Source organism: Phocoena phocoena, chromosome 9, assembly GCF_963924675.1.
Source record: "Phocoena phocoena chromosome 9, mPhoPho1.1, whole genome shotgun sequence".
Taxonomy (NCBI): domain Eukaryota; kingdom Metazoa; phylum Chordata; class Mammalia; order Artiodactyla; family Phocoenidae; genus Phocoena; species Phocoena phocoena.
The window spans coordinates 9,279,501-9,395,588 of record NC_089227.1 but is presented as its reverse complement, the minus strand read 5'-3'; the positions used below and the strand labels follow the sequence as shown (position 1 = coordinate 9,395,588).

The 116,088-nt window shown below is 49.0% G+C and overlaps 3 protein-coding genes across 9 annotated transcripts in view; 1 reads left to right on the top strand and 2 right to left on the bottom strand.

Moving 5' to 3' along the window:
• DDX56 (DEAD-box helicase 56) overlaps positions 1–8,547 on the bottom strand; it is a 9,459-nt gene extending 912 nt beyond the window's left edge. Inside the window, exons 1-13 of one of the 2 annotated variants that reach the window (XM_065883530.1) lie at positions 8,459–8,547; positions 8,208–8,369; positions 7,473–7,633; positions 7,157–7,327; positions 6,954–7,044; positions 6,132–6,376; positions 5,748–5,867; positions 5,124–5,237; positions 4,932–5,026; positions 3,723–3,796; positions 3,495–3,584; positions 2,691–2,796; positions 190–263 (exon numbers count right to left, since the gene is read on the bottom strand). In XM_065883530.1, coding sequence (XP_065739602.1) covers positions 190–263; positions 2,691–2,796; positions 3,495–3,584; positions 3,723–3,796; positions 4,932–5,026; positions 5,124–5,237; positions 5,748–5,867; positions 6,132–6,376; positions 6,954–7,044; positions 7,157–7,327; positions 7,473–7,633; positions 8,208–8,369; positions 8,459–8,518 — 1,563 coding nt within the window. In that variant the 5' untranslated portion in view covers positions 8,519–8,547. The remainder of the gene's footprint in view (positions 1–189; positions 264–2,690; positions 2,797–3,494; positions 3,585–3,722; positions 3,797–4,931; positions 5,027–5,123; positions 5,238–5,747; positions 5,868–6,131; positions 6,377–6,953; positions 7,045–7,156; positions 7,328–7,472; positions 7,634–8,207; positions 8,370–8,458) is intronic. The other variant, XM_065883531.1, reaches the window with a different exon arrangement.
• Positions 8,548–12,331: 3,784 nt separating this feature from the next.
• Positions 12,332–14,158, bottom strand: TMED4 (transmembrane p24 trafficking protein 4). The gene is made up of 5 exons (XM_065883852.1): positions 13,946–14,158; positions 13,644–13,744; positions 13,406–13,531; positions 13,000–13,146; positions 12,332–12,566 (listed from the first exon to the last, which is right to left on the bottom strand). The coding sequence occupies exons 1-5, from the start codon at positions 14,070–14,072 to the stop codon at positions 12,417–12,419; spliced, it is 651 nt and encodes a 216-aa protein (XP_065739924.1). The 5' UTR covers positions 14,073–14,158; the 3' UTR covers positions 12,332–12,416.
• Positions 14,159–25,307: 11,149 nt separating this feature from the next.
• Positions 25,308–100,818, top strand: OGDH (oxoglutarate dehydrogenase). Of its 6 annotated transcripts, none has more exons than XM_065883872.1 (23): positions 25,308–25,384; positions 38,696–38,944; positions 53,407–53,598; positions 55,158–55,248; positions 69,732–69,847; positions 73,023–73,177; positions 73,317–73,463; positions 73,990–74,080; positions 74,457–74,636; positions 78,054–78,182; positions 86,355–86,534; positions 86,875–87,027; positions 87,725–87,827; positions 88,002–88,130; positions 88,479–88,629; positions 88,868–88,995; positions 89,146–89,324; positions 89,798–89,869; positions 90,456–90,584; positions 91,168–91,240; positions 99,135–99,298; positions 99,497–99,651; positions 99,749–100,818. In XM_065883872.1, the coding sequence occupies exons 2-23, from the start codon at positions 38,723–38,725 to the stop codon at positions 99,867–99,869; spliced, it is 3,060 nt and encodes a 1,019-aa protein (XP_065739944.1). In that variant the 5' UTR covers positions 25,308–25,384; positions 38,696–38,722; the 3' UTR covers positions 99,870–100,818. The 6 variants fall into 6 exon arrangements, with proteins under 6 accessions (XP_065739944.1, XP_065739943.1, XP_065739941.1 ...); XM_065883871.1 differs by lacking the exon at positions 55,158–55,248 and adding an exon at positions 55,382–55,484 and having other exon boundaries at positions 25,365–25,384; XM_065883869.1 differs by lacking the exons at positions 25,308–25,384; positions 55,158–55,248 and adding exons at positions 55,382–55,484; positions 61,709–61,753 and having other exon boundaries at positions 38,723–38,944.
• The last annotated feature ends 15,270 nt before the right edge of the window (positions 100,819–116,088 follow it).

Sequence of the window (116,088 nt, the reverse complement as noted above, 5' to 3'; positions counted from 1 at the left end):
AAGCTGCCCCGTGGGTGGCCAAGGCAGAGCCCCAGTACCCACAACCTTGTTCAGGGGCCTGGAGTTTGGGGCCAGTCCTCAGGACTTCTCTCCTCCCTCCTGAGGGCAAGGGGTGAGCACATCCTGGAGACAATGGAGCAAGGTGGGAGGGGAGCCCTGCAGCTGTCACCAAGGCCCCAGGGGACATACCTTGGCCTTCTTAGAGGAAGGGGGCTTCTTCCGCTTCTTGTGAGGGTGGAGGAGGCCGCGAAGAGCAGGAGGAACTGGAAGAGACATCTGGCTCAGCGGCCACTGCCCACCCCCTGCGCCAGCTCCACCCTCCAGCTGGCTCCACCCTCCAGCTGGCTCCACCCTCCAGCTGGCTCCACCCTCTCCAGCTGGCTCCCAGGGTGCTCTCTCCCACTCTGAGCCAGTGCCTGGCACTCCAATACACACTTAAAATGCCTAAGAACACACGACTATCTATTATCACACATGCACAGGGCCAGAAGAACAGCTATCCCCAAGGGTGGGATTCTGGGGACTTTCACCGTCTAAAACACTTCTTTACAGTATTTAGATTTGTCACAGTAAGTGTGTAACAGAGAAAAGAAAATGCTGAGACTTCCCTGGTGGTTCAGTGGTTAAGACTACGCTCTTCGAATGCAAGAGGGGCCCGGGTTAGATCCCTGGTCAGGGACCTAGTTCCGTATGCCGCAACTAAGAGCCCTCATGCTGCAACTAAAGATCACACATGCCACAACGAAGATCCTGCGTGCCACAACTAAGACCCAGTGCAGCCAAATAAGTATTAAAAAAAAAAAAAAAAAAGGAAAGAAAATGCTGCTGAAACAAAAACACCCTACATGTAATTTCTTCCTATGTGGCCCCTCCTCCCATATCCTTCCTCACCTGTCAGGTGCCACCATCACTGCTCGTGACCCGCTACATGATCCCTGGGCTCTGCTGTCACTCCCAACTGCCCAACAGCACAGGGTCCCATCCGGCCAGGCCACACAGGTCCTGACAGGCCTCTGGGCATCACACCGCCACACCCTCCCACATCACCTTGACCCCTTTAGGTCACACGCTTCTGGCAATGACTTTGCTCCTTTGTGACAGAGAGGATGGAGTTCCCTCCTGAGGCAGGAGATAGATGGGCCCCAGGTTAGCCATTTACAACTAGCCTCCTGTTTGCACTTTGAAAATAAAGATGATAATAGGAACAGGATGAGCAGCTGGACTTTGTTTCCTGTGGACACCTCAAGGTAACAGGAATGGCAGGAACAGAGGGGTTAAGCACTGCTTAGGTAAAAGATAAGGAAACCACATATTTCCCATTCTTGGGGTCAAGGAGACCTCCCAAACTATGCATGAGCAAACAGTTCCTCAGGGGAGGGGGCGCTAGACCATAATATGGTCTGCTAACCTCCCCAACACCCTCGTGCTGGAATCCATCTTGGCTAAAAGATGCACGCACACATCTGGCAGGGCCTTGAGTCAGACCAGGTATGGACCTGGAGCCAGATAAAGCAAGATGACTGGCCAGATGAAACTGGAAAGCTGCCTCCACAGAAGTGACTTGAAGCACCCCAAAAGCTCCCGGCTGGCTCGTGCTCTCTCTCTCGAGCCCACCCATGCTTCTCTGCACCATCTTCCCTCCTAATAAAACTTTACTTACCTCACTACTTTTTGCTGAATTTTAAAGAATTGCTGAACTCTTTCTTCAAAGCAGACAAAAGCCAGGGCCCTGCTCCTAGGCACTACTAGTCTCTGGTGGTCTAGGGGCTAGGGTACGCCCCTCTCACCACCACGGTCCGAGTTCGACTCCCGCTCAGGGAACTGAGATCCCACCTCAAGCTGCCACTCCCAAGAGCACTCCCACCCCCTCTCCCTCCCCGCTCCCTTCTCACTCCACAGACCAGGACCCCGGCTGGTGTCCCCTCTAGCTCACTGTCCTGGGGGAAGTTGGTATTTTCCCGTATCTCCTGGATCCTTCCCTTCCACTCACTGGGGCCTCTCCTGCCACACCTGCCAGTTTATGCCAATCCAGAGGGGTGCTGGGGAAGGGGTCTGCACTCACCACTCCTCTTCCTTAACCCACTTTAAACATCTTCAGCATAAAAGTCACACACACTCGTTACCAAAGACACAAGGGACATTGCTACCCAGGTGTAAACGGAGCCAGGCTCCTGAACACCTCGGCTGGGCTTTGGCCTCCTCTACGTCATAGAAACCATCTCAGGGTCCATTCTTGTCCTCACAGCTGCAACCCAGACATCCCTTGTGCCCACAAGGTCTGTTCTCTGTCCCCTCTGCCAACTGTTCTAGGGACTCCAGCCACCTCCCACGCCCCGGCTTGGCCCGGTCACTAATCCCGAGTCTTCTCCAGCACGCACAGCACTGCCTCTTACCTGCGACACCCCACCCCCACCCCCGCACCTGGCGGCTGCTTGGCCAGGTACTGGCTCGCACTTTCCCTGGGCCAGGCTCTGGGGCAAAAACCCCTGGCCTTGAATGCCCGGTTTCCTGTCTCCCCAACAGAGACAGCAATGCCTACCCAGGAGGCTGTGCGGCTCAGTTCAAGCGACTGAACAGAGGTGCGTTTGTGTCTGTGTGTATGCTTGCTGCCCAGTCCCCATGGTCCTGTGTCAGCCCAGTGCACGGCAGCTGAGGGACAAACGCCCACCGCGTCCCCCAGCCCTGCTCACCCAGGTAGTCAGGGACGTGGCCCAGGTGGGGCTTCACCACAGCGGGGTGCAAGGGTAGGTCGTGCCGCAGCAGCTGGAGATCCCTGGGGTTGTCTTCAAAGTACGTCTGGCAGGGGAGAGAAGTGGGCACTGCGGGGTCAGTCCTCCTTCTGCAATTTCACAGGGGAGTTTCTGAACTGGTAATCGGTCTTCCAGAATTTCAAGGGCTAAGGTCTCACACCGCCTTCATCTGTGGTCACCTGGTCCCCCTCCAGAGCCAGCTCCTGACCTGGTTTCTCACCTCCCCTCAAGTGCTCTGCACACATGGGAAGGCATGTGTCCCCGTTCCCACTCCCCTTTCTGTGGGGAGGTCAGGAGCCTGCCGCACCCCCCTCACTGATCATCACCCCACGGGCCGTCCTGCACTGACACACAAACAGCCGCCTCTTCCTTTTCTGTGTAACACGCACCGCGTGGATGCACCCGACTTGGCTTCCTGCGTCTCTGTGGAGGACTCCCGGGTGTTTCCACCTGGGGAATCATGACGAACGCGGGCACACGTGCGACTGTGCACGTCAAGAAAATAAACTCCAGGAGCTGTGATTCTGATGGACACAGCCACTGTCCACCACAGAGGCCAGGCTGATTCACCTCCTAACAGGACAGCTGGCGTCCTTCACCCGCTCTTGGCCTGCTTCCTCCCCACCGACCTGCTGAAGGCACAGCTAGCTGTCCAGTTCACTGCCTCTCATGCTCATAGCTGGGCCAGCCTCCCTGAAGGGCGATGTCCTGAAGCCTCGCCCCTCCCTCCCCACGGCCCCTCACCTTGAGCTTCTCGGAGTGCAGAAGCTCCTCCTTGATCTCCTTCAGCCTCGCCTCGCGGATGGCTTGTTTCGTCACTGAGCGCATGGCGTCCTGGGGGCAGACACCGAAGGTCAAGACGTGGGGCTGTGAGCCAGCCCTCCTGCCGTGCTGGGGTGCTCAGCAGCAAGGGCCTGACACTGGGTCCTAGAGAAGCTCCGAGCACTCCCGACCCCAGGGGGCCCCGCTCACCCTGCAGCGGTAGCGGAAGCCCTCGATCTCCTCCATGCGGAACTGGTAGGGAAGCAGGACGGGGGCTCCGCTCCCTGTGGAGGAGACGGCAGTGAGGCTCCCCTGGGCTGAATGCTCAGGCTGGGGTCTAGTGGGGGCCTACTGCTTAGAGGTAGGGGTGAGGCACCCCTCATGCTGGGGCGAGGCAGCCAGGGAGCCAGCCCACTCCTTCCCCGCAGCGCACACGTGCGCAAAAACACCTGGGTCTCACGGACAGTTCACAACAGGCGATCCACTCTGCTGTGGCCAGGGCGGCTTGTTGTCCCCACGTCCTGGGTTTCTGTCACATCTCTCAGCCTCAGGACCTGCCCACCCGCCCACTCTCCTCCTTCCAGGCCACTCCAGCCACGAGGTACCCGTGATGACAGCCGCGGAGCACTAAGGAGCACCAAGGAGCACCAGCCCTTTCCGTCAGACACCGGTCTGTCATAGTAGCGTCCTGGGTCACTCGATGTTTACAAAAGAAGATGGGGTGGGGGGGCGGGGTTTGGTGGTGCAGCAGGGGCTTCACCCATTTCAGGTAAGGAAACCAGGGCACAAAGAAGCAAGGCCCAGAGTCGTCCCTCGATCCCCTGTCACGCGGTGCCCCAGGCCACCTTCTACACAAGCCCAGGGCTCAATGCCAGGCGGTGAGCATGTCATTTCTCGGCTCATGTGGCGAGCAGCAGTGAGGCCCCACAGGAAGCCCAGGCTGGACCCTCCACCCATAACCTGCTGGATGGTGGAGCAGCCCTGCCCAGCCCCAGCTAGCGTGCCCTTCCTGCAGCCTGGAACGCCGCCCGGCTGCCCCGCTACAGCATGACCTCCCGAAGGCGCTAGCGCAGCAGCCCCCTCTCCCAGGGTCTCCTCTGAGATGCCACCAGTCCCACCCTGTCTCCCAAACCTCTTCCCTTGGCCCTTCTGCCCCATGAGGCAGAGAATAAACATGGCTTTGGCCAATTACACGACGGCTCTGGACCTCAGCTGGCTTGACTGTGAAGGGGGACAGTGCCTGCCACCCAGGGAAAGGCAAGGACAGGTGGAGCGACATGGCGCACAGCGTGGCCAAGTGCGCGGGCGGCTGCTGCTTGTGCCGGTGTCCCTGCTGCCATCACCACCACCACCACCGGGTCTACGGTGTCATGGCAGAAGCCTGGCCCTGGCGCAGGCCAGTGAGAGCTGGGCTCTTACCTCCGCTGAGAAGCTCCTCGATCTTGCCCAGATGGGACTGCTCCGTGGGCAGCACGAAGGTCAAGACGATGCCTGGGTTGTTGGCACGCGCCGTCCTGCAAGGAGAGACGGCCCAGCCCGTGTCTCTGGCTATGTGTCCTGCAGTGTGCCCTCCGTCCAGGTGCCCAGCCCGCCACACCCCAGTTCTCCTACCTGCCGGCCCGATGTATGTAGGCCTCGGGGGTGGGGGGGAGATCAAAGTTGAGCACAGCACACACGTGGTGGAAGTCTATGCCGCGGGCCACACCAGCCTCCGGATCAGCGGCCCTGCAGGAAAACGCCCCGACCTCAGACAGACCCCTCCTCTCCTCCAAGGCCACGTTCTCAAGCTTATTTAATCAGCAAGGTCTCTACACAAAGCCTTATATGGAACTACAGGACCCTGACACGTGTAAAACTCTTAAGCATCTGAACTGGAACAGGAACTAGGGTAGTGGGGGCAGCCAAACCGGGCTCTGACCTCAGCTCTGGGGCAACACTGCCCACCGTCAATCCGATAACAATTCCCAGCCAGCCAACCTGTTAGGCAGACAGAGACTGGGGACTCCTCTTTCCCCCTAAGAAAGATCCGTCCCGAAAGTCACAGCCACTGGAGGCTGGGCCACCTCCCCTCACAGGATGATGGCACGCCAACAAACCAGGCAGTCTGGCCCTTCCGGCTGCCCATGCAGCACGTGTGTTGGCCCTTCACTCCCTGCCCCCATACTCCCAGTCTTCTGAAAGGCTGAAAAGCAGGTCTCCCTGCGGAGGGCTGGGAGGAGAGAAGCATGGACTCACCTGTTCCGCTTGGGTCCTTTGCCCCGATCCTTGCCCTTGACTGGAGGCCCCAAAACTTCAGCATCTGTTGCTATGACGCAGTCATAGAAGCCTTGGTTGAACTGTGAGATGATGTGGCACCTGTGGCCCAAGAGCAGACGGAAGTGAGCCCCAAGAGCAGGCTGGAGGTCCCTCTCCTGCCCCCTGCTTGGTCATAACGGTCACCCTTCCTGACTCTTCCCTCTTCTTCAACTCTTCCCCGACTTAATCTTTGTGCCTCAACCTCCTCAAATGAAGATGGAATTACAGTAGGTACCGCAGAGTTGTGACAGATAAAGTCAGCGAGGATCAGTCAAGCCCAGAGCCTGGGCACGATCTTCAACCAAAACATGGGAGATGGCACACCTGGAGCGCAGCGGGAGCTCTCCATTGAGCACACAGGCGGGGATGCTGAACTGCTCCAGGAACAGGCGCAGCCGGTAACTCCGCTCCATTGTGTTGACAAAGAGCAGAGACTTTCCCCGAATCAATGACAGTTTGAGCAGGGCATACAGCAACAGAAATTTGTCTTCCTCAGTCTCACAGACCACCTGAAACTGCTGTAACTGGTCTGGCCCTGGCAGCTGGGACTCCTGTAACTTGAGGGTAACCTAGGGGAGGACAGGCCTGTGGTCAGGAAAGAAAAGAAGACAGAAATGCTACTGCAAGCCACTGGCTCACCAACCACAGCACAAACGTGTTAGTGCAGGGCACCGTGGGTCCCCTCCAACTGTGTAATGTAAGAATTCAAACCACGCTAACCGTTGCAGTGTACAGAGAACATAAAACTACAAACATTTGGGGCACAGAACACAGAGAAACATGCTATAAATGACTGTAATGAAGAGAGAACCCCTATAGCAGCAACCTTCCTGAAGAGTAAAGTTCACCTAAGGTGAGAACTTTAGCCCTGCTGCTCAAAGTAGCCTTTGTGCCCCTTGGGGGTCCCTTCTCAGGCTTTAGGCAAAGCATGGTTTGAAGCCCCTAGCGGACATCTGGAACTACATAGTGATTTTAGGTTGGGGGATAGGGGGATGGTTACAACTACCGGCTTCTAGCACATCAGAACCAGGAATGCTAAACCAATCATTTCCCACCCCAAATAACAAAGGGCTCCTTTGAGAAGGGAGAAGCAAGTCCTTTTGAGTATCATGTCAACGCCTCTAGATGCTTCCAAAGGACCCTTACCGGGTTATGCAGTACCAGCTCCTTGAGTGCTTGTACATCCTCATTAAAAGTAGCCGACATCAGAAAAGCCTGGTAAATCCGGGGCAAGTGACTAAAATGAAACAGAGCCCCATCAGACGCCAGCTCGAAAGCCTCTAACTGTGGCAGATGAACTGCCCCCTCGCTCTAGGTCCTAGTGTCTATTCACAACCCCTTTTCCTTACCAGAGAAGACTCTTGAGTTCCTCCTCAAAGCCAAAGGAGAAAAGAAGATCAGCCTCATCGACCACCAGCAGCTCCAGGGAGTCTTGCAGTTTCAAGTTGTCTTGTTGCAAGTGGTTTAATATGCGGGATGGGGTCCCCACCACTACATCGGGCTTCTCCATCAGCACAGCTCTGCAGGTGGGCAACACCTCAGTATTGGGGAGAGGGTAGCAGCTGGGACCTCACCCCGGATTAGCCCTCTTTCTTGCTGCACACAAACCCAAACCCACATCCCAGTGCCAACGCATTCCCCTACAGCCCTGTTGCTTTCACCCACCTCTGAGAGGCTGAGTCTTCAGCGGCTGAGACATTGGCCACCCGGATGTCTCGAGCACAGTAGGCAGCCAGCTGTTGAATCATGGACTGGGCCTGCCGTGCCAGTTCCTTGGTCGGCACAAGGACGAGGGCTCTCACAGCCTGCTCAACCGCGGGGCCTGTCTGCAAGGGACGAATTAAAGACTTCAGCCGGTCGGTTCATGTCATCACAGCCACCGCACGCTTCTCTCTACCTCTTCCAGACAATCTGACCCAACTGCTGTGGCTTCCTCACAACAATCCAGTTGAGGTCTGGTCATCCCTTCACTTACTTTACCCACCTCTGAATGTAGATAGAAGACTCTTTTCCCAGGCACTGACCTCAAAAAGGATAACTTACTTCATGGTTACAAAGTTACTTAAAATGTACCAATTACGACATTGGCTTTTCTGGAGGAGGAAATGTGCCTACTTCTTATAGTATAAACAAGAGAAAGCGATTTACTCAGGATTACACAAAGAACGGTGGTCGCAGGGCCCGGACTTAGAACCCAAGAAACCTGAATCCCAGGCCAGAGCGTTTTACCCCAAAACCACCAGGTTCTCTCAAACCACGCTTCACGGGTAAGAGGTCAAAAGAAAACCCGGTTCTTGAGAAAGACTTGGGTGCGTGCGGGGGCCGGGCACAGCTTTCCAAGAGGGCACAACGCAACTCAGACGCCTGCTGCTCCCTTTCCCGGCCCCTCCCCCGACTCACCGCCTTCTTGTGGAGCAGCTGCTGCAGCATCGGAATGGCATAAGCGGCGGTCTTCCCTGAACCCGTGCGGGCCCGAGCCAGGAGGTCCTTCCCCTCCAGGGCCAGTGGGATGGCCTTTTCCTGGATCAGCGTGGGTCGCGACCAGCCCAGATCGGTGACGGCCTAGAGGAGACAAGGGACGGCTCAGGCGGCGCGCTGCCCTGCCGCCGCCCCTCTCCACGTCAGCCCGGCTCCTCAGCCCTCCCCGGTACCTGTAAGAGCCGGTGGTCCAGGCCCATGTGTTCAAAGCCCAGCGTTTCGGGATCCTCCATGCTGCTGCTCTGTAGTGACAGCGCGCACGCGCGACAGGAAGAGCACGCGATGACGCGTGGGCTGCTCAGAGCAGCAACCAATCAGCTTCAAAGGAGTCAGCACGTCCCGGAAGTGGGCTTCCGGTGTTACGTGGGGTGCTGTGGCTGCGGTGGCTTGTGCGGCCGGGGGTCTGGGGGAGGGGCGGCGAGGGGCGGCGAGAGGCGGCGAGGGGCGGGGACCCTCCCGGGCAGGGACCCTACCCTCGAGTCCTCGCCGGTTCCCTGATACGACCTCCAAGTGGCGTGCTAGGTTAAGGTTACCAGCGGCAGGGGCAGGCTCGCCCTAGCAGTAATGCCAGCATTAGTTATATTGACAAATACATCAATGTTTAGAGTGCTCGTCTGTGTACTACCTAAGAACAGGCATGCTGCGGGTGGTAGCTTACCACGTTTGGGAAACACTGGTGAGTCCTGCGCCCTTTCCTACCATTATGCATCTGGGGGATCTCTGTCAGGTTTATGTGTAAGCACTAATTGCTCTACCACCTGCTGTACTCAGGAAAAGTGCACCAGCGTATGTGTTCCAGGGCTGTTTGCCTGTAGCAGTGGTGGGAACCGTGGGAATCTGTAACGGGGCAATGGCTTTGAGAGTAGAAAGCGACGCTGGGTGTACCAGCATATAACACAGGTCACCGAGGCTGGGCTAAGGTTCAGGGCCACAGGCAATCCAAAGGACAGGCCATAGCAATTGGATTGTACAAGGATGAAGGCTGGAAGAATGAGTGGCATAAGAAACAAAAAGGTAGGTTGCTCTGGGGTTCCCAAACCTAGCAGTCCATGTTGCCTGCACAGCTTGGTTAAAAATAATAATTCTTGGGAGTTCCCTGGTGGTCTAGTGGTTAGGATTCTGGGTTTTCACGCGGTGGCCCAGGTTCAATTCCTGTTTGGGGGAACTGAGATCCCACAAGTGGTGCAGCGTGGCCAAAAAAAAAAAGAAGTTTTTTTAGTCCCCACCTGTATTAGTTTCCTATTGCTGCTGTAACAAATTACCATAAACTTAGTGGCTTAACACAAACTTATTATCTTATGGTTCTGTAGGTCAGCAGTCTGAGGAGGCCTCACTAGGCTGAAACTACAATGTTGGCAGGGCTGCATTCCCTTCTGGAGGCTCTAGAGGAATCATCCCTTTTTTGCCTCTCCCACCTTGGCTTGTGGCCCCCTTCCTTTATCTTCAAAGCTGTTAATGGAGGGTTGGATCCTCACCTCACATCACTGCAACTTTCTTTTGCCTCCCTCTTCCATTTTTAAAGAAACTTTGTTATGATATCGGGCCCACCCCAATAATCCAGGATAATCGCCGTATTTTAGAGGCAGATGATAGCAACCTTAATTCCTCTTTGCCATGTTTGGTAACATAGTCACAGGTTTCAGGAATTAGTACATCTAACTGGACATCTTTGGGAGGCTATTATTCTGCCTACCACACCACCCCAAACATAAACCTACTTAAACAGCTGGACCTGAGTGTTGCCCAGGAATCTATATTGACGAGTTTCTCACATGACCCTATGAATCTACTCTGACGTGGGCCCAGCATGAGAGCCAGAGGTTAGGCTCTGGCTGTTGTTAGGGTGAGAACTGAGAGCAATTCATGCACCACAGGTAAAGTGGGGCTGGGACCAAAAGATGGAGATGGGGACTACCAGTCCGAGTGAGAGCTGGGGACTGGGCCAGGGATGATGGGACGAGTAGAATGGCTCCTACGCCCCACCCCCTTTTTGTGGTAAGGAGGTAGAAGGCTGTTTGATAAGGATGTTATATAACCTAAGAAAGCAAGACTTTCAGAATGGAATCAAGGTAGTACTGGGGGGGAAAAAATCACCAGAATTCCTTGGATGTAGCCAAACTTTCAGAAACATTTTCCTAGGCCATAATGTGTCTGAATACCACACACCAGTATGGAAATCCTTCTCTTCCCCATAGCCACCACCTATTAGCCTGTCCTCTGGCAATCGAGATTCCAAGTGCCCATCAGTGTAAAGGTGTGCTATACTCCCACCTTTGTCCTCACTCCACTCCCCTTCCTATCAAAAAATTCACAGGAGAAACTGAGGACACACTGATGTATCAGCATAATTAAGATGCACAGCTGGACAGACTGTTGAAGGCCAGCCACCCCAGCTCTTCTGTGTAGTTTCCTGTATTCCCACAGTCCAGGCTCCAGTGTCTGATTTGCTGGCTAGATTCCTAGTAACGGCCACAGAGCAGAAATGTGTTCCCCTCCTGACACATCCCATGGTCCCCAAGAGGCTCAGGCCAGATGTCCACAAGCTGACTAGTTCCAAGGCTACCTGATTTTCCCTGTGTTAATTCTATGAAGACCATTAAGAACTATTTTAAATATCCAAAGAATTTTGGAAGAGTCATTTATGGCATTTCACCTCACTGGACCGTTAACGTGGCCATCCAGAATTAGAATTTTTAAAATATCTACAAAAATATTAAATGACAAAAAGCCTATACAACTAAACTGCATGTACTTTTGTAAGTGAAAGTAGGCACACACGTGGGATAGCATAGAACATAAAGAGAAAAACAAGAAGGGCAGAATTTAGTTTTGTACGTCAGATAAATCATGTATTTTAAGTAAATAAAACCACGAAATAAAACGTCAAGAATGGGCAACTAAGGGCATGAAGCTTTATACAGCAGAAGGGCATGAGGGAGGTACACTAAGATGTGTTTAAATTTATGATCCCAGGGAGCTAAGAAACGGGTACGTAATCTCCTCACAGGATTCCTTGCCGACAGGTCTACTTGGTTGAGCTCTGTGAATGGCTGAGCCACCACCCCGTCCGTTCCCACAACCCCGGAGTCTCCAGTCAGGCCAGGCTCTAGCACCACAAGCCCACATGCTGAAATCCACTCCGGGTCAGCCGCAGAGGCACCCAGACCAAGAGCCTTTCCTCCATTTCCCTTTGTGCCTCCCCTCTGCCCACAGCCTCTTATTTCATTTCAAACACAGCTACTACAACACGCTTTATTTCACTGGAAAAATCTGTATAAAGAACCAAATCTGGTTCCCATGAAGAAAACATTTACCACAGCTTAAATAAACGTTAAGGGAAATGGGAGGGTAAGAGTGCCCTGCCTTGTGCTAGCTCTGTCACTGCCTCAGTCTGAACTCAGGCCCTGTGTGACGGAAATCACAGGTGTCCCAGAGAATTCTCTGCCTGGCCCTCTGATTAGGCCTTGAGAGCAGCTGTCATGTCTGCTTTCTGGCCCTGAGAACTGAAATCCTGAGAGCTGCCATGGTAGTTAGTTATCAAGAATGCATTGGTAAACAATGCAGAAGAGACTGCATTGGTGTTTTCAGCTAGTCACACAAAGGCAGTAACACTTCAACTAGGAAGGAAAATATATAATTTTATCAAAAAATAGTTCTAATATATAGAAAAACATTTCAATCCTCTGGGGCCTTTGCCCCTTATTTACATTCACGAAGCCACTGAGTGAACCCAGGACTGACGGGAGCAGTGAGGTGGGGCCTCCTCGGTGGGGCATTTTGGTCGCCTACTTTCTAAGCAGACGAAGAGAGAGGTTAAAGCAGGAGAGACATTTGCTCATTTTGTGACAGGATGGAGAGGAATCACTAGTGGCGAAAGCGGCAAGACAGTCCTGGGTCAGTTCTGACTCCCCACAAACCCCAAGACAGATCTTTGAAAGCTTGGACCAATGTCCTGTGTCCTTGAGAACCAGTGTTAACAAGTGGCTGATCTGAATGCTTTGTTGCCATGGAACCAACGTGGCTTATATTCTTTTTTTCACTGTTTCTTCCCTCAAAATCCAGATGGATAAGGTATTGGGTGGGGAAAGTACCAAACAACTGAGGTGACAGGAAAGGGTCATGGAGAGGGCACTACACCAGCTTCTTGGCCTCAAAGAAGCTCTTGAGGTGACGCATCTGCCAGATGCCAGTGAGGATGAGGATGGCGGTCTGAGCGATGGACCACCACAGGACTCTCTGGTTGGTGCTCTCACTGATCAGACGGAAGCGCTCTTCACGATACTGCGTAGGACAATGGACGCAGGATTAAATGTGCAGGAGAGACAGTCCCAGCATTTGCGAGGCCCCTCCCTCCTGTGCCACGACTCAATTGTGGGACCAAACGCCTTTTGAAATGCTGCCTCTGGTTCCCCTGAAAGTGCCCCAAGGAAGTGACATGCTGCCCCTCCACAAGCATCTCTGCTAGGACAGAAATCATGCTCTTACCATTTCAGCAAGATCCCAATGTAAAGAGGTAGGCAATGGCTATTGATAGAGTGTGAACTGTCCTCTCTACCCTTTATTCTACGGAGCTGAAAAAACGGCTGATAGCCCTCCGTTCCAGTCTTTGAACAGCTGATCTCCCAAGCAGGGAAGGCCCCAGGCAGAAACTTCCAGTAAGTGTAGTGGGTATAAAGGTCAACTGCCATGTCCAAGTACAGTGACATGCCCTTACCCTTTGGTAATCCTGCTCCTTCTGGATCTGTTCCACCTGATCCAGCAACTGGCGGGCTCGGAGCTGCAGCTCCGTCAGTTTATCCTTGGCAGCAATCTCGGGGTAGTTGTTGGCATGCTCCCCGACCTGGATGTCTAGGTGCACACGCTAGAAGGAAACAGGGTTGGACCCCAAAGTCGTAAGGTCAGAGACACTCTGTGGTTATGGTGTCTAAGTGGTGGGACCTCCGATGGTCTGTTCCAGGCTATGGAACCCACTCTTGTCCCTGGCTGTGGGACAGAAGGGCAACGTCTATTTCTTGCTTGTGACTGTGCCAGAAAGTGTTACAAATGATAAGGATAATAAATCAAAATTTTGTAACCAAGTGAGAGATTCTGAGCTATGGCCAAAGAGCAAATTCTCTTACCAGTCTGCCGCCAGCAAAGAGAGCCATCCTGGTAGAGTTGGAATGCAGGCAGATCTGATGGTCACCAGGAGTGTGAGAAGTGAAGGTGAAGCGGCCCTCTGAGCCGTACTGCCGGGACAGCACCACCTGCAGCACAGCAGTCAGTGAAAGCCCCCGCCTCTACTCTGACCTCTCCAAGTGCAAGCTCATGTCTTCTGAGCCCTGTCCACCCCAAGAGCTCTAGTGAAGGTGGCCTTACCTTGCCTTCAGGGTCCTTCACCTCCACATGCATGCCCAGGCCGGGGGTCGAGGGTAGGAAGATCTCCTTCTGCTTATCCCACATTTGGGTGCGGTAGTTCCCTGCGGAGCAGACAGAGCTGTCACAACCTACCTAGTCCGTCTGGCTCCCACGCTCCGCGGGGCGCCGCGGTTCCCAGGACGCCGGGCAGGGGGCACTGCTCCCCCGGCCAGGTCCAGCGTCCACAGGGCGCCGCTAGGAGCGGGGAGCTGGACCGCGTCGGGAGGACACGCAGGGCCCTGTCCACCCTCGCCCCGCCTGACCGATAACCATGGTCTCGTCGGGGATTTCCTCGATGAAGCAGCGCTTTTCGGTCTCGCCGATGTGGAAATAGAGCCCTCGGGCGCCCGGCGCGCACAGCGCGATGAGCAGCAGCGCCAACAACCCCATTGCCCGCCGACGCCCAGCCCAAACACCTGCCAACGCGCGCCCCTCCGCCCAGTGCGCATGCGCGCACCTGCGCCCAGCTCTCAAACGACGCAGCAAGACCCGGCGCAGAATACGCGTGCGCGGTGCCTCCCTCCCTGCGTCCGCTCTGCCCCGCCTCGCGCGCGTCTTCCAGGCCAGGATGCATAGCCGAGAGGAGGGTGCGCACGCGCAGGACGCTCGGGGCTTCCCTCCCGCTCTCTGGCTGCGCAGTCTGTTTGGTCACCTGCCAACGAGCGGTTTACACCCAGTGCGCCTGCGCGCGCCTACGCCCAGCTCCCAGTAAACGCGGCACGGAGGAGTGGAGAGTAAGCGTGGACTGACGACTTCTTTGCAGATCCTGCTTAGAGTTCTGCTGGCCTGCGCCGGGGCTTGTGTCCCAGATCTGGACGGTTGGAGGGCGGGCCCCAGATCTGGAAGATTGGGTCCCCCGGGGCGTCCGGACTCGGGGTCCGCGCAAGGCGGGAAGGTCGGAGCCCAGGGGCCGACGGGCACTTCCCGAGACCCAGGCTGGGCGGGTGTCGGTGTGAGAGCCCTTCTGGCGTGCAGGGGCCTTAGGCGCGTCCGGTGCCGCCTGGAGGAGAGGCCCGCCCGGCTTTTGGAGTCCCTGACCCGGGAGAGGAGGCCTTGCCTGGATGGGGCTGCAGTCCAGCCGACAGGAAACGACATTCCGAGCCAGTGGGGCTCCAACAGGCTTTTAGGTGTTCCTGATTTTAGGAGTTTGTCGGGTTTTTTTGCATGCGATGTCGGTGTTGCAGTGGTTATTTTCTGACACTCCCCTGCTAGGGGTATACACTGAAGTATCTACATATAGTCACCCGGGGGTGCTGACCTGGGAGAGGAGGTGGAGATTGGGCTCCAGGTGAGAGATGTGTGGGAGGAGGGACGATGCGAGACGGTCCAGTTGTCGCTAGACTGCTCCCGAAGGGCGGGGCGAGGCTTGGCGGCGTCTCCAGCCCGTATTGCTCTCTCAACTTGTCCGACTGCCCATTGTCCCCTAGGTGAAGGTGATATGGGACATGCAGTCCCTTGGACTGCGGGTCTACTCCACTGGCCCGCAGTGGTCTGGGGCTCAGAGTGGAGAGAGATGTGGAGCAGAACGAAATCTGTCCTCGTGGCTCCTATGGGCCCGTGACAAGTGCAAGTGGGGGCCCATTGCTTGCTCTGCTGCCTGCCTTCCTTGCTAAACACAAAGAAACCCTGTAAGAGCGTGCTTAGTGTTGCATATGCTCCTATTTATCGCGTAAGAAGTGGGATTGAACCAAAGCAAACATCCTTGTGGAATTAAAGAAGTTTTACAAGGCAAACCTCCCTGAGCAGCAGCTGTTCTGCGGTGAGGATGGAAAATAAGATCTTTTTAAGAAGCTGGAAATTTGGGTTTCAGTATGAAATCTGATTGTTAAATATTAGCCTGTGACTCAACTCTTCTCTAATGGAATGAACAACAAGGCACAATCTGGCCACATTCAGCAGTCATGTGAACAACCTGTGATCTCATACAAATCCAGTGGGGGACAGTCTTCTGGTTTAAGTGACTTAACCTGTTTGCCGGCTCCTCCCTTCAGGGTTCTCTGCGGTCTTTCTCCTTTCTTTGAACAAACTGGTACAACTTGAGACTGAAGATCTGGGCTAAGAAAATTGAGGAAAACTCAGAATGAGTAGGTCCATGAGGCCTGTTTACATCTCCTAGTTACAGCACCCCTCTTTTGGGATGGAGGAAGGTGAAAATCAAACCAGAAAGTTTCTTACTGGGCATGGAATTAGAACAAAGAAAGGTTGAAAATTTGTTTTAAATTTTCTAATAAGAGAATTTCGAAACATAAAAGTAGAATAACTACAATGAACTTTCATATACACATAAACCAGTTTCAACAACAGTCAAGATTTTGCCTTTCTTATTTCATTTATCCCTTTCTGCATTTTTGTTTCCTCAAGTGTGTTAAAGACTCCCTGGATATCATATAGTTTCACCTATAAATATTTCAGTGTGTCTCTAGCAGAAAAGGACCGTTAAAAATACCATTATCATACCCAACACAATTAAAAATCATTCTTTAATAATTCTAATACATAGTATATATTCAATTCCTCCCCCCTCCCCGTCTCAAAAAACTTTGGATTATTTAATCAGGTCTAAACAGGTCTGCTTACTGCATTCATTGATATATCTCTTAAACCTCTTTTGATACGCAGTAGTCCTCCCTCATCCAAGGGGGATACATTCCAAGACCCCAGTGGATGCTTGAAATGTCAGATAGTACCAAACTCTATATATACCATGTTCTTTTTCTATACATACCTTAGATAAAGTTTAATTTATAAATTAGGCACAGTGAGAGATTAACAATAACAAAATAGAACAATTATAATAAGAGTTATGTGAATATGGGCCCTCAAAATATTCTGTTGTACAAATTTAATGCCTCTTCCATCTTAAGTTCTCATCATGCACTGTGGTTATAACTTTTGCAGTTTGAGATTCAACAGCAAAACCAGCATGAATTTTTTTTCCTTCTTTAAAATTCCACAGAAGTTTCGTCCTTAACATAGATCTTAGCAACTTCAGCATATGATTTTTTTTCTTATTAAGTCAATAACTTTCACCTTTTCAACTTAAAGAAATTTACGGCTTCTTTTTGGCATATCTGAATTGCCAGCATCACTACTCTTGCACTTTGGGGCCATTATTAATTAAAATAAGGTTTACTTAAACACAAGCACTGTGATACTGGGCTAGCCAATCTGATAACTAAGAGGGCTACTAAATGGGCGGGATACACTGGACAAAGAGACGATTCATTTCCCAGGCAGGACAGAGCAAGATTTCATCACGCTACTCAGAACAGCGAGCAATTTGAAATTTATGAATTATTTCTGGAATTTTCCATTTAATATTTTCAGACTGCAGTTGACCACAGGAAGCCAAATCCATGGATAAGGGGAACTACTGTATTAACAATTCCCCTTCCCTTTTTGTTGTTGATGGTGATGATGATGCCATTTACTTATTGAAGCAACTGGATCATTTGACGGATAGAATTTTCCACATTCTGGATTTGGTTGATTGTTTATTCATGTGTCATTTAACAGGTTTCTCTGTCCTTGGTACATCCTTCAAACAGTTAAATATAGAGCCAAGGAGTTACAGTAAGACAAAATGTGTTTAAATCCATTAAACCCATTACCCTTTTTTAAAGCTCAAATTCTCTCATAAAACACTTTTGCTATGCTCTTTTTTGACACAATTCCAGTAGCGTTTAGGGGCTTCCTTACATTCCATTTTGTACATTTCCTGCCCTAGACACCAAATCAGCCATTTATCCAAGGAATCACTTTCAGCAAGAAATGTTATCTGTATTTCTAATTTTTTTTTAGGAGGACCCTGAAGTTTGTCCTAATTGATGGGTAATTAATTGTAAGACGATTGCATTCCCCACAGGAAGAAACCTGCCTTAAGTAATCTAATTCCCGAGGTCCCAAACCTTTTCCCCTCAAAGGTGGGAGGTGGGAATTTTTGCCAACATTTACCTAGGCTAGCTACCCCTTCATTCATTCATTCAGCCAATATCTGCTGAGTACCCATGTGTGCCAGACACTGTTCTAAACCCTGGGAACACACAGGTTAACAAAACACAAAAATCCTTGTCCTCAAGGATTTATCTTGGTTATTGTCTGTGAATAACCAAGATAAATGAGTAAATATATAGCATGTCAGATGGAGGTAAGTATCGAGGAGGAGAATAAAGGGAGTATAATGAGTTGAATGGTGGCCTGGAAAAAGACATGTCAATGTATGAGTCCCTGGAACCTGTGAATGTCACCTTAATTGGAGAAAGGATCTTGCAAATGTAATTAAGGATCTTGATGAGATAATCCTGGATTATCTATGCAGACCCTAAATCCAATGACAAGTGTCTTTATGAGAGACACAGAAGATACCTCACACCCACTAGGATGGCTACTATTAAAAAAAAAGAAAGAAAAACAGAAAATAGCAAGTGTTGATGAGGATGTGGAGAAACCGGAACCTTTGTGAACTGTTGTTGGAAATGTAAAATGGTGCAACTACTATGGAGAATTGTATTGAGTTTCCTCAAAAAATTAAACACAGAATTACCGTATGTCCCAGCAATCCCACTTCTGGGTAGATCTCTAAAAGAACTGAAAGCAGGATCATGGAAAGATATTTGCACATCCATATTCATAGCACTATTCACAATACCCAAGAGGTAGAAGCAACCCAATGTCCATCAATGGGTGAACAGATAAGGGATAAACAAAATGTGACACATATATACTATGGAGTATTATTCAGGCTTAAAAAGGAAATTCTGCAATGTGCTACAACATGGATGACCCTTGAGGACATTAGATAAGTACAATGGTGGTTACAAGGGGACTCGGGGGAAGGGGAGAATGGGAAGTTGCCTAATGGGTACAGAGTTTCTGATTTGTAAGATAAAAAAGTTCTGGAGATCTGTTTCACAACACTGTAAATGTACTTAATGCCATTCAACTGTACACTTAAGAAAGAGAGAGACAGAGAAAAGGAGCTGGCCGTGTGATCACAGAGGCAGGCATTGGAGTGAGGCAGCCACAAACCAAGGAATGCCTGGAGCCACCAGAAACTGGAAGAGACAAGCAATGAAATCTCTCCTAGACCCTCTGGAGGGAGCACAGCCAGCTGACAACTTGATTTCGGACTTCTGCCCTCTCTAATTGTGATAGAATGAGTTTCTGTTGTTTCTAATCCAGTATGTTTGTGGTAATTTGTTATGGTAGCCACAGGAAACTAATATAGCGAGTGTCTGGTCAGATGTGGGATGGGATACAGAAGAGTGGCCAAGGAAGGTTCCCTGAGAAGATGCTGTATGAGACCCTTAAGGGGCATGTTACATGGATACCTGAGGAAACAGTGAAAGCCCCAAGGCTGTTGTGTGTCTCGTGAATTGAGGAAGCTCAAGGAGGCCAGTGTGGCAGGAGGAGAGAGAGTGAGGGGGAAAGTAGGAGGAAATGAGGCCATAGATGGGCGTGGGAAGACTAGGTAGGGTTCTTAGACCATTTAAGGACCTTGGAAAATAAATGAGAACCTCTTAGGTGAGTTTTGAGTAAGGAATGACTTGATCTGTCTTGGATTTTTTTTAAATAAATTTATTTAATTGTTTGTTTACTTTGGGCTGCGTTGTGTCTTCATTGCTGCGTGCAGGCTTTCTTTAGTTGCGATGAGCAGGGGCTACTCTTTGTTTTGGTGCACAGGCTTCTCATTGCGGTGGCTTCTCTTGTTGCGGAGCACGGGCTCTAGGCACACGGGCTTCAGTAGTTGTGGCTCGTGGGCTCTAGAGCACAGGCTCAGTAGTTGTGGCACATGGGCTTAGTTGCTCTGCGGCATGTGGGATCTTCCTGGACCAGGGCTCAAACCCGTGTCCCATGCATTGGCAGGCGGATTCTTTTTTTTTTTTAAAGTATTTTAATTTTATTGGAGTATAGTTCATTTACAGTGTTGTGTTAGTTTCAGGTACACAGCAACGTGATTCAGTTAAACATATACATATAATCTTTTTTTTTTGGTGTGTGTGTGTGTGTGTGTGTGTGTGTGTGTGTGTGTGTTATGCGGGCCTCTCACTGTTGTGGCCTCTCCCGTTGTGGAGCACAGGCTCCGGACGCGCAGGTTCAGCGGCCATGGCTCACGGGCCCAGCCGCTCCGTGGCATGTGGGATCCTCCTGGACCGGGGCACGAACCCGTGTCCCCTGCATCAGCAGGCGGACTCTCAACCACTGCGCCACCAGGGAAGTCCTGTCTTAGATTTTTAAATGATCCTGTTCAGGCAAAAGATACTCACTGTAAAACGTAATCAATGAATACAAAATATTTTTGTAAGTTATGTTTAATTTCAGTGAGGCCTTTGTCCATCTTGCAGTTTACAGGAAATTCAGAAGTTAGAAGACATCATGAGGAAATAATAAGGTAAATCCAGAATATGGAACAATTGACTCCAACCTTTCAAAAACTAAAGCCAAAAAAGGGGCGGGGGGAAGTGGGAGAAATATAAATACTAATTTAAGAAACTAAAGATGGATAATACTAATTAAGACATGAACCTTGATTGGACCTTGGTGTGGTAGAATGTCTGTGAAGACCTTCTCCAACAATCCCTCCTATCCCCATGTGCACATGCTGCTCTTCCCACTGAGGAGTGGAATCCATTTCCCCTCCACTGGAATCTGGTTTTGACCCTGTGACTTGCACTGACCAATTCAATGCAGTGGAAGAAAAGCTGTATGGCTCTGGCGCCTGGACCTTAAGAGGCCTTGTGGCTTCCATTTTCACTCTCTTGGAACCCAGATGATATGAGATCCAGCCTGAGCCACCAGTTAACAGAATGAAGCTCTTTTGGATCCTTCAGTCCCAGAGGAGCTGCCTCAGTCAATACCATATGGAACAAAGATGAGCTGTCCCCACCAAAACCACTCTATGCAATTATGCCACTGGAAAAAATGAAGATACTCCTTATGAACTGATATATTTATAAACATTTCCAGGATATTTTGCTAAGTTAAAAAAGCAAGGTGCCGAAGACAGTACATAGTATGCTATCTTTGGTGTTTGTATTTGCATGAAAAATGCTGGAAGAATATATAAGACTATAATATAAGTGGTTACTTATAGGTAACATGAATATTCAGCAAACATACATCAGTATGGCTGTGCTGTGTAAACTATAGAAATACTTCTGTCCTAGTTAGTAAATGGCCACTCTCCAAGCCCCTGAATTCCCTCCATCTCTGCTCTCCTCCTGGGATACCTGATTGCTCCATGATCCAACAAATAAAGAGTTACCCCTGGCAGGGAAGGGGTCTGCCAGGCCAGCAGATAATGACGTGGATGGTAACAGGGGTGGTGCAAGGGAGACTTTGCAAACTAGACCTTTTAATATCTTTCTGATTTCTGAACCAAATGGATGTGTTACCTAGTTAATAAAATATATTTTAAAAACAAAAGCAGTGCTACCGTGATTCTCTATCACAGCACCTTGTTTTATGGATTTCAAATCATCAATTTCTGTCTTGTTGGTTTACCCTAAAAGGTCAACACTATGACAATACAGATCCTGCCTGTCTGTTGTGTTCACTTCTGTATCCCCAGCACCTAGACCCAAACTGGTAGAAATATTTGTTGAATGAATGCAGAATGTATATTTTGATGAAAAAGCATACTGAACAAAAGCCACAGGATGCAGTGAAGGCAGTGCTCAGAGGAAAATTTATAGTTGTAAAAGCCTGCATTAAAAAAGAAGAAAGAAATCAATAACCTCACTTTACACTCTGATGAACTAAAATAGAAAGAATAAAGAAAGAAAGCAAACTAAACCCAAAGTTAGCAGAAGGAAGGAAATAATAAAGATTAAAGTAGAGGTAAATAGGGAATTCCCTGGCAGTCCAGTGGTTAGGACTCTGCACTTTCATTACTGAGGGTGCAGGTTCAATCCCTGCTCAGGGATCCTGCAAGCTGCACAGCACTGCCAAAAAAAGAAAAAGAAAAGAAAAAAAGGAAAAAGAAAGTAAGAAAAAATGGCAAATGAGGCTATCTTAAAAATTATATTTAAAAAAGTAGAGGTAAATAAAACAGAGAATAGAAAAGCAATACAGTCCATGGAAGGTGTAAGTTGATTATTTGAAAAGATTAATAAAATTAACAAGGCTTTAGCTAGACTGACAGAAAAAAAAAAGGAAGATATAAATCACTAAAAAATCAGAAATTTGAGGCATTACTACTGACCTAACAGAAATAAAAAGAATAAGAGAGGGCTTCCCTGGTGGCGCAGTGGTTGAGAGTCCGCCTGCCGATGCAGGTGACACGGGTTCGTGCCCTAGTCTGGGAAGATCCCACATGCCGCGGAGCGGCTGGGCCCGTGAGCCATGGCCGCTGAACCTGCGCGTCCGGAGCCTGTGCTCCGCAACGGGAGAGGCCACAACAGTGAGAGGCCCGCGTACCACAAAAAAAAAAAAAAAAAATGCTTGACATCATTAGTCACTAAGGAAATGCAAAACAAGACAACAATGAGATCGCCTCACACATACTAAGATGGCTATAATACAATTTTTAAAAGAAAATAAGAAGAGGATGTGGAGAAATTGGAAATGTCATGCATTGCTGGTGGGAATGTAAAATGGTGTGGCAACTATGGGAAACAGTTTAGCACTTCCTCAGAAAGCTAGACATAGAATTACCATATGACCAACCACTTACACTCCTAGGAAATACACAAAAGAATTGTAAACAAGTACTCGATGGATACTTGTAAGCCAATGATCATTGTAGTAGAACCATGAAGCACCCTGTGGGACCTTCCCAGGGACAGACCCCAGTGTCCCCTGCCTCTTTTTTTTTTTTCATATTTAATTTTATTTATTTGGTTGCACCGGGTCTTAGTTGCGGCAGGCAGGCTCCTTTAGTTGCGGCACATGAGCTCCTTAGTTGTGGCATGTGAACTTGTAGTTGCAGCATGCATGTGGGATCTAGTTCCCTGCCCAGGGATCGAACCCAGGCTCCCTGCGTTCGAAGTGCGGAGTCTTAACCACTGTGCCACCAGGGAAGTCCCTCCCCTGCCTCTTGTTCGTAGAAAAGCTTTAGCCTCCTAGGCCCGCCCCATGTTCCAAAGAACAAATTTAATCAGAGAAATGCGAAAATGCAGAAACAAAGGAAAACAGTCAAAACAAGACCAAATAATAATAGTTTAGCCATAAAACAAAGGCAAGGAAGGACCTTTAGTTCCTCCTCAAGGGCCACAGATAATACTCTGAACAATCTCCCTGTTTTGCAGATACGAAAACCCCTACTAGGTGGAAGAAGTTAACTCCATGCTGACCACAAGCACATAGACCTCAGACCAGTTGGAACCAGGTTGATGTTGCTGACTCCCGAAATACCACCTAGTTACTCCACCACCAACCAATGAGAAGAATGTCCACGAGCTGACCAGGCACCCTGCAACCCTCTCCCCTACCGTTGCCTTTAAAAACCCTTTCCTGAAAGCCCCTGAGTTCTGGTCTTTTGAACATGAGCTGCCTTTTCTCCTTGCTTGCCCTTGCAATAAATGCTGTATTTTCTTTCACCACAACCTGGTGTCAACCCAGTTTCGCTACCAGTCTGGTGAGCGGACCCAAGTTTGGTTCAGTAACAGCAGCAGTATTCACAAAAGCCAAAAGGGGGAAATGACCCACGCGTCCATCAACAGATGAATAGATAGACAAGGTGCAGTATAGCGCTGTAATGGAATATTATTCAGCCATGAAAAGGAAGGAAATTCTGACCCATGCTACAGCATAGATGAACCTTGAAAACATGCTAAGTGAAATAAGCAAGACATAAAAGGACAGATAAATACTGTATGATTTCACTTATATGAGGTAGGTGGAGTCATCAAATTTATAGGGACAGAAAGGATAGTAGAGGTTACTAAGAAACAAGAGGGGAGGGGAATGGGACTTTATCACTTAATGGTTACAGAGTTTCTCTTTGGAGTGGTCATGGTGGCACAACATTGTGAATGTGATTAATGCCACTAAATTGTCCTTTAAAATGACAAATATTATTTCTTTTATATATTTTACCACAATAAAAAGAGAAAGGAAAAAAAACACTGAAGTTTTTTCCTTGGTTCCTTCACTTTCTGTCTCCAGATCCTTATCCCACATATCAGCCCAATTTTGTTCTTTCAAGCACTTATACTTCCTACATAAAAAACAAAAAAGAGAAAAACACCTCCTACTTTGCCTTTCCCTTTTAGAAATTTAGAAATCGCTCTAAGTCTATCACACCTGTGAGCAGGTGGCAAAGTCCTCAGTTTGAATTTCAGCCCAGATTCAGACACTTGTGTCCTCTATGGAGCTTTCCTGGTCAGATCCCTATGGTCAGATTGCTGGCCTTTGTCACCCCAGTATCCCTGGCTATGCCACATGACACAGCCCTTGTCTTCAAGTTTTGGGGAATAAACACCGAAGAACAATTCAAGACAGGGTGGAACAGCGTTTCCCTAACGTCAGTCATTTGGATGCCACCTTCCCATACTACTATCTAGTTAATATAGTCTTAAAATGGAAAATTTTATTACAAAAGAACACTTTTTAAATTATATTCTCTTTTTTAAGATTTTTTTGATGCGGACCATTTTTATAGTCTTTATTGAATTTGTTACAATACTGTTTCTGTTTTATGTTTTGCTTTTTTGCCTGAGGCATGTGGGAATCTTAGCTCCCGAACTCAGGGATCGAAGCCGCAACCCCTGCGTTGCAAGGCGAAGTCTTAACCACTGGACCACCAGGTAAGTCCCCCAAAAGAAAACTTTTTATTACTGCAAATCAGAAAACCAGTATCACTTGCCATAAATGTCAAAGATAAACTGTCACAAATCAGGAAGACAAAGTAACTTAAGTTCTACCTATATTATTATCCACCAAAAGTTTTCAGCCTAATTTCTTATCTCTCTTTGTCAAAAAAGGGAAAGAAGAAAAAGTGGAGCTAAGGATACACTAGCACGAAATGAGGCTTTCTCCTTGCTGTAATGAAGATAGAAGAACTGCAAGGGCTTTCTCAGTATGTGATTGACTACAATTTACCATATTTCATCAAATCTGACCGTTTTCCCCCCACATTTTGAAATAGAGCAGCATCTTACGATCGAGGTGTCCTAGTAACACAGTTTTTTCTTTTTCAGCAGTAAGTAAAATAAGCTCTGAAAGCAGATGACCATTTGTATTCGATGAAATGGCATGATACACCGTCCAAGCACCACGTGAAGGTCCCCGCGATCCCGCTGCGGGAAACCGTTGTGTCGGCGCTCGGGCTTCCTGGTTCTCACTCCCCCGGGCCACTACCTGCTGCGCCTCGAGCGCGCCTTTGCCGATCAAGTTTCCTTTCTGTCTGGCAGCACAGACTAGGTCAGCTCTCCATCAGAGGACTCCTGACAGCCCACTGCAGGAGACACTACTTCGCAACGTGCAGACCCCCTTTTCAGACCCGTCACGCGTCCCGGTAGGGACCGGCCGGACAACTCCCGGCCGCAGCCTGGGTGTCTGCACTGCTCCCCCAACAACGCGCCAAGAGCAACGAGGCCGCAACTCTGTGACGTCAAGACCCCGCTCACGAGTTAGGGGCGGCCCCTCTCCTCCCAGGGCGGGGCGGCGTGCTGACGCCACACGCCGGGGCGGGGCCGAGAGTTTGGTGCCCCGGGGTGGGGTGTCGGCGCCTCATTCGGGTGGAGCTGAGCCGGAGACAGGTAGGTTCGGGCTGTAGCCGGGCTCGGCCGGATTTGGGAGGCTCCGCGCCGGTCGGGCAGGAGGCGGGGGTCGCGGCAGGGAGCAAGGCCGTCGCGTCCTCGTTGCGGCCGGCGCCCTGGTGACAGGGAGTGAAGCTGGCTGGAGCGGGGCTGACGGGGGGAGGTGGGTGGGACGGGGCCTGACAGACGGGCGTGGCAGCCAATGGCGCGGCGGGCGCCTTCTGGCGGGCGGAGATTGGCGGGTGCGGGCGTGCGCAGAGGTCGCGCGGGGCGCGGAGCGGCGCTCCATTGGCTGCAGCGGGCAGGGGGTGGGCCGCACGGCGGATGTGAGGGAATGGGCGCCGCGGCGCGGGTGACCCCCAAGGTCGAGGAGGCGTCACGTGGGAGTCGCCCGGCAGTGTCCTCTCCCCACCCGGACGGATGGAAGGGTGGCACGGCCTTGAAGAAGCGGCTGCGAATTGTGGGCAGTCCTCCCTTTCCCCAGAGCGCGGAGACGCTGGTCGGTTTCTGTCCGGGCTGATCCTTCGCTCCTGGGGTGAATCCTTCAGGAACGGATTACCCCGCAGTACCCCCACTTCTTCAGTACCCCACCGTACTAATCCTCCCTGTGTTGCTTGGGGTGACTCCCTTGAGGAGCGGATTACCCCTCAGTATCCTCTGTGTTCGGTACCCGCTATATCCATCCTCCCTGCCCTTTCCTGGGGTGAACCCTTGAGTGGATTACCCCGCAGCATTTACCTTACTCAGTATCTCTACTGTACTCAGGACGCACCGTACCCATTCTCTCTGTACTCCTCAGCGGGATGCCCCTGATGAGTGGATTCCTTTGCCGCAGCATACCGTACTCAGTACCTATATACTCAGGATCCCTCCATACTCAGCACCCTCGGTACCCATCCTCTCTGTGAGCTCTTTGGGGTGACACCCTTGATGAGCAGAATACCCTGCGGTACCCTGCCGTGCACGGTACGCCACCATACTTCTCTTTCTTCCAGGGGTTTGATAGCTCATGTTGAGATGAAGTGCATTTCCTCGAGGAACACACTAGTGTACCTTTTCCCTTTTACCTGATGTCGGTGTAAGTTGGGTACGGAGACTTAGAAAACCAGTGGCGAGAGACGAGTAGATAAGAAACTGCTTTCTCTGCTTTTTGCCCAGAACAGATGACTCAGGCCTGAGGTGTGAACTCTGTCCTGGGGTTTCTCTGCGCCTTGTTCTGCAGTCCTGCGCTTTGAAGCAGGGACTAGAGGCCCACTTTCAGGTACACTGCTCTGAGCACCTTTAGGATGAATCACCTGGGATGAAGCGTTGTTTGCACTGTGTCAGGACGTGCAGCAGTCCAACCGCACAGATTTTTGTGCAAGACCTGCGCGGTATGAAAGTATATAATACTGTTCTAGCTTTGCATATTAGCTGAGGACTAGCTCTTGAAAGTTGGAGAAATATCAGAGTATCCTGATTATATTTTTGAGAGCAGTTTCCAAGTTTCGAGTACTTTTTTTTTCCTTAACAGCTTTATTGAGATACAATTCATGTATCATACAATTCACTCTTTCAAGTATGCAGTTCAGTGGTTTGTAGTATATTTACAGTATACAGCCATCACCAAATTTCAGCATGCGGGATCCGGGATCCAGCCCCGCGCCCCCTGCAGTGGAAGCACAGAGTCTTAACCACTGGACTGCTGGGGAAGTCCCAAAATTCAGTTACTTTTAAAGACTAACTTTAATTTCAGAAATATGAATTTCTGTTGATTTCGTTTAAATTTGAATGCACAGTTTATTAAATGTGAAATATTTACCATGTTTATTACATGTATATCTTGCGTATACATCTATGTGTTTCACATCTGCTTTTAATCAGTCTTACTCCTCACTGCCCCATTTGACCAAAGTACTGTATCATCTCCATTAAAATTTTTAGGTAGTTTTATTTTGGGATAATTGTACAATTATTGAGAAATTTATTTTAGAATGGTATAATTTTGAGAAATAGTACATGCAAATCTATTATATGCAGTTATAACAGATGGTACAGAGAGGTCTCAGTGTCCCTTTACCCACTTTTCTCAAATGATAACATTTTACAAAAACTACAGTATTATATCACAACCAGGTATTGACATTGATAACAGTCAAAATGGAGAACATTTCTATCACCACAAGCATCCCTCCTGTTACCTTTTTATGGCCATACCCACTTCCATCCTGCTTCCAATTCCTTAGCTTGTGGCAACCACTAATCTGTTTTCCATTTCTGTAATTTTGGCATGTCGGGAGTGTTACATAAGGAGACTCATACAGTAAGTAACCTTTTGCGGTTGGCTTTTTTAATTTAAGCGTAATTCTCTGAAAATGCATGCAGGGTGTTGTCTGTGTCAGCAGTTTGTTCCTTTTTATGCATCCAGGCTATTGATGTACCACAGTTGATTTAACTCTCCAACCATTGAAGGATGTCTGGATTGTTTCCGTTCTTTGGCTATTAAGCTGTTATAAACATTTATATACAGGTTTTTATGTACACATAAGTTTTCCTTTCTTCGAGGTAAATGTCCAGGAGTGTAATCACTAGGTCATATGGTGGTTGCATGTTTAGTTTTTTTTTTTTTTTAGAAATAGACAAACTGTTTTCCAGAGTGACTACCATTTTACATTCCCACCAGTAATGTATTTGTGACCCAGTTTCTCCATATTCTTGCCAGCATTTGGTGATGTTACCATTTTCTCAAATTTTAGCCATTGTAATAGATGTGTAGTGATTGTGGTTTTAATTTGCATTTCCCTGATGTCTAATGATATTGAATGTCTTTTCATGTGTTTATTTGCCATGGGTATATCCTCTTCAGTGAAATACCTCTTCATATCTTTTGCCCATTTTATAATTGGATCATTTGCCTTTTTTAATGTTTCATTTTGAGAATTTCTTATACGTTCTAGTACTTTCCTGGATATGTGGTTTGCAGATATTTTCTCTAGTCTGTAGCTTGTCTTTTCATCTTCTTAACAGTATCTTTTGCAGAGCAAAAGCTTTTAATTTTGATCAAGTCCTGTTTATGAATTTTGTCTTTTATGTGTTGTGCTTTTAGCGTCAAGTGAAGAACTCTTTGCCTGGCTCTAGTTCCTCTTACATACTTTTCTAAAAGTTTTATAGTTTTGTGTTGTACGTTTAAATCTATAATCCATTTTGAGTTGATTTCTATATAAGGTGTGAAGTCTAGTTTGAGTGGTTTCTTTCTTTTCTTTTCCTTTCATTCTTTCTTTTTTTTCCCCTCCCCATAGGTATCCAACCAGCAGCATTTGTTGAAAAGACTGTTCTTTCTCCATTGAATTGCTTTTGCTCTTTTGTCAAAAATCAGTTGGTTGTGCTTGTATGGGTCTGTTCTAGAGTTCTCTGTTCTGTTCCATTGGTCTTTTTGTCTATTTCACCATCAGTAGCACAAGTCTTGATTATTGCAGTTACATAATAAATCTTGAAATTAAGTAGATTGGTTCTTCCCACTTCATTATTCTTTTTCAAAATTGTTTCAGCTGATCTAATTCCTTCGCCTTCCCATATAAATTTTAGCATAATCTTGCCTATGTCTATAAAAATTCTTGCTGGGATTTTGATAGGAATTGTGTTAAAGTTGTTTATCAATTTGGAGATAACTTCTCTACTATGTTCAATCTTCCAATCCTTAAACAAGGTATGTCTATTTATTTAGGTTTTTTCTTTCCTTCATCAGTGTTTTCTAGTTTTTAGCATGCAAGTCCTGCACATGTTTTTTTAGACTTACACTATTTCCTTTTAAAAAATTTTTGTTTTCATGTGTCTGTTGATAGTTTGTACAAATACAGTTGTTTTTTGTATATTTATCTTGTATCCTGTGACCCTGCTGAATTCACTTATTAGTTCTATAAGTGTTTTTGTAGATTCCTTGAGATTTTGTCATAGATAATCATGTCATCTGCAAATAGTAGTAGTTTTATTTTTTACTCTCTGATATATATGCTTTTTAGTTCCTTTTCTTGCCTTATTGCTCTGGCTGCAACTCTAAGTGCTACACTGAGTAGTAGGGATGAGAGTGGACATCCTTACGTTGCTCCCAGTTTTAAAAAGATGCGTTCAGTCTTTCACCATTAAGTATGTGTTTGCTGTAGACTTTTGTGGATGCTTTATATTAAGTTAAAGTTCCCCTTTATTCCTACTTTTCTGAGAGTTTTTATCATGGGTGTTGAATTTTATCAAGTGCTCATCTGCATCTATTGATATGAGCGTGTGATTTTTTCTTCTCTAGCCTGTCAGTATGGTAGATTACATTGTTTTTTGAATATTGAACTAGCTTACATCCCTGGAAAAAACCCCGTTAGGTCATGGTATATAATTGCATTTATATATTGCTTAATTCTATTCGCAGTATTTTGTCAAGGTTATTTATTTGCATCTGTATTCATGAGGAATATGAGTTTAAAGCTTTTTTTTCCTTTTTCTTTTTTCTATCTTTGTCTGGGTTTCATTTCAGGGACATACTAGCTTCATGAAATGAATTGGTAAGTTCTCCTCCTTGTATTTTCTGGAAGAGATTGTGTAGGTTTGGAGTTAATTAATCTTTAAACGTTTGATAGGATTCTGTAGTGAAACCATCAGGGCCTGGAAATAACGTTTTCTTTTTTTTTTCTTTCTGCACTGCGTGGCTTGCAGGATCTTAGTTTCCCAACCAGGGATCGAACCCATGCCCCCTGCAGTGGAAGTGCAGAGTCCTAACCACTGGACTGCCAGGGAATTCCCTGGAAATTACTTTTTCAGGAGCTTTTAAATTACATGTGAAATTTCTTTAATAGTTATTTCAAATTGAGTGAGTTGTGGTAGTTTGTACTTTCGTTGAGTTTCTCTATATCCTTGCTGACCTCATGTCTAGCTTTTCCATCTCTTGTTGAAAGGGGGGTTGAAGTTTCCAACTATAATTGTAGCTTTGTCTTTTTCTCCTTTCTCTTTTATTGGTTTGATTCACATATTTTGCAATTATGTTGTTTGGTGTGTACACATTTAGAATTGCTATATTCTCTTAGTGGATTAACCGTTTGTCATTAATATCTCTGTATCTGGTAATTTTCTTTGATGTCTACTTTATCTGATAATATAGTCCTGCTTTCCTTTGATTAATGTTTTCATGGTATATAATTTTGCATCCTTTCACTTCCAACCTTCCTGTATTGTTACATTTGAAGTTTCTTATATTATTAGATCCTGTTGTTTTATCCATTCTGCCAATCCCTGTTTTCTAATTGGTGTATTTAGGTCATTTACATAACATATCAAGTAATTATTGATATGTTAGGACTCAAGTCTGCCATTTTATCCTTTATTTCCTTTTTTGTTTTTTGTCCCTCTGCTTTCTTTATCTTGACTTCTTGTGGGTTACTTGAACACATTTTTAAATTCTTCTTTTATTTATATGTAGTGTTTTTGAGTATATCTGTTTGTGTAGCTTTTTTAGTGGTTGTCTAGGTATTATATATACATAGTTTATCACAGTATACTGATGTCATCATTTTATCAGTTTGAAGTATAGAAACCATATCTCTGTTTACATCACTTTATCCTACTCCACTTAAAATTGTCTTTTAACACATTTTTGACTGGAGACATATTACGGCCACAGGCGTTAGTTTCTGCAAAAATCCCCCAGTCAGTAATGTGTTAAGTATTTCCTTTACAGATATATCATTAGAACCACATCAGATGTGTTGAGATTTTTGTTTCATCAATTACACATCATTTAGAAGACTTCTAGAGGAAAAGGAAATTATATTTACCCATATATTGTCTTTCTGTTGTTCTTTCTTTTCTTCATGATGTTGCAAGATTCCTTTTATCATTTACTTTCTGTTTACAGGACTTCCTTTAGCCATTCATTTGGTCTTCATGCCAGTAGCCATTCATGCCAGTAGGTCTTCTGGCAGCAGATTTTTTTAGTTTTTCTTCATCTAAGAAGATCTTTATTCCCCTTTTGTTCCTGAAGGATGTTTTTGCTGGATATAGGATTCTGGATTAACAGTTATTTTCCTTCAACACTTGAAAAGTGTTATGCCACTTTCTCCTGGCCTCCATAGTTTCTGGTGAGAAATATGCTATTCAAGTTGTTTGTAGTTTTCAAAAGCTTGTGATGGGTCTTGGAGTGGATTTCTTTGGGTTTATTTTGTTTGGGGTTCTCTCAGCTTCTTGAATCTATAGGTTTATGTCTTTCTGCCAAATTTAGGAAGTTTTCAGCCATTATTTGTTTGAATATGTTTTCAGCCCCTTCCTCTTTCTGCTCCTCCTGAGGTTCTGATGACATTTATATTCAGCATTAGGTCTTTTGTTATAGTCCCACGTGTTCCTGAGGTCCTGTTCTTTCTTTTTTCCCCCAGTCTGTTTTCTCTGTTCAGATTGTGAAATTCCTTTCGTTCATGTTTGTTCATGTTCATATTCACTGTTTCTTCTTTCTTCAGTTTAACCTATCCATCAAGTTTTTTATTCTGGTTATTGTAATTTTCAGTTCTGTAATTTCCGTTTGGTTCTTCTTTATATCTTCTTTTTCTTTACTGAGGCTTTCTACTTTCATTTGTTTCAAGTATGTTCCTAGTTGCTTGTGGAAGCATTTTGATGCTGGCTCTTTGGAAATCTTTGCCAGATAATTCTAACATCTGTGTCATCTTGGTGTTGGTGAGCTTCCTCTGACACTGCTGGGGGGGTGGGCGGTGCTCCCTGGTTATGGAGGTAGAGGCTCCTCACCTGGACTCCTTGGTATCTGTGGGTAGGGGACTCCTTGTTACTGCTGTGTGGGTGTAATTTCCCAATTACACCTTTGGGATTCCACCCTGCCTGGGAAGGGAGAGGTGCTGCCCTGTTATTGCTGGGCGAGAGTAGAATCCAGGCTCCCTCCTAGATTGTTGGGGTGGGGAGGGTGGCTCATTGTCACCTGGTGGGGATGGAAGTCCCTGATCTCCTCTGACACTACCAGGTGGAGTGGGAGTGGGCCACAGTGTTTCTGTGGGGTTGGTTGCAGTAGAGTTGTTATTGTCTAAAAATATTCTGTCCTGCTAGGCTGCCCCATTCCTGGTCCTTTGGTCAGAGAGGGCAGGCTTTTACTGCAGCTTTTTTTTTGGTGTACATTAGTTGGTATTTCTGGGTTGCCAGCTTCTTCAGCATCTAGCCTGGAATATATGAGGCAAAAGGAAAACCGAGAACTCAATGCTCAGTCTTTTGGGACCCCGAGGCCCCTTCCCAGTCTGTCTCCTCTCCACCTTTCAGAGTCTTATGTTTTGTTTTGTGTTAAATGAAACATCTCATGTTTTTAGCTGCATTTAGTGGGAAACAGAAGTCCTGTATGTGCTTTTTAAATTTTTAATAAATATTGACAAGTGTCCTTGCTTTCCATAAAAATTTAATAATTTCTACTTTAACCAACACCTTTAAAAAGTGCCTATTTACCTATACCATACACCACTGCATTCAGGGCACCTTTGGAAACACAGTGCCGGTCTGGGCAGGATGGATCAGTCTTCAGACCCATGCACTGAAGCTTGTTTGGGGTTCCCACTTCAGAGGTGGAAGTCCCCCCCAGCAATCTGGTCAGCTACCCACTCCAAATTTACTTCTGTTTAGTTTTACCTTGGGAACTTCAGCTTTTTAAGACATATCATTAGTTGTGGGGTGGGGTTTTTTTTTTTTTCTTCTGGTAGGTTGTAGTCCTTTAGTCATAAAAATACTTTAAAAAAATAAATTTATTTATTTTTGGCTGTGTTGGCTCTTCATTGCTGTGCGCAGGCTTTCTCTAGTTGCAGTGAGTGGGGGCTACTCTTCGTTGCGATGCGCGGGCTTCTCATTGCAGTGGTTTCTCTTGTTGCGGAGCACGGGCTCTAGGTGTGCGGGCTTCAGGAGTTGTGGTACGCAGCCTCAGTAGTTGTGGCTCACAGGCTCTAGAGAGCAGGCTCAGTAGTTGTGGCGCATGGGCTTAGTTGCTACACGGCGTGTGGGATCTTCCCAGATGAGGGCTCAAACCCGTGTCCCCTGCATTGGCAGGCAGATTCTTAACCACTGCGCCACAAGGGAAGTCCCATAAAAGTACTTTTAAAGTGTGCAAAGTTCTTTCATGTTTGTATTATAATTACAAAAAACATTGAGGGAGCAGAAGTGATTGCATCCTTCACTTTATGGCAAAGGAAACCAACACAGATCAAGTGATACATTTAAGGCTCACACAGCAAGGAAGAGTCACTCTGCCTGTTTGCCCTGCAGGCTCAACCACCGTTTCTGTGTAATAATGGCAAAATACCTTTGTAGTTTAAGAGTACTCTGCACTACCTCTCAGTCCCTCAGTTTATGTTTGATGGGGCATCACAAGTGAAAGACATTGCATTCTCTTGAGATTCTCAGCCACTAAAAGAAAATTGGTACTTGTGCTCTCCGTGTACATAATGTCTTTGTATCACTGCTAAAACTAGAATAATGGATTAACAGCGCTAGGTATGTAACAAGCATTGTTTTCTTGATTCATCACGAAAATCTTAATGAGTCCAAAGCCAAAAGAAAACAAAAAACAAAAAGTCTCTCAAGGTAAGTTTTTTAAAAATGGTTCTTAGGCAACACACAGTGGTAACAGTCATTTAATGATGCATGTGCTTTTCCCTAAAAGACGCATGTCCTGAGAAATGCCCAGGCTGTTTTTGCCTCTTTAATTACTCCTCTGCCTAGCCAGCATGAGGGTGGTAGACGTCAGCAGTCAGTTTATCTCCTCATCCTGTGAATGGGGAGGGGCCTTGGGTAAGATGTGTGCTGCCTGACTGGGGAATGTCCAGGCACAGATAAACTGTTTTATTTTCCTAAGGGCAGAGCACTGAACCCTTAAAAACAAATTTTGCTTTGGTTTTGGGGTTTTTGTTTTTTTTTTTTTTGGGGGGGTTTTTTTTTAATGTTATTTTTCTCAAATGTATAGATTTATACTTGCATCTTGAAATTAATGGGTTACAGATAGTGTCACTTTGTGTACTTTGTTGATAGGGATAGGCTCGTTTATGTTTCTTCTTAGACTTTTTTAAAAACAACTTTATTGAGGGGCTTCCCTGGTGGTCCAGTGGTTGGGACTCCATGCTTCCACTGCAGAGGGGCACGGGTTCGATCCCTGGTTGGGGAACTAGGATCCCGCATGCCACGCAGTGTGGCAAAAAAAATAAATAAAGTTTAGGTTTGGGCAAATCTGTTCACAAACATTTAAAAACAAAAAACTTTATTGAGGTATAATGCATATACCATACAATTCACCCATTTAAATTGTACAATTTAACATTTTACAGTATATTATAAGGTTGTGAAACCATCAGCATTATCTATCAATAGTTTTAGAACATTTTCATTCCCCGCCCCCCCCCCAAAAAAAACCCATACCCATTAGTTGTCATGTCTTATCCTTGCTACCCCCAGTCCTGGGCTTTCTGTCTGTATCAATTTGCCTCTTTTGAACATCTTCATATAAATAAAGTCATACAACATGTGTTTTTTGTGTGTGAATGACTGTTTTCACTTAAAAGTTTCAAAGTTCATCTGTGTTGCAAGAGATACCAACATTTCATTCCTTTACATTGCCTAATACTATTACATGGTATGGCTATACCACACTCTGTATACCCATTGATCAGTTGATGGACATTTGGGTTGTTTCCACTTTGGGGCTCGTATAATGCTGCAGTGAACATCCGTGTACAAGGTCTTGTGTGGACGTATGTTTTTGTTTTTCTTGGTTGTATACCTAGGAGTGCAGTTGCTGAGTCATATGGTAATTCTATGTTTAACTTTTTGAGTAACTGCCAAACTGTTTTCCAAAGTGACTGCACCAGCTTACATTCCCACCAGAATTGTATGAGGGTTCTAAATTCTTCACGTTCTCTCCAACACTTGCTTGTGTTGATTGTATCTAATCTAGTGGGCATGAAGTGGTATCTTGTTGTGGTTTTGATTTGCATTTTTTTCCCTAATGACTAATGATGTTGAGTATCTTTTAATGTGCTTATTGGTCATTTGTGTGTCTTCTTTGGAAAAATGCCTGTTCGTATCCTTTGGCAATTTTTTAAAAATTAATCTATTTATTTGGCTGTGTCGGGTCCTAGTTGTGGCACGAGGGCTCCTAGTTGTGCTGCATGTGGGGTCTTCCCTGTGGCATGCAGGATCTTTAGTTGTGGCACGCAAACTCTTAGTTGCATCATGTGGGGTCTAGTCCCCTGACCAGGAATCGAACCTGGGCCCCCCTGCATTGGGAGCGTGGAGTCTTAACCACTGTGCCACCAGGGAAGTCATTTTTGACAATTTTTTGATTGGGTTATTTTTATTTTCATTATTGAGTTGTAAGAGTTCTTATCAGCTCTATGATTTGCAAATACTCCTTTTACTCTTAGACTGTCTTCTCTTTTTTGATGGTGTCCTTTGAAGCACGGAAGTTTTTATTTTGATGAAGTCCAGTTTGTCTATTTTTTTTGTTGTTTGTCCTTCTGGTGTCCTAACTAAGACACGTTGTTTGTCTCAAGGCTATGAAGATTTATTCCATTTTAACTTGGAAGTTATAAAACTTCTAAGAGTCTTACAGTTTTAGCTCTTACATTTAGGTCTTTGATCCGTTTTCAGTTAATTTTGTATATGGTGTGAGACAGGGGTCCAAACTTCATTTTTTCACATATGGATCTCCAGTTGCCCCAGCACCGTCTGTTGAAAAGACTATTCTTTCCCCACTGAGAATTTTTGGCCCCCTTGTCAAGTAGAAATATTGTTCTAAACCACAAGTCAGAACGCTTGGACTTCTTGGACAACCCGAAGCTTTCATGAAAGTGTTTGAACTATTCAGTGTTTCTACCAAAATGGTGCACTATTCGTAATGTTGACTCTGGAATTGGAAGGATGGAATCTGAACCTACCAAAATCTGAAATGTATATATACCTGCTGTCTGCTCTGTGGGTCCATAAGATCGTGGATAGAGAACAGCTGTTCTTGGTCTTCCCAGGGTGGAGGCCGAGGATGTTGAGCCATCTGCTGAAGGGCAGGTTTTCCGATGAGTCATCTTAAGGGAAGTTTGAAAATTGCTAGTAACAGTGCTCGGCAGCACTGAGCTATTTGTCAGATTCGGTGACTGTAGATAGCTAGGTAACGTGGTTTGTTTATAGTATCATATTGGAAGGACCGCACTGGGAAGAACACATGAAACGAGCAGTTTTGTGCTTGTCAGTGTGGTGCCTGTTAATTGGGTATCGCAGCAACTGAATAATGACAGTTAATGGTGGTGATGATACTAATGGAGGTGATGATACTGCTGTGTTCTAGGAGAAAACCCCAGCTCAGGGGCCATCGAGTGTTTCAAGCTGCCTAGATAATAATGACATTGGAGGAAAAAAATGAGTGTTTTCCTTTGGACCTGAATTTTTTAAAAAAATTAACGTGGAAAGCAGCAGTAGTAGTATTTTTGCCATCAGTGTCTTTCTTTGTTTGCCTGTTAGAGAAAATGGGAGTATAGTTGGAGGTAGGAAGAACTACTGAAGTTACTTAAGGTTAAAAAGAAAAGGAGTTAAGATTGCATTCTATAGCAAAATATAAGCTTGTTCATCTTTAAATTTTAAGGAACAAGTTTTTGTTTGTTGTTCAGTTTGTTTTTAAAGTACCTGTTCTGCTTTTCCCTTTTGCTGACCTGTCTTTTCTGAGCAGGAGAACAGGCCAGACACTCTCTCTGTCAGTGTCCTCTATGCGTATTCTGATCGTATTTGGCTTAAGAGGAAGGGTTCGTATAAACTGTGTAGAGGATAGTTTATGTAACATTTATTTCTGGGTAATTCTCAGCATGTCTCAGAGCTTGGATTTCCTTCAGGCAGGAGTGGAGGTGGGGTGTAATTCCAACTTGACAGCCCAGGCACTTGCTTTAAGGCAGATTTAAGGGCAACCATGTGTTAGGCCAGCAGGCACCGTATCTCAGGGCAGAGGGCTGTGGTGAACCTCGTCCCTGCCCTGGGGCTCCCTTTCCCTCCCACAGCCTCTCGCTTTGACTGGAAGGTGCTGGGATCTTTATGGGGAGAGGAACTGCACAGTGTCCTTATCCCTTCCTGACTGGGTCCCCCGGAGGCATCTGGATTCTGACTGGTGCTTGGAAGTGGTTCAAGACCCCTCTGGGGACAGTCTAAACTCTTTCATGATCTGCTGGGTGCATTAGCTGCTTTTGTAAAATGGCTAGCGTATATAGAGTTACATACTAGATTTAGTAAAATTACAATCCTCAAACTCAGGGTCTGTTCAACCTTGGGGAAAACTTAAACTCAGAAAGGTGACCTGTAAAACAGAAGAGCTAGCGCCTGCCTTCTAGGGAGTTGGTGGGGTTCGTGAAGAATCCTAACATGTCAAGTTGATGACCACAGAGCGCCCCAAGGTAGGTAGACACTTGTGTAGTCACTGCTGCCCGTGCTTCCTCCCACAGAGCCCGCTCCCAGACCCAGGAAACGGGGCTCAGGACCCCTGGCTGTCCAGCCAGTCCACCTCTCCTGCCAGAAGAGACGATTCTTGCTCTTCCCCTGTATTCTGCTCGCCTTTCCACCTCTCTGTCTTTCCTCCTCCTGATTCTTATATTTAGAAAGCCTGCCGTTCCGCCTCTCCAGAGCAAAATCCTCCCTGTGCTCCGCCCCTTCCCCAAGCTTTCCCAGCCACCGGAAAGGAACACCTGGGAGGAGCGTCTTCTCCCATGGAGTTGTGTTGGCATTTTCTGTGCCTCTCAAGCGCTCAGTGCTGTCGCTGTAATTTTTAATTAAAAAATTTTTTTTTCTGCTGCTCAAAGATAAATTATTTGAGGGTGAGCAAAATATTTTTCCAATGTCTCCGTGTTCTCCAGAATACCGTGAGTCCAGCGGGTACTCGGTAGTCTCCGAATAGATTAGAAAGTATCTTTCTCATTTTACAATTACATTAATCTAATCATTCATTAATCTTTGGTGCCTTTGCCTATAATTGTTTTATACAACGTATAAACTTACAGAGCGTCACATATTTATCATGATATATCGTATCCCTCAAACTAGATCGAGACTTGGAGGGGAAGACCATACCTCTACAGCTGTGTTCTCTCCTCCCCATGTGGAGCACAGGCCCTGTACATAGGAGGTTGTTCAGTTTGACTACCTCATGCTGTGTCGTGCTCTCTGAAGCAGGGCACGCGGCCACAAATGCATTTACAGGGTCTTTCTCCTCCAGCCACAGTCTGCGAGGTTTTCCCCCAGTAGCCTTGGCTGCTACAATGCTCTTTCTAACTTTTCTTTCTTTTTTTGGTGCAGACAGTCGTGAGAGACTTCAGGACAAGAATGTTTCACTTAAGGACTTGTGCTGCTAAGTTGAGGCCATTGACGGCTTCCCAGACTGTGAAGACATTTTCACAAAACAGACCAGCAGCAGCTAGGACGTTTGGGCAGATCCGGTGCTATACTGCCCCCGTTGCTGCGGAGCCCTTCCTCAGCGGGACTAGTTCGAACTATGTGGAGGAAATGTACTATGCTTGGTTGGAAAACCCCAAAAGTGTACACAAGGTAAGGCTCAGAGGAGCAGGTGTCTTCGTGTGTTTGGAGTTTTGGCCGATGGTGGCTGGCCGTCCAGGTAAGTGCATGTGTTCTGAGGACCGTCGAGAAGGAAGGCAGGCAGGTGGCTGGAAGCCCCACCGACCTGAGTTCTCTGCGTCAGCCCAGCTCGGCCGTCACACCAGGCCCAACTGGAACCGCCTTCTCTGGAGGGGCGTGTCCCTCTCTCCGTGTGCGGCGCGCTCAAGGCCTTGCTCCCTGGAACAGCCAACGTGTTAAGCCGGCAAGGATGTAGAGGGCACTTGCACCACTTCCAGGCTGTCACCAAGGCTGCTGCAGGATGGTGATGCTGCAGAAAGGAAGCCCACAAAAGGAGAGGCCCCGCAGGAAGCTCCTCTGTCCCGCTGTCCTCGGAACACCTGAAAACCATTTCATGTGATTTCTGTATAAATGACATTTTAGATCAGTATGTTCACGTTTTTCTCTTGTATTTGAAAGTAAATTCTGTGAAGGCTTCCTTCTAATTTCTCTGTGTTAACCAGTGAGGCTCTTCCTTAGAGCCTCTCTCTTCACACGTTTACTTGATACAGAGCGTGCCTAGTGGGAGAACTTCTTCACAGCATTTTGGCCAGTGATATTTATGGGTTTTGATGACTGTTTCTTGGTTTTCAGGTCAGGCAGCTGGCCCAGCAGAAGCTGGAGGGTAGATCCCCAAGTTGCTCAGACTCCTTGTGCCCCATTGCGGGGTGTGTGAAGGAGACAGTATGTGTGAGGTGCTCAGGGTCTGCGCAGAGGAAGTGCCCACCGGAGGCTGGCTGTCGTCACTGTTGATCTGTCTCTTTCCTTGTGAATTTTGGGGACTTGTTATCTAAAGGCAGCCTGCTTCCATCGGGCCCTTGAGTGTAAGCTTTACCCTTTTACCCTGAAGCACTAGTGACATTTAGATTGGGTACATTTGACTGCGGGAGCCACCAGCCCCGTTTCATCAGGAATGCCGCCTCTTGGTCTGAACCTCCTTGCCCAGCAACGTTTCCATGGCAACCTGGAAGCTGCATTGCTCCATGAGCAAGATGAGACCTGGTTTCCTATGGGAGGAGATCTGCGGTATGTTTCCCAAGACTGTAGACAAATGCACTGCCCGGAAAGAAGTGCCTCTGCCTGTGATGTCAGATATTAGCAGTTTCTGAAGACAGTTACTACAGGGTTATCTCTCAAATAAACTTAGCCCAGAGGTTTCAGACAGACTTTCATCTTGTGTCCAGGCTGTCCCTTGCCTTCCTTTTCTCAGACGTAACCTCTTTATGGAACCAACCTAGTCTTCTTAAGTTATATTTGGTTTTAGGGAGAATAACACATGAGTGAGCTATTGCAAGTTAACAGGGATCTAAGTTGGGGAACGTCCGTGTGTGAATGCCTGGTGTCACGGGAATGGGTTGCAGTGGTGAAGCACACTGTGGCTCTGTGGTGCAGAGCTCTGGAAAGTGGGGCTGAAAGCATCACAGTGGCTGTTACCATTATTAGTATTTGTATTAATATCGTTATCGTTATTGCTTTAAAAAAATTGTTTAGGGCTTCCCTGGTGGCGCAGTGGTTGAGAGTCCGCCTGCCGATGCAGGGGACACGGGTTCGTGCCCCGGTCTGGGAAGATCCCACATGCCGCAGAGCAGCTAGGCCCGTGAGCCATGGCCGCGGGGCCTGTGCTCCACAACGGGAGAGGCAACAGCAGTGAGAGGCCCACGTACCACAAAAAAAAAAAGCAACAACAAAAATTGTTTAAAAGAGTTATTCTGTAGAGCAGTTTTAGGTTTATAGCAAAATTGAGGGGAAGGTACAGAGATTTGCCATGTACCCCCTGCCCCCCACATGCAGTCTCCCCGCCATCAACATCCCCCACCAGAGTTACAACATTTGTTATAATTGATGAACCTACATTGACGTGTCATCATCACCCAAAGCCCGTAATCTACATTAGGGTTCACTCTTGGTGGTGTGCGTTCTGTGGTTTTGGACAAATACATAATGCCATGTATCACCATTATAGTATCATAGAGAGTATTTTCACTGCCCTAAAAATGCTCTGTGCTCCACCTATTCTTGAAAAGGATTTTTATCACATGGTGTCGAGGAAGGTAACACTTGGGGGTTCTCAGACTGCGTGGGAGGGTCACCGTGTCCATCTGTCCCAGGGATGAGGACAGTACAGTGAGAGGGCTACTGACAGGCACAGATGCAGCCTGCTGAGGAAGAATGCAGAGTGAGGACTGGGTCCTTGGGCTCTGCAGGTCAGAGCAAGCACCTCTTTAGCACCTCTTTGAGAGATTCTGCGGGGGATATGGGTAAAGGATCTCAAAAAAGGATTTTTCAGTTTAATAAGAGAATACACGCAGGTTGGCGTCTTTGGGCCAGATTTTATGTGCTGGTTTCTGTTGTCAGTATTCTCCAGGGGACACAGCGTCTCCTTGAGGGAGAGGGACAGGATGGTGTAAATCAGTGGACATTTACAATGGCAGTGTCCCTCTGCGGCCATCCCAGCAAAGTAGACTTGATCGCCTCTCCAAGTTGAATTAGGCCCAATACCTGTTGTATGCTCATTTTTTGAGGGACAGGATCCAGAGCTTTCATCGGATTTTCAAAGGCATTTGTGACCCACGGAAGGCCTTGGAAATCGTTGGTTTTATTAAGAATGCTTTGTTTGTGCTCTGTGTTAGAAAAAATAGTTTAGGGAGAGATAAAGAAAATTAGGTTTTAAGATTTAGATTGATCATCTTTCTGATCTCTCATTTCTGCATCAGATAAGGGATGTCACATTCCTTGTCCTGAGAGCTGGTTCTGTCATCATTCTCTTCCCTCCCTTTGCAGAGGGCTTATGAGGAACTGCTAGGACTGAATTTGTGTCCAGCAGAAACAGCACAGATTTAGTATCTCCCCCCTCCCTGCTCTGCTTTCCTATTATTTTTTAAACTTTTTATGGCGTTTTCAAACACACAATAGGAGTGTCAATTACAAATTGACACTTAGCATCTACCTCTACAAGGATCAGATTATGAGCTCTGCAGCTGCTGACCCTCAACACCCCCTGAAAGGAGTTCAGGGGGTGGAGATCAGGAATGAAGCACTCTGTGCTCTGGGGAAAGCTGGGAGAACAGGTCTTCAGATAGATATCTTCAGGAGAAGATTTTATGAGCCCAATTCTGTCATCTCCCTGTATCTAGAGAAGCACTAAAATCCGTCATGGTGCCGTCTGCTCCTCGTGACTAGCAGAAACCTTCTGCAAAAAATGTGTGCTCGATTGCATGGACTCACCCTTCATGAAAATCACAAATATACTGACCTTCCCCCCACCTCTTTAGAGCAGTTTCTTGGAGCTCTCTGAAATGCTGTCTCTCGGGCTATAGTCCTCATTTTGCCGCAAATAAAACTTAACTCACAACTCTCACGTTGTGCTTTTTTTTTTTTCTCCCAGTTGACAGGAGTGTGAAATGAACCTCCGTGAGGAGACCCATCACACAACTTCAGTAGCTCTCTGCAGTTTGCCAGTCTTTAAAAATCTATTCCTTCCCCACTTACTTTTCTGTCATAAATGCATCTGAGTGGCTCTATCAAGGGAATGGTTTCTTCACCACACCTAACAAAATTAACAAGATACTTCTCTAATACTGTAATCTTATTCTCAGTCTATATTCAGCTCTTTGTGATTATCTTAAAGCTGCCCTTTCACGTTTGACTTTATAATTTACTTTATAATTTTGTCGTATCCCTATTTTTAAAGAAAAATTTTAGGGCTTCCCTGGTGGCGCAGTGGTTGAGAGTCCTCCTGCCGATGCAGGGGACACGGGTTCGTGCCCCGGACTGGGAAGATCCCACATGCTGTGGAGTGGCTAGGCCTGTGAGCCATGGCCGCTGAACCTGCACATCCGGAGCCTGTGCTCCACAACAGGAGAGGCCACAACAGTGAGAGGCCCGCGTACCGAAAAAAAAAAAAGAAAGCTTTTATTTCTAAATGTTTAATGGTGAATGTTATGTTTGTGGTAAAGTAATCAAGCAGTTCAGGGGTGCAAGCCCCCGAGCGCTCCCCGTGCCTCTGCGCCCAGTTACCTGGGTCTGCCTTTGCACCCCGTCTCGCCGTCCCTGTGCTCTTCGTCCCTTGGCGTGGTCCTCTCCTAGACAGCCGTCTCTTCCCCATCATTTTCTCCAGTCCGGCCTCTGCGCTCCAGTCTTAAGCACCTTGTCAAGTGTAGCTCGCCCCTTGCCCCCCTAGGACCCGTCAGCCAGGGCCTGTTCTGTCAGCGTGCAAAGCCCTCCCTCATTAAGGAGGGCTTAATTAAGGTCTTGGCCATGTTGGGGACAAGTCAGATGGTGGCATCTTATTTTTGTTTATGTCTTTAAAACAGAGTCAAAGCCAGCTTGCCCTTGTTGATGTTTCACACAGACAGGTAATTGAGAGTTGCTGAGCCCTCACTGAGCCCCTCCTATGCAGCAGACGCAGGTGCCTGCCCTCACCTCCACCCCCACCAGTCACAGCGTGGTGTCAGCCCTGCGGGGAGATCCCAGGGTCGGGCCCTGTGCCCTCCCCACCCTGTGGTGCCCTTTGTGCCCCTGCTCACTGAGCCACCACGGCCGTCCTTGGTGCATCGGAGCTCACTTCCCCTGCCTGGGCCTTCTGAGTGACCCCTGCCCACTTCCTAAAAGCCTGTCTTCCTCATCTTGCTGACTGTGTCCATTTCCTCTCCTTCCTTCTGCGGGCCAGCTCCCACGTGTAGTAACAGCTCTCTGGTCTAGTGTGGTCACCACAAGAGCTCTGTGTGGCACTCGACATGCAGATCCTAGACTCTCGGTCCCACCTCTCTGAGCTCGGCCGTGCCACCCTTCTGGGCCGGGCACTTCTGCTTCTTCCTTCCATGCTCGTGAAACACAATGCTGTTATTTTCTGTAATTGAACCAGACAAGCAGAGCAGAAACAGACACACGTCGTCCCCAGTATGGGGTGACACCGTTCCTTTTCATTCTGCAGCTTTGAAACTGCCTTGGCTGCACTTTAAAGACTCAGCCGCTGTTCGCCCTAGTTCTTTGCTGGCCTTGGGGAAAAGCACACACGTGGTATACTTCAGGGGCTTTCAGTGATCGAGGCTGTTAAACCTCACTTTGAAGTTCCCCCTCTATGCTCAGCTTCCTAAATCAGGATGACTCTCAACCCTGGTGACTTTTTGTGTTAAATCGACTAAACCAACAAAGAACATCTTCCCTAACTTCAGTATAGTATTTTACTCTTAAAGAATTTGTGTTTATACCGTAAGGGACATAAAATTAACACCTTTGGAAAGTGTAAGGGTCCTGAAGCAGTGCCTTCACCTTATGTGTGTAGCGGTTCACAGCTCGCGACAGTTTTATTGGAGGACTGCGTCGACTGGCTGCCAGGTGTGAGTGTGCAGGGCCCGCTAGCTCGCGGGCCCGTGGGGACTTCAGTAAGCCGAGCACAGTTAGAATACAGAGTAAACCCCGCCAGCTTCTGCAGGGAAGCGCCAGTTGTTCTGAGTTTTGAAGGGTAAGGAAGGGGCCTGGCCAGGGACAGGGTGGCTGTACCCAGAAGAGGCACGTGTGAAGGCAGAGGGCTGCAGGGGCATGGGAAGGGTCGGAGGGCACTCAGCGAGCACTCACAGAAGCTCCTGGGAGGCTCGGCACCAGGAGCCCAAGGCAGCAAAGTGAAGACCAGCAGTTTGAGCTGCGACATACGTGGAGAGGCCCCGAGATCAAGCCGAGGGGTGTTGGCTTAGTTTGTGAAACGCTGTGGGAGTGTGGACCCCTGAGCAGTTGGCAGAAAGTGAGGGTGTCAGGCGCTGATGGAGAGCTAACTAAGCCTGCGGTGGCTGGAGGGCGGGCTGGGAGTAAAGGCGTGCTGCATCTTTGGGAGCGTGATTTTTTAATGCCTATCCTTTTATACTGTATTTTAAGCAAGAATCGTGGGTTTTTAAATGTCAGTGATAACTAGAGAGAGAGATCCAGAGCGACCTCAAGGGGAAGGTGGACACCAAGAGCAAGAAAGGAGCGAGTCAACCTCGGGGCCGGGGCAGCTCCTTTTTTTTTTTTTGTCGCACCAGGTTTTAGTTGTGGCAGGTGGACTCTTTAGTTGTGGCATGTGAACTCTTAGTTGTGGCATGCATGTGGGATCTAGTTCCCTGCCCAGGGATTGAACCCCGGCCCCCTGCGTTGGGATCGCAGAGTCTTATCCACTGCGCCACCGGGGAAGTCCCTGGGGCAGCTCTTGAGAAGGGCGCAGCGAGCTCTGCCCCAGCCGCCTGCCTGGCGCCTCCTCTCTGGGGAAGGGAAGAAGGAGTGCGTTGTCAGCCGGAGGCCTTCTTTGGGGCCTTTCCCAGAAAGGGGCTGTGGTGGTGATCACATCATCAGTCCAGAGCCTCTAAGCCACTCACTCCCCGACTCCGCCTGTGCCAGGCCCCCGCGAGGGGTCTGAAGGTCTGCTGGGCTCTGCGCTCTGCCGTCCATGGGCAGGTTCTGAGTTTAGGGCCTTCTCTCTTAAGTGGTCCCGACTCGCAGAGCCAGAATTCTCTCGGAGCCTGAGGCTTGGCTCCGCTGGGCTAGGCCCTCCAGGTGGGACCATCCACTAGGCGCATGGGGACCAGATGCCCACCGTGGTCCCGCACAGCCGCCCTTGAGAGTTGCAATTCTGAGTTGACAGAATGCACTGTTGGGTGCGGACCGCCAGGCAGAGGGCAAGGGCTCTCACTTCCTGAGGAGTGCCAGAAAAACTGCGCGTGAGAGGCGTCACAGGCGTCCTGCGTATAATATTCTCCTGCAGTAAAAGTCTGTTTTCTATGAGCGTTTGTGTAATAAACCAGCCCAAAACTTGGCAACTCGAAACACCACCAGAGAAGTCTTTCTCATGGTTCCCAGCTTCCATGCAGCTGAGGTTTGGCCAGGCTGCAGCCCCGCAAAGGACCCCCTCACATCTGTGCTTGATGCTAGCTATCCACCAGGCCCTGCCATCAGCCAGGGGACCAGAGAGACTCCCTCACAAGTCCCCAGTGTAGCTCCAAGAGGAGAAGAGAGGAGAGAGGAGGAGAGGCTGCAGGCCTTGGATGCCCCACCCAGAGCTCACACTGCCACTCCCACCCATGGCCTTGGTCAAAGCAAGTCTCAGGCCAGCCCCCAAGGGCTCACCTCCAGTGGAGGAGCCACATGGCCACTGCAGGGGGCCTTTTGTGGACCTGGGAGGACGTGTGGCCACTGGGCAGCCTACCACAGTCCTTTCTATAATGATCTGATGGGGCCACTTCCTTTAGGGCAGAAACCCAGGGAGTATCATTCCTCTATCAGCAGATTCCTTAGAGCAGAGCTGAGGCAGCTTTTCTTTGCTAATCTTGTGTGTTTATTGGCATTTTACCTGCACGCCCATACAGAGAGAAGATAGTAGAACTTGTCTGGAGATGTTCTTTCGCCTGTGCTACACTGTGTTTTAAAAATAACAGCATCGCTCTAATCGAGCGGAATTCATTTGGCTTCTGTGGCTGAGGCATCCCCGAGCAGAACGCCCAAGTTTAAGTGCTCCCAGTATAAATAGATCAGTGGTGACAGGTCAGGCAGGCCCTGATCCTGGTGCCTCCTAGACGTGGTGGTGGGCAGTGAGCTGGGTCGGGACATGGCCCTGCCCGTCCTCAGCTGGGGACAGTTTGAGCAAGGCCCTGCCTTGGTGGTTGGAGGGGTCTGCAGCCCAGCACTATGCATGTTCTTTCGAGACTGCCTAGCCCTGAAGCAGGAACCTTTTGTGCAGGTCTGTGGCTGTCCACCGCGGGTCTTCTCCCCGCCTCACCCCGGGCATCGTCTCGTCGGGACGTTTGGACAGTCCCACACGGTGTTTTCGGGAAAGGCATGGAGCCCAGCAGTTGGCACAGACAGGGCACAGCAGGAGGGTTGTAGACACTGCCCCATGCAGACTTTTCATACACAGCACAGACAAGAATCGCTCAGCTCCACGCCATAGCTGGGCTGGCGTGCACAGAAAGCTAGGCGCTTAGGAAATAATTGCAGAATTTACCAGCGCACTTTCTAAGCTGGAAGAGCCCCTGTGCAGGGTGGGTAGGGAGACGTGCAGCCTCAGAGCAGTGCCAGCTCCCTCCAGGGCACTGGAGTCCTTGAGGAGCGGCACCTCCTCAAGGACAGCTGGCGCTGTCGGCCAACGAGTCACAGGTGACCATCCTTGGCTCAGGGAGCTGTTGCCTGTCCATTTATTTGACTGAATTAGCCTGGACCCACCAAACCCTTGTTTGGCCATGCGTGTGTTTTCCTTGGTCACTTGTTCCCTTGAATTTCACGTTTGTGGCAGTTAAAAAGCATTGTCAGTATGAGAACACAATGATATGGTTGTTTGTGACAGTGCTGGCATCTGACGTCCAGACCCGGCAGTCATTAGTTTATCAACTGTGGTGGCCTTTGAGCCTGGGGTTTGGTCCATTCAAGAGGTGGCCAGAGGCTGCCCCGCCCGCTCCCCCGCGTGGTGTTTTACAGCAGGGTCCTTGGCAGGGCGCCCAGCAGAGGGTGGTGGTGGCTAGCAGGTGACATCATGTTCTAGACCAGGGTGCATAAGGCGGGTGGGTGGGGTTTGTTCCATAGCTAAGGTGGAGACGAGACAGCAGGGCATCTGAAGGGGACTTTGCACGAGAGGAAGTGGTCTGGCCAGTCCCGAACCCAGAGTCATAGAACTGAGCAGCTAGAATAAGCATTAGTAACCCTGGGGTTAAGCTTTGATCACCAGCTTCTTGAACAAATATGAGTATACCTACAGGTGCTTTTTAAGGCGTAAAAAGCTACACAGGTACAGGGCTGTCCTAAGTAAGTGCTCCCTACCTTTATAGGCAAGCAATGAGGCACAGAGAGCTGACGCGACTTCCCTGGCCCTCGCCCAGCCTGTGGGGGTCAGGACTGGGGCTCCCAACGCCCAGGAGCGGGCGGGCAGCAGGCAGGCCCACTCTGGTGGGCTCAGCCTGTGCGTGGCCCCGGTAGGTCACACGGTTGCACTGGCCCGCGTATCTGACACACATCGGGGGACTTTGAGACGGGGTGGGGAAGGGCGCTTGGTAGCAGGTTTGTGACCCCTCCAAAGCCAAACCCTTCGTGAGCAAGTCTCTGTCATGACCTTCACAGTCAGGAACTTGGCCCTGACACTCTTGCGATCTGCTGACAATCAACAGGGTAGAGTCTGCTTGCCTCACTGAACCACTGACACCCGCGTCCCCTGGTTAGCACTCCCACAGCCACTGAGGTCAGCGCCTTATCTGAGATGAGGACTCTGGACGGTCCATGGTCTTACAGCTGTCACCACACCCACTGCTGCACCTGACACCCTGCCTAGCACAGCACTTAGCACCACACCTGACACCATACCTAGGACCACGCCAGACCGAGCACCTGGCATCCACCTCGCATCACACCTAACACTGCATCTGATACTACCCTAGAACCACAGCTGACACCCCCCAGCACCACATTTGACATCCCAGGGAGCACAGCACCTAGCATCACACCTGATACCAGCCCTACCACTGCACCTGACATTGCATCTGACACCACACCTGTCAAGATGTTCGCCTTTGAAGGAGTCTGACCTGTCTGAACTTAACTCGGCAGGTGTGTTGAGCACTTACTATGTGCAAAGCACCGGACCAGCTTCCGTAGACATTACAGAGAAGGGATGTGTTTGCAGCTTTGAAGAGCTCCCTCTAACTGGGGAGAAGAGGACTGGCAGCGGGCGGCAGGGAAAGCCCGTTGGGGCTGTGAGAAGTCTGGGAGGTGTATGGGGGAGCAGAGGAGCTAATGGCCTTTGAAAACAGACCTTCATGTACTACAGTTAAATGCTTTTAGTTATCTAAAATTAAATGTAAGAATTCTGGTTTCATTTCACCCAGAATGTTATACTTATTTGTACTTGAAATCTATCGTGTTTTGGTTTAAGTCATTTCAGCAACAAGTTGATGGCCTTAAACCCATTCATGGGAGGTGGGTGGCCGGCCTACACCTCCGTTGACGGCCAGGGCTGCTCGCCTCTATGGCACGGAGGCCGTGAAGCTCCACGTGCAGGGGGCGTGTGGGACCACACAGGCATCCTCTTCTTGAAGTTTTCTCTTCATTTGGGAAAGGGCCCACTGACCGGTCACTCCAGCCTTGTGGTCACCTGTCCCTACAGCAGGTCTGCAGACACTTGGTTCTGACAGCAGGGAGGCCGCTGCCGGGGAGAGAACCGGAACTGGCAGCAGGTAGACATACGGGTAAACAAAGCCTCAAGTTCAGATGTGTGCAAATGAGGGCTGCGATTATCAGAAGGGGAACCCTCTCCAGATAGTGGCAGAGCCACAGGTTGAAGATGACGCGGGTCAGTGTGTGGAGAGGGGATGAGCGCCCCAGGCAGCAGGAGTGGGGGAGGTGCAGGCTACTACCGAAAGAAGCCGGAAGCCAGTTCAGGTGTGGGGAGGGGAGGGGTGGAAGAGGCATCTTGGAGAAGATGCTGGAGGGAGAGAAGCTCGGCCTCTGAAGGGCGGTGAAACCTACAAGCCAAAAAAAAATGACCTTCATTTTCACAGCCTTTTTTTTAAATCAACTTTTTTTTGAGGTCTGACTTACATGAAAATTTACCAGTTTTAAGCTGCGGTGCGAGGGTTTTGCAAAGTGTATGCCGCCAGGAACTTTCTGTCACCCACGTGTGCAAACTGATCGGATCTGGTGGAAGGGGGCTTGCTGTTTGTTGGGGTGGGCTCCTTGGGCGGGCCCTCATCTGAGTTCAGGTACCCACACCTGCCCAGAGCGTGCAGGGGAGGGCCTGCCGGAGCTGCAGGGAAGCGTGCGCAGTGGGGGGTGAATTACGGGACCGGAGGAAGCTGCATTCCTGGCATATTCTTTCCCAGTGGTTCCCAGCTCTCTGCAATACTGGTAGGAACCAGTTTTTTCTGACCGCCTCCAGCTTGAGCAGAATTTCAGTCTGTGTCGCTGTCCTCAGCCAATTGAAAATCACCTGGAGTTTTATCCCAAGCACAAAAGAAGGTCAGAGAGAGGAGGCCCGATGACTGCGATTTCCCTCCCCGCCCCACCGCCACCCAGGGGCCTGGCCTGCGCCCTCCGGGTGTCAGCCCTGGAAATCCTTTGATTTTATTGTTTGCTGGCTTTGGCAAGGGTAAGCCAGGCTGAGAGATGCTGTTTATGTAAGGGTTGCTCTGTCTTACTTAACCTGATCAGTATCTCTGCCTGGTGACCACACTGTGTCAGTCCTGCCTGCCTGAATCTCTCCCCAGGAGGCTGCAGTTGGCATTCCAGGTGCTTGGAACATCAGTGTGGTAACTACTCCTACCTCTGTGGCTGCCACTACTGTTCTTGTTATTCAAAGCTGATTTTTCTAAAGAGAGGTGAACTTGTGGTTTTTGCTATGCCTTTTGGCTCTGGGTCTGTCAGCAGCTGGTGCCCATCAGGGTGAGGGGTCGGCGTGCAGTCAGGGGACCCTCTCCATCCAAGGTCTTGTTGGGCGACTGCCGCTGCATTTCTACACATGTGTTCATGCGTTCTGTGGGGAAGAAGACAGTGTTTAAGGCTTGAAGAAAGTTGGGATCCTGTGTGCTGCTCTCCAGAGGCTACTTGGTTTCAGGGTCATGCCCTGTCCTTCAGCCCCCCTGTAGCCCCAGGGTATATGTCCAGAGCAGGACTTGGCGTGGACACACGTAAGGGTGGGGACGCCAGTGCTAGAGCCCGCTGGGGGCAAAGCAGAAACTAGATGAGGTTTTACAAGGCAGGAACAGTGTGCTGTTGGTTCTTGCCGTGCAGGGCTGGGCTGACTCCTGCCGCATCCCCTACCCTATCAGCGGGGCTCCTTTTAGTCCAGGCCCTTGGTTACTGGAGGTATGGGTGGGGGTCAGGGAGAGCCCTGGGCCAGAGCTGCTCCCAGAATGCGTGGAGCTTGCATGGCCTGCTGTACGAGCTCATAGAATCAGAAATGTTTGGGGGTGTCTAGCGTGTCTGTTCCTTAGGCCTTTGTAAGGAACCAGGTGGGTGCCGAGCTTGGGGCAGCCTTACCTTGCCCAAGGCTGCTGATCCTGGGGCATCCTCTCCTTTCTCTCCCAAGAGTAAGTCGGTTGCTTTCTCTGGTGGGCCTCCTGCTTTTACCCCTGTTAGAGGACTCAGAGGGAGAGAATGGTCTTGAGGTTCCAAGCCCTGGGTGTAGAATGCCCCTGGTTGTCAGGTCACGTGATGCAAGGTGCTCTGCAGTCGGTGTTATGGCCTTTGCCAACAGAGAACCCCAGAGCTCCCTTCTACCATCACCTGACATGCTGAAAATTAACCAGAAAGGTAAAAACAGTAAAACCTTGAATAGTGAGATATGTTAAAACATTTAAAAATTGTTATTGAGATAGAATTCACATGTAAAAATTGTACAGTTCTGGTTTTTAGTATATTCACCGTGTTGTGCTATCATCTCCCTAATAGTTTGATTTTTTTAATCTTTTTGAATATGAAAGGACTATATTCTTATTGTAGAATGATATAAACATTCTGGAAAGCTCCCCTCAGAAACACTTTTAGTGAGAGGCCGGGCTGCCCTGTGTGATGCTCCAGGCCTGTGCGCATCCCAGGGGTTTGTGACTGGCGGCAGCATGCAGCCATCTCTCGGACCGTCCAAGTCTGTTTGTCTACATGTCATAAAGAGCCTCCCTGAAAAAGCCAGAAGACCTTCAGGCTTCAGGACCAGTCTCAAGGTTTCTGCCCAGACATAGATAGACCCATTCGATACCTGCCCAAGCTCCCAGATGAGCCCATCTGGACAACATCTTGGTAGCACTTAACTGGGAGGGCGAACAAAAATCTAGTGAAGTTTCTCCTCTCCAGATTTTTCAAGAAGTCTAACCAGAGTTTATTGACAGAAGAATCTTAGAAACTGGAAAATGCATGGCAGAGAAGAAAGACAATGTTTTCACGTTTCTAAACTCTCTGATTTTTAATACATACTTTTTGGCAATGGAATTTTATTAAGTCTTAGTTTCTCTGACCTTTAAAATTTTATTTTAAGCTTCACGTCTTTATATGAGATAAACTATTATAGTTCACAGTGTCTATGCAGATTATAAATTGAATCAGGGAATTCCCTGGCGCTCCAGTGGTTAGGACTCTGAACTTCCATTGCAGGGGGCACAGTTTCGATCCCTGGTCTGGAAACTAAGATCCCACAAGCCGCACAACATGGCCAAAAAAAAAAGAAAAGAAAAAATTGAATCAAATACAAAATAGCCAAAAATAATAGGAAGAGGAGTTAGTTCACATTAGCACAAAGGAAGTTGAAACCAGTAGTAATACCAGTTACTACCAGTAATGCCAACTGCCTACCAGATTGTGTGCTAAATGCCTTTAGTCTTTACCCAAAAAAACCTATGAAGAATATATAGTTTTTTTTGTCCTCATCTTACGGATGAAAAAACTGAGCACAGAAATTTAGGTTATTTGCCAAGATCTCAGAGCTCAGATTTAAGGTTCTGCCTCCGACTGCACACCCTGAGCCCTTAGTGACAAGACTATTTCTGTAGGGGTCAGTGGGGACGCTTCAGGCTTCACAGGTCCAAGCTCCGGGCTCTTACATAAAGGCCTTGATTCTGTTTGGGGTTTTTTTGTTTTTGTTTTTAATATTTATTTACTTATTTGGTTGCGCCGGGTCTTAGTTGCGGCAGGTGGGCTCCTTAGTTGCGGCTCGCTGGCTCCTCAGCCACGGCGCACAGGCTCCTTAGTTGCGGCATGCAAACTCCTAGTTGTGGCATGCGTGTTGAGATCTAGTTCCCCAACCAGGGCTCGAACCTGGGCCCCCTGCGTTGGGGGCGCAGAGTCTTAGCCACTGTGCCACCAGGGAAGTCCCCCTGATTCTGTTTTATGTCTGGCGAGAAAGCACAAGCAAGCAGGCCTGGGCTCCAAAAGCTGTGCCACGCCTCTGTGGTCTGGAAAGAGGATCTAAATGCACTCATTTCCCCTGAGGAGGCCCAGTTGGGGTTTGAGGACCTGGGGCAGCTGCAGCCCTACAGGCAGGAGGGCCACGAGCATTGGTCTTCCGGATGACTAGGCAGGGAACAGATGGGGCAGGAAGGCCTCTATTCACCTGCCTCCTGGGCTGCCTGCCATGGAAGCAGTTGGCACCCGCAAGCCGGGCAGAGCTGCTCGGCCTTGGGCCTTGGGGCTTTTGATGGGAGGGCATCTGTGTCGTAGGGTTGGGGTGAGGAGGTGCATCTGAGGGAATGATGGAAGCAGGGGCCCAGCCTCTGAGAGAGCCACCCTCTGGGGGCAGAAGCAGGCTGTCCAGAGTAGGAAGAAGTTGACCCAACCAGGCTACTGGTAGATGGGCATAATCAAGGCTTATCTGCCAAGAACAGTTCTCTTTTTGGCTAAAAATGAGTCCTAGCCCTTAGGGGAGCAACGGAGTGACATGTGTGTTCCTTCTTTGTCTTCAGTCATGGGACATTTTTTTCCGAAACACCAACGCCGGAGCGCCCCCGGGCACCGCCTACCAGAGCCCGCTCCCCCTGAGCCTGGGCTCCCTGTCAGCTGTGGCCAGAGCGCAGCCCCTGGTGGAGGTTCAGCCCAACGTGGACAAGCTGGTGGAGGATCACCTGGCAGTGCAGTCTCTCATCAGGGCCTACCAGGTAAGGTGGCTGTGGCCAGCCATCCGTGACAGAGTGCCCTGCTGACCCCATGAAGGTTGTCGCTTAACTTTCACCCCCACCAAACACTAGGCTCTCTCTCTCCCTGCTCTGGGCTGGAGGGAGGCAAAAATGACATATGACAAGAGAAAAGGAGCCCAGGCAGTCTCACCCTGTTTGAGCAGATCCTCTGCCACCTTTAGCACCTGCCCTTATTTCTTCCCATAGCTTGGCAAGAATGATTTGTGAGCAGGGAAACGCGGTCAGTGCCCGGGCGTCAGGGGAAGTGCCGATGCCCAGGAGGGAGCAGTGACCGGGAGGGGTGTGCTGCTCCCCTTCTCAGTTGCTAGGGCCCAAATGCAATAAGACAAAATGAACCTGTAGGGTTTGGGGACAGAAGCAGAGCCCATGGAAGCAGGGAGAGGCAGGTGAGGGGCAGCTGAGCCTGCAGAGGGGCCACCTCTCCAGGAGCATTCCGGTCAGTGGTCAGCCCCGTTGGAGGAAGCTCATGCAGAGCCAAGGGCTTCCATGGCCTTTCTCAGAGCCCAGAAGCCCCTTCCAGCATATCCGTGTGGTGTGGAGAAGAGCCCAGAATTCAGACCTTACCACCTGGTCTGTGAATAGTTCTCAGGAGGAAAGGAGGAGAAACCGGGCCCGGGGAGGCCCTTCTGGGAGCTCCCAGGACATGGGCTCCCCTGCTGCCTCTTCTGGCATTGCTGCAATGTAGCAGGGGTGTCACACCACAGAGTTCTCTCTCCGATGTTCTTTTTCCTGGAAACGGCCATGTGGACCGTTCCCCTCCGCCCACGGGGCCAGTTGCCACAGGTGTCAGGACAGGTAGCACAGGGTGGGTCTGTCCTGTTGGAGCCTGGCAAGTCAGGCTCTCTCCCCAGGGCAAATGACGAGACGCACACCATTCACAGTGGGCGTTTCTGTAGAAAGAGGCACAGTTGGTGTGTGCTGACCACTGCCTGACTTATTCAGCCTCAGTCATTTCTGTTAGTCTTTAAGTGACTTCTCAGCAGCTGCTCCCCTTCCCAAATTGTTAGCAAGAAACAGTGGATAAAGTATCCAAGACTTAAAGAAACAAAATTGGAAGGGATTTTACGTGTCTTTTTGCTTTTAAATGGTTCAGATCAGGCACTGAGGTCCCTGTTGTAGCCGTCTGCTGTTGTGCCCCCTGTGCCCTGACCCACGCAGCAGGGCCGCACCCACCCCTTCCTTAGGGACTTCGTGTTCTAAGCTGAGTGGTCTTGGCGCTGGAGCTAAAGTCCCCAGCATATCCCATTTCTGTTTATCCCGGGAAACGGTGAAGGATCCCGAGAAGTGGGTCCTTTTAGACTGCCAGGTTTATCAAAACCTGAGGAGCTTATCCCCTTTTTATAAAAGTGCATTTATGCACAATAGTGCTTTAAAACAAACTACTGTAAGGCTTTTTACAAACTGACTTTGTTGTTTGGGTTCATTGGCACTCTCAGGGAAAGGTTTGACCAAGCGCAACTTTTACCCCTCGCCACCGCCCACAGGACCTGCTTAATGACTGCTTGTATTATTGCTTCCAGGTCAGGGGTCACCACATTGCAAAACTTGATCCTCTCGGAATTAGTTGTGTAAATTTTGATGATGCTCCAGTAACTGTTTCTTCAAACGTGGGTGAGAATTAATCTGTAAACACTAATTTTAATGTAATTTTACTTTTTTTTTTTTTTTTTTTACCCCTTCCCTCTTTTTTTTCTCCTGTCCTTTTGTGTGTGTCCTTCCCTCTCCATCGCTGGCCCATTTGTAGATACGAGGGCACCATGTAGCACAGCTGGACCCCCTGGGAATTTTGGATGCTGATCTGGACTCCTCCGTGCCCGCTGATATTATCTCATCCACAGACAAACTTGGTGAGGGTCTGAGAGCAGCCAGCGCTGCGCTGCGTGGCTCCTCTCTCTGTGTCCCAGCCTGTGGCAGCCAGGACGTCCACAGGCGGAAGGGAAAGACTCTTAAGTTTCCTTCGTTCTGATCACTTGACATTTATCAGTCATGTAGCCTTAGTGTGTTTTGGACAAGTTATTTTTATCTCAGCTTTTCAGCCAGATCGTATGAGCTCAATTGTCTAAGTCTCAAAATTGGAAAGTAAAATTTGGGGGCAGAAAAGGTTTGTGGCACAGAGAAAAAGATGACCCACCCAGGCAGGCGGGTCAGAAGATATTCCAGAGACCAGCTCGTCTGGCTTCGGTTTCCAGATCTCAGGGCAGTGCTGCCCCAGACGGGGCACTGCTCAGGACCGTTGTCACACACTGTCTGCTCTGAAGCACGGTGTGGCCTGCCTTTGACAGGGTGAATTCCAGAGCAGGTGGTGCAGTTTGGGTGTCTCGATTCTCAAATGCCGGTGATCATACTGAGGAAACTTTGGAAGGCGTCCCCGCGGGCGCTTGTAGTCCCGCTCACCGTACCCCCTCTGTCTTGAGCAGAGGGGCGTGGCTGGGCTCACACCTGCGGTTGCTTTCTCAAGTTAACCTGCTCTAAGTCACCGTGCTGCTAACCTGTGCTGCAGAAATGACGACGTGACTAATTTTTAAATGGCCAGGTTGTTTTCGAGAAACACTATGCATGCTAATAAAACTGATGATTACCTACCTGCCTAACGCTGCTCTTTGGGAGGGGACGAAATTTGCCTCCTGAATAACAGTCACTAACGCTTTGTGGTGCCCGAATGCCCTTAGAGGCGTGTCCGAGTTGTGACGTGGGAGGTCAGGCACTAGTCAGGTAAGGCTGGATTTCAAACAGTGTTGGCCCTGGGATTGCCGTTAGAGGTTCGTCTCTGCTCCGTCTTCATTTCAGAAACACTCCTAGGTAATGCAGGGTTTCTTCTACTTTGTACCTGCACTTTAGCAGTTTTTGGAAGAAAGATTAGAGAAGCCGTCCTGAATATGATTAAATAGGGCCAGTTCAGTTTGTCGGCAGGACGTGAGCTTAATCCTGCTACTTTATTGAGTGGTGACAACTGTGCACCCCAGAAGTGAGCTTCTCTTTGCAGTGTCCCCAAGGACACTTGGAGCTCCTTTCCTCTTCCTCGCCACTTAGTCCCTGCAGCACCCAGGCCCGACCCAACCTGTGCTCACCAGCGCTGAAGCCCCCTCAGCACCGTGAGTCCCCTCCAGGTCCAGGGCAGAGCACCCCCTCTACGTGAGAGGCCTGCGAGCCCCAGGGCACCAGCTGCCTGATGAGAGCTCAAGGCCCTGTGCCCTGGAGCTGTCTCTCCAGAAAAGGATGACTGCAGAGCCAGCTCGGCACAGGCCACAGAGGCTGGCGTTCCCATGCACAGTCAAGCATTTAAACAAGAAAGGCACAGGGGAGGTGGGGTCTCCTTCTCCCGTCGGAAACTGCACCTCCCCTGTTCCTTGTGCCATCCCTGGTTGCTAGTTTCTTGGTATAAAAACGGACCTTTTTCGGTGGTTCCCAGCTCATTAGTACTGCCTGGGGAGTCCGGAGCTCTTCTCTGTCCCACGCGAGACTGGTCAGGGTGGGATGGCGCCCGCCGCAGCCCACAGGCACAGGCAGGGCTTTCTTGGAAGTGCCCCCCAGGCCATCCCAGCCCAGGAGTCTGTGAAGGGTGGGATCCCCCAGGCCTGTTGATGCTGCCTGGCTCCTCAGTTCACAGCTCTCATCAGGGGCAGGGGCAGAGGCAGGACCTCTGTCCTTCTTCCTAGTTCTTTCTTGGCCATCTCGGCCTTGCCTTACATTCTACTCTGGAATAGTGCCCTGAGTGTGCCCCTGTGAGGTTCTGCGTCAGCATGGCAAGGGTTATAAGCCAGAGACAGAGGTGGCCCAGAACTTCCTGAGCTCATTTGTGGAAGACTGGGCATCCTCCAGCTGGGAGCCCTTCAGAAACAGCAGGAGAAGTTGGGCAGCAGCCCCCTCCTGTGCAGGAGAAAAGGTCACTGCATCCCGAGAATTCAAAATAGTGTGACATGAAGGTCATGATCAGTGGGGTTAGTGTAGGAAAGTTAGTCTTAAATTATCTCACTCTTGATGTATGTAGGTCTTTATGAAAACAACTGGTCCAACGTGACCGCTCTGTTCAGGGACACTGGACAGTCCCTAGAGCACTTTCCTGCCCACCATCTTATCCGAACCTCAGGGCCTGGGTTCGAGCCAGCTCCCTATGTGGAAGCCCGGCTCTGCCAGGACTAGCTGTGTGCCTCTGTCTCTGTCTCCTCGTCTGTTAGGTTGTTTCAGAATTAAATAAACTCCTGAGAACAGTGCCTGGAGCTTACTAAGCTCCATGAAGGTGTGAGCCACTGTGATTGTTAATAATCTTTTGAGATAAGTAGCTGCTGGTCTCTCTGGTAAAGATATATATTTAGAAACCAAGAAATGGCACAAATAACCCAGAGTGGGTCCCACAGGAGTTGGTGGCAGTAAGGACTGGGCTGCACCCTGAGTGACGAGGAGACAGGGTAGCTCCGGGGCAGGGACCTGCCAAAGCGGGGGGTCGGCGTGGCCCACGTGTTGGTCTGGGGTAAGTGAGTGACTGCGTTGGCGTCCTGTGTTGCACAGAGGCCTTCCCCAAGCCTGCGTCCCACTCGTAACACCTCTGAGCTGCCCTTCCTTTCTCCCGGTGGATGCGGCACGATTTCTCCATCCTCTTGAGGGGAAACCGAGGCCCAGGCGGTGATCACCCCTCAGGCGTTTGAGCGTTGTGCTGTTGCTGGAGCAGCACGAGGGCCAGAGGACCAGCTGCGAGCCTTGGGTGAAGTCAGGAAGCCGTTCCCAAGGGCAGCGCTAGCCAGTGCAGGTCTGCAGGGCAGGCGGGGCTGATGTCCCCTCAAATTTTTTTTAATAAGGTGGAAAATATGAAAAGTTTCCACTGAGTTCTTGCCCTTTTCTGACCAATTCTGAGAAGGTTGGGAAACGCTGGCCTAGGTTCCCTATGCTAACATCCTAGAAATACTCATGGCCCCTGCAGTCACTGGTAGCCAGTGTTAACAGGTAGACAGCCGACTTGGCCGACATGCTCCAGCTGCTGGATGGTCCCAGCATGTCAGGGTCACCGTGAGACACGTGCACACAGAACATACTGTGAATGCAACAGAAATATCATTCAGACGGTGGGGTTATCGATTATTTTGATTAAAATTTAACAATGTTAGAACAGTTTCTCAGTTAGGTGTGGGTTATGGTCTAGAAATGTGCGGTGACTGCTTAGGAAAGGGGGGCCTTTTCCCAGGATGTGTTATGTTAGGAGCTAGGTTCCAGGTGTCCCCCAGAAGCGCATCTTGATTTATGTCGCGTCGGGTGGAGGAGAGTTGAGCTCCAACCTGAGATGCCTGGGCACACATTCCACATTCCTCCCTCGGGAGAGGTGGGAAGTCTCCAGATGGGATCAGGTTTTTTAGCGAGGCCTCTCCTGGTTGGCCCTAAAGAAGGGTCAGCGTGCAGCTTTTGACAGCGAGTCCCTTGGGGTCGGGGTTGTTGCCACCTTAAGTAGAAACAAATCAACTCCAGACAGCCTGTGCGCTCTTCCCCCTCCAGGCTGCAGTCCTGCGCTGGCATGCAGTCCCTGCTTCGCTGGGGTGAGGACGGGGCGTGGGGAAGTCTTGTTTCTGGCCTAAGCAGAGCTGCCCTTGGCTGGGTGGGGACATGGTGAAAGTTCTCATTAGCTCTTGCCCTCCATTTCCTCTCCTCTTCCAAGGGCAGCATTTGAGTTAGATTCCAGCTTAAAAGTGCCATCGTCTGTGGTTTCTATATAAATTCTATAGTATAACTATTCACAGTGACAAAACGATTGAAATTTACTTAAATGTGAGATTTAAACATAATTAAAGGAGAACTCAAAACAAATTCTGTAAATAGAGAGGAAGGCGTGAAACTTGTATTTACCATTAGTGTTTGCAAATTGTCAGTCTTAGGAAATGAGCTTGAGTTAAATAGTTAAAAGGGCAATTCAAAAGTCCAGATTACGGCAACATTTTAGCTACTTCATGTCCAGCACAGCAGGAAATGAAGTCTCCCCACCCTTCTGACCTTCCAGAGCGTTCTTTCTGGTTGAGTTTTGCCCCCTTGATGGCTGGGAAGAATGAGCTAAAAATAGAGTTGAATTTTAATCTACTTTCATAATTTCAGAACAATAGGGAGCAGTTTACTTAGCATTTATTGGCTGCTGTGTGCAGTGAGTGTGTGGTGCCACCAGACCACTGAGTGAAGAGTTGGGATCAGGTTCCCCAAGTGACTCAGGAGGGCAGGCTAAGCTAAGGTCATTGTGGGTACATCCCCTTGCAGGGGTGTCCTCCGTCCTGGATGCCCAGGAACTGGCAGACCAAGGCACATCCCTGCTTATTGCCGGCTATGCTTCACTTAGGAGCAACACGGCCAAATCTCAGCCGTTCTCTGTCTCTCAAGCAGAGCATCTTGTGCTCACCAAGAAGTAATTTTTAAAAATGTTTTAAAGCGCTCAGGTGCTGGGAATCCCTTGCGCTTTCTGTAAATGACAACCAGAATATCTATTCTCTTTCCACTCTCCTTCGGTTTTTGTCTTTTCTTTGTGTTTTATTTTTAAAATATCCAAAAAGTGCAGATAAGAATAAAAGCATCCACGTATCCAGTATCCAGAGTGAACAAATGTAAACATTTTACCGTATTGCCTTTAGATTTTTTTTTTTTTTAATTTTTTTCATTATTTTTTGGCTGCGTTGGGTCTTTGTTCCTGCGTGCGGGCTACTCTTCGTTGCGGTGCGCGGGCTTCTCATTGCGGTGGCTTCTCGTTGCAGAGCACAGGCTCTAGGCGCGCGGGCTTCAGTAGTTGTGGCACATGGGCTCATTAGTTGTGGCTCGCGGGCTCTAGAAAGCAGGCTCAGTATCGTGGCGCACGGGCTTTGTTGCTCCGTGGCATGTGGGATCTTCCCGGGCCAGGGCTCGAACCCGTGTCCCGTGCATTGGCAGGCAGATTCTTAACCACTGTGCCACCAGAGAAGTCCCTAGATTTTTTTTAACAGATGCACGTTTGCAGTTCCCTTTGAGGCTGGCGGCGGGTGGGGAGGTGGCAGGGGAGGTGGGGAGATAGTCCCACAGGCAACGCTTATGGCTCCTTGGCGTGGTCGTATGTCTTGATTATGAGGATTGAAGGAGAAAATGAAGAGTCTTCATCCTTGCCTTAAGCAAAGCATCCATGCTTTTGTGTAGGACCTGGACGTTCCATTGTCTTGAGAGCCACTGGCTCTGAGGTCTTTGGTAGGTGCTGCCGTCCTCGAGGGCGAGGAGGAGAGCTTTACTCACTCAGAGCAGGCATCTCTGTCCTCTCTGAGTCAGAGCTCTTGCCATCAGCGTCCAAGGATGCATTGGCTGGCCTTCCTCTCTACTCCCAGGGCAGGGAGCAGCCACAGTGCCGGTGACCATGCTCTGACCCCTCAGTCATCAGGCCCACCCTCCCAGGGAACCAGCGTCAGGAGGCATTTTGTGTGTCCAGATCAACATCTTGATTTTCACTAGCGCCAGGCAAGCTTCCAGGTGTGGGGCAGGAGTGTGTGCAGCTGTGCACGTGTGTGGCTCTCAGCCTGTGTCCTCAGCAGCTGAGTTCCTCCATCCTGGTTCTACCTTCTCGAGAGGGGAGACCAAGGACCTACCTTCTACTCTTTAGAATCCAGCAGGAGCTTGAGGTTTTGGGTCTAGTCTGCTGCCTGATGCTCCAGTTCTGAGGAATGGGACACAAAAATTAGACTTTTTCATTTTCTTTTCCCCAGTTTTTTCATCCCAAAGCAGTCTGGACTGGGTGGATTTGGCTTCCCAGGAGAGCTCTGTGTCGCCCACTTGTTCAGGATGGGGAAGTGAGGAGGTCTCAGCTGCCACCACACGGTGGCTTCTCGGTCTCAGGGAGCGGCCTTTCCCTCCTTCAGATTCACCTTATTCCAGCTGTTCATGAACCGTTTCCATGTTTATCAAAGTAGCTCTCAGACCACATATCCCCCCTCCCTTGTTCTCCTTCAGTGTCTATGTCTGTGTGACAGTGTTTGTGCTACCTGTTCCTGCGGTAATGGTGTAGGGTTTTGGGTGTTTGGGGTTTTTTTAAACTAACTCACCTGTCTTTTTCCCTCTGTACTCACCCATGCTATCCCACTCTGCCTCTCAGACCTTGCAGTTTTCAAGGAACGACTTCGAATGCTAACAGTAGGAGGTATGAAAATAACGAGCCTTTCACTTTTCTGGAGCTGAGGACTTCATTTGAGCAGGATGTGCAGCTTTCCCCAGCATGCAATTTGGGGAAAGTTGACACAACTCTGTCGAGTGTTTTGAAGTTTGTTAATTGTCTTGAGATATGTTTTTCCTGTCATATAGCTGTTATCCAACAGGTAGAGCTACTCACCATGTCATATTAGCTTCTGTCCATTTGTGTTCTGAAGAGCACTTTCACCTCCACGTGTGTCTCACCATCGCTTCGCTGGGCTTCCGTCTTTAGCGTAGGCTGTCTCTAGCTCCTGCTGTAGCCAGCGGGGACCTGAGGCCACACTACATTCTGCATGTTGGCACGTCGTTTCCTCCACATCCTGCACTATGCCTCTGACTGGACTCTGGATTCTTTCAGATTCTGCTTCCTGGGCATTTTTTCCCTTTTGATCTTCCCATGTTTGAAGGACAACTGAAGTACTGATAAAACATTACTTAATGAAGTAAGGAGTCCTTAATGACCCTTGGTTCTGGGCAGAGCACCTTTGAAGAATCCAGAGTGGGGTGCCGGGGCTCATCTGCCTGCTGTCACTCACCACAGTGGCCAGTCTTCCTTCCATGCCAGGTGTCACTCAGAAGTTCTCTTTTCCTCCATCTTATAATGTCTGTGAGACTCTAGTTTTGATTAAACTTTTCATTTTGAAATAATTGTATGCAGTTATGAAGAATAACAGAGACATTCTCATATGCCTTTCAGCTAGTTCCCTCAGTGGTACCATCTTGTAAACCATAGTACATCACACCAGGATACCGACACTGACAGCAGTCAAGCCACAGAGGTCTACATCACTCCAGCGGTCATTCCTGCTGCCCCTCTGTAGCCACACTTACTCCCCTTCTACCCCACCCCCATGTTTGACGCCTGGCAACCGCTCTTCTGTTCTCCATTTCTATAATTTTGTCACTTCAAGAATGTTTTACAAATCACAATATGTAACATTTTGGAATTGGCATTTTCCAGTCAGCATGCTTTTCTAACACTAATTTTTTCCTTCTTAATTGCTGAGTAGCATTCCTTGCCATAGATGTCCCAGAATTGTTTTAACCATTTACTCACTGAAGGACCTTTGTGTTGTTTCTTCTGTTCTTCGGCTAATAGGGTCTTTTACAGAGCAAAAGTTTTAAACTCTATAGTCCAGTGTATCAATTTTCCCTTTTATGGATCATGTTTTTGGTATCAAGTTTAAGAACTCTCTTCTTCGCTCTAGATCCTGAAGATTTTCTCCTGTATTTTTCTAAAGGTTTTATAGTTTTGCATTTAACATTTAACTCTGTGATCCATTTTGAGTTCATTTCTGTATAGGATATGAAGTTTAGATCAAGGTTTGTTTATTTTTGGCCTGTGGATGTCAATCACTCCAGCACCATTAACTGAAAAGTTTGTCTTTCTTATCATTGAATTGCTTTTATACGCTTTTATCAAAAATCAGTTGGACTTATTCAGTGGGTCTGTTTCTGGGTTCTCTATTCTTTCAATAGGTGTGTCTCTCCACCAGTACCACACTGTCTTGATTACTGTAGCTGCTGAACTTTATTTTCCGTTTCCAGAATTGCCTTGGCTGTTCTAGGGCCTGTCTCTTTCCATGTAAATTTTAGAATAAGCTTGTCTACATTTGCAAAAACTCTTGCTGACATTTTGGTAGGAATTGTGTTAAACCTATAGATGAATTTAAGGAGAATTGACATCTTTACTATGTTGCCCTTCAATCCATGAACATAGTATGTCTCACTTATTTAGATCTTTGATTTCTTTCATCAGCTTTTTGTAGTTTTCAGCATACAAATTCTGTACATGTTTTGTTAGATTTACATGTCGGTACTTCCTGTTTTTAAAAAAATTTAGTGTCCAATCTATTCATTACTAATATCTTGAAGTACAATTGATTGTTTCTATGTTGTGTCCTGTGACCTTGCTGAGCTCACCTATTCTAGGACTTTTTTTTTTTTTAGTAGATTCTTTAGAATTTTGGGGGTAGACAATCATCTCAATTGAAAATAGGAACAATTATTTCTTCGTTTCCAATCTGTTTGCCTTTTATTTCCTTTTCTTGCCCAATTGCCCTGGTTGGACCTTCCAGTACCATGTTGACTAAGAGGCATAAGAATGAACATCCTTGCTTTGTTCCTGATCAATGGTGGATTACATCGATTGATTTTCAAGTATTGAACCCAACTTACATGTACTGCTGGAATAAACCTCAGTTGGTCATGGTATATAATTCTTTGTGCATGTTGCTGCATCTATATATATATGTATTTGCATCTGTATTCGTAGGGAATATTGGTCTGTAATTTTTTTTTTTCTGACTGTTTTTGTCTGCTCTTGGTATCAGGGTAATTCTAGCTTTGTAAAATAAGCTGAGAAGTTTTCTTCCTACTCTAATTCCTGAAAGAGACTGTGTAGAGTTGGTGTTAATTCTTCTTTAAACATCCAGTAGAATTTCCCAGCAAAACCATATGGGTTTGGATTTCTTTTTCAGAAGCTTTTTATTTATGAATTCGATTTCTTTAAAAGTTAGAGCTATTCAGGTTATCTCTTTCATAGTGGGTGGGTAACAGCAGTTTGTGTTGTTCTAGGAATGGTTTGTTTACATCTGAGTTGTCAAGTGTATGTTGTTCATAGTATTCCCTTAGTATCTTTTTGATATCTGCAGGATCTGTATTGATATCCCCTTTTACTCCTGATACTGGTAATTTGTGTCTTCTCTTTTTCTGTTAGTCCTGTTAGAAGTTTGTCAATGTTACTGATCTTTCCAAAGAACCAGCTGTTTCATTGATTTTTCTGTTTTGCTGTTTTCAATTTCATTGATTTCTGTTCTTATTTTTATTTCCTTACTTCTGCTTTCTTTGTGTTGTTTTTTTTTTTTTCCTTCTTTTTCTAGGTTCTTGTGGTAAGATCTTATAGATTACTGATTAGAGCCTTTTCCTCTTCTCTAATGTTTGCATTTACTGCTATAAATTTCCCTGTCAGAACTGCTTTAGCTGTCCTACAAACTTTGACATACTGTATTTTCGTTTCCATTCAGTTCAGTGTATTTTCTGATACCCCTTAATATTTCTTCTTTGACTCATGGATTATTTAGAAGGTGTTGTTTAGTTTCCAAGAATCTGGAGATTTTCCTTTTATATTTCTCTTATTGATTTCTAGTTTGATTCCATTGTTGTTGGAGAATGTACTCCATATAATTTCAGTTCTGCTAAATTTTTTTGTTTTTGGCTTCGTCGAGCCTTAGTCGCAGCACGCGGGATCTTTTGTTACAGCACGTGGGCTTCTCCAGTTGCATCGCACTGGCTTCTCTCTAGTTGCGGCGCACAGGCTTAGTTGCCCCATGGCATGTGGGATCCTAGTTCCGCGACCAGGGATCGAACCCACATCCCCTGAATTGGAAGGCAGATGCTTAACCACTGGACCACCAGGGAAGTCCCTCAGTTCTGCTAAATTTGTTGAGGTGTTTTTATGGCCCACTATATGGTCTGAATTGGCATTTGTTCCATGGAATTTGGAAAGAATGCATACTCTGATGTTGTTTGGTGAAGTGTTCTATAAATGTCCATTAGATCCTGTCAGTTATAGAGTCTTTCTATATCTTTGGCAACTTTCTATCTACTTTTTTAGTCGATTATTGAGTGAAGGGCTTTGAAGCCTCCAGACGAACTGTGGGTTTGTCTGTTTTTCTTTTCAGTACTCAGTTTTGGTGTGTTTTTTTTCACATATTTTGCATCTCTGTTGTTTGGTGCACACACATTTAGAATTGCTATGTCTTCTGGGTGGATTGATCTTTTTATCATACAATGTCCCTCTCTGTCTCTAGTAATTTTCTTTGCTCTAATATATACTTTATCTGATGATAATATAGCTACTCCTGCTTTTGTTGGACATGTTTTACATGACATATCTTCTTCCATCCTTTTACTTTCAGTCTGCCTAAATCACTGTATTTGAAGTCAAGCATATAGTTGAGTCCTGTTTTTTTAATCCACTCCGTCAATCTCTGTCATTTAAGTAGTATATTTAGACCATTTATATTTAATGTAACTATTGATATGTTAGGGCTTAAGTCTACCATTTTATCCTTCATTTTGTTTGGCCCTATTCATTTCTCTGCTTTCTTTTTCCTGACTTCCTCTAGGTTTTTAAACCTATACTTTAAAATTCCATTTTTATTTATATGTAGTCTTTTTGATCATCTCTCTTTGTGTTTTTAGTGGTTTTTAGCCCTTTTAGTGGCTGTTTAGGTGTTATATCACTACATAACTTATCACAATCTAATGGTGTCATCATTTTACCAGTTCAAGTGAAGTGTACTTACCTCCCTTTACATTCCTTCCTTCTCTCCATGTAAAATATATAGTTATCTTAAACATTTCCTCTACATATGTTTAGAACTGCATCAGATAATATTACAAATTTTGCTTCAATCATCAAACATAATTTAGAAGACCCACGAGGAGAAGGAAAGCCTTTTATTTACCTGTATTTTTTAGTTCCATGTTCTTTCTTCCTTCCTCCTGTCTGATTCCTTCTGGTATCATTTCCTTTCTGTTTACAACTTCTTTTAGCCATTCATTTAGGATGACAGATTCTCTTAGTTCTCTTCATCTGAAAATGTTTTGATTTCTCCTTCATTCCTATAGGATATTATCACTGTATATAGGATTCTGGGGAAGCAGTTCTTTTCTTTCAGCTCTTGGTAAGTGTGGTGCTACTTCCTTCTGGTCTCCATGGCTTCTGTTGAGAAATCCTCTATTATTTTGTCCTCTGTTGTTTTGTCCTCTGTTGAGAAATCCACTATTATTTGAGTTGTTTTGCCCTCTAGACAAAGTGTCACTATATTCTGGCTGCTTTCAAGATTTTTTGTCTTTAAATTCAGAAGTTTAATTGTAACATATTTTGACATGGATTTCTTTGGCTTTATTTTGTGAGTTCACTGAGTTTCTTGAGTCTGGAGTAAGTCTTTTGCCATATTTGGGAAGTTTTCAGCCTCCCGCTTTCTGTTCTCCTTCTGGGATTCATCAACACAGCTGTGAAATCTTTTGTTACAGCATCACATGTCCCTAGGACTTTCTTCCGTTTTTTTCCCCCCCAATCTGTTTTCTCTGTCTTCTTCAGGTTGGTTTATTTCTGTTCTCCCTTTAAGTTCACTGATCCTCTGTCCTCTGATAATGCCATTGAGCCTGTTTACTAAGTTTTAATTTGGGTTATTATATTTTGCAGTTTCAAAATTTCCCATTTGGTGCTTCTTTGTATCTTAATTTTTTGCAGAGACTTTCTGTGTCTTTGCTGAGACTTAATTTTTTTTTCATGTCTCATGTTTTAATTGCTCACTGAAATCATTTGATAATGGCTTCTTGAGAATCTTAGATAATTCTAACATCTGTGTCATTTTGGTGTTAGTGTCTATTGATTATCTTTTCTCGTTCAATCTGACATATTCCTGGTTCTTGTTATAAGTGATTTTTCTTTTTTTTTTTAATATTGAAACCAGGACATTTTGGGTATTATGAGATGGGATCTTGTTGAAATCTTTGTTATAGCAAGGCTCCTCTGAACACTGCTCTGGTAGGGAGGGGCCCACCTAGTTACTCCCCGGTGGAGATGGACATTCTGGGCCCCAAAGTCTCTGTTGACATTAGGGTGGGGGAGTGGGCTAGTGCATTACCTCCCAGAGGGAATGAAAGTTTGGGCTTCTTCTTGGGCCTTCTTTGAAACCTTTGGGTGGGGTCAGAGGTCAGAGTGCACTGCAGCCTGACAAGGGTGTTGATGGGACTGCAGTGTGTTCCGTATGTTTGGGTGGAACAGAGCAGTTACAGTCTAAAAGTTTTCTGTCCTGCGAGGCTGCCTTTCTCCTAGTCCTTTAAAGAGAGCAGCTTTTGTTGGCGCTTTTTCTGTGTACACCTGTAGAAGTTTCCACATTCTTTGCTCCAAGTCTGGGATATGGGAGCCCAAAAGGAAACCCAGGGACCTCCTTGGCTGGTTGGCTTTTTTCTCCACCCTTTGGCGTAATCTTGCATTTGTTTTATATATGATATCTGGGGTTTTTAGTTGCACTTGGTGGGGGAATAGGTAGGCATATGTCTATACTTCCTTCCCAGACATCTGTAGATTTAAGTTGTCAAATGACTGAAGAACTCAGAAGCAAGGCCAGCAGTTTTGAAGTTCAGTAGTAGAGCCCAAGAATGATCAGTTCACGGTGATGGAAATGAAGAATCACCCATGTGGTGAGGCCAAGGGCTCTTCATGCTGAAAGGTCACGAGAAGCCCACGTTCTCCTCTGGGACACACCAGTTGTTGGTTAACTCCACAATCAAAATGTTCAAACTGTTCCCAACAGAGTGTGCACTCCTTGGATACCTTGGTTCCCTTAGCCCCCACTGCTGAGTGTTCCCATGAGCTAGGAAAAGTGTCCCCCAAATAACTCTGGTTTTCCTCCATAAACACTGAGAGCTGAGCTGTGAAGGGCCGGAGCCATGCTTTATCAGGCCCACGTGATGGCCCATACTCATTCTTGATAGAATAACAGCAGGAAATGGGTGCATAGCTTAACCAAGCCACTCTGCCATCACCACCACCACCCCAAGGTGAAAAAAAGCCAGGTTGCTTTTGTTTTAATAAAACAAAAAAAGGTTGAAAAACATAGAATTTGCTTTTAAAAGTTAAAAAAAAAAAAGTGTCCTAGAGCATTAGATAAATAAAAGCTGTGGTTCCCAAACCAGCTTGATAGGATCATCCAGGGATGTTCATGGCCCATCCATGACCAATTGAGTCAAGTCCTGGCACTGGAGCCTGGAAATGTGCATTTTTACAACTCTCCCAAATTCCCTAGAGATTTGGATACACAGCTGTGTTTGCAAGCGACTGCTTGGGTCCCTTACTGGGCCTTCTGTCTTATTTACACTTAATTAGGCCAGGAAATGGGAGACTGTCTGGCCTTGCACAGTCAGGTGTCAGAGACTGTGGGTGCTCGTTTCACATTTCATCCTGGCGTCTGGGACTGTGAACTGCTCCTTGCCTCACTCCAGCCAATAGCTTGTGGGTGGGAGCCTAACCTATAGTGTCACTGGACAGTTTTCCTCCAAGTCTCTTCCCCTTTGACAATGATTGCAACATGAATCAAGCGCATAATGCCCTGGAAAGAGCCCCTCCACTCTATCACGTGTTTGTCAGTTTGAAATATGCTTTCAGATGAGGAGGCACCTTGCACGTGGTGCTCAGCAAATAGCAGTGATGAGTCAGTGATAGTCGGTTCCTTAGCAATTAGTCAGTAAATACGTGTCGGTATTGGACTGGGGAGAGCGATAATCAGATCTGTGACTCATGAGCGCTGTCTGGAGGATGGGTCTTTATGTGCAGTTGGAGGTCTTCCAGGAGATGGCGCCGTCCTTCATCAGAGGTGGCTGTGGAAGCCTCTGCCCTGCTGCCTGGCAGCTCTCCCGCAGGCCACTGGGCTTCTTAGTGACTGTCCCTCACTTCTCAGTCTCCTAGCTTCCACTCACCACACACAAACGCCATCACCATTAAGACATATATGACCTAGTCTAGTCCAGTTCCTCATTTTCTACTTGAATTCTATCCTTAACTGTTTTTCATTTGCTTTCTGATTGACTTACCCAGTGCCTTTTCAAACCTAAATCGCTTTGTGTCTGTGGGGCCTTGAAATACGTTTTTCTCTAAATTATGAATAATTGGTGCACTGGACTAATATATGCATCATATGAATTTATCCTCCTTTACCTGTGATGCCAGTAATATACTCAGCTTCTGTTTGTTGCTAATTTGTGTTTCTGGCTGTAATATAGTATTTATTTTCATACATAACAGAGGTTTTTATGATTTTGTTCTTCTTTTTTCTCTCCCCTGGGGAGTCCCTCCCCCTTTTCCTAAACTGTGGCCCCCGTATGGCTGTGCCCATCTCTCCTCACCCCTGTAGGGTTCTACGGGCTGGACGAGTCTGACCTGGACAAGGTCTTCCACCTGCCCACCACCACGTTCATCGGGGGACAGGAGTCCGCCCTTCCGCTGCGGGAGATCATCCGGCGCCTGGAGGTAAGAAAACACAAGTCGTTTCCAGAAAACTCCAGTGGACTTGCTAAAAACTTGTGTTGGCAGGAGACCTCCAGACTAGGTTGTTTTTCTCTTGATCCTATATATTTTTTTAATGTAAGGGAAGGGGAATTGTTTTGTTCTGTTTTTTGCTATTTTGTTGATGAAATTCCATGCTTTTTTATTTTTACAATCAACCATAACAAAATGTAGACTTTGCTTCCGACTTTAAAAAATGTGTCCTGGGCTTCCCTGGTGGCGCAGTGGTTGGGAGTCCACCTGCCAATGCAGGGGACACGGGTTCGTGCCCCGGTCCAGGAGGATCCCACATGCCGCAGAGCGGCTGGGCCCGTGAGCCATGGCCACTGAGCCATGGGCCATTCCGGAGCCTGTGCTCCACAATGGGAGAGGCCACAACAGTGAGAGGCCCATGTACCAGGAAAAAAAAAAAATGTGTACTAAAGCATTAGGTAAATAAAGGGTGTCATTCCCAAAACAACTTGAATAGGAACGCCTGGGGAGATTCCTGGCCCACCTACGACCAACTGAGTCAGCTCTGGTTTTGGAGCCTGGAAATGTGCATTTTTACAAATCTCCCAGAGATGGGGATATGCAGCTGTGTTTACAAGCGGCTGCTCGAGCCCCAGGTTGTACTGATCCAGCATTTGAAAGGGGCAGAGAGCCATGCACGGCTCTCATTTCATCCAGTGCCAGAACCCAGGAGTTGGGCTGTTGTGGACACTTGGACCTGGACTCCAGGGGTCCCAGCCATAGCACCCCCGTCCCCAGAGGGCCCCACGTCCAGGGCTCTTCCAAGAGAGCCTACCATTCTGACTTGTCCCAGTTCGGAATACCCCTTCTCGTTGTTTACAGATATTTGTGTACACTCACCCGATGATGGTGGGTTAGGTATGTTTACACGTGACATGTGCGTGCACTGGGCGGCTGTGTGAGCTGACAGAGCTTAAGTATGTTCTTGGTCCCGTGACATAATAATCAACTTGCAGCTCTTTGAATATTTAGAGCGAGTGCAATTTCTTGGCCTCCTAACGTCTCACTAGAGAGAGAAGCTAAGAATCGGCACCTAAAACTCCCTGCCCTTTTCTCCTGGGGATTGAGCCAAGAACAGGAGAAACAAAATATGATCCAGGGGCCCAGTAACTATGTGTCCAAGTTAATAGCTAAATTCATGCTGATGATAATGGAGACATACTATTTTTGACCCAATAATTTCCTTTGAGCCTTTAATTGTTCAGTAATGGACATACTGCCCATCAGGCATAAGGAACACAGGCGTGTTCTCCTGCCTCCATGGGTAAAGGAGGGAGCCCCTCCCCCTCCCCGCCTCGTCCCTCCCCGCCTCTTCCCTCCCCGCCTCTTCCCTCCCCACTTCCTCCCTCCCCCTCCTCTCCCCCTTTCCCTTCCTTCATTCTCTTCCCCTCCCCTCCCCTCTCCCCTTCCCTTCCCCTCTCTCCCCACCCCTTCCTCTCCTCTCTGCTAGGCTTACAACTCAGACTTGGGTCCCAGGGAAGATGCACCCTTTTTTAAGCTGATGGAGGAAGGTTCAAGGTTCACGTTAACAGATGCTGTGGCTGGGCCATGTTTTCTCAAATGTGTTTGTGTAGAAATACACTTTCTTCTGTGGCTCAGTAGATCAGGGCACTGTCACTGTACAGCTCTGGTGGAAGTGGTGACTCGCGCTGGCTCTGAAGTCAGGGAAGGCAGGCCAGCACCCCCCATCCCTGGGCTTCTTGTGCATCCAGTTTAAAAGTTCCCAGTTTATCACATGAGGTGTCCTCAGGGAAATATAGTTTTGGAGTTAATGAAAACACCTTAAACACCAAGGTCTTTCCCAGATCCATTTCCTCTTTTTGTCCCTAGGCAAGATTTTCCTCCTCTTGCCTAGGATGATAGCGAGAGCACGTTGTGGTTGGCCATTATTTTGAGTTCAGGCAAATGTCCCTTTGTTTCATTATCATAGAATTACCATGCAGAGGTGCCCACCCCTGCTCTGGTGTCACATCTAGACCCACCACTGGGATCCCAGGTGCATCCTCACCCTGCACTCTGCCAGCCAGTTTCCATGTCTGTTGTGAAAACCAAAGGGGGTCACAGACAGAACCACCAAGCAGAACCTGGCCCTCTAAGTGCTTGGTCAGCATGGCTGCTGCGAAGACGTTGAAAGGCATTTGTGGGCTCTAAAACTTATTGTCGGGAGTTCCCTGGTGGCCTAGTGGTTAGGATTCAGCGGTATCACTACCATGGCCTGGGTTTGATCCCTGGTCAGGGAACTGAGATCCCACAAGATGTGCAGCGTGGCCAATATATATATATTAATTAATTTTTAAAAATTATTGTCACACCAGGGCATTGCTTTTTAAATTCCTAAAAGCAGTGGTTAAGAATCCTCCTGCCAATGCAGGGGACATGGGTTTGATCCCTGGTCCGGGAGGATCCCACATGCCGTGGAGCAGCTAAGCCCGTGCGCCACAACTACTGAGCCTGCGCTCTAGAGCCCATGAGCCACAACTACTGAGCCCGTGTGCCGCAACTACTGAAGCCTGCGTGCCGCAACTACTGAAGCCCGCATGCCTAGAGCCCGTGCTCCACAACAAGAGAAGCCACTACAACGAGAAGCCCGTGCACCGCAACGAAGAGTAGCCCCAGCTCGCCGCAACTAGAGAAAGCCCACACGCAGCAACGAAGTCCCAACGCAGCCATAAATAAATAAATAAATAAATTTTTAAAATAAATAAATAAAAGCCTGCTAACTTAAGTGGCCACTGAGCTGTGATATCCACCGGCAGCACAGGGCCTTTCTTTCTCAGGGTGGTGGGCACAGTCTGACCTTGAGGTCAGAGAACCTGTCTTCCCCAGGAGCTTCCCCGTCCCTGGGCTGGTGCTTCTGTCCTCCCGCCATGAGGGGAGCATGTCTCGGCTTAGTGGTTCTCACTGTCCCCTCCCTGCCTATTGGGCTCTGTACTCTGTGGAGGAAGTATTTCATGGCCAGGTTCGGAGTGAGAGGAGGTTGTGGGCCCAAACTTGGTGCCCCAGGTCACAGCTGGCTCTGTTGCATTTGAAAGGGAGGCCACCTGTTCTGCCAGCCTTCTGGCTGAGTGGGCAATCAACACCCCTGGGGGGACATCCCCTTGATTGTGTGTGTGTGTGTGAAAAACAGATGGCGTACTGCCAGCACATCGGGGTGGAGTTCATGTTCATCAATGACCTGGAGCAGTGCCAGTGGATCCGGCAGAAATTCGAGACGCCTGGGATCATGCAGTTCACCAACGAGGAGAAGCGGACCCTGCTGGCCCGGCTAGTGCGCTCCACCAGGTACGGGGCTGCACTGGTCCCGTCAGTGTGGCACAGCCTGTTGACAGGGGTGGGTGGGTTTGGAGCGTGGCCACAGCCCCACGAGAGCAAGGTTGGCCCTGGTGACTTGGCTCTTCAGAGTGGCTTGGTTCCTGTCCAGGTTTGAGGAGTTCCTGCAGCGGAAGTGGTCATCTGAGAAGCGCTTTGGTCTCGAAGGCTGCGAGGTGCTGATTCCTGCCCTCAAGACCATCATTGACAAGTCAAGTGAGAACGGAGTGGACTACGTGATCATGGGGATGCCTCACAGGTACCTGGCTGCCTTTCATGCATCCAGAGCACGGGGTGGGGCACTAGGCAAGCAAGGAGGCTGGCTCGCCTGGAACGCACTTGCACCCCTGTCCTGGGACAGCCATCGCCACAGCATCCCCCTCCCTCGGTAGCCACTGTCACACTCAAGGCCACAGTGGTTTTAGGCAGGCATCTTGGCCTCATGCCCTTGTCGGGATCACCACTGAGGGAGGTTAACCTAGAGGGAAGGCTGCTCGGTGACGTGGAGCGGAGACCTCAGCTTGAGGCGGCAGCGGAGGCTGAGGGTGGAGCGTTCACCGCAGGCCGGCAGTGTTTCTCCGTTTTCTACCTTTCTTCCTCCCACCTCGTCGTGGCCCTGGGTGCCGGGCAAGCAGAGGCTGAGTGTCCCACATCAGCTCTGCTCTCAGCTCCTCTCGGGCTGCAAATCGAGGCATTGCCTGTCCATCGGGGGAGGAAGGGGCTAGAACAGCATTGCCTGCTGTCTGGAACACAGCTCAGGCCCTGCTCGCTCCTCTGTGTACCAGAGGGCGGCTGAACGTGCTTGCAAACGTCATCAGGAAGGAGCTGGAGCAGATTTTCTGTCAGTTCGACTCAAAGCTGGAGGCAGCTGATGAGGTGAGACACCTGATTTCTTTTAGAAACTAGCATAGCTCCGACCCACACCAGACCCTGGTTCCACTTGTTTCTCCGGAAGCACCTGGGCCTGGGATCCTCCATACCACTCGCAAAGGAGGTGGCCGGTGGCCGACCTCCCAGAGAAAAGAGAGATCAGAGGCTTGGCAGCCCCCGCAGTCCTCCCCGCTGGGGTTTGGGACATGCGCCTCTGGTTGAGGGACCTTCTCCCTGTGCCCTAGGTAGAGCCATTCTGGGGAAAGGCTTTCCATCCTTCCAGGAATGGGGGTTCTGGGAGGAGAAATAACACAGGACAGGGCTGTCGTGAAGAGTAAGCATCTCCATGCCCAGGATAAAGGCTGACTGTTTGTACCTTCAGGGTTCTGGAGACGTGAAGTACCACCTGGGCATGTATCACCGGCGGATCAACCGTGTGACCGACAGGAACATCACCCTGTCGCTGGTGGCGAACCCTTCCCACCTGGAGGCTGCCGATCCCGTGGTGATGGGCAAGACTAAAGCTGAGCAGTTTTACTGCGGGGACACCGAGGGAAAGAAGGTAAGGCCACGGGGGCTGGCCAGGGGCAGCCCTGAGGCCAGATGGTCCAGGACCGGCTCACAGCCTCAGGCACGTCCCAGACCTCATGTTTCTGGAATTTAACAAAATATTCTGAATGGATCTTGAAAGAGTAGCCATAGTATTAATAAATTAATCCATTACAGATAATGCTTCCTTCCAAGGTGTGACCACCAGAGCTAGGTGGGGAGTAGATTGCTTTCATTGTCACCACACCTGTGGAGAAGCTAGTTTTGTACAGTATCATGGCGGATGAAGAGGCTTTGTCACTGAACAGGAGGAGAGAGTCTTAAGGAAAAGATGTGGGTGAGCCGCCTGCTCACCCACATCTCCCTCTCATGTGGGAGAGGCCGCCTGCCAATGCAAGGGACACGGGTTCGTGCCCCGGTTCGGGAAGATCCCACATGCCACGGAGCGGCTGGGCCCGTGAGCCGTGGCCGCTGGGCCTGCGCGTCTGGAGCCTGTACTCTGTGGTGGGAGAGGCCACAGCGGTGAGAGGCTCGTGTACCACAAAAAAAAAAAAAAAAAAAAGAAACAGCAGGATTTAGGTAGACGGGAAGAAAAGGACATTCTCTGGAGATGAAAGAAGGACAAGGATGGAGGTGGGGTTGTGCTGTGGGCAGAGCAGGGAGGAGCTGGGCAGGGCAGCCTGGCCCAGGGATGCCCTGGAGAGGGGTCAGACTTTTTAGAGGTGGAACCAAGCATTAGTCTACTAGGTTCTATAATTTTTTTTGTATTCTTTTTTTTTTTTTTTTTTTTTTTTTTTTTTTTTGCGGTACGTGGGCCTCTCACTGTTGTGGCCTCTCCCGTTGCAGAGCACAGGCTCTGGACGCTCAGGCCCAGCGGCCATGGCTCACGGGCCCAGCTGCTCCGTGGCATGTGGGATCTTCCTGGACCGGTGCACGAACCCGTATCCCCTGCATCGGCAGGCGGACTCTCAACCACTGCACCACCAGGGAAGCCCTAGGTTCTATAATTTAAAACAGTGAGACTACTCGTACTGTGTTTGGACGGTTAGAGGGTAACGGGATCCCGACCAGAGGTGGCATTGGGAACAGGAAGTGGTTCCTGCACCACAAAGAGTGTGGCCCATGGGGAGGGTGTCGGGACATGAGAGTTACTTTGCTGAGCTTGGGGGCCTGGATGGTGCCTCAGAAACTCCAAGAGGGTAGAAAGTGGCTTCCTGTGCAGCCCCCGAGACCACCAGTGACACAGTGGCCAGGGACGGATAGGGAGGAAACCAGCATCAGTGACCAGTGCCTCCAGCATTTCCGCTGTCCATGGCTGGGACCCTTGCCCAGGCATTTGGGGCCAGGGAAGGGAACAGGATTGCAGAAAACTTTGTGACATCCACGTTCATAAATTACAGACGAAAAGCCACTCCAGCATCGCTTGCTTAGAATGCTGGAGACATCCTGAAAAGGAATGAGAGAACTAGGGAGAAGTGGTGGAGGGTGTCTAACATGCTTCAGATGATCACAGCAGTCCATCCTGTGAGGCCAGGAGAGGCTGATTAGCCCTGTGTGGTCACCAGGCACTTGTCTGAGGGAGTGCCCTGTCCATGGGAGTGCCCTGCCTGGCGTGGACGGCCCATCCCTCCAGGGCCCTGCCCCCGCCCCTCTATCTGAGCCCACCCTTGCCCGTGCTCAGCGGGTGGGTCCAGACCCCACCAGTCCTTCACACCTGCTCTCCTGGCTACTGTTCCCAAACCCTTAGGCAATTATCTGATTTCTGTTAAACCCAGAATCCAGGGAGCTGGAGTGTTTGTTACATAACCTTCAAGGCTGCAATCCTCTGAGGAGGTCCCTGCGCAGACCCGACACTTGTGTCCACTTCCACCTGTCCCAGACAGTGTCCCTGTGTCCCTCAGGGCAGGACACATGGGGTTCTGCTAAAAAAAAAATCTAGATTTTTGTCCCCGAAGAGCACGTGGACCTTCCCTTCCTGGCGCTGCGGACCAGGGAGGTGACAGGAGCTGAGTAAACACAGCAAGAGGGCGTCAAGGAGCAGGGGTGGCAGGGCCGTGGGGCTGTACCAAGCAAACAGGTCATGTGTTGAGGACAGTGGGAACAGTGTCTCACGGTGTAGGGGATGTTTATAAATGCAGAAGGAGGAAGGCCCAGAAAAAGGATTGGAATTGGAGGCATCATAGTTGTACAATGTGCAGATTTAGAAATCTCCATGTATGTGAACCTGTGCGTCTGGTTTTTGGCTCTGTGCTGAAAGAGCCTAGAAGTGTGATGCTCTAGTGGCGATGAGCACACAAGTACTAGTCTTCAGTGCCGCCCTCCGCTGACGGAACCAGGCTCCTTAGAGAAGTGTCTGATTCCAGGGCTGGGCAGGAACAGTGCGGCAGGGGGCTGAAATCTCTGTTGTGCCAGAAAGCATGGAGGCCCCCACGAGCCATGGGGCCTGTCCAGATGGCACGGGACCCCCACGCCAAGTATGGGGCAGCGTGAGCGTCCACATAACTACAATACTAGTCAGTTACAGCCAGTTGAATAAAACAGGAATCCGGGAGCACATATTTATACAGATAAATAAAAGTCGAGAAGAGAAAGCTTTTATGGAATGCCAACGCGTGAAGGTAGGAGTGACACCTGGCAGCATCCCAGGGGTGCCGCTCAGGCTGCTGGGTGGGTGCAGGTGTGGTAAGGAGCAAGATCCAGAAGTTCTCCTCACTGTTCTCGTTACCGAGGAGAAATGGCGAGTTTAAAGGGAGAAACACAGACTTCCTGGCGGTCCGGTGGTTAAGACTCTGCACTTCCACTGCAGGGGGTGCAGGTTCGATCCCTGGTTGAGGAACTGGGATCCCACATGCCGCGCAGCATGACCCAAAAAAAAAAATAAAGGGAGAAACAGACAGCTACCTGTCCATGTGATCCAAGTCAACTTCATCCACGTGGGGTAGGCCAGCTCTGGCGTCCCCTGGTACGGAATGCACCACTCCTGAGTCTGGTCACACAGGACCATCGGAGCCCAAGGCCTGTCTGCGACGTGGAGACGGGAGACACAATGGGCTGCTCCAGGTCGAGAGGCTAAAGAGGCGTGGCCCTAAGAGCACATCCACGTGGGGTCTGGGCCAGCATTGCTTTCCTGATGAGAGGGTCCTGCGTGGTGGGTTCAGGGGTGGTGGGCATTGGCTCTGCAGCAGATGATGGCAGGGTGGCTGGTGTGCAGACATGGAGGGCACCCTCGTGGAGCACATTCTCGGGGGAAGGGGGTGCTGGGGGGGGCCTGGGGGTCTTTGTGCCTTCCTGCCATTTTCTTTCTAAGTTCGAAATTATCTCAAAATACATCATTTTTTGAAAAGTGGATTGTGACTGAATCTCCAGTGTGCCTTGTGGACGTGGTGGTCAGGACCATGTCACATTTGGGGTCTCCTTTGCATGTCTGCAGGTCATGTCCATCCTTCTGCACGGGGATGCTGCATTTGCCGGCCAGGGCATCGTGTACGAGACCTTCCACCTGAGTGACCTGCCGTCCTACACGACTCACGGCACTGTCCACGTGGTCGTCAACAACCAGGTAACCTGGGCTCCAGGCGGGCTCTGGGCTCTTTGCAGCAGAGAAGGCTGTGGAGGCCACAGCATCAATTAGACTTTCTCCTCAGGCTTCTACGCTCACATCAGCCTTACTTAGAATGACATGGTTTCATCATTTAATACATTTGTTGTTTTCTGATTAATAAACTTGGACAAACAGGAAACTTTCTTTAAAGTGGAGAGATTTTAATTACAGTGTTTAAGATCATGGTGTTATTTCAGAATATTTTCTTCCATATCCACAAGCATATAGATGGCTTTCCTCTTTTAAGAAACTGTGTTTTATACACACAGTTTTATATCCACTTCTTATTTACCACAGTGTTTTCTCATGGCATTATATATTCTTAAAATATTAATTTTAATGGGAATAATTCATTATAGGTTGTTTCATAAAATAGATATTGAAAAGGTGCCAAGGAAAGAGAAAGGTCTAAAAACAACCTGTCTCTGAACTGTGTTTTAAACAGATGACCAAACACAGAGAGTCTTTACTGCTTTTTGGGTAGGGGCTGAGATGCTAACAGGAATGGTCTTCAATCTGGAAGAGTACAGCAAAGATCATTCACAGGGATTGGAAGCCCAAGACACAGGGGGATTTTTTTTTTTTTTAAAGAAAAAAGTTTTTCCATGAGTAGTCTCCAGAGTCAGGTGAATTCCATCCCAGGAGTTTTTTGCTTGGTTGATTGGTTGGGTTTTTTTGGTGCAGTTTTTTTTTTTGGTTTTTTTGATTATTTATTCTTTTTTTAAAATTAATTTATTTGTTTATTTTTGGCTGCATTGTGTCTTCATTGCTGCACGTGGGCTTTCTCTAGTTGGGGCTGCTCTTCATTGTGGTGCGCGGGCTTCTCATTGCGGTGGCTGCTCTTGTTGTGGAGCACGGGCTTTAGGCGCGTGGGTTTCAGTAGTTGTGGCATGTGGGCTCAGTAGTTGTGGTGCGTGGGCTCTAGAGCGCAGGCTCAGTAGTTGTGGCACACGGGCTTAGTTGCTCCGCGGCATGTGGCATCATCCCAGACCAGGGCTCGAACCTGTGGTCCTTGCATTGGCAGGCGGATTCTTAACCACTGCGCCACCAGGGAAGTCCCTCTCCATTTGTTTAGATTGGGTAATTTCTGTTCCATCTTTAAGTTCTCTGAGTCTTTCCTTTCTCCCTTCCATTCTGCTATAGAGCACCTCCATTCAGGTTTGGGTTTTTTTTCCCTGATTTCCACCCCCCCCAGGGGGGTTTGTTTGTTTGTTTTTTCAACTCTAAAGTTTCCACTTGGTTCTTCTTGTATCTTCTGTTTCTTTGCTGAGTTTCTATTTTTTCATGTATTTCAGGAATGTTCATAATTTTTATTGAGGTATTTTTATGAAGTTTGCTTTGAATTTTATGAATTTTAATTTTATGAAGTCTTTGTGAGGTAATTCTAAAATCTGTGTCATCTCAGTGTTGGCTTCTAATGATTGCTTTTTCTCATTCAAGCTAAGATTTTTCTGGTTGTTGGTATAACAAGTGATTTCTTATGAAACCAGACATTTTGAGGATATGTTATGAAACTCAGAATCTTATTTAAATCTCCTGTTATAGGAGGTGTCCTCTGGACATTTCGGGTCGGGGTTGGGGGACACTTGTTACTGCCAGGTGGGGTAGGGGTCCAGGTTCCCCACCCCAGGTCTGTTGATACCCAGGGAAGGGAGGGGACGGAGGGTGGGACAAGGGTGCTTTGTTACTGCTTCCCAAGTAGCCTCCACTAACACCAGGAATGGAGTGGTTGCCTAATTACCAGCAGCCTAGGGGGGCTGCTGGGGACACAGGGCCTTTGCCTGGGCAAGTGGGGGTGGCCACGGTGTTTTCTGTGGGGTTGGCTGCAGCAGGGTGATGATGATTGTCTAAAAATCTTCTGTACTGCTAGGTGGCCTGTTCCTGGTCTTCTGGCCAGAGAGAGCCACTTTCCTTGAAACGTCTTTTTGATATGCCTGTTGGCGTTTCTGAGTTGCCTGCTTCCCTAGCCCTAAATCTGGGCTATATGAGGCAAAAAGATAGCCCTGGGAATGATCACAAGTCATTCCTCAGGACCGGAGGTCCCCGGCTGATCTGCTTGCTTCTGTCTACCTTCAGTGTTTGTTTTATATATATAATGCCTTGGGTTTTTAATTGTACTTATTAGCAGGAGAAGGAGGGAAAGGTACATCTCCTCCGTCTTCCAGAAGTGGAAGTCCCTATGAGCACTTTTTTCTAAGTGTAAATTCCATTTCTTTAGTAAATACAAGACTATTCAGGTTATCTGTTTCTTCTTGAGTGAGCTCTGGTTACTTCTGTCTTTCATGGAATTTTTTCATTTCATTTGAGTTGTAAAATTTATGAGCATAAAGTTTCCAATGTTCTCTTATTAGGGTCTGTTGTTTTATCCCTTCTTTCATTCCTAATATTGGTAATTTGTGTGTTTTCTCTTTTTCTCGGTTATATAGATTTGTTGTTGGTCTCAAAGGAACACCTTTGGTTTCATTGCATTTTCTCTGTTGTTTTCCTGTTTTCTATTTCATTGGTTTCTGCTCTTTGTAATTTCTTTCCTTCTACTTGCTTTGGGTTTAATTTAGTCTTCTCTTTCTAGTTTCTTATTCATTGACTTGAAACCTTCCGTCTTGGCAATATAAACATTTAACAGTATTTCAATTTAAGAATCACATTACATGGGCTTCCCTGGTGGCGCAGTGGTTGAGAGTCCGCCTGCCGATGCAGGGGACACGGGTTCGTGCCCTGGTCCGGAAAGATCCCACATGCCGGGGAGCGGCTGGGCCCGTGAGCCATGGCCACTGAGCCTGCGTGTCTGGAGCCTGTACTCTGCAACGGGAGAGGCCACAACAGTGAGAGGACGACATACCACAAAAAAAAAAAAAAAAAAAAGAATCACATTACACAAATACAGTACAGGTAAGCCTTTGGTTTGTCAAACTTCTTATGACAGAAGGTCAAGCATTTTGGTTGAACTTAAGTGAGACTGTGTCCAGAGGAGAGAGTCTTAGGATGGCATAGTGTCTGGAAAATTACCCTAAAAGGAAGCCGTGACCATGTAGCCCAGAAGATGGAAGACTCCTAGAAGCATAAGAGCTGTTTTCAAATAAATGAATGCTTCACAAAGCAAGGAATATAATGGGCAGAGTCAGCACCAGTGCATAGCAATTACCAGGAAGCAGCAGATTTCAGCTGAATGAAAAGAACTTCCAACAATCAGACCTGTTCCTTTTTTTTTTTTTTTTTTGCGGTACGCAGGCCTCTCACTGTTGTGACCTCTCCCGTCACAGAGCACAGGCTCCAGACACGCAGGCTCAGCAGCCATGGCTCACGGGCCCAGCCATCTGCGGCATGTGGGATCTTCCCAGACCTGGGCACGAACCCATGTCCCATGTCCCCTGCATCGGCAGGCAGACTCTCAACCACTGCGCTGCCAGGGAAGCCCCCTGTTCCTTTTTTTTTTTTTTTGCACCGGATAAAATTTAATAGGGTGGGGAAGACACTGAAAACGGGACAGGGAAGAAGGTGCAGAGTCCGGGTTGGGTGAGGGCCTTAGTCAGCCAAATCTGGGGCCTTCAGGCCCACCCAGCTGCATTGGCAGGTTGACGCGGTAGCCCTGAAAGCTGCAGAGCGCCCAGCACATGTGGGAGCATGTCCCCTGGATGGGGACAGCCAGGGACAGAGCTGCAGGGTTGAAGGAAACAGGGCTCCAACCAGGATAGACCATTTGCCTCTCGCGTCCCCTCTGGCTCTCAAACCCAGCAGTTCCACTTTGTGGGGTTTTCCTACTACTACACTCACTCCCAAATGTCTTCTTTAAAGATATCACTTGGGGAATTCCCGGGCTGTCCAGTGGTTAGGACTCGGTGCTTTCACTGCCAGGGCCAGGGTTTGATCCCTGGTCAGGGAACTAAGATCCTGCAAGACACACAGTGTGGCCCAAAATATATATATATATATATTATATGTACATAATATATATGTCACTGCTGCACAATTAATATCTTAATAAAACTGGAAGAAAAAATAAATGTACAAAACTGAAATAAGTAAATAATATGGAGGGGCATTGTGGGGAAGCTATGACTGCTGCAGCAAGACTAGAAACCAGAATTTCTGCCACTACATCAGTAGGGAGCTGGTTAAGTAGTTTATGATGTATCCATCCATGTGTTACAAGGCTTAAATGAATTAATACATATAAATTAATATACATAAAGTGCTCAGAATAGTGCCTGGCCCATAAATAAGCACTAATGTAAGTTAACTGCAACTGCGGTGTAATAAAACCATTTGAGAGAGTAGGATCTATGTATACTGTTGAAATGAACTATAAGGTACGTTAAGTGGGGAAAAGAAGTGCAGAGCAGAACGTGGAATATAGCTGCATCTCTGTGTGTGTGTGTGAGTGGGTGGGTATGCGTACACCCACCATATGTGTTTAAAGATGAAGAACTCAGGGACTTCCTTGATGGTCCAGTGATTAAGACTCCGAGCTCCGAGTGCAGGAGGCCTGGGTTCAATCCCTAGTCAGGGAACTAGATCCCGCATGCCACAACTAAGACCCGGCACAGCCAAATAAATAAATAAATATTTTTAAAAAATAAAATTAAAAAAATGAAGTCGGTAACAGTAGTGGATATTGGGGAGGGCAGCTGGGGGACTGAGGTCTCAAAACTTCGAAGCAGTTCACTTTCTGTGGTGTTCTAGCTGTAATGTTCATATTATGATCACTGTCTTACCTGGTCCCTACCCTCATTTCCCTATGGGGAGACCCAGACCCAGATGGACCATGGGATTGATCAAGGTTCTCTGTAAGTGCTCATCAGAATTCTCCCTGGTACATCTTTTTTTAATGTTCTCATCAGTTTGTGACTATTTCTAATCTTTTCTTTAGTCAGTGTAATAAAGGAGTTTATGTAAAAGCAATTCATCATAAATAAATAAATAAAGAAGTCTCAGACTTCTGTAAGAACTACAGTTTTGCTAATGTTTTCTTAAATCTTTTTACTGTTTTTGATAACATCAATCATGACATGGGGCCAGTAAGATCTGTAGCAGGAAAGGAAAGACGTGCTTTGCTGAGGCTCTTGTTTCTCTAAGGACACACGTAGGATTTCCTATTCTGAATGTTTCTTCTAAGGAAACCATCAGTTGCTAAATGCTTTTGTATAAGAATGTTTATGGGCGGGGTGGGGGGGGCTTCCCTGGTGGTGCAGTGGTTAAGAATCCGCCTGCCAATGCAGGGGACATGGGTTCAAGCCCTGGTCCGGGAAGATTCCCACATGCTGCAGAGTAACTAAGCCTGTGTGCAACAACTGCTGAGCCTGTGCTCTAGAGCCCACAAGCCACAACTACTGAGCCCGTGTGCCACAACTACCAAAGCCCGTGTGCCTAGAGCCTGTGCTCCACGGCAAGAGAAGCCACCGCAACAAAAAGCCTACGCACCACAATGAAGAGTGGCCCACACTCACCACAACTAAATAAAGCCGGGACGCAGCAACGAATACCCAAAGCGGCCAAAAATAAAAATAAAATAAATTTTAAAAACAAAAAAACTTACTAAAAAAAAAATGTTTATCGGGCTTTCCTGGTGGCACAGTAGTTAAGAATCTGCCTGCCAATGCAGGGACACGGGTTCGAGCCCTGGTCAGGGAAGATCCCACATGCCACGGAGCAACTAAGCCCGTGCGCCACAACTACTGAGCCTGCGCTCTAGACCCCACGGGCCACTACTACTGAAGCCCATGCACCTAGAGCCCATGCTCTGCAACAAGAGAAGCCGCCACAATGAGAAGCCCGTGCAGTGCAACGAAGAGTAGCCCCTGCTTGACCAACTAAAGGAAGCCCATGCACAGCAACAAAGACCCGATGCAGCCAAAAAAACATAAATAAATTTATTTTTTTAAGAGAAGATTTTTCAGGGAAAAGTTAAAAAAAAATGTTTATAAAAACCAAAGAGTCTTTGTATAAATTTTGGCAAAGCCGTAGGAAGCAATATTATATAATCATTAAAATATTTAATATCCTGGGGAAACGGTCACAACATGGTGAGTGTAAATGCAGGTTACTCATGCTGCTAGTAGGAGGGTGAGTGGTACAACCACTTTGGAGAGCACTCGATGGTATTTAGGTGCAATGTTCTGACCCTGTGGCTTAGTTTTCCCTTTTTAGGAGTACTGCAGAGAAACTCAGTGCTTGCTGGAGAAAACCTCCGTAAGAATGTGTACAGTAACAGTGTATTAACCACAAGTTGGAAACAACTAAATGTCCAACAACAGGAGAATGGATAAATGAACTGTGGTATATACTATTCAGTACTTAGATTTCACTAAGCTCTACTACAGGAAGTAGAGGTACATGTTTCAACCTGGATGAACCATGAATATAAATATTGAACAGAAAGCAAGTTGCAAAGGATTTGCACAGCATATAGAGTATGATACCGTATGTAAGGTACATAGACTGTATATCTCTATGGTTTAAAAGACATGGAAATACTCTTCCAAAATGTCAGTGCTATGAAAACCCAAGAAAAGCAAGAAGGCTTCAAGATTAAAGGGGACTAGAGAGAGGTGACAGCTAATGCAGGGTGATGTGCTGGATTGGATATGGGACTGAGGCAAGAAAGACTGGGTATCGTTAGGACAATTGGTGGAATGTGTCTACTGAGGGTCAGATAACGGTATTCTGTAATATTAAATTGCTTGGGCCGAGAACTGCACTCTGGCTGGTAATGAAATGTCCATGTTTTAGGGAATAGGGACGTCTACTACTTACCTGCAAATGGTTTAGAAAAAATGTGTGTGTGTGCGCGCGTGTGTAATGGAAAGAGCATGAATAAGAAAAGGGGCAAAATGGCAACAGTTGGTGAATCTGAGTAAAGACTGTGTGGGAGTTCTCTGTATGCTTTCAACTTTTCCATAAGTCTGAATGATATCACAATTTTAGTGAACAATAAGCCTAAGAAGATACCATATATTGTTTATGGACACATGGAATACATATTGCAACACGTAGAAACTATGTCCTCCACTTTCAGGGCCGTGCTCTCTGTGTGTGGGCCAGCTGTAGCAGAAATGTATAAAAAGTCCTGAAACTGTTAAGATTTGTTCTTTTTGGCTTGTGAGTTCATGGGTGATCATTATAGTATTATCATACTTTCTATATGTTTGAAGTAGTCCATAAAAATAAATTTTTGGTATTTGTTTTCTTTATTTTCCTTTTTATTTTTTTGGTTGCGTCAGGTCTTGGCTGTGGCATGTGGGATCTTTTGTTGTGGCATGTGGGCTCTTCGTTATGGCATGCGGGCTCCTCTCTAGTTGTGGCGTGTGGGTTTTCTCTCTCTAGTTGTGGCACGTGGGCTCTGTAGTTTGTGGCACGCAGGCTCTCTCGCTGAGGCGCGCGAGCTCAGTAGTTGTGGCTCGCGGGCTTAGTTGCCCCGCAGCACATGGGATCTTAGTTCTCCGACCAGGGAATGAACCTACATCCCTGCACTGGAAGGCGGATTCTTTACCACTGGACCACCAGGGAAGTCCCCATGAAAATAAATGTTAAATGCAGGTTATAAAACTACGAATATATGATTAAGTTTTAGTACATCTAAGTGGTGAGGCCTTTAATTTTCTTTTCAAAGAAAAAAATGCTAATGTGAAGTGACCAAAGTGCAAAACTACAGAAATGATAGGATCTGAAATTTTATATTTATATTTCATGTGTATGCATGCAAAGAAAATCATCTGGAAAGGAAAACATCAAAATATTTACACTGAACCTGGTAGAATATAGTGACTTTGTTTAATTTTTCATTAAACTGTCTTCCAAACTCTGTTGAACATGTATGAATTTTGTTACCAGAATAGGAAAAAAAAAAACAATTAAAAAAAAAAAAGCCTTTGGGAACTGTCTTAGAGTAGGCCAAGGGCAGCCAAGTGGCCTCCAGCAAGTGGCCTTCAGGCTCCACCCTGCCTGCCTCAGACACATACATTCCTGCTCCTGCCCTGCCCTCTTATCCTGCCCTGCCCTCGGCTCCACCCCCTGTCCTGGTTCCACCCTGCCATTGGCCTGGAGGGTGGGCCTGCTCTGCCCCGCCCCACCTCTGCCCCACCCATGCTCTGCAGCGTGCCCAAGCCCCCTGGCCAAGCTGCCTGTCTCTTGCAGATCGGCTTCACCACCGACCCACGCATGGCCCGCTCCTCACCCTACCCCACCGATGTGGCCCGAGTCGTGAATGCCCCCATTTTCCACGTGAATGCGGATGACCCAGAGGCAGTCATGTACGTGTGCAAGGTGGCAGCCGAGTGGAGGAGCACCTTCCACAAGGACGTGGTGGTGGACCTGGTGAGTGACCTTAGCCCGCGTCCTGAAGAGAGGGGTCAGGGCTCCCTAGAGCCAGGGCACCTCACTGCCCCTCCTGAGGGCTCCTGCATCTTTGGCCTGGGTGACCTGACCTGGGGAAGAAGGTAGTTGGAATCCTGTCCCGAGATAGCCCCAGGTCACTCTCGTTTCATCTCATGTGACAGTCAAAGCAATTCTAGCGAGTGAAGGAGTGAGAGACAGGACCCTAATTCTAGAAGAGGTAAACTGAGGTGTCACATAGGAGAAATGGGGGCAGGTCCTCGTGGGTCCTGGGTCCCAGCCAACATGGTCCGTGATGCTGGCATCTCCTCGCTGTGTTCAGGTGTGTTACCGACGCAATGGCCACAACGAGATGGACGAGCCCATGTTCACACAGCCGCTCATGTACAAGCAGATCCGCAAGCAGAAGCCTGTGCTGCAGAAGTATGCCGAGGTGCTGGTGTCGCAGGGCGTGGTCAACCAGCCTGAGTATGAGGTGCGTCCCCCGCTCGGATCCCAGTGGGCCTTTCCAGAGCCAGGGAGGGATAGAGAAGGCCCACCACAGGGCAAATGCTCGCTTTCGCAGAGTAATTAGGATCCAAATGAGAACACGTGAAATATTTACAACTATAGCATTTCGGTGCATAACTTCTTGGAGAGTCCAGGCTACTGAGGAGTTGCGTGAGGGAGGTGGGACCTGAGAGCACTTTGGCACAAGGCAGTGGCCTCCTTGGCTTACAGAGTCCAGTGCACAGGGGTGAGAGGACGAGAGGCTGATGAGGGATCCAGCTTGTAAAGGGCCTGCTGTGACCTGGTCAGTTCTGGCTGGTTATGAGTGCGAAGGCCCGTGCAGGGTGACGGAGAAGTGGAGCAGGGCTGCGTATTCAGGGGCTGTGCTCGGAGCCATGAGAACTCATCCAAAAGAATATGGTGAGAGGGTGGGCGGGGACAGGGCTCCAACTTAGAGCAGGATCTGCAGCCAGCAACTGTGGAGAAGCAGCTACGGGAATGAAAACAATAAAACGGAAGCTTCCCACAGACCTCAGGGGTGATGCGTGTTGGGAGGAGAAGGCCTGGAGGCCAGTGGAGTCTGAGGGACTCTGCACTCAGGAAGTGCAGGCGCGCACTGGCCGTGTGGCTGGCGTGCCCTGTGCAGAGCGGCCCTGACGGCTGTGTCGGGCCCGACCCTCCAGGAGGAGATCTCCAAGTATGACAAGATCTGTGAGGAGGCCTTCACCAGGTCCAAGGACGAGAAGATCTTGCACATCAAGCACTGGCTGGACTCCCCCTGGCCTGGTGAGTGAGGAACACCTCCAGTGAGCCCCCTCCCCGCTCCACAACACCCTGTGGGCCCTGGACTCGGACCCCTGACTTCGGCTCTCGGTCCTGGCCACCGCTGCACAGCGTCTCGCGTGTCCACGGCTCCTTGAGGAGTGGCACCAGTGCGTCAGCTTGCCCCTTGCCTGCTAGGCTTCTTCACCCTGGACGGGCAGCCCAGGAGCATGACCTGCCCCTCCACGGGCCTGACGGAGGATATTCTCACGCACATTGGGAACGTGGCCAGCTCCGTGCCTGTGGAGAACTTCACCATTCACGGAGGTAAGGGCACCACCAGGACCTTTGGAAGTGTTGGGCCGAGTCCAGTGCCAACTGTGTCCCAGCATGAGACCAGTCCTCGCCCACCTTAGGTCCCTGCTTCGTTCAAGGCCGGGGTGGCTGGATGAGGGAAGCCCTCGCCTCACCTCAGCCCTGCCCCGGCGAGGTCCTCGGCCGGCGGAGCAGTGGAGGAAGGGATGGGATGTCACGGCCGCTCTGGCCTGGTCTCCACTCAGCTCCCTTCCCCACTCTCCCGGTGAGTCAGGACTCCCAAAAGCTGGGGCCGAAGGAAGCTCAGCTCTTGTCCCGAGAGGGTGTGCCAGGCGGCTGGTGAGCACCCTGTCTCTGCAGGGCTGAGCCGGATCCTGAAGACCCGTGGGGAGCTGGTGAAGAACAGGACGGTGGACTGGGCTCTGGCGGAGTACATGGCTTTCGGCTCCCTCCTGAAGGAGGGCATCCACATCCGGCTGAGCGGCCAGGACGTGGAGCGGGGCACTTTTAGGTAATGGTCCCGGTGCTCTTGCGGGCCCTTCAAAGCATGGGAGAGGGAAAGGAAGGGCTCTGGAGTTCCTCTCCCAGAAGACAATCCCTGCCGGGAGAAAATCACTAGATCCCATTGCTCAGACCCAGAAGCACCCTCTCCCTGCTCTGATCAGACGCTTCCGTTGGGCACGGGGCTTTGCGCTCCCCCGGTGGTGCACGGGGCTGGCTTCTGCCGCTCATCTGTGCTGCCCCCGCAGCCATCGCCACCACGTGCTTCACGACCAGAATGTGGACAAGAGGACCTGCATCCCCATGAACCACCTCTGGCCCGGCCAGGCCCCCTACACCGTGTGCAACAGCTCGCTGTCCGAGTACGGCGTCCTGGGTGAGCGCCCCAGCCTGCGAGGCCCTCCTCCCTGCGCCTCCCCGCTGCTTCCCTCCTCCCCTCTGCCCCACTCTCCCCTCCTCCCTGCAGCCCCCTTCCCGCCCGCCGGCTGACTCCTGTCCGCTCTTCTCCCTCTCTCCTGCCCTGCAGGCTTTGAGCTGGGTTTTGCCATGGCCAGTCCTAACGCCCTGGTCCTCTGGGAGGCCCAGTTTGGTGACTTCCACAACACGGCCCAGTGCATCATCGACCAGTTCATCTGCCCGGGACAAGCCAAGTGGGTGCGGCAGAATGGCATCGTGCTGCTGCTGCCCCACGGCATGGAGGGCATGGTGAGGCCCCCGCCCCTTCCCGGCAGACCTAGAACGTGGGAAGGGCCTGCCTAGGACCCTGACCCCGAAATTGGCACCGTACGGGCTCTGCTGGTGTTCCCCACCTCCCTTGGAAGGCAAGAGGCAGTTCCTGCTCCGTTACTGATGAGAAGTGGCAGTGCGGACGGGGACCTCCCAGGCCCCGGTGTTCCCTGTTCTCTTCCCTCCTCCTCCGCCAGGCCCTGTGGGGGGCTTGCTTAAGAACCGGGTTTGGAAACCAGGAGGAACCAGGAGTGCTGGGCCCTGTCCTGACGTGGAAACGCCCCCTCCACGCTCCATGTGCAGGAGGAGAAGGAATTGAACTGCCAGCAGTAAAGAGACAGTTTGGTGTTTTTCAGACCAAAATGAGCAAGTTGGTTAAGGAAGAGATGTACTGAATGCAGCAGTCGGCAAGGGGGAAGCCCCTGATCTGTAACTTGTGTGTCTGGTTCCAGGGTCCGGAGCATTCCTCCGCCAGGCCGGAGCGGTTCCTGCAGATGTGCAATGACGACCCAGACGTCCTGCCGGTGAGTGGCGCACCTGGGCGTCTGTGGGCAACTCTGAAGGCACGACTGCTCTGTGCCTCTTGGGAGACGCAGGTGGGCCCCGAGCCTGCTGGTCTCCACAAAGTGAGAGGCCTTCTTAGAGCACAGAAGACAGTGCCGGGCTGCCTCCTGTCGTCCCTGCTGCTGTAGAAAGCAGAGGCGCTGAAAGCTACAGCAGAAGCTTCTAGGAGTGATACTGCCTGTATTTTGATTCAGGCCAACAGTTTAGAGGAAAGAACTCTGGGGTGATTCTAGTGAAATTTTAAGAGCTAAAAGGAAATTTGGGGGGTTCTGTTTCTAAGGAACATCAGAATTGGTTTTAGGTAGAACCTGTGTCTGTCCCAGACCAGGCAGTAGTTTTCAGAGAAATAGGGATTACATGGGACTGAGAATCCCATTCAGAGTGTGGGGCTGGCTGGCTGAGCTCTCGTCAGTGCCCCCTGTGTGTGCATCTCTGGAGGAGCTGTGGCACCCTAAGGCTGCGGCCGTGAGGCCCTCTGCCTTGATGCCCCCTGCGACGGGGTGCTCAGTGCCGCCTGGCCTCTGGCCCTTTCCCTCCTTGCTCCAGGACCTTAAGGAAGCCAACTTCGACATAAATCAGCTGTACGATTGCAACTGGGTTGTCGTCAACTGCTCCACCCCTGGCAACTTCTTCCATGTGCTGCGTCGCCAGATTCTCCTGCCCTTCCGGAAGCCGGTCAGTTGGGGGTGTCCCAGCTCAGAGAGGCCTGGCCTGAGAACTCCAGGGCCCCAGCCCAATGGGAGGATGGACTTGTGGGCGGGTGGTTGTAGATGGTGCGTTGAGCTTGGAGGAGAGCTGAGCCCCCAGGAAGCAGTCTCCTTGGTGAGGTGAGGAAGGGTGAGTAGGAGTGTGAGTGAAGGGTCCAAGGGGAGAACGCCCCCTGCTGCTGCCGGCCACAGTGCAGGGCCAGGCAGGCCCATGGGACAGGACAGCCCTGGCCACAGGCAAGGACGTCAGGAAAGGCTCAGGGGTCTTCCCCAGGTATAGGGTAGGGGGCACCCAGGGCTCCGAGCAGGCTGGGACAGACCCTGGAGGAGTGGATGCCCAATGTCTCAGGACGGAGGAGAGGGGACAAGGGGAAACCGCATCGTTCTGTTTTCCTTCTCTTCACCTCTACCCTGCGGATCCCGCTGACCTGACCGTAGAGCTGGGAGGGCAGCATTAGATGCCTGTTCTGAAGGCGAGGCCTGGGCAGCCCCTTACTGTCGGCCCTCCTTCTGGAATCCTTAGAACCTGAGCCTGTGCTTCTGTGTTTCAGTTAATCATCTTCACCCCCAAGTCCCTGCTGCGGCACCCTGAGGCCAGATCCAGCTTTGATGAGATGCTTCCAGGTAGGCTTGAGGGGGGTGGGCATTTGGAGTGGGTCTTCACTGCTACTCTGTGGGGGGCTTATCCTTGTCAGTCTCACTCTGGTCCTTGCCACATTTTTTGGTTGTTGGGTAAAGACCACTGAACACGACAGCCTGGATGTCAGAGCTCACGTGCAAATTGGTCAAACAGCATGTCTCGCATCCCACTGGGGTCTGTGGCCCCTGCCTGGGTGCACCCCCGCAGGACTCTTCCAGAGGCAGTGAAGTGAGCCTGGGGTTAGAGTTCACGCTGCTGCCTGGGCACTGCTCCTGGGGGGCTGATGGCAGCTCACCGCCAGGGACAGAGGAGAAGCACCGGTGGGTAGGGGCTGCCACGTAACATGGCAGCTCAGTGGTGTGAGGTGAGGCCCACAGCACTGAGATTTCCCCCCGGACATCAGACATCAGGTGGCTGACAGCACACAGTGGCCCCGCACAACCCCGGGCTTACAGGGCCAGGGGAGCCCACTTGCTCCCAGCCATGGAGCCCCCTTTAATCTTCGGTCCAGGTAAACCCCTTCTTTGTTTTTTTTCCCATTTTTTTTTATTATGGTGAAATATACATAATATAAAATTTACCATCTTAGCCATTTTTAAGTGTACAGTTCAGTGGCATTAACAAACACGTTCACGTCATTGTGCAACCATCAACCCCGTCCATCTCTAGAACTTTCTTCATCTTCCCAAACTGAAACTCTGCACCCATTGAAGAACTCCCCCATCACCACTCCCGCAGCCCCTGGCACCCACCGTTCTGCTTTCTGTCTCTGTGGGTTTGGCTGCTCTAGGAGCTGCATGTGAGGGGGCTCACACAGCATGTGTCTTTATGTGACGGGCTTATTTCACTCAGCGCGGTATACCCAAGGTTCATCCAAGTTGTAGCAGGTGTCAGAATTTCCTTCGTTTCTAAGGCTGAATAATGTTCTGTTGTATTTTTATACCACTTTTTGCTTATCTGTTCATCTGTCAGTGGACACTTGGGTTACCTCCACATTTTAGCCGTTGGGGATAATGGCTAAAATTATTAGTACACCTATGAACATGGGTGTACAAATCTCTCTTCAGGACCCTGCTTTCAATTCCTTTGGGTATATACCAAGAAGCAGATTGCTGGGTCATATGGTAATTCTTCAGGCATACCATACCGTTTTCCATACTGGTTCACAGGATTCCAGTTTCTCTACATTCTTGCCAACACTACTGTTTTCTGTTTTTGTTTTCTTGGTTTTTGTTTTTGTTTCATAATAGCCACCCTAGTGACCATGAAGTAGTATCTCATTGCAGTTTTGACTTTTGTTAACCTAATGATCAGTGATGTTGAGCGTCTTTTCATGTGCTTATTGGCCATCTGTATGTTATCTTTGGAAAAATGTTTAATCAAGTCCTTGCCCATTTTTTAATTGGGTTGTTTGTTTTGTTGTTGGGTTGTAAGATTTCTCTCTGTTTACTGGATGTTGATGCCTTATCAGATATGTGACTTGCAACTATTTTCCTCCATCTGTGTGTAGTCTTTGTTTTCCAGGCCTGTTTGTGTGTTCGTTTGTTTGTTTGTTTATTTGCTGCACCACACGGCATGTGGAATCCTGGTTCCCCAACCAGGGATCAAACCCGTGCCCCATGCATTGGGATTGCGGAGTCTTAACCACTGGACCACCAGGGAAGTCCCTGTGTGTTGTTGTCTTTGGATGCACAAAATTTTTAAATTTTCATGAAGTCCACTTTTTCTCTTCTTTTTGTTGTTGTCTGTGCCTTTGGAGTCACATCTAAGAAATCACTGCCAAATTCAATGTCAGGAAGCTTTTTTTTTTTAATAAATTTATTTATTTTTGGCTGCATTGGGTCTTCATTGCTGCGCGTGGGCTTTCTCTAGTTGCAGCGAGCGGGGACTACTCTTCATTGTGGTGCGCGGGCTTCTCATTGTGGTGGCTTCTCTTGTTGAGCACAGGCTCTAGGTATATGGGCTTCAGTAGTTGTGGCACGTGGGCTTAATAGTTGTAGCGCACGAGCTCTAGAGCGCAGGCTCAGTAGTTGCGGCACATGGGCTTAGTTGGTCCACTGCATGTGGGATCTTCCAGACCAGGGATCGAACCCCTGTCACCTGCATTGGCAGGCGGATTCTTAACCGCTGTGCCACCAGGGAAGTCCCAATGTCATGAAGCTTTTGCCTCATGTTTTCTAGTTCTGTAAAACATGCCGTTGGTAATTTGATAGGGATTGCATTGAATCTGTAGATTGCTTTGGGTAGTATGGACATTTTCACAATATTGATTCTTCCAATCCAAGAACATGGTATATCTCTCCATCTTTTTGTGTCCTCTTTGATTTCTTTCATCAGTGTCTTATAGGTTTCTGAGTACAGGTCTTTTGCCTCCTTAGGTAGGTTTATTCCTAGGTATTTTATTATTTTTGTTGCAATGGTGAATGGGATTGTTTCCTTAATGTCTCTTTCTGATCTTTCATTGTTAGTGTATAGGAATGCAAGAGATTTCTGTGCATTAATTTTGTGTCCTGCAACTTTACCAAATTCATTGATTAGGTCTAGTAGTTTTCTGGTGGCATCTTTAGGATTCTCTATGTATAGTATCATATCATCTGCAAACAGTGACAATTTTACTTCTTCTTTTCCAATTTGTATTCCTTTTATTTCTCTTTTTTCTCTGATTGCCGTGGCTAGGACTTCCAAAACCATGTTGAATAGTAGTGGCGAGAGTGGGCAACCTTGTCTTGTTCCTGATCTTAGAGGAAATGCTTTCAGTTTTTCACCATTGAGAATGATGTAGCTGTGGGTTTGTTGTATATGGTCTTTATTATGTTGAGGTAGGTTCCCTCTACCCACTTTCTGGAGAGTTTTTATCATAAGTGGGTGTTGAATTTTGTCAAAAGCTTTTTTCTGCATCTATTGAGATCATATGATTTTTATTCTTCAATTTGTTAATATGGTGTATCACATTGATTGATTTGCGTATATTGAAGAATCCTTGCATCCCTGGGATAAATCCCACTTGATCATGGTATATGATCCTTTTAATGTGTTGGTGGATTCTGTTTGCTAGTATTTTGTTGAGGATTTTTGCGTCTATATTCATCAGTGATATTGGTCTGAAATTTTCTTTTTTTGTAGTATATTTGTCTCCTTTTGGTAATAGGGTGATGGTGGCCTCACAGAATGAGTTTGGGAGTGTTCCTTCCTCTGCAATTCTTTGGAAGAGTTTGAGAAGGATGGGTGTTAGCTCTACTCTAAGTGTTTGATAGAATCCACCTGTGAATCTGTCTGGTCCTGGACTTTTGTTTGTTGGAAGATTTTCAATCAAGGTTTCAATTTCATTACTTGTGATTGGTCTGTTCATATTTTCTGTTTCTTCCTGGTTCAGTCTTGGAAGGTTATACCTTTCTAAGAGTTTGTCCATTTCTTCCAGGTTGTCCATTTTATTGGCATAGAGTTGCTTGTAGTAGTCTCTTAGGATGCTTTGTATTTCTGCGGTGTCCGTTGTAAATTCTCCTTTTTCATTTCTAATTTCATTGATTTGAGTCCTCCCCCTCTTTTTCTTGATGAGTCTGGCTAATGGTTTATCAATTTTGTTTATCTTCTCAAAGAACCAGTTTTTAGTTTTATTGATCTTTGCTATTGTTTTCTTTGTTTCTATTTCATTTATTTCTGCTCTGATCTTTATGATTTCTTTTCTTCTACTAACTTTGGGTTTTGTTTGTTCTTCTTTCTCTAGTTCCTTTAGGTGTAAGGTTAGATTGTTTATTTGAGGTTTTTCTTGTTTCTTGAGGTAGGCTTGTATAGCTATAAACGTTCGTCTCAGAACTGCTTTTGCTGCATCCCATAGGTTTTGGATCGTCATGTTTTCATTGTAATTTGTCTCTAGGTATTTTTTGATTTCCTCTTTGATCTCTTCACTGATCTCTTGGTTATTTAATAATGTATTGTTTAGCCTCCATGTGTTGGTGTTTTTTACATTTTTTTCCCTGTAATTGATTTCTAACCTCATAGCATTGTGGCTGGAAAAGATGCTTGATATGATTTCAGTTTTCCTAAATTTACTGAGGCTTTATTTGTGACCCAAGATGTGATCTGTCCTGGAGAATGTTCCATGTGCACTTGAGAACAAAGTGTAATCTGCTGTTTTTGGATGGAATGTCCTATATATATCAATTAAGTCTATCTGGTCTACTGTGTCATTTAAAGCTTGTGTTTCCTTATTAATTTTCTGTGTGGATGATCTTTCCATTGGCGTAAGTGAGGTGTTAAAGTCCCCCACTATTATTGTGTTACTGTCTATTTCCTCTTTTATAGCTGTTAGCAGTTGCCTTATGTATTGAGGTGCTCCTATGTTGGGTGCATATATATTTATAATTGTTGTATCTTCTTCTTGGATTGATCCCTTGATCATTATGTAGTGTCCTTCATTGTCTCTTGTAACATTCTTTATTTTAAAGTCTATTTTATCTGATATGAGTATTACTACTCTGGCTTTCTTTGATTTACCTTTGCATGGAATATCTTTTTCTATCTCCTCACTTTCAGTCTGTATGTGTCCCTAGGTCTGAAGTGGGTCTCTTTTACACAGCATATGTCTAAAAGCCTGTGTCTTTTGGTTGGAGTATTTAATCCATTCATGTGTAAGGTAATTATCGATATGTATGTTCCTATTACCATTTTCTTGTTATGGGTTTATTTTTGTAGGTCCTTTTCTTCTCTTGTGTTTCCCACTCAGAGAAGTTCCTTTAGCATTTGTTGTAGAGCTGGTTTGTTGGTGCTGAATTCTCACAGCTTTTGCTTGTCTGTAAAGCTTTTGATTTCTCCATCGAATCTGAATAAGATCCTTGCCGGGTAGAGTAATCTTGGTTGTAAGTTCTTCCCCTTCATCGCTTTAAATATATCATGCCACTCCCTTCTGGCTTGTAGAGTGTCTGCTGAGAAATCAGCTGTTAACCTTATGGGAGTTCCCTTGTATGTTTTTTGTTGTTTTCCCTTGTTGCTTTCAGTAATTTTTTCTTTGTCTTTAGTTTTTGATTACTATGTGTCTCGACGTGTTTCTCCTTGGGTTTATCCTGCCTGGGCCTCTCTGTGCTTCTTGGACTTGGGTGGCTATTTCCGTTCCCATGTTAGGGAAGTTTTTGACTATAATCTCTTCAAATATTTTCTCGGGTCCTTTCTCTCTCTCTTCTCCTTCTGGGACCCCTATAATGTGAATGCTGTTGTGCAGGTCTCCTGATGCGAGGGGCTGGTGGTGGGTAGAGTTGGGTGTTGCTCTGGTGGGCAGAGCTCAGTAAAACTTTAATCCACTTATCTGCTGATAGGCGGGTCTGAGTTCCCTCCCTGTTGGTTGTTTGTCCTGAGGTGACCCAGCACTGGTACCTACAGACTCTTTGGTGGGGCTAATGGCAGACTCTGGGAGGGCTCATGCCAGGGAGCACTTCCCAGAACTTCTGCTGCCAGTGTCCTTGTCCCTGCAGTGAGCCACAGCTACCCCCCGCCTCTGCAGGAGACTCTCCAACACTGGCAGGTAGGTCTGGTTCAGTCTTCTATGGGGTCACTCCTCCTTCCCCTGGGTCCCAGTGCGCACACTACTTTGTGTGTGCCCTCCAAGAGTGGAGTCTCTGTTTCCCCCAGTCCTGTCGAAGTCCTGCAGTCAAATCCCACTAGCCTTCAAAGTCTGATTCTCTGGGAATTCCTCCTCCCGTTGCCAGGCCCCGAGGTTGGGAAGCCTGACGTGGGGCTCAGAACCTTCACTGCAGTGGGTGGACTTCTGTGGTATAAGTGTTCTCCAGTTTGTGAGTCACCTACCCAGCGGTTGTGGGATTTGATTGTTTTGTGACTGCACCCTCCTACCATCTCATTGCGGCGTATCCTTTGTCTTTGGATGTGGGGTGTCTTTTTTGGTGAGTTCCAGTGTCTTCCTGTCGATGATTGTCCAGCAGTTAGTTGTGATTCTGGTGCTCTCACAAGAGGGAGTGAGCGCACATCCTACTCTTCCATCTTGAACCAATCTCTGCATGTTTTCTTCTAAGTTTTATAATTTCAGTCTTGTGTTTAGTCTTTAATCCATTTTGAGTTAGTGTGTCTGTATGGTGTAAGGGTACAGCTTCATTTGCATGTGGATATCCAGTTTTCCCAGCACCATTTGTTGAAGAGACTCTCCTTTCCCCATTGAATAGTCTTGGTTCCCTTGTCAAAGGTTCATTTCTGGTCTCTCTGTTGTCTTCCATTGGTCTATATATGTCTTTATGCCAGTACCACTTTGATCTTGTAGCTTTGTAGTAAGTTTTGAAATCAGGAAGCATGAGTCCTCCAGCTTTGTTTTTCTTTTTTCAAGATAGTTTTGGCTATTCAGGGTCCTTTGGGAGTCCATGAATTTTAAGGTGGACTTTTCTATTTCTGAAAAAATGTCATTGGGTTTTTTTTAAGATGTATTATTTATTTAGGCTGTGTTGAGTCTTTGTTGCTGCACACGGGCTTTCTCTAATTGCGGCAAGCGGGGGCTACTCTTCGTCATGCTGAGCGGGCTTCTTATTGCGGTGGCTTCTCTTGTTGCGGAGCACGGGCTCTAAGAGCATGGGCTTCCGTAGTTGCAGCACGCGGGCTCAGTAGTTGTAGCTCTCGGGCTCTAGAGCGCAGGCTTAGTAGTTGTGGCTCACGGGCTTAGTTGCTCCACAGCATGTGGGATCTTCCCAGACCAGGGCTCGAGCCCACGTCCCCTGCATTGGCAGGCGGATTCTTAACCACTGCACCACCAGGGAAGTTCCTGTCATTGGGATTTTGATAAGGATTGCATTGAATCTGTAGATTGCTTTGATAATATTAACATCATGGCAATATTAAGTCTCCCAATCCATGAACATGGATGACTTTCCATTTATTGGTATCTTCTTTAATTTGTCTCAGTAATGTTCTATAGTTTTCAGTGTACAAGTCTTTCATTTTCTTGGTTAAGTTTATTCCTAAGTAATTTTATTTATTTGATGCTGTCTTGAACGGGATTTTTTTTTCTTAACTTTCAGATTGTTCATAGAAATACAACTGAATTCTGAGTGTTGATTTTCTATCCTGTAACTTTGCTGAATTCATTTATTTGTTCTAACAGGGTTTTTTTGTATGTGGAATCTTTAGGGTTTTCTACGTGTAAAACAAACAGATAATTTTATTTGTTCCTTTCCAATTTAGATACTTCTTAGTTCTTTTTTTTTTTTTTTTTTTTCCCTAATTGCTCTGGCTAGAAATTCCAGTGCTATGCTGAATAGAAGTGGTGAGAACGGACATCCTTGCCTTGTTTGTGTCTTAGGAAAATGCTTTGAGTCTTTCGCCATTGAGTATGATGTTCACGGTGGGTCTCTCATATCTGGCCTTTCTCACGTGAAGGTAGTGTCCTTCTAATCCTAGCATTCGCGTGTGTACGTGAATGTGAGCATGTTGCTTATGTGTCCTTCAGGGAACCCCTCACTTTGAATGCAGCTTCCTGAAGTCGGCCTCGTTCGCAGGGGAATGGGCCCGGCCGTGAGCATCTGAGTATTTGCTCTAGTTTCCAGTGTGGCAGGTTTTAGTATTTGTAAGCTTGTGAGGAGTCTGAGCAGAGTGCTCATGGAATGGTCTTCTAGACCTGGTTGTCCCTGAAGTCTGAGGTAGGCCGTTCTGAAGAATGAACTGATGTCCCTTGCTCCTCAAGGCTGGCCTTGCCCCTGGGCCTGTCAGGCTCTCTCAGTGTGCGTTAATGCAAAGGCGTCACAGGCTGGCGAGCGGGGGAGAGCCCAACCCTCAGAAACTAAATGTTCTGGTGTCAGTTGTGGCACAGCCCCACCTCGTGGAGGGAGGGCCCTGGACACCCTCAGCCAAGTCCTGAGCAGAGCCCCAGCTGTGGGGATTCTCTTGTAGGTACCCACTTCCAGCGGGTGATCCCAGAAGATGGCCCTGCAGCCCAAAACCCAGAAAACGTCAAGAGACTTCTCTTCTGTACCGGCAAAGTGTACTATGATCTTACCCGAGAGCGCAAAGCGCGGGATATGGCAGAGCAGGTGGCCGTCACGAGGATCGAGCAGGTGAGGGCAGGTGGTGCCCAGGCCGGTCCTGGCGTTCCTCCTCTGGGTGTCTGGACCCCAGAGCTCTCCCAGAGCTTCCAGAACATCCTTTAGGGGTCACTGAGCTCCTCACCTGGGACGCCAGCCCCTCTAGGACACCAGCCTCGCCCAGTACCCTGAGCACCTTCTCCTGACAGGAGCTCCTCTCTCTCTCCCCAGCTGTCGCCCTTCCCCTTCGACCTCCTGCTGCAGGAGGTGCAGAAGTACCCCAGCGCTGAGCTGGCCTGGTGCCAGGAGGAGCACAAGAACCAAGGCTACTACGACTACGTGAAGCCCAGGCTGCGGACCACCATCAACCGCGCCAAGCCTGTGTGGTAAGGTCGCGGGCAGTCGGCTGGGGCCCGGGGAGGGCAAGGGGGCCCGCGCCCCTCGGGGGCCTTCGCCATCACCGCGCACTGTCGCTCCCCTCAGGTACGCCGGCCGGGACCCAGCAGCGGCTCCAGCCACCGGCAACAAGAAGACCCACCTCACGGAGCTGCAGCGCCTCCTGGACACGGCCTTCGACCTGGACGCCTTCAAGAAGTTCTCGTAGATGCCGCCTGGGCTCCGCCTCACGACCGCCCCTCGCTTCTCCACTACAGAATAGTGCTCCGCGCTGCCCGCGCCTCCGCCCGTCCCTGCACCACACACACCCCCTCCTCGCTCACTTAGGAATTAAGCTGCTCCCCCACGTGCTCGGCTGCCCCCAGGCCAGGTGCTCCCCAGGCTCTGTGACTTCTGTCCAGCTGAGCAGCCTTCATGGAGGCAGTGGAGAGCGGGGGGGAGGAGAGGCAGCCCCCGCAGGAGTCCTGGGAGGGTCACATCTGCCCTCACCCCCGGATCACCCCCAGGGCCCGCCTCATGTGGCACACCCTTGTGCTGGCGGTCCCTGTCACCCAGCAGGGTGGCTTCCCCTCCTCAGGCTGAGCCCCAGACCCCTCAGAGGAGCCACCACGGTCAGAGGCTTTGTGGGGTGGGAGGGCTCTGTCAGGACCCTCGCCGTGCAGTGAGCAGAGGGCACTGCCGCGGGCTGGCTGGTGGGAGACGGCCCGAGACTGACCTGCACAGAGAGGGCGGGTCCGCTCTCCTCGGCGTCCACTTCCTCCCCTCGAGAGGGTCCCGGGCCGTGCACACTCCACCCACCTGGAGCTGGGTGGCACCCGGGCCCGTGGGGTGTGCGTGGCGGGAAGCGCCACTCGGGGCTCTCGGGCCGAGGCGCAGGCTGCTCATCTGGGTCCTGCCCTCCCTTAACCTCCAGTTCCACCTCCTTTTCTCTTTCCTTCTACACGATGGAGACTCCGAAGCATCCTTCCCTCTGCTGTGCCAAAGCTGGTCCGAAGGGGAGAGGAGGGCCAGGAGTGAGGGGCAGCACTAGGCCGGGGGCCAGCTCCCCTGACCTGTCACAGGGACAGATCTGATTTATTTATTTTGGTTAAAAAAAAAAATAACGAAAACAACTTTGCATTGCATTTGGCTTGACCCATAAACTAAGTTATCCTTGGGCCCGTGTGGTGTCATTCTTTCTGCTCCGCCCTGCCTGGGAAGCAGCCCCTTCTCGCTGCAGGGCCTGCGTGCCCGTGGGGCAGCACAGGGGTGGCGCCTGGCCTTGCCGTCATCATTGTTGCAGACTGTGTTGGACACACCCTGGTTTCTGAGTGTCCCCTGCTCCCAGGTCCCCCAACACTCCACCTGAAAAAGTACTCTGCAGTCTGTGCTTCAGCCAGCGTGCGTGGTAGGCTCGCCCTGGGACGTTGCTAGCAGCCTCCAGGAGCCCAAGCAGCTCATTGGACCTCTGGAGGGGAGCGGGCCGTGCCAGCGGAGCCCTTTTGAGGCCGTGTCCCCTCTTGACAAGAGCCCCACTGCCTTCAGCCCACAGTACGCCAGCCTTGGTTTTCTGGGGGGTGGAGAGGTCCCGGCACTGAAAAAGAGCTCAGGGAAAGGCCTGGGTGTGGACTGGGGGTACCCTCCAGCAGTGGGGCCCCCTGCCGTTCACCCCATCCTTTGGGCCACACCCAGGTCCCTTGTCCTTGAAGCCTTTTCAGAATGTCTTCATTTTGTCCTGTGGCTTGCCCAAGAGTCTTCCGGGCCTGGCATGCCTTGGGCAGGTAGTGGCAGGGGAAAAGCTGTCACCTGCCCCTGTGCTTCTGTGTGTGCTCCAAAACCAGCACCCTGTCCCCGTGTCTGATGCGGTCAGCCAGGCAGATTAGAGCTAAAAGGCAAAAAAGGAGTCAGGAGCCCCTTTCCCTGGAGAGAATCCTGGTGCTCTAAGGGGGCAGCCGTCCCCATCCTGCACTCTGTGTGGTGAGTTAGGGTTCCGCTCTTACCCCGAGGCAGAGCACATCGGGGTGAGACACGAGATGGAAGTTCGCCCTCACCTCTTGCTGCTTCTAATCTGGTCGGTGGGTACAGGGGAGCCAAGAGCCCAAGGGGGTCTGGGCACTTCCTGGTGGGGTACCTGAGGGAGTCCAGGGCTCACAGGAGCCACCACCACTGGCCCATCTGCGGGAGCCGAGGCAAGGGACAGGGCGAGGGACTTGGGTCTCTCCCACTCCCACAGCTCTGCGTGGGTCTGCAGAGGAGGGGCAATCAGGCCACGCTGGGCCACCCACCAGACAAACGCTTCTCTGGTCAGCTCTGTTCTGCTATGGTTCTCAGTCGCCCCTTTCCTAAAACAAAATGAGCAATGGTGAGAAGGAAGAAGCCTCACAGTCTAGGACAGCAGCCTATATGCTTAGACTTCCAGAGGCCCCGGACCAGTGTGTGAGAGCGTGCGTGTGTGGGCATGTCAGTGTGTGCACGTGCGTGTGTGTGTGTGTGTGCGTGCACGAGAGTGCCTGGGCCACTTGACGTGGATTCCTGGCCTTTCTGGATATTAGAGGCCCATCTGGGCTTCCCTGGTGGCGCAGTGGTTGAGAGTCCACCTGCCGATGCAGGGGACACGGGTTCGTGCCCCGGTCTGGGAAGATCCCACATGCCGCGGAGCGGCTGGGCCGCTGAGCCTGCACGTCCGGAGCCTGTGCTCCGCAAGGGGAGAGGCCACATCAGAGGCCCGCGTACGGCCAAAAAAAAAAAAAAAGGCCCATCTGACAGCCGCACCTGTGGAAGTGTAGGAAGAGGGTCAGCCTGCCACGTCCCTGTTCCCAGGAGCGGACCCCAGGACAGGTGGGCCTGGGGGGTGCTGGGGGGAGAGGAGGGGCTCGGGGTGAGGCACAGGTGGGGCTGAGGCCTTACCCATAGTTCATCCTTGATGTGTCAAGTGTCCACCCACTGGGGTGATTTTATCTCCTTTGGAAGTGGAGTTGGAATCAGTGTCAAACCTATTTCTGCCCTCAATTAGGTGGGGCAGTGAGCTGCCCAGTAGGGTAGTATTCACCTGGGACCGGACTACAAAGCTAACCACACCTCTCAGATTTTCCCCAGCTCTTGTCCCCTGGGAGTCCCAGCTGCCACACCCAGCTCATGGCATCCTGAAAGGAATGGGGTCCAGGTCCCCTCCAGCAGGGCTGCTCTGCCCCTCCCCGCGCGGCCTCACCCCCAGGACTTAACCTTTGCACTATAGTCTACCCTCCCCCACGCCCTCGCCTCCGCCAGGGCCTCACTCCCACCAGGGCAGACCCCTTCACCGCAGCTCCATCACCTCCCCCCAGGACCTCAACTCCCTCTCGACCCTTTTTTTAATTGATATATTTGACATATAACATATTAGTTTCAAGTGTACAACCTAACGATTGGAAACCAACAAAGACCTACTGTAGAGCACAGGGAACTCTACTCAACATTCTGTGATAACCTATATGAGAAAAGAATCTGAAAAAGAATGAGTATATGTATGTGTATAACTGAATCTCTTTGCTGTACACCTGAAACTAACACAGCATTGTAAATCAACTATAATCCAATAAAACTGACGGCATGATGATTCGATATTTGTATATATTGTGAAATGGTCACTACAATAAGTCTAGTTCACATATGTCAACACGTTTCCATTTTTTTTTTCTTCTGATGAGAACATTTAAGAGTTTGCCCTTAAACAGTTCTCAGTAATAATGATCTTAAGGGAAAAAAAGATCAAACTGTTATCAGGCAAGAGAAGTAACAATAGCAAAGATAACAAATGACCTGTTATCCAGACTCCCAGTTCTGCTTCTTTGGTAAAGACTGGCCTGAAGCACTTTCTTGAGCCATTTTGCAGAATTTAAGCCCCCCTCAGGTGCTCAACCACTAGATCAACAGGAACCTAAGGTTAATGATGATGTTGACATCTTCTGACCCTCGTGACTTCAATCAAGTAAAGCTTGGACTCTCTCCAATACCCAAGCCGCTACATGAACATGCATGTACTCTTAGCTTAAAACTTCCCCAGGTTTGCTCTTCGGGGAGAAACTGTGTACGGTCAGGCCACTCAAGGTGGCTGTTCTCTTGCTCTCTGTCCATCCTCTGCTCGACCAGTGCTACACGCTGCTCACAGGACTGACCTTCCTACTTGCTCCAAACCCCAGCTAATGATTGTTCTTATCAAAGGGGCGGTGAGGGGCGTGCCCCTCTGCTGGTTTCCCTGGTAACCGATGAGCCAATCTGACTCATCAATTCCCCCTCTAGCTGGCAACCTCCCCCGCCCACCCCCCCACCTCCAGAGCGTCGACTTCCGCCAAGTCCAGCACGCCCAGGGGGGGAGTCGCTCCAGGGCCTCGCTCTAGAACTGTAAGCTCCCCCATCCATTAAACCATTGATGTCTCTGTGGCCGACTCTGGGCTCTTTCTCAGGTCTGGAAGCTGAACAGGTACAGGCCTCGTAGGCCTGTGGGATGTAGCCCCACATATATATTCCTTGAGGAGGAACTAGGACTCTGTTTTTTAATCACTGAACTATTGTTTCTTTTTTTTGCGGTACGCGGGCCTCTCACTGTTGTGACCTCTTGCGGTACGCGGGCCTCTCACTGTTGTGACCTCTCCCGTTGCGGAGCACGGGCTCTAGGCACATGGGCTTCAGTAGTTGTGGTGTACAGGCTTAGTTGCTCCGCAGCATGTGGGATCTTCCCAGACCGGGGCACGAACCCGTGTCCCCTGCATCGGCAGGCGGACTCTCAACCACTGCGCCACCAGGGGAGCCCTGAACTATTGTTTCTTGATTGCTTCTCCCTTCTTCCTACACTCCCTCACTATCCTTAGGATTTTTAATTACTGAGACCTGTTCAAGACCAAGCATTCTGATCTGGCTTAGATCACAAAATGGCTTAGGCTAAAAACGTCTCCTCTCATGTCAAGAAAGCCATGCCTGGTTCTCTTTCTCTGGGACACCCTAACCTATCTGCTTACGTGGAGAGTCTGACATATCTCGTGGCTGTGGTCCCCCCTCACCCGATGAGTCAGAACTCTCAAAACACGATATTGGGGCTTCCCTGGTGGCGCAGTGGTTGGGAGTCCGCCTGCCGATGCAGGTGACACGGGTTCGTGTCCCAGTCCGGGAAGATCCCACATGCCGCGGAGCGGCTGGGCCCGTGAGCCATGGCCGCTGAGCCTGCGCGTCCGGAGCCTGTGCTCCGCAACGCGAGAGGCCACAACAGTGAGAGGCCCGCGTACCGCAAAAAAACAAAAACAAAAACAAAACCAAACAAACAAAAAAACCCACGATATTGGTGCTCAACCCTGCTCGATTGGTTTCAGTTTCCTATTGCCTATATAAGGAAAATCATGAAGCACCTATCAAATAAATTAGGCAGCCATCAAGAGTATTTTAAAGAATTTTAAATAGTTTTTACCAAACCTACAAATAATGCATCCATCCTTACAGTTTGGCTCATTCCTTCCTATCGTTTTTTAATGCCTTTAAAAATACTTTTTTTAGATTTCCCAGCTAACGCTGGGAAATCTAATTTGACACATTCCTTTATTTCTATCTACACACACTTAGTTGTTTTGGTTTAATCATGTGAGCTTAGTTGCTGACCTCATGACCCTTCACCTTAAATACTTCTCCTTGACAGTCTCCTAAGAAGAAAGGCATTTTCCAAGCCCACAATGCAGCCATCACTCTCGGGGAATTTCACATCCATTCAATGCTATTATCTCATCTCTGGCCCTTATTCAAATTTCCCTAAGTGTCCCAATAATGTCTTTTTTTTTAACCCTTTTCTCTCTTTTTAAAAATTTATTTATTTATTTATTTTTGGCTGTGTTGGGTCTTCGTTGCTGCACACGGGCTTCCTCTAGTTGCAGAGAGCAGGGGCTACTCTTCATTGTGGTGCACAGGCTTCTCGTTGTGGTGGCTTCTCTTGTTGTGGAGCACGGGCTCTAGGTGTGCAGGCTCCAGTAGTTGTGGCTCGCGGGGTTTAGAGCACAGGTTCAGTAGTTGTGGCGCACGGGCTTAGTTGCTCTGCGGCATGTGGGATCTTGCCGGACCAGGGCTTGAACCCACGTCCCCTGCATTAGCAGGTGGATTCTTAACCACTGCGCCACCAGGGAAGCCCCCCCAGTAATGTCTTTTTCCTCCATCCAGAGTCCAATCAAGGATCATGGCACTGCATTTACTTCTTGGTCTTTCTGGTGTCCTTGAAATAGAGCAGGACCCTGTGGGGCCCTCTAGGGTACAAAAGCCTTTGCATGTCCCCCGTTTCTTATTTATAGGAAAAAGGCTTCAGCCTCCTAGACCTTCCCTGAGTTCCAAAGGGCAGATTCAAACAGTTACTAATTACGGGAGTGAATGAATGCAGAAACAAAGGAAAGGCAGTCAAGAATTTCTCATGATTCGATTCAGGTTGAACCTTTCTGGCTGGAACTTCCAAATGCAGTTTTCTGTGTCAACACTGAGCATCACACCAAGGGCATAGGATGTCAGCTGGTCCCACACTTGGTGATGCTGACTTGGTTAAGGTAGTGTCTGATCCATGTCTTTATTGTAAAGGTACCTTTCTCTACTCATAATGATTAGTGGCTTGTGGAAGATTGTCTGCTCCATAAATGTTTTTTACCAGCTAGCATCATACAACTTTGTATCCTATTTTTCTTTTCTATTCTTTCTTTCTTTCTTTCGGCCATGATCCCACGGCATGTGGGATCTCAGTTCCCCGACCAGGGATAGAACCCGTGCCCCTTGCAGTGGAAGTGTGGAGTCTTAACCACCGGACCACCAGGGAAGTCCCTCTCATACATTTAAATATTTCAAAAACATGATTTTGGGTGCTGCATAAATTCCAGCCTATGGGGGTGTTTTACTAAACTATTACCTAGGAGAATTGAACTATTGGCTTACTAATGAATGCTCCACAACAGTGGGATTTTTGTCTGTTTTACTAGCTGCCACATTTCCAGCACTGAGAACAGTGTCTAGCAAATAGAAGCCCAACAAAAGTTTGTTGAATGAATGAATACAGCTTGTGTCTAATTTTTCAATATCATAGATAATGCCACAGCAAGCATCCTTTTATATAAATCTTTGCAGTGTTTATTTTATGAGGATCACAGATAATGATAGTAAGAAGGGAAATGTTTGTTAATAGAGTGAAAAAATAAGGATGCAAAACCACATAAAGGCTATAATCTCCAAACCACACAGATATGCAGAGAGAACCATCAGAGATAAAATAGACCAAAATAACAAGGATTCTCTCTCAACATTTGTGGGGTTTTTTGCGGTACGCGGGCCTTCCACCGCTGCGGCCCCTCCCGCCGCGGAGAACAGGCTCCGGACGCGCAGGCCCAGCGGCCATGGCTCAACGGCCAAGCCGCACCGCAGCATGTGGGATCTTCCTGGACCAGGGCACGAACCCGCGTCCCCCGCATCGGCAGGCGGACCCCCAACCACTGCGCCACCAGGGAAGCCCTCTCTCAACATTTGGACAGTGGAAGGTTTTGATTTGTTATGAATATTTTTCTGTATTCTCTACAATTAGAATATGTTGCAAAAAAAGTAGCAGTTTTTTCTTTTAAAAGTTAGTTTTGCAAGCCGAGATCACGTCAAATTATTGTGCTTAAGAGCCATTCATAATAACTGAAGGTCCTGGTTAAAAACCAAATTCAGGTTTAGGCCACATTAACTGCAGGAAAGAGCAGGCCCACAGAAGCCCCCATGCTGTGCTAGGTGGGCCACATTTAGAATATTGTCTCCTGTTCTTGGTGTCACTTTTTTTTTTTAATTTTTACTTTTTAAAATTATTTTTAGCTGCATTAGGTCTTAGTTGCGGCAGGCGGGACCTTCATTGCAGCATGCGGGCTCTTTCGTTGTAGCATGTGGGTTCTTCGTTGTGGTGTGTGGGCTTCTCTCTACTTGTGGCATGTGGGTTTTTCTCTCTCTAGTTGTAACGGGCGGGCTCCAGAGTGCTTGGGCTCAGTAGTTGTGGCACGCTGGCTTAGTTGCCTCATGGCACGTGAGATCTTAGTTCCCCGACCAGGGTTCCAACCTGCGTCCCCTGCATTGGAAGGTGGATTCTTTTTTTTTTTTTTTTTAATTTATGTATTTATTTGGCTGTGCCGGGTCTTAGTTGCGGCATGCGAACTCTTAGTTGCAGCATGTGGGATCTAGTTCCCCGACCAGGGATCGAACCCAGGCCCCCTGCATTGGGAGCATGGAGTCTTAGCCACTGGACCACCAGGGAAGTCCCGGAAGGTGGATTCTTTACCACTGGACCACAGGGGATGTCCCTCAGTGTCACTTTTAAAAGGATACTGTCTAACTGTCGTGCATTTGAAGGAGAGTGGCCAATCCGTATGGGGTCTGGAAATCCTGTGGCTGTTAACACTTAAAGAACTGGGTGTGTTTGTCTTCCAACAGCAGATTCCAAGGGAGTAAGTTTCTTCTAATACCTGAAGAGCTGTCAAATACCAAAATGAGGATTCTCATTTTATACAGTTGTAGAAGGGAGATTTTAGGGAGGCAGATTTTTTTCCAGTAAATAAGGGAGACTTTTTTTTTTTTTTTGGCTGCATGGTTTTCAGGATCTTAGTTCCCTGACCAGGGATTGAACCTGCGACCCCTGCAGTGGAAGAGCAGAGTCTTTTATATTTATTTATTTATTTGTTGTTTTTTTTGGCTGCATTGGGTCTTCGTTGCTACATGCAGGCTTTCTCTAGTTGCGGCCAGCAGGGGCTACTCTTTTTTTTTTTTTTTGGGGGGGGGGCTACTCTTCATTGCGGTGTGCGGGCTTCTCATTGCAGTGGCTTCTCTTGTTGCAGAGCATGGGCTCTATGTGTGCAGGCTTCAGTCGTTGTGGTACGTGGGCTCAGTAGTTGTGGCGCACGGGGTGAGTTGCTCCGCGGATCTTCCCGGCCCAGGGATCGAATCCATGTCCCCTGCATTGTCAGGCAGATTCTAACCACTGCGCCACAGGGAAGTCCCGGAAGAGCAGAGTCTTAACCACCGGACCTCCAGCGAAGTCCCCTAAGGGAGACTCTTCTAACAATCCACATAATCAAAGATGGAGTGGGCACCAAACAGCATCTCCCAGTGGCATTGGGAGGAGGTAACAGAGCTGCCTGCAGAGTTCAAATGCAGCACTCTGGTGTGGCCACTTCTGGCCTCTTCCAGGAACCTGCCTGCAACTCCCCCAAACTCACAGCCTCTTGGAGGCAGAAGACGGTCAGGTTCCATGGGGCCTGCCTCCCCCTTCACGCTGTCTCTTCTCGGGGCCAGCTCTCTAGAGAATTCCCCCCTCCCATTTCCCAGCATTCCCATCCTCCGGTCTTGCTTTATTTTTCTTCCTAACCCTTGCCCTGATGGAAACATTGTTACCTGGTGAGTCATTTCCTTCTCTTTGTCCCTTCTAGTGGGGCCAGAGAGGACTTTCAAACGTGGTCACTGGGGCGTTCAGAGCACAGACCAGTGACTGGCACACAGCAGGCCGGCCATATTTGTTCAATGAAGTAATGGTTCTCAAAGGATACAGAGCACAGGGTTCAGATAGCCTTGAGGGAAGAAATTTCAGCAATATTAAAAGTTAATTGTGGGACAAGCCACAACTACGGAGCCCGCATACCACAACTACTGAAGCTCACGTGCCTAGAGCCCATGCTCCACAACAAGAGAAGCCCCCACTGGCCACAACTAGAGAAAGCCCCCGCTCAGCAACAAAGACCCAACGCAGCCAAATTAAATAAAAATAAATAAATGAAGAATTGTTTAAAAAAAAAAAAAGCTAATTGTGGGACTTCCCTGGTGGTTCAGTAACTAAGGTTCTGCACTCCCAATGCAGGAGGCCGGGTTGGATCCCTGGTCAGGGAATTAGATCCCACATGCCACAACTAAAGTTCCTGCACGGCACAACAAAGACCCCATATGCCACAACTAAGACGCGGCGCAGCCAAATAAATAAAAATTTAAAAAACAGTTAATTGTGAGGCATCCATTGATAGAGGAATGGATAAACAAAATGTGGTATACACACACAATGAAATATTATTCAGCCTTCAAAAGGAAGGAAATTATGCCAGCTGCAACAGGGATGAAACTTCAGGGCATATGCCAGTCACAAACAAATATTGTACGATTCCACTTCTAACGGGAACCTAGAGTAGTCAAATTTAGAGGCAGAAAGTAAAATTGTGGGTGGGAGGGGGATGAGGAATTATTGTTTGATGAGTACAGAGTGTCAGTTTTAGGAGATGAAAAAGCTATGGAGATGGATGGTGGTGAAGGATACACAACAGTGGGAAATGTGCTTAATGCCACTGTACACGTAAAACTGGTTAAGATGGTAAACTTTGATATTGTATTTTACCACAATAAAAAAATTGTGGGTAATGGGGAGAACGTGGTCTTCCTAAAGGAAGGGTAGAAAATAGTTGCAAATAAAGGCTGCTAATAGCATATGAAGATGCCAACTGATCAGAGGTTGCTTCATCTGACTAGAACTCGAATGACTTTAAGAATGCTTCAACAGGGCCGCCCTCTGGGAAGAGGGAAGAACAGCGAGGAAAGCGACTTGTCTGGTTCCGCGTGGTTTTCCTTACAAGACCCTTCCCAGAAGTGGCCGGTTGACGCCGGGTCACCTCCGTAGGCCCCGCCCTCTTATAGGCCACGCCCCGTCCCACCCCTCCTCCTGGACCCGCCCTCTTTCTGGACCCGCCTCCTCCGCCCCGCCCCGGCGGAGAGCGAAGAGGAAGCGCGGGTGACTCTGCAGACGCCGCGTTTGGAAAGGTGTGAAGGGGGCGGGGAGCACAGGTCGCCCCCAACCCGCCCTCCCTCCCCGCCCCGCCCCCGGCCCGCCCCCGCCCGGCCCGCCGCCCGGCCCGCCGCCCTGGCCTGCGCAGGCCCGCGGCCACTCGCTCTTGAGCGCCGGCTCGGGGCTCCACTGCTCTGGCCTGGGGGCGGGGCCGGCGCGCGGCGTCATGCATATGCATGAGCAGCGCGGCGGCTCCATTGTGCCCTCGGAGCGGGCGGCGGCGAGATGGCGCGGACGGCGGCGGCCCCGGGGCGGCGGGCGGCGCTGAGGGCGGGCTGAGCGCATGGAGCGGCGCGGACCGGGGGCCGCGGCGGCGAGGGGCCTGGCCGGGCCGCTTGGAGGTGAGCTAACCGGGCGGGCAGGTGCGGGCGGCGGGGGCGGCAGGTGCGGCAGGTGCGGGCGGCGGCAGGTGCGGCGTCCCCGGGCCCGGCTCTGCAGCGCCTCGGCGGGGCCCCGGCAGGGCTGGAGCCGGCCCTGCCGCCCACCTGCCGCACCTGCCGCGCGTGCGTTGTGGTCCTGGGCCGACTGGCCCCGTGCGCGCCGAGGCGACCCTTCACCTGAGCCTTTGTTGGGGCTGGCCGGAATCCGGCCGAGCACCCGAGGGGTCTGGGGCAAGAGGCTGACCCGGGCCCTCGCCCAAGCTGGTCCCGCTGCCTCTTCTCCGCGCTGTGGCTTGAAAGCTCACCTTTCTGGCCCCTCCGGGCCGTGCGCGCCGCCGGCACGCGGATGTAAGGTCCGCGGAGATAGGCTCTGGGGCTGGCGACCCTGACTTTCCAGCCCCCAGCCGTGCTTTTGGTGGAGATACCCTGTTCCCAACAGGACATATTGAAGTCAGGCGGGAGGGTGTCCTGCCCCTCGGCGTGTCTTGCCTTAGCCTCCCGCATCTGTTCCCCGCTGCCCTGTACCCCCCACCGCGCTACCCTGCTACCCCTGCCCTCCTCTTCCGGACCTTCCCCACCTCCCCCCTGACCTGCTCCCCTACAGCCTGCTCCCCATACGTTCTTCCCGGTAGTTGCAGAATATCCATGGTGATGTCTTTAAGTCCTTCGTATAATATTATCTCAGAAGATTTCACAGGGAAATACACAGAACATGTGACTCGATCTGTAAGACAGTTGATAGGGTGAACACAGACTCACCCACCAAATCCTGTCATACTAGAACCAGAGAGCTTCCGTTGAAGAAGCTTGAGAGAGGTAACAGGATAAGTGAAGGAATCTCAGCCTCACCCAGTGAGTACTGGCCTTGGGGACTTGTCACACCCAGAGGGTGGCTCTTGGCTGGGAAGAGAAAGGTGAGATGATGAATGACAGATTCAGAGCCACTCGTGAAAGACTGGTAGGGTAAGCCCGGGGAGCATTCCTGATCATTGGATTATCGCCAAGGGCAGCCAGGCCTCCCCATGGAGTGTCCACTAGCGCTTGGGTCCAGGATGGGATGGGGGCTGATGACTTAAAGGTGGTCACGTGTTCTCCCTTTTCCTAGTCCTAGAGTGGCCACCGCGTACCTGTTTTACACATTGTAAACTGAGGCCCAGAAGAGTGCAACCCTTCAACTGTTCTCTGAAATGACCCACACCTGGGCCATTCAGAAATGCTCATTCCTGGGCATTTTGCATGAACTCTTTTTATTTATTTATTTATTTTATTTATTTTGGCTGTGTTGGGTCTTCGTTGCTGAGTGCAGGCTTTCTCTAGTTGCAGCAAGTGGGGGCTACTCTTCGTTGCAGTATGCGGGCTTCTCATTGCGGTGGCTTCTCTCGCTGTGCAGTACGGGCTCTAGGCGCACCAGCTTCAGTAGTTGCAGCACGCGGGCTCAGTAGTTGTGGCGCACGGGCTTCGGCTCTGCGGCATGTGGGATCTTCCCGGACCAGGGCTCGACCCGTGTCTCCTGCATTGGCAGGAGGATTCTCAACCACTGTGCCACCAGGGAAGCCCCTGGATGAACTCTTAACACTTACGCTAGTCAGTGTGTGGTCTCCCAAGTAGACGGGCAGGACTTTGAGCCACTGGAGCACGTGACCCCCCCCCCCCCCCCACAGTGTCCTGCGATGCTTGAGCTATCATTCTCCATTCTCTGAGCGTGTCCGATGTTCTTCTGGCTGGGGCCCGGCACTGGAACCTTGGGAACTGTGGGCCCCCTGCTGCGGGGGGAGGCAGCGAGTCCCTGTCCTCCTGGGGTCGGGTGGTGTGTCGCGGGGCCTGCTGCTCCTGGGTGACTAGGCCAGGGTAAGGGAACGGGGGTAGAAGAGGGCGGACCCATGTTAATTAATGTCTGCCTTTGGAGACTGTGGTGCAGGCGCTGTGAGGTCCTGGGGAACAGGGGTCTGGGTAGTGAGCTGTCTGTAGCTCTTTTTCGGGAGGAAGATGTAATCTGACCCCCAGAAAACCCTGTGGCCTTCTAGACTGACCTCAAGCCAGGACGTTCTGCCGAGGTCCTGGCTTCCAGCGAGTGTCCGTGTACAGGGAGAGCCCCCAGCCGGCAGGAAGCACACACACGCAAGCTCGCTCTTACCTCTGCCTCTGAGGCCAGGAGGTGGGAGGAGGGTCTGTGCTCACAGCACGCCTCTCCCTTCGTCAGGAGCAGAGGGTCACGGGGTCCCTGACCTGGAGAGTTTGGGGCTTCTCAGGGAGGAGACCAGACTTGGTTCAGGAGCTTGGCAGGAAGTCAGGAAGTCGCTGCCCCCGCACAGAAAGCTCAGGGGGAACTGGAAATGTCTGTGGTCTCGTCCACAGCCGTGGGGGTGGAATTCCCCAGAGTCACGTGATGTAGGAAGCTGCCCTGGGCCCCAGGCCAGCACCCTCCATGGCCCCCCCCGCCCTGCACCTGCCCTGTCCCCCTCCTCCCCAGCTCCCCTGGGCTCTCAGACTGTGGTCCGAGTACCAGCAGGGGCAGCACCTGCAGACTTGTTAGAAATGCACGTCTTAGGCCCCACCCCACCCTGCGAACTCAGAGTGGGGCTGAGCAGTCCTAGATTCCAGCGTGCTCCACCTGCCCTGAGGCTCTGACGCAGGCCGGGGGGCCTGTCTTCCCGTCTTCCTCCTGCTTTTCCCTGTCCTTTGCTTCTGGGACAGCAGAGTGGGCCTGGCCAATCCAACCAGCTTTGGGAAAGGATTGCCCTGGGCATCTCTGGGGAGAGAGAGCTGGTCGCGGTTGTACATTAAGTAAATTTTTATTTTGAGAGAATTAATAGATTTATAAGCAGTTATAAGAAATAACACAAAGAGCTCTGTATCCTTTACTGGCTTTCCCTAGTGGTAACATCTTGCAAAACTGTAGCACAGTATCGCAGGAGGGTACTAACTCCATCAATACAGTTGAGATACGTGTATTTCCATCCCCACCTTCTTATATTCCCACTCGCTTCCCTTCTCCCCACGTTTAACCCCTGGCAACCACCAGTGTGCTCTCCATTTCTATAATTTCGTCATTTCGAGGATGTTATATAAAGGGAATCATACGGTGTGTAACCCTTGGGGACTGGCTTTTTCCACACATCATGATTCTCTGGAGATTCCTGCAGGTTGGTGCCTGTATCAGTAGCTCTTCCTTTTTATGCCTCCAGGCTCACAGTTGATTAACTCTTCACCGCTGAGGGACATCTGGGTTTCCATTCTTTGGCTATTAGGAATAAAGCTGCTGTAAACATTCACGTACAGATTTTTATGTGAACATAAAGTTTACACTTCTCTGAGATACATGTTCAGGAGTGCAGCTGGGTTGTATAGTGGCTGCATGCTTAGTTTTATAAGAAACTACTGAATCGTTTTTCAGAGTGGTTGTACCATTTTATATTCCCACCAGCCATGCACGAGAGATCCAGTTTCTCCTAGCCAGCATTTGGTGTTATCACTATTTCTTATTTTAACCATGGTGATAGGTGTGTAGTGATACCTCGATGTGGTTTTAATTTACATTTCTCTGATGGCCAGTGATGTTGAACATCTTTTCATGTGCTTATTTGTGGTCTGTATTTCTTTGGTGAAATGTCTTTTCGTGTCTTTTGCCTATTTTCTAATTTTTTTTAACTTTCGCATTTTGGGAATTCTTTATATACTCTAGATACAGATATGTGGCTTGCAGATATTTCTTCCAGTCTATAGCTTGTCTTTTCATCCTCTTAGCAGGGTCTTTCACAGAACAAAAGTTTTCAGTTTTTCCTTTTATGGATCATGCTTTTGGTGTCAAATCTAAGAAAGTTCTTACAGTTTTGTGCTGTACATTTAAATCTGTGACCCACTTCGAGTTAGTTTCTGTATAAGATGTGAAGTTTAGGGTTTTTTTGTTTTGTTTTGTTTTTGTCTTTTGCTTGTGAATGTCCAATAGCTCCAGCACATTTGTTGAAAATGCTGTCCTTCCCCCAGTGCATACTTTTTGCACCTTTGTCAGAAACTCTGTCTGGGTCTGTCTTGGGCTCTCTAGTTTGTCCCATTGACCTGTGTGTCTGTCCCTCTGCCAATACCACAGTCTAGAGCAGCCCGCCTATATTCTAAGTCCTGAAAGCTCTGCGTGTTGCTCCAGGCCCCGCTCGGCAGGTTTAGGGGGCGTTTCTGGCTGTCAGCAGCACTCCCCGCCCCCAGCCTCCCACTGCAGTGTCACCATCCTGGGGGTTGTCCTCGCTGGGGACAGCCAGCCTTCCTTTGCCTGGCTCGGTGATTCTGGCTCCGAGGGCTGAGTCCAGGGGTCCCTGAGCCCTCTGGAGCCACCAGCCTCCTGCTTTCTTGGCCTTTGCTTCCTGGTTGGCATGTGGTCTGGGGCCCGACTCCTCTGGGAGGGGCGTCAGGAAGGAGAGCAGGGCCAGGCGTGAGGTGGGCAGGCACGCCAGCTGCCTCACTCCTCTTGTCTGACCGGTCCGTCATCTTCCCTCCCAGCCCTGGCTCTGCTGCGATTCTGGGAACCACTCACCCCAGTGCTCTGTGGGAGGCCTTGGGCCCAAGTCACAGCCCCCACTGTATCCCCCACCTGCGCTGGGGCCCTGGTCAGGGACTCGGCCCCCGCGTGCCGCCTTCAGGACTGTATTTGCAGAGGACATGATTATATAATCCTGCCTCGCTTGGGCTGCCCTGACGGTGAGGTCCTGGTCAGCGCTCAGGAATGTGAGCCTTGGGGTTGGGTGGGTGGCACTGTGAGTGCTGAGGCGGTGGGATTGAGCCACCAGAAGTTAGCTTGCCCAGGTGGTGTGTGCGTGCGTGTGAGGCCTTGCAGCCCCTAGAAGGCAGTGGTGCTCTAGGATGGAACCTCGACCCAGAGAAGGCAGACAGGGGCCTCCCCGGAGACCCCCAGACAACCACAGCCAGCATGCCTCTGTGGTTAGGCTGGGTGGAGGTGAGTGTGAGAGGTGGTCCTGGCAGTGCCAGCAAGGGCCCTCGGCCTGGTTGGTGAAGGGTTTGCTTGTGGAGGTGTCGGAGGCATTGGCAGCCAGGAGGAGCAGCCGGCCGCTGCCTCGCTCATTTTCTGAGGTGCTAAGGGGAAGAGAGCCAGCCCCATCCCGGCACGGGCTCACAGATTCCATGCGTGTCCCCCGGCCATGGCTGCTGTGTCCCCACTGGCCCCTTGCCATGTCTGTTGGGTGCCCACCAACCCTCCGCCCTTTGCGCTGCGTGTGCGTCCCCGCCTT

What these genes read in the sequence shown, in the direction of transcription:
- OGDH (XM_065883869.1), top strand. Translation starts at nt 38,723, where the DNA reads ATGTTTCACTTAAGGACTTGTGCTGCTAAGTTGAGGCCATTGACGGCT. An exon ending in GCTGGACTCCCCCTGGCCTG is followed by an intron (nt 87,828 to 88,001) that starts GTGAGTGAGGAA and finishes CTTGCCTGCTAG; the next exon opens with GCTTCTTCACCCTGGACGGG. An exon ending in CCGTCACGAGGATCGAGCAG is followed by an intron (nt 99,299 to 99,496) that starts GTGAGGGCAGGT and finishes CTCTCTCCCCAG; the next exon opens with CTGTCGCCCTTCCCCTTCGA.
- TMED4 (XM_065883852.1), bottom strand. Translation starts at nt 14,072, where the DNA reads ATGGGGTTGTTGGCGCTGCTGCTCATCGCGCTGTGCGCGCCGGGCGCC. An exon ending in CGACGAGACCATGGTTATCG is followed by an intron (nt 13,745 to 13,945) that starts GTCAGGCGGGGC and finishes TCTGCTCCGCAG; the next exon opens with GGAACTACCGCACCCAAATG. An exon ending in TCTTTGCTGGCGGCAGACTG is followed by an intron (nt 13,147 to 13,405) that starts GTAAGAGAATTT and finishes GTTTCCTTCTAG; the next exon opens with CGTGTGCACCTAGACATCCA.